Source organism: Dendrobates tinctorius, unplaced genomic scaffold (genome assembly GCF_039654945.1).
Source record: "Dendrobates tinctorius isolate UK_male_01 unplaced genomic scaffold, ASM3965494v1 ptg000282l, whole genome shotgun sequence".
Taxonomy (NCBI): domain Eukaryota; kingdom Metazoa; phylum Chordata; class Amphibia; order Anura; family Dendrobatidae; genus Dendrobates; species Dendrobates tinctorius.
This window is the reverse complement of record NW_027361949.1, coordinates 1,591,331-1,735,509: the sequence shown is the minus strand read 5'-3', so window position 1 is coordinate 1,735,509 and position 144,179 is coordinate 1,591,331. Positions and strand designations below refer to the sequence as shown.

Below are 144,179 nucleotides of genomic sequence, written 5' to 3'. Positions count from 1 at the left end.
ATACTGTGACCAGAGTTGTATACTGTATAGGTGAGCATCCCCAGCCTGAGCTATATACTGTGACCAGAGCTGTATACTGTATAGGTGAGCATCCCCGGCCTGAGCTATATACTGTGACCAGAGCTGTATACTGTATAGGTGAGCATCCCCGACCTGAGCTATATACTATGACCAGAGCTGTATACTGTATAGGTGAGCATCCCCGGCCTGAGCTATATACTGTGACCAGAGCTGTATACTGTATAGGTGAGCATCCCCGGCCTGAGCTATATACTGTGACCAGAGCTGTATACTGTATAGGTGAGCATCCTCGGCCTGAGCTATATACTGTGATCAGAGCTGTATACTGTATAGGTGAGAATCCCCGACCTGAGCTATATACTGTGACCAGAGCTGTATACTGTATAGGTGAGCATCCCCGACCTGAGCTGTATACTGTGAGCAGAGCTGTATACTGTATAGGTGAGCATCCCCGACCTGAGCTGTATACTGTGAGCAGAGCTGTATACTGTATACGTGAGCATCCCCGACCTGAGCTGCATACTGTGACCAGAGCTGTATACTGTATAGGTGAGAATCCCCGACCTGAGCTGTACACTGTGAGCAGAGCTGTATACTGTATAGGTGAGCATCCCCAACCTAAGCTATATACTGTGAGCAGAGCTGTATACTGTATAGGTGAGCATCCCCGGCCTGAGCTACTGTGACCAGAGCTGTATACTGTATAGGTGAGCATCCACAACCTGAGCTATATACTGTGACCAGAGCTGTATACGTGAGCATCCCCGACCTGAGCTATATACTGTGACCAGAGCTGTGTACTGTATAGGTGAGCATCCCCGACCTGAGCTATATACTGTGACCAGAGCTGTATACTGTATAGGTGAGCATCCCCGACCTGAGCTATATACTGTGACCAGAGCTGTGTACTGTATACGTGAGCATCCCCGACCTGAGCTATATACTGTGACCAGAGCTGTGTACTGTATAGGTGAGCATCCCCGACCTGAGCTATATACTGTGACCAGAGCTGTATACTGTATAGGTGAGCATCCTCGACCTGAGCTATATACTGTGACCAGAGCTGTATACTGTATAGGTTAGCATCCCCAAAATGAGCTATATACTGTGACCAGAGCTGTGTACTGTATACGTGAGCATCCCCGACCTGAGCTATATACTGTGACCAGAGCTGTGTACTGTATAGGTGAGCATCCCCGACCTGAGCTATATACTGTGACCAGAGCTGTATACTGTATAGGTGAGCATCCCCGACCTGAGCTATATACTGTGACCAGAGCTGTGTACTGTATACGTGAGCATCCCCGACCTGAGCTATATACTGTGACCAGAGCTGTGTACTGTATAGGTGAGCATCCCCGGCCTGAGCTATATACTGTGACCAGAGCTGTATACTGTATAGGTGAGCATCCCCGGCCTGAGCTATATACTGTGACCAGAGCTATATACTGTATAGGTGAGCATCCCCAACCTGAGCTATATACTGTGACCAGAGCTGTATACTGTATAGGTGAGCATCCCCGACCTGAGCTATATACTGTGAGCAGAGCTGTATACTGTATAGGTGAGCATCCCCGGCCTGAGCTATATACTGTGAGCAGAGCTGTATACTGTATAGGTGAGCATCCCCAACCTGAGCTATATACTGTGAGCAGAGCTGTATACTGTATAGGTGAGCATCCCCGGCCTGAGCTATATACTGTGACCAGAGCTGTATACTGTATAGGTGAGCATCCCCGGCCTGAGCTATATACTGTGAGCAGAGCTGTATACTGTATAGGTGAGCATCCCCGGCCTGAGCTATATACTGTGAGCAGAGCTGTATACTGTATAGGTGAGCATCCCCAACCTGAGCTATATACTGTGAGCAGAGCTGTATACTGTATAGGTGAGCATCCCCGGCCTGAGCTATATACTGTGACCAGAGCTGTATACTGTATAGGTGAGCATCCCCGGCCTGAGCTATATACTGTGAGCAGAGCTGTATACTGTATAGGTGAGCATCCCCGACCTGAGCTATATACTGTGAGCAGAGCTGTATACTGTATAGGTGAGCATCCCCGGCCTGAGCTATATACTGTGAGCAGAGCTGTATACTGTATAGGTGAGCATCCCCAACCTGAGCTATATACTGTGACCAGAGCTGTATACTGTATAGGTGAGCATCCCCGACCTGAGCTATATACTGTGACCAGAGCTGTATACTGTATAGGTGAGCATCCCCAACCTGAGCTATATACTGTGACCAGACCTGTATACTGTATAGGTGAGCATCCCCAACCTGAGCTATATACTGTGACCAGAGCTGTATACTGTATAGGTGAGCATCCCCGGCCTGAGCGATATACTGTGACCAGAGCTGTATACTGTATAGGTGAGCATACCCGGCCTGAGCTATATAATGTGACGAGAGCTGTATACTGTATAGGTGAGCATCCCCAACCTGAGATATATACTGTGACCAGAGCTGTATACTGTATAGGTGAGCATACCCGGCCTGAGCTATATAATGTGACGAGAGCTGTATACTGTATAGGTGAGAATCCCCGACCTGAGCTATATACTGTGACCAGAGCTGTAAACTGTATAGGTGAGCATCCCCGGCCTGAGCTATATACTGTGACCAGAGCTGTATACTGTATAGGTGAGCATACCCGGCCTGAGCTATATAATGTGACCAGAGCTGTATACTGTATAGGTGAGCATCCCCAACCTGAGCTATATACTGTGACCAGAGCTGTATACTGTATAGGTGAGCATCCCCGACCTGAGCTATATACTGTGACCAGAGCTGTATACTGTATAGGTGAGCATCCCCGACCTGAGCTATATACTGTGACCAGAGCTGTATCTTGTATAGGTGGGCATCTCCGACCTGAGCTATATACTGTGACCAGAGCTGTATACTGTATAGGTGAGCATCCCCGGCCTGAGCTATATACTGTGACCAGAGCTGTATACTGTATAGGTGAGCATCCCCGACCTGAGCTATATACTGTGACCAGAGCTGTATACTGTATAGGTGAGCATACCCGGCCTGAGCTATATAATGTGACGAGAGCTGTATACTGTATACGTGAGCATCCCCGACCTGAGCTATATACTGTGACCAGAGCTGTATACTGTATAGGTGAGCATCCCCGGCCTGAGCTATATACTGTGACCAGAGCTGTATACTGTATAGGTGAGCATACCCGGCCTGAGCTATATAATGTGACCAGAGCTGTATACTGTATAGGTGAGCATCCCCGACCTGAGCTATATACTGTGACCAGAGCTGTATACTGTATAGGTGAGCATCCCCGGCCTGAGCTATATACTGTGACCAGAGCTATATACTGTATAGGTGAGCATCCACAACCTGAGCTATATACTGTGACCAGAGCTGTATACTGTATAGGTGAGCATCCCCGACCTGAGCTATATACTGTGAGCAGAGCTGTATACTGTATAGGTGAGCATCCCCGGCCTGAGCTATATACTGTGAGCAGAGCTGTATACTGTATAGGTGAGCATCCCCAACCTGAGCTATATACTGTGAGCAGAGCTGTATACTGTATAGGTGAGCATCCCCGGCCTGAGCTATATACTGTGACCAGAGCTGTATACTGTATAGGTGAGCATCCCCGGCCTGAGCTATATACTGTGACCAGAGCTGTATACTGTATAGGTGAGCATCCCCGACCTGAGCTATATACTGTGACCAGAGCTGTATACTGTATAGGTGAGCATACCCGGCCTGAGCTATATACTGTGACGAGAGCTGTATACTGTATACGTGAGCATCCCCGACCTGAGCTATATACTGTGACCAGAGCTGTATACTGTATAGGTGAGCATACCCGGCCTGAGCTATATACTGTGACGAGAGCTGTATACTGTATACGTGAGCATCCCCGACCTGAGCTATATACTGTGACCAGAGCTGTATACTGTATAGGTGAGCATCCCCGGCCTGAGCTATATACTGTGACCAGAGCTGTATACTGTATAGGTGAGCATCCCCGACCTGAGCTATATACTGTGACCAGAGCTGTATACTGTATAGGTGAGCATCCCCGGCCTGAGCTATATACTGTGACCAGAGCTGTATACTGTATAGGTGAGCATCCCCGGCCTGAGCTATATACTGTGACCAGAGCTGTATACTGTATAGGTGAGCATCCCCGGCCTGAGCTATATAATGTGACCAGAGCTGTATACTGTATAGGTGAGCATCCCCGACCTGAGCTATATACTGTGACCAGAGCTGTATACTGTATAGGTGAGCATCCCCGGCCTGAGCTATATACTGTGACCAGAGCTATATACTGTATAGGTGAGCATCCCCAACCTGAGCTATATACTGTGACCAGAGCTGTATACTGTATAGGTGAGCATCCCCGACCTGAGCTATATACTGTGAGCAGAGCTGTATACTGTATAGGTTAGTATCCCCGAACTGAGCTATATACTGTGACCAGAGCTATATACTGTATAGGTGGGCATCCCCGGCCTGAGCTATATAATGTGACCAGAGCTGTATACTGTATAGGTGAGCATCCCCGACCTGAGCTATATACTGTGAGCAGAGCTGTATACTGTATAGGTTAGTATCCCCGAACTGAGCTATATACTGTGACCAGAGCTGTATACTGTATAGGTGGGCATCCCCGGCCTGAGCTATATGTGACCAGAGCTGTATACTGTATAGGTGAGCATCCCCGACCTGAGCTATATACTGTGACCAGAGCTGTATACTGTATAGGTGAGCATCCCCGGCCTGAGCTATATACTGTGACCAGAGCTATATACTGTATAGGTGAGCATCCCCAACCTGAGCTATATACTGTGACCAGAGCTGTATACTGTATAGGTGAGCATCCCCGGCCTGAGCTATATACTGTGAGCAGAGCTGTATACTGTATAGGTGAGCATCCCCGACCTGAGCTATATACTGTGACCAGAGCTGTATACTGTATAGGTGAGCATCCCCGGCCTGAGCTATATACTGTGAGCAGAGCTGTATACTGTATAGGTGAGCATCCCCGACCTGAGCTATATACTGTGACCAGAGCTGTATACTGTATAGGTGAGCATCCCCGGCCTGAGCTATATACTGTGACCAGAGCTATATACTGTATAGGTGAGCATCCCCAACCTGAGCTATATACTGTGACCAGAGCTGTATACTGTATAGGTGAGCATCCCCGACCTGAGCTATATACTGTCAGCAGAGCTGTATACTGTATAGGTGAGCATCCCCGGCCTGAGCTATATACTGTGAGCAGAGCTGTATACTGTATAGGTGAGCATCCCCGGCCTGAGCTATATACTGTGAGCAGAGCTGTATACTGTATAGGTGAGCATCCCCGACCTGAGCTATATACTGTGACCAGAGCTGTATACTGTATAGGTGAGCATCCCCGGCCTGAGCTATATACTGTGACCAGAGCTGTATACTGTATAGGTGAGCATACCCGGCCTGAGCTATATAATGTGACGAGAGCTGTATACTGTATAGGTGAGCATCCCCGGCCTGAGCTATATACTGTGACCAGAGCTGTATACTGTATAGGTGAGCATACCCGGCCTGAGCTATATAATGTGACCAGAGCTGTATACTGTATAGGTGAGCATCCCCGACCTGAGCTATATACTGTGACCAGAGCTGTATACTGTATAGGTGAGCATCCCCGACCTGAGCTATATACTGTGACCAGAGCTGTATACTGTATAGGTGAGCATCCCCGAACTGAGCTATATACTGTGACCAGAGCTGTATCTTGTATAGGTGGGCATCCCCGACCTGAGCTATATACTGTGACCAGAGCTGTATACTGTATAGGTGAGCATCCCCGACCTGAGCTATATACTGTGACCAGAGCTGTATACTGTATAGGTGAGCATCCCCGAACTGAGCTATATACTGTGACCAGAGCTGTATCTTGTATAGGTGGGCATCCCCGACCTGAGCTATATACAGTGACCAGAGCTGTATACTGTATAGGTGAGCATCCCCGGCCTGAGCTATATACTGTGACCAGAGCTGTATACTGTATAGGTGAGCATACCCGGCCTGAGCTATATACTGTGACGAGAGCTGTATACTGTATACGTGAGCATCCCCGACCTGAGCTATATACTGTGACCAGAGCTGTATACTGTATAGGTGAGCATCCCCGGCCTGAGCTATATACTGTGACCAGAGCTGTATACTGTATAGGTGAGCATACCCGGCCTGAGCTATATAATGTGACCAGAGCTGTATACTGTATAGGTGAGCATCCCCGACCTGAGCTATACACTGTGACCAGAGCTGTATACTGTATAGGTGAGCATCCCCGACCTGAGCTATATACTGTGACCAGAGCTGTATACTGTATAGGTGAGCATCCCCGGCCTGAGCTATATAATGTGACCAGAGCTGTATACTGTATAGGTGAGCATCCCCGACCTGAGCTATATACTGTGACCAGAGCCGTATACTGTATAGGTGAGCATCCCCGACCTGAGCTATATACTGTGACCAGAGCTGTATACTGTATAGGTGAGCATCCCCGACCTGAGCTATATACTGTGACCAGAGCTGTATACTGTATGTGAGCATCCCCGGCCTGAGCTATATACTGTGACTAGAGCTGTATACTGTATAGGTGAGCATCCCCGGCCTGAGCTTTATACTGAGAGCAGAGCTGTATACTGTATAGGTGAGCATCCCCAACCTGAGCTATATACTGTGAACAGAGCTGTATACTGTATAGGTGAGCATCCCCGACCTGAGCTATATACTGTGACCAGAGCTGTATACTGTATAGGTGAGCATCCCCAACCTGAGCTATATACTATGAGCAGAGCTGTATACTGTATAGGTGAGCATCCCCAACCTGAGCTATATACTGTGACCAGAGCTGTATACGTGAGCATCCCCGACCTGAGCTATATACTGTGACCAGAGCTGTATACTGTATAGGTGAGCATCCCCGACCTGACCTATATACTGTGACCAGAGCTGTATACTGTATAGGTGAGCATCCCCAACCTGAGCTATATACTGTGACCAGAGCTGTATACTGTATAGGTGAGCATCCCCGGCCTGAGCTATATACTGTGAGTAGAGCTGTATACTGTATAGGTGAGCATCCCCGACCTGAGCTATATACTGTGACCAGAGCTGTATACTGTATAGGTGAGCATCCCCGACCTGAGCTATATACCGTGACCAGAGCTGTATACTGTATAGGTGAGCATCCCCGACCTGAGCTATATACCGTGACCAGAGCTGTATACTGTATAGGTGATCATCCCCGACCTGAGCTATATACCGCGACCAGAGCTGTATACTGTATAGGTGAGCATCCCCAACCTGAGCTATATACTATGAGCAGAGCTGTATACTGTATAGGTGAGCATCCCCAACCTGAGCTATATACTGTGACCAGAGCTGTATACTGTATAGGTGAGCATCCCCGACCTGAGCTATATACTATGAGCAGAGCTGTATACTGTATAGGTGAGCATCCCCAACCTGAGCTATATACTATGAGCAGAGCTGTATACTGTATAGGTGAGCATCCCCAACCTGAGCTATATACTGTGACCAGAGTTGTATACTGTATACGTGAGCATCCCCGACCTGAGCTATATACTGTGACCAGAGCTGTATACTGTATAGGTGAGCATCCCCGACCTGAGCTATATACTGTCACCAGAGCTGTATACTGTATAGGTGAGCATCCCCGGCCTGAGCTATATACTGTGACCAGAGCTGTATACTGTATAGGTGAGCATCCCCGACCTGAGCTATATACTGTGACCAGAGCTGTATACTGTATAGGTGAGCATCCCCGACCTGAGCTATATACCGTGACCAGAGCTGTATACTGTATAGGTGAGCATCCCCGACCTGAGCTATATACCGTGACCAGAGCTATATACTGTATAGGTGAGCATCCCCGACCTGAGATATATACCGTGACCAGAGCTGTATACTGTATAGGTGATCATCCCCGACCTGAGCTATATACCGCGACCAGAGCTGTATACTGTATAGGTGAGCATCCCCGACCTGAGCTATATACCGTGACCAGAGCTGTATACTGTATAGGTGAGCATCCCCGACCTGAGCTATATACCGCGACCAGAGCTGTATACTGTATAGGTGAGCATCCCCAACCTGAGCTATATACCGTGACCAGAGCTGTATACTGTATAGGTGAGCATCCCCGGCCTGAGCTATATACTGTGACCAGAGTTGTATACTGTATAGGTGAGCATCCCCAGCCTGAGCTATATACTGTGACCAGAGCTGTATACTGTATAGGTGAGCATCCCCGGCCTGAGCTATATACTGTGACCAGAGCTGTATACTGTATAGGTGAGCATCCCCGACCTGAGCTATATACTATGACCAGAGCTGTATACTGTATAGGTGAGCATCCCCGGCCTGAGCTATATACTGTGACCAGAGCTGTATACTGTATAGGTGAGCATCCCCGGCCTGAGCTATATACTGTGACCAGAGCTGTATACTGTATAGGTGAGCATCCTCGGCCTGAGCTATATACTGTGATCAGAGCTGTATACTGTATAGGTGAGAATCCCCGACCTGAGCTATATACTGTGACCAGAGCTGTATACTGTATAGGTGAGCATCCCCGACCTGAGCTGTATACTGTGAGCAGAGCTGTATACTGTATAGGTGAGCATCCCCGACCTGAGCTGTATACTGTGAGCAGAGCTGTATACTGTATACGTGAGCATCCCCGACCTGAGCTGCATACTGTGACCAGAGCTGTATACTGTATAGGTGAGAATCCCCGACCTGAGCTGTACACTGTGAGCAGAGCTGTATACTGTATAGGTGAGCATCCCCAACCTAAGCTATATACTGTGAGCAGAGCTGTATACTGTATAGGTGAGCATCCCCGGCCTGAGCTACTGTGACCAGAGCTGTATACTGTATAGGTGAGCATCCACAACCTGAGCTATATACTGTGACCAGAGCTGTATACGTGAGCATCCCCGACCTGAGCTATATACTGTGACCAGAGCTGTGTACTGTATAGGTGAGCATCCCCGACCTGAGCTATATACTGTGACCAGAGCTGTATACTGTATAGGTGAGCATCCCCGACCTGAGCTATATACTGTGACCAGAGCTGTGTACTGTATACGTGAGCATCCCCGACCTGAGCTATATACTGTGACCAGAGCTGTGTACTGTATAGGTGAGCATCCCCGACCTGAGCTATATACTGTGACCAGAGCTGTATACTGTATAGGTGAGCATCCTCGACCTGAGCTATATACTGTGACCAGAGCTGTATACTGTATAGGTTAGCATCCCCAAAATGAGCTATATACTGTGACCAGAGCTGTGTACTGTATACGTGAGCATCCCCGACCTGAGCTATATACTGTGACCAGAGCTGTGTACTGTATAGGTGAGCATCCCCGACCTGAGCTATATACTGTGACCAGAGCTGTATACTGTATAGGTGAGCATCCCCGACCTGAGCTATATACTGTGACCAGAGCTGTGTACTGTATACGTGAGCATCCCCGACCTGAGCTATATACTGTGACCAGAGCTGTGTACTGTATAGGTGAGCATCCCCGGCCTGAGCTATATACTGTGACCAGAGCTGTATACTGTATAGGTGAGCATCCCCGGCCTGAGCTATATACTGTGACCAGAGCTATATACTGTATAGGTGAGCATCCCCAACCTGAGCTATATACTGTGACCAGAGCTGTATACTGTATAGGTGAGCATCCCCGACCTGAGCTATATACTGTGAGCAGAGCTGTATACTGTATAGGTGAGCATCCCCGGCCTGAGCTATATACTGTGAGCAGAGCTGTATACTGTATAGGTGAGCATCCCCAACCTGAGCTATATACTGTGAGCAGAGCTGTATACTGTATAGGTGAGCATCCCCGGCCTGAGCTATATACTGTGACCAGAGCTGTATACTGTATAGGTGAGCATCCCCGGCCTGAGCTATATACTGTGAGCAGAGCTGTATACTGTATAGGTGAGCATCCCCGGCCTGAGCTATATACTGTGAGCAGAGCTGTATACTGTATAGGTGAGCATCCCCAACCTGAGCTATATACTGTGAGCAGAGCTGTATACTGTATAGGTGAGCATCCCCGGCCTGAGCTATATACTGTGACCAGAGCTGTATACTGTATAGGTGAGCATCCCCGGCCTGAGCTATATACTGTGAGCAGAGCTGTATACTGTATAGGTGAGCATCCCCGACCTGAGCTATATACTGTGAGCAGAGCTGTATACTGTATAGGTGAGCATCCCCGGCCTGAGCTATATACTGTGAGCAGAGCTGTATACTGTATAGGTGAGCATCCCCAACCTGAGCTATATACTGTGACCAGAGCTGTATACTGTATAGGTGAGCATCCCCGACCTGAGCTATATACTGTGACCAGAGCTGTATACTGTATAGGTGAGCATCCCCAACCTGAGCTATATACTGTGACCAGACCTGTATACTGTATAGGTGAGCATCCCCAACCTGAGCTATATACTGTGACCAGAGCTGTATACTGTATAGGTGAGCATCCCCGGCCTGAGCGATATACTGTGACCAGAGCTGTATACTGTATAGGTGAGCATACCCGGCCTGAGCTATATAATGTGACGAGAGCTGTATACTGTATAGGTGAGCATCCCCAACCTGAGATATATACTGTGACCAGAGCTGTATACTGTATAGGTGAGCATACCCGGCCTGAGCTATATAATGTGACGAGAGCTGTATACTGTATAGGTGAGAATCCCCGACCTGAGCTATATACTGTGACCAGAGCTGTAAACTGTATAGGTGAGCATCCCCGGCCTGAGCTATATACTGTGACCAGAGCTGTATACTGTATAGGTGAGCATACCCGGCCTGAGCTATATAATGTGACCAGAGCTGTATACTGTATAGGTGAGCATCCCCAACCTGAGCTATATACTGTGACCAGAGCTGTATACTGTATAGGTGAGCATCCCCGACCTGAGCTATATACTGTGACCAGAGCTGTATACTGTATAGGTGAGCATCCCCGACCTGAGCTATATACTGTGACCAGAGCTGTATCTTGTATAGGTGGGCATCTCCGACCTGAGCTATATACTGTGACCAGAGCTGTATACTGTATAGGTGAGCATCCCCGGCCTGAGCTATATACTGTGACCAGAGCTGTATACTGTATAGGTGAGCATCCCCGACCTGAGCTATATACTGTGACCAGAGCTGTATACTGTATAGGTGAGCATCCCCGGCCTGAGCTATATACTGTGACCAGAGCTGTATACTGTATAGGTGAGCATCCCCGACCTGAGCTATATACTGTGACCAGAGCTGTATACTGTATAGGTGAGCATCCCCGGCCTGAGCTATATACTGTGACCAGAGCTGTATACTGTATAGGTGAGCATCCCCGGCCTGAGCTATATACTGTGACCAGAGCTGTATACTGTATAGGTGAGCATCCCCGGCCTGAGCTATATAATGTGACCAGAGCTGTATACTGTATAGGTGAGCATCCCCGACCTGAGCTATATACTGTGACCAGAGCTGTATACTGTATAGGTGAGCATCCCCGGCCTGAGCTATATACTGTGACCAGAGCTATATACTGTATAGGTGAGCATCCCCAACCTGAGCTATATACTGTGACCAGAGCTGTATACTGTATAGGTGAGCATCCCCGACCTGAGCTATATACTGTGACCAGAGCTGTATACTGTATAGGTGAGCATCCCCGACCTGAGCTATATACTGTGAGCAGAGCTGTATACTGTATAGGTTAGTATCCCCGGCCTGAGCTATATACTGTGAGCAGAGCTGTATACTGTATAGGTGAGCATCCCCGGCCTGAGCTATATACTGTGAGCAGAGCTGTATACTGTATAGGTGAGCATCCCCAACCTGAGCTATATACTGTGAGCAGAGCTGTATACTGTATAGGTGAGCATCCCCGGCCTGAGCTATATACTGTGACCAGAGCTGTATACTGTATAGGTGAGCATCCCCGGCCTGAGCTATATACTGTGAGCAGAGCTGTATACTGTATAGGTGAGCATCCCCGACCTGAGCTATATACTGTGAGCAGAGCTGTATACTGTATAGGTGAGCATCCCCGGCCTGAGCTATATACTGTGAGCAGAGCTGTATACTGTATAGGTGAGCATCCCCAACCTGAGCTATATACTGTGACCAGAGCTGTATACTGTATAGGTGAGCATCCCCGACCTGAGCTATATACTGTGACCAGAGCTGTATACTGTATAGGTGAGCATCCCCAACCTGAGCTATATACTGTGACCAGAGCTGTATACTGTATAGGTGAGCATCCCCAACCTGAGCTATATACTGTGACCAGAGCTGTATACTGTATAGGTGAGCATCCCCGGCCTGAGCGATATACTGTGACCAGAGCTGTATACTGTATAGGTGAGCATACCCGGCCTGAGCTATATAATGTGACGAGAGCTGTATACTGTATAGGTGAGCATCCCCAACCTGAGATATATACTGTGACCAGAGCTGTATACTGTATAGGTGAGCATACCCGGCCTGAGCTATATAATGTGACGAGAGCTGTATACTGTATAGGTGAGAATCCCCGACCTGAGCTATATACTGTGACCAGAGCTGTAAACTGTATAGGTGAGCATCCCCGGCCTGAGCTATATACTGTGACCAGAGCTGTATACTGTATAGGTGAGCATACCCGGCCTGAGCTATATAATGTGACCAGAGCTGTATACTGTATAGGTGAGCATCCCCAACCTGAGCTATATACTGTGACCAGAGCTGTATACTGTATAGGTGAGCATCCCCGACCTGAGCTATATACTGTGACCAGAGCTGTATACTGTATAGGTGAGCATCCCCGACCTGAGCTATATACTGTGACCAGAGCTGTATCTTGTATAGGTGGGCATCTCCGACCTGAGCTATATACTGTGACCAGAGCTGTATACTGTATAGGTGAGCATCCCCGGCCTGAGCTATATACTGTGACCAGAGCTGTATACTGTATAGGTGAGCATCCCCGACCTGAGCTATATACTGTGACCAGAGCTGTATACTGTATAGGTGAGCATACCCGGCCTGAGCTATATAATGTGACGAGAGCTGTATACTGTATACGTGAGCATCCCCGACCTGAGCTATATACTGTGACCAGAGCTGTATACTGTATAGGTGAGCATCCCCGGCCTGAGCTATATACTGTGACCAGAGCTGTATACTGTATAGGTGAGCATACCCGGCCTGAGCTATATAATGTGACCAGAGCTGTATACTGTATAGGTGAGCATCCCCGACCTGAGCTATATACTGTGACCAGAGCTGTATACTGTATAGGTGAGCATCCCCGGCCTGAGCTATATACTGTGACCAGAGCTATATACTGTATAGGTGAGCATCCACAACCTGAGCTATATACTGTGACCAGAGCTGTATACTGTATAGGTGAGCATCCCCGACCTGAGCTATATACTGTGAGCAGAGCTGTATACTGTATAGGTGAGCATCCCCGGCCTGAGCTATATACTGTGAGCAGAGCTGTATACTGTATAGGTGAGCATCCCCAACCTGAGCTATATACTGTGAGCAGAGCTGTATAGGTGAGCATCCCCGACCTGAGCTATATACTGTGACCAGAGCTGTATACTGTATAGGTGAGCATACCCGGCCTGAGCTATATACTGTGACGAGAGCTGTATACTGTATACGTGAGCATCCCCGACCTGAGCTATATACTGTGACCAGAGCTGTATACTGTATAGGTGAGCATACCCGGCCTGAGCTATATACTGTGACGAGAGCTGTATACTGTATACGTGAGCATCCCCGACCTGAGCTATATACTGTGACCAGAGCTGTATACTGTATAGGTGAGCATCCCCGGCCTGAGCTATATACTGTGACCAGAGCTGTATACTGTATAGGTGAGCATCCCCGACCTGAGCTATATACTGTGACCAGAGCTGTATACTGTATAGGTGAGCATCCCCGGCCTGAGCTATATACTGTGACCAGAGCTGTATACTGTATAGGTGAGCATCCCCGGCCTGAGCTATATACTGTGACCAGAGCTGTATACTGTATAGGTGAGCATCCCCGGCCTGAGCTATATAATGTGACCAGAGCTGTATACTGTATAGGTGAGCATCCCCGACCTGAGCTATATACTGTGACCAGAGCTGTATACTGTATAGGTGAGCATCCCCGGCCTGAGCTATATACTGTGACCAGAGCTATATACTGTATAGGTGAGCATCCCCGACCTGAGCTATATACTGTGAGCAGAGCTGTATACTGTATAGGTTAGTATCCCCGAACTGAGCTATATACTGTGACCAGAGCTATATACTGTATAGGTGGGCATCCCCGGCCTGAGCTATATAATGTGACCAGAGCTGTATACTGTATAGGTGAGCATCCCCGACCTGAGCTATATACTGTGAGCAGAGCTGTATACTGTATAGGTTAGTATCCCCGAACTGAGCTATATACTGTGACCAGAGCTGTATACTGTATAGGTGGGCATCCCCGGCCTGAGCTATATGTGACCAGAGCTGTATACTGTATAGGTGAGCATCCCCGACCTGAGCTATATACTGTGACCAGAGCTGTATACTGTATAGGTGAGCATCCCCGGCCTGAGCTATATACTGTGACCAGAGCTATATACTGTATAGGTGAGCATCCCCAACCTGAGCTATATACTGTGACCAGAGCTGTATACTGTATAGGTGAGCATCCCCGGCCTGAGCTATATACTGTGAGCAGAGCTGTATACTGTATAGGTGAGCATCCCCGACCTGAGCTATATACTGTGACCAGAGCTGTATACTGTATAGGTGAGCATCCCCGGCCTGAGCTATATACTGTGAGCAGAGCTGTATACTGTATAGGTGAGCATCCCCGACCTGAGCTATATACTGTGACCAGAGCTGTATACTGTATAGGTGAGCATCCCCGGCCTGAGCTATATACTGTGACCAGAGCTATATACTGTATAGGTGAGCATCCCCAACCTGAGCTATATACTGTGACCAGAGCTGTATACTGTATAGGTGAGCATCCCCGACCTGAGCTATATACTGTCAGCAGAGCTGTATACTGTATAGGTGAGCATCCCCGGCCTGAGCTATATACTGTGAGCAGAGCTGTATACTGTATAGGTGAGCATCCCCGGCCTGAGCTATATACTGTGAGCAGAGCTGTATACTGTATAGGTGAGCATCCCCGGCCTGAGCTATATACTGTGAGCAGAGCTGTATACTGTATAGGTGAGCATCCCCAACCTGAGCTATATACTGTGAGCACAGCTGTATACTGTATAGGTGAGCATCCCCGGCCTGAGCTATATACTGTGACCAGAGCTGTATACTGTATAGGTGAGCATCCCCAACCTGAGCTATATACTGTGACCAGACCTGTATACTGTATAGGTGAGCATCCCCAACCTGAGCTATATACTGTGACCAGAGCTGTATACTGTATAGGTGAGCATCCCCGACCTGAGCTATATACTGTGAGCAGAGCTGTATACTGTATAGGTGAGCATCCCTGACCTGAGCTGTATACTGTGACCAGAGCTGTATACTGTATAGGTGAGCATCCCCGGCCTGAGCTATATACTGTGAGCAGAGCTGTATACTGTATAGGTGAGCATCCCTGACCTGAGCTATATACTGTGAGCAGAGCTGTATACTGTATAGGTGAGCATCCCCGGCCTGAGCTATATACTGTGACCAGAGCTGTATACTGTATAGGTGAGCATCCCCGACCTGAGCTATATACTGTGACCAGAGCTGTATACTGTATACGTGAGCATCCCCGACCTGAGCTATATACTGTGACCAGAGCTGTATACTGTATAGGTGAGCATCCCCGGCCTGAGCTATATACTGTGACCAGAGCTGTATACTGTATAGGTGAGCATACCCGGCCTGAGCTATATAATGTGACCAGAGCTGTATACTGTATAGGTGAGCATCCCCGACCTGAGCTATATACTGTGACCAGAGCTGTATACTGTATAGGTGAGCATCCCCGACCTGAGCTATATACTGTGACCAGAGCTGTATACTGTATAGGTGAGCATCCCCGACCTGAGCTATATACTGTGACCAGAGCTGTATCTTGTATAGGTGGGCATCCCCGACCTGAGCTATATACTGTGACCAGAGCTGTATCTTGTATAGGTGGGCATCCCCGACCTGAGCTATATACTGTGACCAGAGCTGTATACTGTATAGGTGAGCATCCCCGGCCTGAGCTATATACTGTGACCAGAGCTGTATACTGTATAGGTGAGCATCCCCGACCAGAGCTATATACTGTGACCAGAGCTGTATACTGTATAGGTGAGCATACCCGGCCTGAGCTATATACTGTGACGAGAGCTGTATACTGTATACGTGAGCATCCCCGACCTGAGCTATATACTGTGACCAGAGCTGTATACTGTATAGGTGAGCATCCCCGGCCTGAGCTATATACTGTGACCAGAGCTGTATACTGTATAGGTGAGCATACCCGGCCTGAGCTATATGTGACCAGAGCTGTATACTGTATAGGTGAGCATCCCCGACCTGAGCTATATACTGTGACCAGAGCTGTATACTGTATAGGTGAGCATCCCCGACCTGAGCTATATACTGTGACCAGAGCTGTATACTGTATAGGTGAGCATCCCCGACCTGAGCTATATACTGTGACCAGAGCTGTATACTGTATAGGTGAGCATCCCCGACCTGAGCTATATACTGTGACCAGAGCTGTATACTGTATACGTGAGCATCCCCGACCTGAGCTATATACTGTGACCAGAGCTGTATACTGTATAGGTGAGCATCCCCGGCCTGAGCTATATAATGTGACCAGAGCTGTATACTGTATACGTGAGCATCCCCGACCTGAGCTATATACTGTGACCAGAGCTGTATACTGTATAGGTGAGCATCCCTGGCCTGAGCTATATAATGTGACCAGAGCTGTATACTGTATAGGTGAGCATCCCCGACCTGAGCTATATACTGTGACCAGAGCTGTATACTGTATAGGTGAGCATCCCCGACCTGAGCTACTGTGACCAGAGCTGTATACTGTATAGGTGGGCATCCCCGACCTGAGCTATATACTGTGACCAGAGCTGTATACTGTATAGGTGAGCATCCCCGGCCTGAGCTATATACTGTGACCAGAGCTGTATACTGTATAGGTGAGCATCCCCGACCTGAGCTATATACTGTGAGCAGAGCTGTATACTGTATAGGTGAGCATCCCCGACCTGAGCTATATACTGTGACCAGAGCTGTATACTGTATAGGTGAGCATCCCCGACCTGAGCTACATACAGTGACCAGAGCTGTATACTGTATAGGTGAGCATCCCCGACCTGAGCTATATACTGTGACCAGAGCTGTATCTTGTATAGGTGGGCATCCCCGACCTGAGCTATATACTGTGACCAGAGCTGTATACTGTATAGGTGAGCATCCCCGGCCTGAGCTATATACTGTGACCAGAGCTGTATACTGTATAGGTGAGCATCCCCGGCCTGAGCTATATACTGTGACCAGAGCTGTATACTGTATAGGTGAGCATACCCGGCCTGAGCTATATACTGTGACCAGAGCTGTATACTGTATAGGTGAGCATCCCCGGCCTGAGCTATATACTGTGACCAGAGCTGTATACTGTATAGGTGAGCATCCCCGACCTGAGCTATATACTGTGACCAGAGCTGTATACTGTATAGGTGAGCATCCCCGGCCTGAGCTATATACTGTGACCAGAGCTGTATACTGTATAGGTGAGCATCCCCGGCCTGAGCTATATACTGTGACCAGAGCTGTATACTGTATAGGTGAGCATCCCCGACCTGAGCTATATACTGTGACCAGAGCTGTATACTGTATAGGTGAGCATACCCGGCCTGAGCTATAAACTGTGACGAGAGCTGTATACTGTATACGTGAGCATCCCCGACCTGAGCTATATACTGTGACCAGAGCTGTATACTGTATAGGTGAGCATCCCCGGCCTGAGCTATATACTGTGACCAGAGCTGTATACTGTATAGGTGAGCATCCCCGGCCTGAGCTATATAATGTGACCAGAGCTGTATACTGTATAGGTGAGCATCCCCGACCTGAGCTATATACTGTGACCAGAGCTGTATACTGTATAGGTGAGCATCCCCGGCCTGAGCTATATACTGTGACCAGAGCTATATACTGTATAGGTGAGCATCCCCAACCTGAGCTATATACTGTGACCAGAGCTGTATACTGTATAGGTGAGCATCCCCGACCTGAGCTATATACTGTGAGCAGAGCTGTATACTGTATAGGTGAGCATCCCCGGCCTGAGCTATATACTGTGAGCAGAGTTGTATACTGTATAGGTGAGCATCCCCAACCTGAGCTATATACTGTGAGCAGAGCTGTATACTGTATAGGTGAGCATCCCCGACCTGAGCTATATACTGTGACCAGAGCTGTATACTGTATAGGTGAGCATACCCGGCCTGAGCTATATACTGTGACGAGAGCTGTATACTGTATACGTGAGCATCCCCGACCTGAGCTATATACTGTGACCAGAGCTGTATACTGTATAGGTGAGCATCCCCGGCCTGAGCTATATACTGTGACCAGAGCTGTATACTGTATAGGTGAGCATACCCGGCCTGAGCTATATAATGTGACCAGAGATGTATACTGTATAGGTGAGCATCCCCGACCTGAGCTATATACTGTGACCAGAGCTGTATACTGTATAGGTGAGCATCCCCGGCCTGAGCTATATACTGTGACCAGAGCTATATACTGTATAGGTGAGCATCCCCAACCTGAGCTATATACTGTGACCAGAGCTGTATACTGTATAGGTGAGCATCCCCGACCTGAGCTATATACTGTGAGCAGAGCTGTATACTGTATAGGTGAGCATCCCCGGCCTGAGCTATATACTGTGAGCAGAGCTGTATACTGTATAGGTGAGCATCCCCAACCTGAGCTATATAGTGTGAGCAGAGCTGTATACTGTATAGGTGAGCATCCCCAGCCTGAGCTATATACTGTGAGCAGAGCTGTATACTGTATAGGTGAGCATCCCCGGCCTGAGCTATATACTGTGAGCAGAGCTGTATACTGTATAGGTGAGCATCCCCAACCTGAGCTATATAGTGTGAGCAGAGCTGTATACTGTATAGGTGAGCATCCCCGGCCTGAGCTATATACTGTGACCAGAGCTGTATACTGTATAGGTGAGCATCCCCAACCTGAGCTATATACTGTGACCAGACCTGTATACTGTATAGGTGAGCATCCCCAACCTGAGCTATATACTGTGACCAGAGCTGTATACTGTATAGGTGAGCATCCCCGACCTGAGCTATATACTGTGAGCAGAGCTGTATACTGTATAGGTGAGCATCCCTGACCTGAGCTATATACTGTGAGCAGAGCTGTATACTGTATAGGTGAGCATCCCCGGCCTGAGCGATATACAGTATACAGCTCTGGTCACAGTATATAGCTCAGGTCGGGGATTCTTACCTATACAGTATACAGCTCTGGTCACAGTATAGGTGAGAATCCCCGACCTGAGCTATATACTGTGACCAGAGCTGTATCTTGTATAGGTGGGCATCCCCGACCTGAGCTATATACTGTGACCAGAGCTGTATACTGTATAGGTGAGCATCCCCGGCCTGAGCTATATACTGTGACCAGAGCTGTATACTGTATAGGTGAGCATACCCGGCCTGAGCTATATACTGTGACGAGAGCTGTATACTGTATGCGTGAGCATCCCCGACCTGAGCTATATACTGTGACCAGAGCTGTATACTGTATAGGTGAGCATCCCCGGCCTGAGCTATATACTGTGACCAGAGCTGTATACTGTATAGGTGAGCATACCCGGCCTGAGCTATATAATGTGACCAGAGCTGTATACTGTATAGGTGAGCATCCCCGACCTGAGCTATACACTGTGACCAGAGCTGTATACTGTATAGGTGAGCATCCCCGACCTGAGCTATATACTGTGACCAGAGCTGTATACTGTATAGGTGAGCATCCCCGGCCTGAGCTATATAATGTGACCAGAGCTGTATACTGTATAGGTGAGCATCCCCGACCTGAGCTATATACTGTGACCAGAGCCGTATACTGTATAGGTGAGCATCCCCGACCTGAGCTATATACTGTGACCAGAGCTGTATACTGTATAGGTGAGCATCCCCGACCTGAGCTATATACTGTGACCAGAGCTGTATACTGTATGTGAGCATCCCCGGCCTGAGCTATATACTGTGACTAGAGCTGTATACTGTATAGGTGAGCATCCCCGGCCTGAGCTTTATACTGAGAGCAGAGCTGTATACTGTATAGGTGAGCATCCCCAACCTGAGCTATATACTGTGACCAGAGCTGTATACTGTATAGGTGAGCATCCCCGACCTGAGCTATATACTGTGACCAGAGCTGTATACTGTATAGGTGAGCATCCCCAACCTGAGCTATATACTATGAGCAGAGCTGTATACTGTATAGGTGAGCATCCCCAACCTGAGCTATATACTGTGACCAGAGCTGTATACGTGAGCATCCCCGACCTGAGCTATATACTGTGACCAGAGCTGTATACTGTATAGGTGAGCATCCCCGACCTGACCTATATACTGTGACCAGAGCTGTATACTGTATAGGTGAGCATCCCCAACCTGAGCTATATACTGTGACCAGAGCTGTATACTGTATAGGTGAGCATCCCCGGCCTGAGCTATATACTGTGAGTAGAGCTGTATACTGTATAGGTGAGCATCCCCGACCTGAGCTATATACTGTGACCAGAGCTGTATACTGTATAGGTGATCATCCCCGACCTGAGCTATATACCGCGACCAGAGCTGTATACTGTATAGGTGAGCATCCCCAACCTGAGCTATATACTATGAGCAGAGCTGTATACTGTATAGGTGAGCATCCCCAACCTGAGCTATATACTGTGACCAGAGCTGTATACTGTATAGGTGAGCATCCCCGACCTGAGCTATATACTATGAGCAGAGCTGTATACTGTATAGGTGAGCATCCCCAACCTGAGCTATATACTATGAGCAGAGCTGTATACTGTATAGGTGAGCATCCCCAACCTGAGCTATATACTGTGACCAGAGTTGTATACTGTATACGTGAGCATCCCCGACCTGAGCTATATACTGTGACCAGAGCTGTATACTGTATAGGTGAGCATCCCCGACCTGAGCTATATACTGTCACCAGAGCTGTATACTGTATAGGTGAGCATCCCCGGCCTGAGCTATATACTGTGACCAGAGCTGTATACTGTATAGGTGAGCATCCCCGACCTGAGCTATATACTGTGACCAGAGCTGTATACTGTATAGGTGAGCATCCCCGACCTGAGCTATATACCGTGACCAGAGCTGTATACTGTATAGGTGAGCATCCCCGACCTGAGCTATATACCGTGACCAGAGCTATATACTGTATAGGTGAGCATCCCCGACCTGAGATATATACCGTGACCAGAGCTGTATACTGTATAGGTGATCATCCCCGACCTGAGCTATATACCGCGACCAGAGCTGTATACTGTATAGGTGAGCATCCCCGACCTGAGCTATATACCGTGACCAGAGCTGTATACTGTATAGGTGAGCATCCCCGACCTGAGCTATATACCGCGACCAGAGCTGTATACTGTATAGGTGAGCATCCCCAACCTGAGCTATATACCGTGACCAGAGCTGTATACTGTATAGGTGAGCATCCCCGGCCTGAGCTATATACTGTGACCAGAGTTGTATACTGTATAGGTGAGCATCCCCAGCCTGAGCTATATACTGTGACCAGAGCTGTATACTGTATAGGTGAGCATCCCCGGCCTGAGCTATATACTGTGACCAGAGCTGTATACTGTATAGGTGAGCATCCCCGACCTGAGCTATATACTATGACCAGAGCTGTATACTGTATAGGTGAGCATCCCCGGCCTGAGCTATATACTGTGACCAGAGCTGTATACTGTATAGGTGAGCATCCCCGGCCTGAGCTATATACTGTGACCAGAGCTGTATACTGTATAGGTGAGCATCCTCGGCCTGAGCTATATACTGTGATCAGAGATGTATACTGTATAGGTGAGAATCCCCGACCTGAGCTATATACTGTGACCAGAGCTGTATACTGTATAGGTGAGCATCCCCGACCTGAGCTGTATACTGTGAGCAGAGCTGTATACTGTATAGGTGAGCATCCCCGACCTGAGCTGTATACTGTGAGCAGAGCTGTATACTGTATACGTGAGCATCCCCGACCTGAGCTGCATACTGTGACCAGAGCTGTATACTGTATAGGTGAGAATCCCCGACCTGAGCTGTACACTGTGAGCAGAGCTGTATACTGTATAGGTGAGCATCCCCAACCTAAGCTATATACTGTGAGCAGAGCTGTATACTGTATAGGTGAGCATCCCCGGCCTGAGCTACTGTGACCAGAGCTGTATACTGTATAGGTGAGCATCCACAACCTGAGCTATATACTGTGACCAGAGCTGTATACGTGAGCATCCCCGACCTGAGCTATATACTGTGACCAGAGCTGTGTACTGTATAGGTGAGCATCCCCGACCTGAGCTATATACTGTGACCAGAGCTGTATACTGTATAGGTGAGCATCCCCGGCCTGAGCTATATACTGTGACCAGAGCTATATACTGTATAGGTGAGCATCCCCAACCTGAGCTATATACTGTGACCAGAGCTGTATACTGTATAGGTGAGCATCCCCGACCTGAGCTATATACTGTGAGCAGAGCTGTATACTGTATAGGTGAGCATCCCCGGCCTGAGCTATATACTGTGAGCAGAGCTGTATACTGTATAGGTGAGCATCCCCAACCTGAGCTATATAGTGTGAGCAGAGCTGTATACTGTATAGGTGAGCATCCCCAGCCTGAGCTATATACTGTGAGCAGAGCTGTATACTGTATAGGTGAGCATCCCCGGCCTGAGCTATATACTGTGAGTAGAGCTGTATACTGTATAGGTGAGCATCCCCAACCTGAGCTATATAGTGTGAGCAGAGCTGTATACTGTATAGGTGAGCATCCCCGGCCTGAGCTATATACTGTGACCAGAGCTGTATACTGTATAGGTGAGCATCCCCAACCTGAGCTATATACTGTGACCAGACCTGTATACTGTATAGGTGAGCATCCCCAACCTGAGCTATATACTGTGACCAGAGCTGTATACTGTATAGGTGAGCATCCCCGACCTGAGCTATATACTGTGAGCAGAGCTGTATACTGTATAGGTGAGCATCCCTGACCTGAGCTATATACTGTGAGCAGAGCTGTATACTGTATAGGTGAGCATCCCCGGCCTGAGCGATATACAGTATACAGCTCTGGTCACAGTATATAGCTCAGGTCGGGGATTCTTACCTATACAGTATACAGCTCTGGTCACAGTATAGGTGAGAATCCCCGACCTGAGCTATATACTGTGACCAGAGCTGTATCTTGTATAGGTGGGCATCCCCGACCTGAGCTATATACTGTGACCAGAGCTGTATACTGTATAGGTGAGCATCCCCGGCCTGAGCTATATACTGTGACCAGAGCTGTATACTGTATAGGTGAGCATACCCGGCCTGAGCTATATACTGTGACGAGAGCTGTATACTGTATACGTGAGCATCCCCGACCTGAGCTATATACTGTGACCAGAGCTGTATACTGTATAGGTGAGCATCCCCGGCCTGAGCTATATACTGTGACCAGAGCTGTATACTGTATAGGTGAGCATACCCGGCCTGAGCTATATAATGTGACCAGAGCTGTATACTGTATAGGTGAGCATCCCCGACCTGAGCTATACACTGTGACCAGAGCTGTATACTGTATAGGTGAGCATCCCCGACCTGAGCTATATACTGTGACCAGAGCTGTATACTGTATAGGTGAGCATCCCCGGCCTGAGCTATATAATGTGACCAGAGCTGTATACTGTATAGGTGAGCATCCCCGACCTGAGCTATATACTGTGACCAGAGCCGTATACTGTATAGGTGAGCATCCCCGACCTGAGCTATATACTGTGACCAGAGCTGTATACTGTATAGGTGAGCATCCCCGACCTGAGCTATATACTGTGACCAGAGCTGTATACTGTATGTGAGCATCCCCGGCCTGAGCTATATACTGTGACTAGAGCTGTATACTGTATAGGTGAGCATCCCCGGCCTGAGCTTTATACTGAGAGCAGAGCTGTATACTGTATAGGTGAGCATCCCCAACCTGAGCTATATACTGTGACCAGAGCTGTATACTGTATAGGTGAGCATCCCCGACCTGAGCTATATACTGTGACCAGAGCTGTATACTGTATAGGTGAGCATCCCCAACCTGAGCTATATACTATGAGCAGAGCTGTATACTGTATAGGTGAGCATCCCCAACCTGAGCTATATACTGTGACCAGAGCTGTATACGTGAGCATCCCCGACCTGAGCTATATACTGTGACCAGAGCTGTATACTGTATAGGTGAGCATCCCCGACCTGACCTATATACTGTGACCAGAGCTGTATACTGTATAGGTGAGCATCCCCAACCTGAGCTATATACTGTGACCAGAGCTGTATACTGTATAGGTGAGCATCCCCGGCCTGAGCTATATACTGTGAGTAGAGCTGTATACTGTATAGGTGAGCATCCCCGACCTGAGCTATATACTGTGACCAGAGCTGTATACTGTATAGGTGATCATCCCCGACCTGAGCTATATACCGCGACCAGAGCTGTATACTGTATAGGTGAGCATCCCCAACCTGAGCTATATACTATGAGCAGAGCTGTATACTGTATAGGTGAGCATCCCCAACCTGAGCTATATACTGTGACCAGAGCTGTATACTGTATAGGTGAGCATCCCCGACCTGAGCTATATACTATGAGCAGAGCTGTATACTGTATAGGTGAGCATCCCCAACCTGAGCTATATACTATGAGCAGAGCTGTATACTGTATAGGTGAGCATCCCCAACCTGAGCTATATACTGTGACCAGAGTTGTATACTGTATACGTGAGCATCCCCGACCTGAGCTATATACTGTGACCAGAGCTGTATACTGTATAGGTGAGCATCCCCGACCTGAGCTATATACTGTCACCAGAGCTGTATACTGTATAGGTGAGCATCCCCGGCCTGAGCTATATACTGTGACCAGAGCTGTATACTGTATAGGTGAGCATCCCCGACCTGAGCTATATACTGTGACCAGAGCTGTATACTGTATAGGTGAGCATCCCCGACCTGAGCTATATACCGTGACCAGAGCTGTATACTGTATAGGTGAGCATCCCCGACCTGAGCTATATACCGTGACCAGAGCTATATACTGTATAGGTGAGCATCCCCGACCTGAGATATATACCGTGACCAGAGCTGTATACTGTATAGGTGATCATCCCCGACCTGAGCTATATACCGCGACCAGAGCTGTATACTGTATAGGTGAGCATCCCCGACCTGAGCTATATACCGTGACCAGAGCTGTATACTGTATAGGTGAGCATCCCCGACCTGAGCTATATACCGCGACCAGAGCTGTATACTGTATAGGTGAGCATCCCCAACCTGAGCTATATACCGTGACCAGAGCTGTATACTGTATAGGTGAGCATCCCCGGCCTGAGCTATATACTGTGACCAGAGTTGTATACTGTATAGGTGAGCATCCCCAGCCTGAGCTATATACTGTGACCAGAGCTGTATACTGTATAGGTGAGCATCCCCGGCCTGAGCTATATACTGTGACCAGAGCTGTATACTGTATAGGTGAGCATCCCCGACCTGAGCTATATACTATGACCAGAGCTGTATACTGTATAGGTGAGCATCCCCGGCCTGAGCTATATACTGTGACCAGAGCTGTATACTGTATAGGTGAGCATCCCCGGCCTGAGCTATATACTGTGACCAGAGCTGTATACTGTATAGGTGAGCATCCTCGGCCTGAGCTATATACTGTGATCAGAGCTGTATACTGTATAGGTGAGAATCCCCGACCTGAGCTATATACTGTGACCAGAGCTGTATACTGTATAGGTGAGCATCCCCGACCTGAGCTGTATACTGTGAGCAGAGCTGTATACTGTATAGGTGAGCATCCCCGACCTGAGCTGTATACTGTGAGCAGAGCTGTATACTGTATACGTGAGCATCCCCGACCTGAGCTGCATACTGTGACCAGAGCTGTATACTGTATAGGTGAGAATCCCCGACCTGAGCTGTACACTGTGAGCAGAGCTGTATACTGTATAGGTGAGCATCCCCAACCTAAGCTATATACTGTGAGCAGAGCTGTATACTGTATAGGTGAGCATCCCCGGCCTGAGCTACTGTGACCAGAGCTGTATACTGTATAGGTGAGCATCCACAACCTGAGCTATATACTGTGACCAGAGCTGTATACGTGAGCATCCCCGACCTGAGCTATATACTGTGACCAGAGCTGTGTACTGTATACGTGAGCATCCCCGACCTGAGCTATATACTGTGACCAGAGCTGTGTACTGTATAGGTGAGCATCCCCGACCTGAGCTATATACTGTGACCAGAGCTGTATACTGTATAGGTGAGCATCCCCGACCTGAGCTATATACTGTGACCAGAGCTGTGTACTGTATACGTGAGCATCCCCGACCTGAGCTATATACTGTGACCAGAGCTGTGTACTGTATAGGTGAGCATCCCCGGCCTGAGCTATATACTGTGACCAGAGCTGTATACTGTATAGGTGAGCATCCCCGGCCTGAGCTATATACTGTGACCAGAGCTATATACTGTATAGGTGAGCATCCCCAACCTGAGCTATATACTGTGACCAGAGCTGTATACTGTATAGGTGAGCATCCCCGACCTGAGCTATATACTGTGAGCAGAGCTGTATACTGTATAGGTGAGCATCCCCGGCCTGAGCTATATACTGTGAGCAGAGCTGTATACTGTATAGGTGAGCATCCCCAACCTGAGCTATATACTGTGAGCAGAGCTGTATACTGTATAGGTGAGCATCCCCGGCCTGAGCTATATACTGTGACCAGAGCTGTATACTGTATAGGTGAGCATCCCCAACCTGAGCTATATACTGTGACCAGACCTGTATACTGTATAGGTGAGCATCCCCAACCTGAGCTATATACTGTGACCAGAGCTGTATACTGTATAGGTGAGCATCCCCGGCCTGAGCGATATACTGTGACCAGAGCTGTATACTGTATAGGTGAGCATCCCCGACCTGAGCTATATAATGTGACGAGAGCTGTATACTGTATAGGTGAGCATCCCCAACCTGAGCTATATACTGTGACCAGAGCTGTATACTGTATAGGTGAGCATACCCGGCCTGAGCTATATAATGTGACGAGAGCTGTATACTGTATAGGTGAGAATCCCCGACCTGAGCTATATACTGTGACCAGAGCTGTAAACTGTATAGGTGAGCATCCCCGGCCTGAGCTATATACTGTGACCAGAGCTGTATACTGTATAGGTGAGCATACCCGGCCTGAGCTATATAATGTGACCAGAGCTGTATACTGTATAGGTGAGCATCCCCAACCTGAGCTATATACTGTGACCAGAGCTGTATACTGTATAGGTGAGCATCCCCGACCTGAGCTATATACTGTGACCAGAGCTGTATACTGTATAGGTGAGCATCCCCGACCTGAGCTATATACTGTGACCAGAGCTGTATACTGTATAGGTGAGCATCCCCGACCTGAGCTATATACTGTGACCAGAGCTGTATCTTGTATAGGTGGGCATCCCCGACCTGAGCTATATACTGTGACCAGAGCTGTATACTGTATAGGTGAGCATCCCCGGCCTGAGCTATATACTGTGACCAGAGCTGTATACTGTATAGGTGAGCATCCCCGACCTGAGCTATATACTGTGACCAGAGCTGTATACTGTATAGGTGAGCATACCCGGCCTGAGCTATATACTGTGACGAGAGCTGTATACTGTATACGTGAGCATCCCCGACCTGAGCTATATACTGTGACCAGAGCTGTATACTGTATAGGTGAGCATCCCCGGCCTGAGCTATATACTGTGACCAGAGCTGTATACTGTATAGGTGAGCATACCCGGCCTGAGCTATATAATGTGACCAGAGCTGTATACTGTATAGGTGAGCATCCCCGACCTGAGCTATATACTGTGACCAGAGCTGTATACTGTATAGGTGAGCATCCCCGGCCTGAGCTATATACTGTGACCAGAGCTATATACTGTATAGGTGAGCATCCACAACCTGAGCTATATACTGTGACCAGAGCTGTATACTGTATAGGTGAGCATCCCCGACCTGAGCTATATACTGTGAGCAGAGCTGTATACTGTATAGGTGAGCATCCCCGGCCTGAGCTATATACTGTGAGCAGAGCTGTATACTGTATAGGTGAGCATCCCCAACCTGAGCTATATACTGTGAGCAGAGCTGTATAGGTGAGCATCCCCGACCTGAGCTATATACTGTGACCAGAGCTGTATACTGTATAGGTGAGCATACCCGGCCTGAGCTATATACTGTGACGAGAGCTGTATACTGTATACGTGAGCATCCCCAACCTGAGCTATATACTGTGACCAGAGCTGTATACTGTATAGGTGAGCATACCCGGCCTGAGCTATATACTGTGACGAGAGCTGTATACTGTATACGTGAGCATCCCCGACCTGAGCTATATACTGTGACCAGAGCTGTATACTGTATAGGTGAGCATCCCCGGCCTGAGCTATATACTGTGACCAGAGCTGTATACTGTATAGGTGAGCATCCCCGACCTGAGCTATATACTGTGACCAGAGCTGTATACTGTATAGGTGAGCATCCCCGGCCTGAGCTATATACTGTGACCAGAGCTGTATACTGTATAGGTGAGCATCCCCGGCCTGAGCTATATACTGTGACCAGAGCTGTATACTGTATAGGTGAGCATCCCCGGCCTGAGCTATATAATGTGACCAGAGCTGTATACTGTATAGGTGAGCATCCCCGACCTGAGCTATATACTGTGACCAGAGCTGTATACTGTATAGGTGAGCATCCCCGGCCTGAGCTATATACTGTGACCAGAGCTATATACTGTATAGGTGAGCATCCCCAACCTGAGCTATATACTGTGACCAGAGCTGTATACTGTATAGGTGAGCATCCCCGACCTGAGCTATATACTGTGAGCAGAGCTGTATACTGTATAGGTTAGTATCCCCGAACTGAGCTATATACTGTGACCAGAGCTATATACTGTATAGGTGGGCATCCCCGGCCTGAGCTATATAATGTGACCAGAGCTGTATACTGTATAGGTGAGCATCCCCGACCTGAGCTATATACTGTGAGCAGAGCTGTATACTGTATAGGTTAGTATCCCCGAACTGAGCTATATACTGTGACCAGAGCTGTATACTGTATAGGTGGGCATCCCCGGCCTGAGCTATATGTGACCAGAGCTGTATACTGTATAGGTGAGCATCCCCGACCTGAGCTATATACTGTGACCAGAGCTGTATACTGTATAGGTGAGCATCCCCGGCCTGAGCTATATACTGTGACCAGAGCTATATACTGTATAGGTGAGCATCCCCAACCTGAGCTATATACTGTGACCAGAGCTGTATACTGTATAGGTGAGCATCCCCGGCCTGAGCTATATACTGTGAGCAGAGCTGTATACTGTATAGGTGAGCATCCCCGACCTGAGCTATATACTGTGACCAGAGCTGTATACTGTATAGGTGAGCATCCCCGGCCTGAGCTATATACTGTGAGCAGAGCTGTATACTGTATAGGTGAGCATCCCCGACCTGAGCTATATACTGTGACCAGAGCTGTATACTGTATAGGTGAGCATCCCCGGCCTGAGCTATATACTGTGACCAGAGCTATATACTGTATAGGTGAGCATCCCCAACCTGAGCTATATACTGTGACCAGAGCTGTATACTGTATAGGTGAGCATCCCCGACCTGAGCTATATACTGTGACCAGAGCTGTATACTGTATAGGTGAGCATCCCCGGCCTGAGCTATATACTGTGACCAGAGCTGTATACTGTATAGGTGAGCATCCCCGGCCTGAGCTATATACTGTGAGCAGAGCTGTATACTGTATAGGTGAGCATCCCCAACCTGAGCTATATACTGTGAGCACAGCTGTATACTGTATAGGTGAGCATCCCCGGCCTGAGCTATATACTGTGACCAGAGCTGTATACTGTATAGGTGAGCATCCCCAACCTGAGCTATATACTGTGACCAGAGCTGTATACTGTATAGGTGAGCATCCCCAACCTGAGCTATATACTGTGACCAGAGCTGTATACTGTATAGGTGAGCATCCCCGACCTGAGCTATATACTGTGAGCAGAGCTGTATACTGTATAGGTGAGCATCCCTGACCTGAGCTGTATACTGTGACCAGAGCTGTATACTGTATAGGTGAGCATCCCCGGCCTGAGCTATATACTGTGACCAGAGCTGTATACTGTATAGGTGAGCATCCCTGACCTGAGCTATATACTGTGACCAGAGCTGTATACTGTATAGGTGAGCATCCCCGGCCTGAGCTATATACTGTGACCAGAGCTGTATACTGTATAGGTGAGCATCCCCGACCTGAGCTATATACTGTGACCAGAGCTGTATACTGTATACGTGAGCATCCCCGACCTGAGCTATATACTGTGACCAGAGTTGTATACTGTATAGGTGAGCATCCCCGACCTGAGCTATATACTGTGAGCAGAGCTGTATACTGTATAGGTGAGCATCCCCGACCTGAGCTATATACTGTGACCAGAGCTGTATACTCTATAGGTGAGCATCCCCGGCCTGAGCTATATACTGTGACCAGAGCTGTATACTGTATAGGTGAGCATCCCCGACCTGAGCTATATACTGTGACCAGAGCTGTATACTGTATAGGTGAGCATCCCCGACCTGAGCTATATACTGTGACCAGAGCTGTATACTGTATAGGTGGGCATCCCCGACCTGAGCTATATACTGTGACCAGAGCTGTATACTGTATAGGTGAGCATCCCCGACCTGAGCTATATACTGTGACCAGAGCTGTATACTGTATAGGTGAGCATCCCCGACCTGAGCTATATACTGTGACCAGAGCTGTATACTGTATAGGTGAGCATCCCCGACCTGAGCTATATACTGTGACCAGAGCTGTATACTGTATAGGTGGGCATCCCCGACCTGAGCTATATACTGTGACCAGAGCTGTATACTGTATAGGTGAGCATCCCCGACCTGAGCTATATACTGTGACCAGAGCTGTATACTGTATAGGTGAGCATCCCCGACCTGAGCTATATACTGTGACCAGAGCTGTATACTGTATAGGTGAGCATCCCCGACCTGAGCTATATACTGTGACCAGAGCTGTATACTGTATAGGTGGGCATCCCCGACCTGAGCTATATACTGTGACCAGAGCTGTATACTGTATAGGTGAGCATCCCCGACCTGAGCTATATACTGTGACCAGAGCTGTATACTGTATAGGTGAGCATCCCCGACCTGAGCTATATACTGTGACCAGAGCTGTATACTGTATAGGTGAGCATCCCCGACCTGAGCTATATACTGTGACCAGAGCTGTATACTGTATAGGTGAGCATCCCCGGCCTGAGCTATATACTGTGACCAGAGCTGTATACTGTATAGGTGAGCATCCCCGGCCTGAGCTATATACTGGGGTGCACTGTGCTATATTCGGGGGTGGCGGGCGACTGCCTCCGGGCACCTTTTTCTTCTCATCTGTGCCCATGCTAGGTGGTGACTATGCCTTCAGAGGCGCTGCGGCTGGCTGATCGGCCTCTTTCACACTTCAGTTTTTTGTGTCAGTTAAAATCCGCCAAAATGACGGATAGCGGATCCGTTTTAGTACTGATGACAACAGATGCCACCCGTCCGTGTTTGACGGATCCGCCAAATGAAGAATGTTAAAGGAAGCGCAGGAGGGAGAGGGATTGATTTTTTTTTTTTTTTTGTCCAGCACCCAGACAGAATTTCAGGTTAAATCAGTGTCTGGAGGATCCGCCTGCCAAAAAAACGTTGCAAGCCGAGTTTGGAAATCTTAGAGGATGTTGACGGACGGCAACATTTTGGTGGATCCGCACTAAAACGGATGCAACGGACGGTAATCCGTCAAGATCCGCCAATAAGGAAAGTCAATGGGGAAAAAAACGGATCCGCAAAGAAAAATGGCGGATCCGTTTTTTTTCCAAATCGGCGGATCTTGACTGATTGTCAAAAACGGAAGTGTGAAAGAGGCCTAACGAGGGAGTCGATATGACGCGTCTGGCACGTGGGGTAGTTGCAGGGTGTTGTGGGCTGTACAGGCAACACATGGGGGCTCCAGAAGATTTGGAAGCAGTAGATCTACAGCTCCCGGCATGTTGGGTCACATGCTCTGCTCCTAGTTGTAGTTCCACAGGTGCTGTACTCCCTGGGCTATTCTTTCCTCCTTCCAGCTTCCATTTCTCCATGTATTACCAAGGCGGGATTCCCCATGTGTCTGGGAAATGACAGCATCAGGATTCAGCGGGGTCATTCCTCGCTTTGAGTCAGTGCGCAGGATGGCTGGCGCCGATCTGTGTCCCTGCCTATAGCGGGGTCAATGTGCTAAGAGGTCCCCTTGTCCTCCCAGCCCCAGTGGTGCACTTACAGCGCCCCGAGGTACCTGCTGGCAATGTAGAGGCTAACGGGAGAGCAGACAGCTTGCTCTGTAATCTGGTGATCGACTTGGCCCACCTGCTGCTGACTCTCCTCAATGCCCAGTTGGATTGCCTGGTTCTGATTGCCCCGCTGTATTTAAGACCTCTTCCGAAACTCAGCTGTCACTGGTCGGAAGCTCTGTGGGGTCTTCACGTCCCTCACTGCCTGTGCCTGTACTTTCCTGACCAGCCGATCTGCGGGCCCCTACTGTGAACCCATTCCAGTCTGATCTGTTTTGCCATCCGGATCCAGCCTCCTGCCTATGGTCCAGTGTGCTTCACGACGTCTCATGACGCACCTTCCATACCAGCTGCCTCAGAACATCTTGGCATTGCCTTCTGGCCATTTGCCTCCCGTCAGCCAACTCCTCCTTTGCTTCCATCATGTATCCACCAGCGCGGACTGAAGCAGATCCATCTGCTGGGTCTTCCATCATCGCTGCAGCCTGTTTATGTGCCTCTGGATCCTGAGGTCACATTGTTGCAGGGTGTTTATTCGGGGTCCCCAGCCTTAGGCTGATTTCACATGAATATATTGGTGTCAGACCCCATTGATTTCTATTAGGTCCGCAGAAAACACAGTGCTGACCACTTTTTCGTCCGCAAAATAATCACGTCTGTACGGCCCGTGTTTGCAGCCGGAACGCGCCTGTCTGTTCTTTTTGTGTCCATGTGGTCCGTGTTTCAATGCAAGCCGATGGGGCCTGTAAAAAAAAAAAAAAAAAAAAAAAAAAAAAAAAAACCACGGATGCACACAGACTACAGCTGCGTGTGTATCCCTGTGTATGAACCCTCGGGCAGTGGCAAGACTGCCATTTATTCTGCACTAATCTGTACGGAATTGCCCTGTGCAGGGGGGGTAAGACGGAGAGGACTGGAACGCTCCATACAAGTCCTGCTGCCGCTCTGCTCCTCTTCCCTCCTGTTGCTGCTGGAACGTCTCCTGATCTTCTGTCTAGTCTGATCAGCGGCTATGCCGCACGTCCTCTGATCATTATGACAATGGAGGCGTGATCAACGCATATGTTATGGCGCTGGTCATGCCGCCATTGTCATGGCGATCGGAGGATGCACAGTGCAGCCCCTGATCAGCCGGGGCCAGATGGAAGACTGCAGAAGATCAGACGTTGCAGCAGCAACAGGAGGGAAGAGGAGTAGAGAGGCAGCGGCGGCACCAGGGCTTGTAAGGAGCGTTCCAGTCCTCTCCACCCCGCTGTCCCCCGCCACTGTGCCCTGTACTCTGTGCTGACTAGCGGGAATACAGTGCGATCACTGCTCAGCTGTATTTTTCACGGACCTGCACACACGGATGTTTTTTGTGGTTCTGTGAAATTCCAGGAGCACAAAATTCGTTCATGTGAAAGCAGCCGGAGCGTGGAAAGTCCGGGTCTTAATGTGAATTAAAGGGTTTCTTTGTTAAATCTTCATGTTTTTTTAATTCCAAGCGTGTAGCGTCTGTCCCGTCTTGGGTCTACTCCAGTCACCCTTACCCTGAGTCCTGGCACACGTGGCGGACTTTCTATCCTCGAGTCTGTACATTCACGTGGAACTAAAGGGTCTCCGTTTCGCCTGTCTCGTCTGCAGGTACACGGCGTCTTGATTCGCTTGTTGCATTGTTACGACCTTAATTACAAACCGCATTAACACAAGTAATTAAGGTCGTAACAACGCGACAAGCATCAAGGTCAGCTGTATCACATTGGTAACTAGTCCTCCGGCCCGGTTAGTCCATTAGGTTATCGCCGTTCCTTTAGGTGTTTGCTGTAGCTGATCGACCCCGGCTCCCGTTCCTGAAGTTCGGGTGAAGGGGACCAGATCAGCTCAGCCTTATTTTTGCCCTTAGGCCGGGATCACACGTGCGAGTAATACGGCCGAGTCTCGCGTGTTAATACCCCGCACTCGGGAGCAATACATGGAGCCGCACGCTCCGCTCCGGGTATTAACATGCGACCCTCGCCCGTATTCCCTGCATGTGTGATCCCAGCCTTACTGTCATTATTGCAACCAGTCAGGGAACCCCGGAATGTTCACTATAGTCTCTGGTGCGCTTGTTCGGCGATTCTTATAGGTGACAGCCATAACAGGCGGCCTCTGCACAGCGTTCTCATACTCTGTAAATAAAGGAAACCCTGGGGAACACTATGACCGATTATTATTGACCTCCATGTTTTGGATGTAAACTTTCTTGGACAGGAGTTTGCCACACTCCTGGACAGATCACCACTCAGGGTTTGCGCACACGCACCGCCCTCCCCAATTATGGCACGTTCACACACTGCCGGTTTTTCATGCTGCAAATTCCGTGTCCAAATCTCGCACTAAAATCCGCCTGTGCCTTTGAGTGTGGAGTGGACTGTGAAATTCCATCCCTACATAGCAGTGAAAAACCGTGACAACTTGTGCACACTGTTTTCAAAACCTCACAGCTCCGCTCTGCAGCTTGTCCGTGTGAGTGAATGGGGTTCTCGCAACCCCACTACCTTACATAGCGCTCTATGGCAGAGTTTCGTGTGAAACCTACATCTGAAATTCTGCAGCATGCGCACACTTCTTGCGCAGGTATTCCCACGGGCGAGATTCATGCTGCACCTGGCAGCGGCCTGTTGCTTCTTATGTAGGCATGCACACGGGCATCTCTCCCCGTGCTGTGATAGACTGCGCAGCATGCTCTAGTGTCCCCGAGGCTGCCAGAGCTCAGCAGAAATGGGCTCATGCCGAGACCGTCAAAGGCTGTGAGACTTTGCCCTAAGAGGAGTTCCTTGCAGCGCACAGCGGCTTTGTGCCCACATTCGGGACTTTTCGCTGCAGAAAGTCAGCATCAGAATTTGAGGCAGAATTCGTTCCGCTCATTTGAAGAGGTGAATTCCGCACTGGAAATTGACATGGTATGGAATAAAATGTGCCGCATGTCAAATGCCGCATGGATTCTGTACGAAATTGTTCCGCAGCATGGGGACGAGATTTCCTGCAATCCCATCCGCTGCTGAATTTCCATGCAGACGGGCCACACAGAAATCACTTTCTCTCCCTCAGGCAACACCACGCCAATTTTGTGAACGTGTCGGAAATAAAAACTGTATTTAAAATCTCATTTTTAAAACATTTTCATATTATATGTGCCAACCATTATAACTGGGACACGCCTTATATACATTAGGTACGCGTGCGCTTGTTACCCTCCTGTCGCTGGTGAAGCTGCCTGTTTGGCAGCTCACCAGCGATCATGTAACGACTCACTAGCGATCCTGTCAAGTTGATATCGTTGTCAGGATCGCTGGTGCGTCGTTATGTGTGTTGGGGCCCTAACGGTCATGGTTTTGCTCCTTTCAGATTTGGCACGCTCCGGCGTAATGCCCTGAACCCTGGCTAGGACCGTGCTATATACCTTCCTCCATCTGCAATCTCCCTCTGCAGCAGGATTCAGACTGCAGCCGATGAGCTCTCCTAAGTTCAGTGTCTGAGTGGAGACTCTGTGGTCACAGGCCCCTCACCCTCCGAGGACAGAAGTCACCATCTTTCCCCGCACTGCGTTGGGTCAGACTCTTCTGATGCTTTTCCCCAATCATTTTGACATTCTCCACCGTGAGACTCTGTGGGGCTTCATGCTGAAATTTACCAACAGGCATCACCCAATCCGGTACAGAGTTTTTTGGAGACGCAGTACCCATGTCCTTTTTACAAGACGACCGGTTTGCTGCACATGACGACCACCAAGGTATGTAGTCCTCCTCGCCACCGCTGTGGGTTGCACAGGACTTCTCCTTGAAGTCTGGAGAGCAGGAGGACCATTTTATTTTCCAAAATTGTGGAGGGCAGAAAGCAGATCGGCATCTCGCTTCTCCACTGACAAAAAATTCTTATATAATGCATCCACGGCCGGCCCAAAAATATCTTCTCTTTCAGCTAATTTTTCTTCCAAAACCCGGCACATGTCCTTCAGGTTCCTGTTGCGTTCATTATTCTGATCGGTCCCAGTCCTTGCCACAGTTTCCTCTGCACAAGAAGCTTCTTCTTTCAGGTCTAGTTCATCTCCCATGACAGTGTCTTCGTCTTCTTGTGAAGTAGTTCCTTGCAGTTTATCATCCCAGCCTTCTGGACCATGGATGGAGTCCGCGAGGATCTTCTGCAGCGCAAGCTTAGCACATTCATCTGTAACTGGGAGACGCTGGGAAGTAGAAACATGGAATTTTGTTGCTGCAGCATATTGATGTTTGCAGGGAGCCCCATTGGATCCTATCGGACAGAAACATGTGCCCGTCAACATGTTTACAGCATAATCATGGCCAGATGTGGAATCTTTCACACTATACGTGTCCTCGGAAATGTGGGTTACAATTAAATTGTCACTTTCTAGTTCTGGAGTGAAGTAACGTGAGCGAGTGACATTTACAGTTCTGTTACTGAGGACAGCGATGATCCTCTGTTCAAAATATGTCATGAACCGTGTGGTCAAAAAATCAAATAACTGGACAATATTGAAGGCTTTGACCCGCATCAGGACTTTCTCTCTCAGCACCCTTATGTTGGCTTCACTGGAGGTGTCAGTGTCGCGACCCCTTGTTAGTGTCGCTCTGTGGCACGCTGCCCACTCCTCTGCTCTCGCTCGCATTTTCTCTAAATAGTTGTGTACATTCGGATATTTTTGCAATATAGGACTTGACATAACTTCTGTGAAGAGACTTTCGAACTGTAGTTGACTTTGTTCATTGACCAGTTTCTTGAACGAGGTGTATACTTCTTGCCTGTCTACGCTCTGTACATGATTGTTAGGATTCCATATGTATCTCCAAAAGGCCTGGAGTACATGGAATTTGCATAGCAGTAACCGTGAGTCTGAAAATCTGTCCTTCAGGCTACTTCTTTCACTGCGGCTATCATCTGTGATAATTATCCGCGGACCGTGCTCAATACCGCGACCATAAAATGCATCCTCAGGTAAAATAGACTGCAGCAGCTTTAGCGCATGGGTGATAATAACTTGTGCTTCAGAAAACACGACCAGGACAGCCAGTGGCAATGCCCCTGCGACACTAGGAGCAAGGAGGAGAAATATTTGGCAGTTATGTCCGTCCATTGATCCTGATGAATCCATAAATGCAATTTCACCTGATGCCGGCAAGTACTTATGTACGCGCTTCATTAACGGTGAACATATGGCTATCACCAGGTCCTTGTCTTCCTCCAATTCCATCTTGGCACAGGCAGAGCCACACGAGTTATTACAGGTGTCAATCAACTTCTTCAGGCTGGAGATCATTTCCAGCCTAGCTGGTGGTCCATACTTTCTTTGACAAGTACTGTAATATCGTTGGTAACACCAATGTATATCAGGGCATTTGGACCTATCTGAAAGTATCGGAAAAGCTTGGTCTCCACCCTGCTCTTGCAAATCAAATTTATAACTTTGTAGAGCTGTAGATGGTGAATGTCCCTTAGCAAAAAGGATTCGGAACACCTCTTCAACTTCTGGACTTGGTCGCCTGAAGCGTAGCGCATCAGCTGCACAGATCGCATGGTTATGTTCATGATTGATGCAGATGACACATGGATGGGTGGAGAGCAGCTTATCCTTACTCCTGGAAGGCAAGACAAATGTTACTGAAAAGTACAGAGAATAGGTTTAGGTTTTCAGGAGAAACACGATTCTACTTGCCGTTTCATAGCCGTATTCCTCACGGAGATGGACAACGTGGCTCCACAATTTGTGTGCTTTTTATGACATAGTTTTGTTGCGGAACTTTTGAAGTTTGCTCTTGTGTTGTTGTGGCAGCGGAATGTCTTCTGTAAAAGGACAAAGACATTTACATTATTTCAAGAATTATGACTTGTGCAGAATAATGAATGGAACTAACCTTAAAGACAACTTTAACTGTGTTGTCCTTGAAAGTCTGTGAAACCCGTAAATCCGTATGTGAGGACTGCTGAAATCTCTGCAGCCATTCTTCAGCTTCTTCTTTGGCACAAATCTTTGTTCTGACCTTGGCTTGGAACCAGCCTTCATTCTCACCTTCCTTGAAGGACGCTACGTGGTAGTCATAGCCGCTTGGTAGAATATCCTGCACGGGGGCATTGCAGAAGGGAGAGAAAAGGTCAAGTTCTGCAACGGGTCTCACCACCAAGTGACGGCGGCCTGACCGCTACTTGCTGCCGTGTTCATCTCCCTCCTAATCTATACCAACTATAAACTGAGTACACCCCTCACATCTTTATAAGTGTTATTAAATCTTTTCAAGGGACAACACAAAAGATAACACACTTTGATACAATGTAGTCAGTGTTCAGCTTGTGTAAGGGGGAAACACTGTCACTAGTTGCACTGATTATCCAACATGTATCGGCCCTGCAGATACTCGTGAGCAGCGAGTGTGGGGGCGTCATCCTCCGGGAGCAGCAGCCACCGACTGGCTGCTGCTGCTGCTCCCATAGCGGAGGAGGCCGCCGCCTGAGCCTTGTACCTGCTCTGGGTCCGCTCTGCCTGCAGCTGGAATAGCTCCAGAGCAGAGCCCACGATGCACCTGGCGTCTACCGGTACTGGGAGCTTCACGCGGTGGAGGAAGAAGCCAGCGGCGTTGAGCGGGCATGGCCTAGCGGTGTAAAAACACCTGCTAGCCAGCTCCCGCCAATGGGAGAGGAGGGGTGGCCACACCCTCGACACGCCCATAGATTGCAGCTCTTGAGTTGGCCGCCATTCTGTGTGAACGCAGCCTGCCAATCATCGATCTTCGCTCCCATCAGCGATCATAGGAGCGAAGATCGTATGTCTAAAGCAAGAATAACAGTACACTTGAAGAGCCCTCAAAAGAATGCCATATAGCCATCAATATCCAAATCGCTGGCAACAAAAGTGATCACACCGCGTGACAATGCCCAAAATATCAGAATTCTGCATGCCCACCATTATTTTACCGTACTACCTTAACCCCTTCACTACCAAGGGTGGTTTGCACGCTAACTCCCGGGCCAATTTTTACAATTCTGACCACTGTCCCTTTATGAGGTCATAACTCTGCAGCTTCCATGGATCCCGGTGATTCTGACATTGTTTTCTCGTGACGTATTCTACCACATGTTATTGGTAACATTTCTTTGATATGACTTGTGTTTATTTGCGAAAAAAAAACAAAACGGAAATTTGGCAAAATTTTTTTCGCAATTTTCCAACTTTGAATTTTCATTGCGTTAAAATCACAGAGATACGGCACACAATAAACTTAAGTAACATTTCCCACATGTCTACTTGACATCAGCACAATTTTGGAACCAAAATTTTTTTGTTAGGAAGTTATAAAGGGTTAAAAGTTGACCAGCGATTTCTCATTTTTACAACATCATTTTTTGGGGGGACCACATCACATTTGAAGTCATTTTGAGGGGTCTATATGGCTGAAAATACCCAAAAGTGACACCATTCTGAAAACTGCACCCCTCAAGGTGCTCAACACCAGATTCAATAAGTTTATTAACCCTTCAGGTGCTTCACAGAATTTTTTTTTTTTTTTTTCCACAAAAAAAAATAGTTCAGGTCCATTTTTTTTTTCTCCCAAGGGTAGAAGGAGAAATTGGACCCCAAAAGTTGTTGTCTAATTTGTCCTGAGTACGCTGATACCTGATATGTGGGGGGGAACCACTGTTTCAGCGCATGGCAGAGCTCGGATGGGAAGGAGCACCATTTGACTTTTTCAACGCAATAGTGGCTGGAATTGAGATCGGACGCCATGTTGCATTTGGAGAGCCCCTGATGTGCCTAAACAGTGGAAACCCCCCACAAGTGACCCCATTTTGGAAACTAGACCCCCAAGGAACTTATCTAGATATGTGGTGAGAACTTTGAACCCCCAAGTGTTTCACAGAAGTTTCTAACTTAGAGCCATAAAAATAAAAAAAATCGTGTTTTTTTTTTTCACAAAAATGATATGATCTCCCCCAATTTTTTTAAATTCCCAAAGGGTACCTGTTATGAGCTCATTTTCTGCTCCACCAGTTGAGAGTTCTCCTTCCGTTCTCCCTCTGGTGGTGACAGGAGGTAGTGAGGTTGGTTTAATTGGTAGTGATCTGCCACCTGATGAGGAGGATAACGATTGGATCTCTGGAGTATCAGACTGGATATAAGACAGCCGACGCCCTATCCTGTTGCTGGTGATTCAGTCTGCTTCTCAGGTCTTGGACTCCGCTCTGTTCCAGTCCTCTCAAGTTAAGTTTGTTTTTGCTAATGTTCACACTTGCTCTTGTTGGTCATTTCAGTTTCTTGTGTGGTCAGCCAGGCCGGCTGGGCTGTGCTGAATTTCCACTCTTATTTATCTGTATTTGCCAATTGCCTTTCTTTGTCCCTTATTAGATTGGCCTCTTTTTGCTCTGCCTCAGAATATTTCAGAGTGCTGATATAGTGGGAGAAGTCTAGTGACTTCAGGGTTAATTTTGCTATCAGATGTGTTGGACATTATTTTTGGTAGGGTTTTTGGCAGATTGCAGACAGTGTCTTTCCTTTCCTGTCCTTTCTAGTTAGCCGGGCCCCATCGTTTGCTCAGCCTATTTTCCTGCCTTTGTTTGTGTTTTCATCTTGTTTCACCATCAATACATGTGGGGGGCTGTCTTTCCTTTAGGGGTCTGCTCTGGGGCAATTAGTTTTTCTCTTTTCCTGCTTTAGGCTTATTTAGCTCTCCGGTTGTGACGAGGCGTCTAGGATCAAAGTAGGAATGCTCCACGACTGCTGCTAGTTGCGTGGTTAGGATCAGGGATCTGCAGTCTGCATAGTCACCAACCTCTCTGGTTTTCTGAGACTTAGCTTGTGTTGTTTTTTTTCCTCCTCAGCGACCCATTCATAACAGGTATCAGAAGAAATTGGACCCCAAGAGTTATTGTGCAGTTTGTCCTGAGAACGCCGATACCCTATATGTGGGGGTAAACCACCGTTTTCATGCATGGCAGAGCTTGGAAGAGAAGGAGCAGATTGACTTTTTCAACGCAGAATTGGCTGGAATTGAGATCAAACGCCATGTTGTGTTTGGAGAGCCCCTGATGTACCTAAACAGTGGAAACCCCCAATTCTAACTACAACCCGAACCCCAACACACCCCTAATCTCAGCCCAAACCCTAGCCCTAACCACAAACCTAACCATAACACACCCCTAGCCCTAATCCCCACCCTTACCATAACAAACCACTAACCCTAGCCTTAACGGGAAAATGGAAATACATACATTTTTTTTACTTTTATTATTTTTCCCTAAGGGGGTGATAACGGGGGGTTTGATTTACTATTTATGGCGGTTTTTATGTTTGGCAGCTGTCGCACGCTAAAAGACGCTTTTTATTGTAAAAATAATTTTTGCATCACCACATTTTGAGTTATAATTTTTCCATATTTTGACCCACCGAGTCATGTGAGGTCTTATTTTTTGCGGGCCGAGTTGACGTTTTTATTGGTACCATTACCGGGCACGTGACATTTTTTGATCGCTTTTTGTGAGGCAGAGTGAACATAAAGCAGCATTTCATGAATTTCTTTTTGGGGAGGTGCGTTTACACCGTTCGTCATGTGATAAAATTGATAAAGCGGTTTTATTCTTTGGGTCAGTACGATTACAGCGATACCTCATTTATATTTTTTTTATGTTTTGGCGCTTTTATACAATAAAAACAATTTTATATAAAAAAAAAAAGTTTGCATCGCTTTATTCTGCGAGCTAGAACTATTTTTTCGCTGATGACGCTGTGTGGCGGCTCGTTTTTTGCAGGACAAGATGACGTTTTCAGCGGTACCATGGATATTTATATGCATCTTTTTGATTGTGTGTTATTCCACCTTGCTCGGCGGTATGATAAAGCCTTTTTTTTTTGCGGGGTTCACTAGTGGGACAGTTTTATAGGGCGGGTTGTACGGACGGGCGATACTAAATATGTGCACTTTTGTTGTTTTTTTTTTTTCCCATGAAGAAATGTATTTATTGGAGAATTTTTCTAAAATATTTACTTTTTTTCCACTTTTTTACTTTGCCCCAGGGCGGGACATCACTGTATTTGATCAGATCGCTGATCTGACACTTTGCACTGCAGGAGGCTTGCCGGTGCCTGCTCTCACCAGGCACTGAGAAGCCACCTCCCTGCTGGACCCGGAAGGTCGTCTTGGATCCTGCAGGAAGGAGGTTCTCGGAACACTGTGATTACATCGCGTTGTTCTGAGGGTCTCAGGGAAGCACGCAGGGAGCCCCTCTCACTGCGAGATGCTTCCCTATGCCACTGGAACACTGCGATTATGTCTGATCGCAGTGTGCTGGGGGTTAATGTGCCGGGAGCGGTCCGTGACCACTCCTGGCACATAGCCGACACCCGGCCGCAATCAGCGGCGCTCCCCGTGAGTGTGGTTGATCGCGTATGACGTACTATCCTGTCCATGGGCATTAAGGCCCAGGGCACATGGACGGGATAGTACGTCATATGTCAGAAAGGGGTTAAAGGCCTGTTGACACTCCTGGAGGGCATTTTGAACCCTCTGCCCCCCTGGCTGCTTTTATAAAGTAAAATGGCATACAGGTCACCTGTGCTGGAGCAGTGTAGATGCCAGGAGCTCTGATCATCCCCGATAGCCGCTTCCAGATTACCAAGGGTGCGAGCGCTGCAGCCAATTAGAAGTGACATGCACTAGTGACGTAGGGAGGCAGCCTCTGATTGGCCGCAGTAATCTGGAAACCGCTATCAGGGATGACCGGAGCCCCTGGCGGCTACAGCGCTCCAGGACAGGTGACCTACTGTGTATCCCATTTTACTTTCTGACCGTGAAAGCAGCCAGGGGGCAGAGGGATCAATATACCCCCCCGGAGTGTCAATAAGCCTTTAAGGCAGTACGGGAAAATAATGGTGGGCACCAAAATATTGGCAGTCACTTGCGGGGTGTAATTACTTCTGTTACCAGCAGTTTTGACATTAAAGAGGTTTTGTACCGTTAAAATGCATTTTCTGCTCCTGGGCTACAGCTCCAGCTGCACCAGAGCGGCTCCGTCCATATCTGCTGCCGATTCGGCACAAGCTCCTGCTGGGTGATCTGTGCCTAATAGTCATCCTGTGATGCGGCTGTTCGTGGGCGCCGCCGTTAATAACTGGGCACAGAAACCCTAGTGCCTGCTGGGAAATCTGCGCCATATTGGCAGAAGCTGCTGTGACCCATGCCCCCGGCTGTGCCGCCCCTCGCTGCCGCATTTGGAGGACGTCCGTGTGCAGTGAGGTCAGAGGTGAACGGCGTCGCTGCAGCAGCCCCGCACCGGCGCAGGAGGTGAGCAGCTCAAATAGGGCTAAGTACAAAACCTCTGTAAAGACTGTGTGTTATTTTGAGGGTGCACCAGATTTACACGGTGACGCCTCCTGCACACGGCCGTATTTTCCGTGCAGAAATTCTGCAATTTCCACACGGATTCAGCACTGACCACGGGGCTGCACACAGTGATGGGAGTTGTGTACCAGTCTGATGAGGGGAAAACACAGCACAATCTATTTTCATGTGGAATAAACAAGTATTCAGCACAAAAATATAGCGGGCAGCGGCGGGGTCCCACACTGTGTATGCGGGCAGCGAGGGGGGGGGGGGGGGTGTCCCACAGTGTGTACGCGGGCAGCGGGGGGTGTCCCACAGTGTGTACGCGGGCAGCGGGGGGTCCCACAGTGTGTACGCGGGCAGCGGGGGGTCCCACAGTGTGTACGCGGGCAGCGGGGGGTCCCACAGTGTGTACGCGGGCAGCGGGGGGTCCCACAGTGTGTACGCGGGCAGCGGGGGGGGGGGTGTCCCACAGTGTGTACGCGGGCAGCGGGGGGGGGTGTCCCACAGTGTGTACGCGGGCAGCGGGGGTCCCACAGTGTGTATGCGGGCAGCGGGGGGGGGGGGGGGGATCCCAGTGTGTACACGGGCAGCGGGGGGGTCCCACAGTGTGTACGCGGGCAGCGGGGGGGGTCCCACAGTGTGTACGCGGGCAGCGGGGGGTCCCACAGTGTGTACGCGGGCAGCGGGGGGTCCCACAGTGTGTACGCGGGCAGCGGGGGGTCCCACAGTGTGTACGCGGGCAGCGGGGTGTCCCACAGTGTGTACGCGGGCAGCGGGGGGGGGGGGGTGTCCCAGTTTGTACGCGGGCAGCGAGGGGGGGTGTCCCAGTTTGTACGCGGGCAGCGGGGGGTCCCACAGTGTGTACGCGGGCAGCGGGGGTCCCACAGTGTGTACGCGGGCAGCAAGGGGGGGGGGGGGGGGTCCCACAGTGTGTAAGCGGGGGGTCCCACAGTGTGTAAGCGGGCAGCGGGGGGGTCCCACAGTGTGTACGCGGGCAGCGGGGGGGTCCCACAGTGTGTACGCGGGCAGCGGGGGGGTCCCACAGTGTGTACGCGGGCAGCGGGGGGGTCCCACAGTGTGTACGCGGGCAGCGGGGGGGTCCCACAGTGTGTACGCGGGCAGCGGGGGGGTCCCACAGTGTGTACGCGGGCAGCGGGGGGGTCCCACAGTGTGTACGCGGGCAGCGGGGGGGTCCCACAGTGTGTACGCGGGCAGCGGGGGGTCCCACAGTGTGTACGCGGGCAGCGGGGGGTCCCACAGTGTGTACGCGGGCAGCGGGGGGTCCCACAGTGTGTACGCGGGCAGCGGGGGGTCCCACAGTGTGTACGCGGGCAGCGGGGGGTCCCACAGTGTGTACGCGGGCAGCGGGGGGTCCCACAGTGTGTACGCGGGCAGCGGGGGGTCCCACAGTGTGTACGCGGGCAGCGGGGGGTCCCACAGTGTGTACGCGGGCAGTGGACAATGAAATGAATAAAAAACAAATCTGAACTGAGACAAGTAAGTTAATGTGTATGCACAATGTAAGTGCATATTACCACATGACCATAACCAGAGAAAACAAAAAGCAAAAAACACAAATATCCTGAACCAGGTTGTGGTTGTGTTTTTTGCTTTTTGTTTTTTTTATTCATTTCATTGTGCATCCAGTGCATATATGGGTGTGACCGCCCTCTTTCTGAGCTGGGGAAGCCATCCAGTCTGGCCTAAGCTGTTACTAGTGGTTCAGCCGCTCGATCCTTGTTCACATTCACGTCACTTGGCAAGTGAAAAGGTTTTAAATACTAGAGTAGGGACTGTCCCACAAGGGTTGCCGTGACGTGGCGGGATGGCTTGTACATTATTTTGATCAAAATTATGTTTACTAAATACCCTTATTATTATTATTATTATTATTATTATTACCTTTATGCATTATTTTCAGTATATTTTTTACTTTTAGTTCAGGATATTTGTGTTTTTTGCTTTCTGTTTTCTCTGGTTATGGTCATGTGGTAATATGCACTCACATTGTGCAGACACATTAACTTACTTGTCTCAGTTCAGATTTGTTTTTTATTTTTTTAATATTACACGACTGTAGAGACTGCTGTGGAGAAGACAAGTCCTGTAGATGGGTGTAAGAATAAAAAACAACCAATTTAGTTCTAGACTGACACAAGAGACCTCAGTAATGGAGAGATCTGGTGTATTGAGCAGGGTCCCCAACTCCAGTGCTGAAGGCCAACAAACAAATCATGTTAAGTAATTCCATTACTCTGGTGACAACTGCATCACCTGAGGAAAAAAAAAATTAAATCCTTAACCCCTTCCTGACATCAGACGTACTATCCCGTCCATGGGACCCGGGCCCCTACGCCCAGGGACGGGATAGTACGTCTAGCACGATCAGCGGCGCCCACGTGGTGAGCGCCGCTGATCGCGGCCGGGTGTCAGCTGATTATCACAGCTGACACCCGGCACAATGTGTCAGGGGCGGTCACGGACCGCCCCCGACACGTTAACCCCTTGCACACCACGATCAAACATGATCGCGGTGTACCGGGGGTTAAAGGGAAGCATCGGCAGGGAGGGGGCTCCCTCCGTGCTTCCCTGAGCCCCCCACGGCAGCGCAATGTGCAGCGCTGCTGCGGGGGGCTCTTTCCCTGCAGGCCCCCGAATCCAAGATGGCAACGGGGGCCTTCAGGGAGCCGACTTCCTCACTGCCTGCAAAGCGCAGGCATGAGAAAGTCTGCAGCAGTGCCTGTGAGAGATCGCTGTGACAGTGATCTGTGACGTGACAGATCAGCGATCTGTCACAGGACAGTGATGTCCCACCTGGGACTATGTAATAAAGAAAAAAAAAAAAAAAAAAAAAAAAATAAATATTCCCCCAATAAATCCATTTTTTGGAAATAATAAAAGAAAGTACACATATTTGGTATCGCCGCGTCCGTAACGACCCGCCCTATAAAACTGTCCCATTAGTTAACCCCTTAAAAAATAAAAAACGAAGCAAAAAATAATGATTTATTGTCATACCACCAAACAAAAAGTATAATAACGCGCGATCAAAAAGACGTATATAAATATCCATGGCACCGCTGAAAACGTCATCTTGTCCCGCAAGAAACGAGCCGCCACACAGCGTCATCAGCGAAAAAATAAAAAAGTTATAGCTCGCAGAATAAAGCGATGCAAAAATAATTATTTTTTATATAAAATAGTTTTCATTGCATAAAACCGACAAAACATAAAAAAAAACAACTTAAATGAGGTATCGCTGTAACCGTACTGACCCAAAGAATAAAACCGCTTTATCAATTTTACCGCACACGGAACGGTGTAAACGCACCCCCCAAAAGAAATTCATGAAACGCTGGTTTTTGTTCATTCTGCGTCACAAAAATCGGAATAAAAAGCGATCAAAAGATGTCACGTGCCCGAAAATGACACCAATAAAAACGTCAACTCGTCCCGCAAAGAATAAGACCTCACATGACTCAGTGGGTCAAAATACGGAAAAATTATAGCTCTCAATATGTGGTGATGCAAAAACTATTTTTACAATAAAAAGTGTCTTTTAGCGTGTGACAGCCGCCAAACATAAAAACCGCCATAAATCGTAAATCAAACCCCCCGTTATCACCCCCTTAGTTAGGGAAAAATAATAAAATAAAAAAAATGTATTTATTTCCATTTTTCCATTAGGGCTAGGGTTAGGGTTAGGGCTGAGGTTGGGGTTACGGTTGGATTTAGGGCTAGGGTTAGGGCTGAGATTAGGGTTAGGGGTGTGCTGGGGTTAGGGTTGGAGTTATAATTGGGGGTTTCCACTGTTTGGGCACATCAGGGGCTCTCCAAATGCAACATGGCGTCTGATCTCAATTCCAGCCAATTCTGAGTTGAAAAAGTCAAATGCTGCTCCTTCCCTTCCAAGCTCTGCCATGCGCCCAAAAAGTGTTTTACCCCCACATATGGGGTATCAGCCTACTCAGGACAAATTGCAAAACAACTTTTGGGGTCCAATTTCTCCTGTTACTCTTAGGAAAATAAAAAATTGGGGGCAAAAATATCATTTTTGTGGAAAAAATACGATTTTTTTATTTTCATGCCCGGGCATTATAAACTTCTGTGAAGCCTTTGGGGGTTCAAAGTGCTCACCACACATCTAGATAAGTTCCTTAGGGGATCTAGTTTCCAAAAAATGGGGTCACTTGTGGGGGTTTCCACTGTTTAGGTACATCAGGGGCTCTCCAAAGGCGACATGACACCCGTAGACCATTCCATCAAAGTCTGCATTCCAAAACGTCACTACTTCCCTTCCGAGCCCCGACGTGTCCCCATACAGTAGTTTTCTCCCACATATGGGGCGTCAGCATACTCAGGACAAATTGGATAACAACTTTTGGAGTCCAATATCTCCTGGTACCCTTGGGAAAATAAAAAAAAATGGTGACTAAAAGATCATGTTTGTGGAAAAAAAGCCGGATTACTTACCGGTAATGCTCTTTTAATGAGTCCACGACAGCACCCACTGGAGGTATCGGATCCGCCCATTTGGAACAGGAAACCCTACAGGAAAGATAAAAGGGGCGGTCCGCCTTTCCTCCTCAGTTTTACGTTTCAGAGTACCAGAAGGACCGCCAAGGATTAGGCAATGTTCTCTTATTTTAACATCTTTCTTATCCATTATTTGGTTAATATACTTTAACTATTGATATCTTTAGGGGGGGAAGTGAGCGGGTGCTGTCGTGGACTCATTAAAAGAGCATTACCGGTAAGTAATCCGGCTTTTTACTCTTCGCCACGACAGCACCCACTGGAGAGATTCCAGAGACCATCACCTGGGTGGGACCACTGTGCCAAGGACGGTCCTGCCAAAGCTTAAGTCAGAGGTGGATGAAAGATCAAGTCTGTAGTGCTTATAGAAGGTAGAAGGGGATGACCAAACTGCCGCCTTACATATAGTTTCAATCGGAACATCTCCCTTTTCCGCCCAAGAGGTTGCCATTGCCCTGGTGGAATGCGCCCTGATGTTCCCTGGAGGATCTTCGTTTTTTGCGGAGTAGGCTAAACGAATGGCCTCTCTGATCCACCGGGAAATGGTGCTCTTCGTGACTCCATACCCCTTCTTACAGCCCTGAAATGAAACAAATAGGGCCCTGCTCTGCCTCCAACTGTTGGACCTCTCAATACATTTTAGGACAGTTCTTTTGACGTCCAGAGTATGGAACTTCTGCTCTTCCGGAGTAGAGGGATTTTTATAGAAGGTTGGGAGGAGTATCTCCTGAGATCTATGGTATTTTGTTGCCACTTTTGGCAGGTAGGCAGGGTCTGGTTTTAATACTAATCTGTCTTGGTATTCTTGGAAAAAAGGTGGATCTATTGACAAGGCCTGAATATCACCCACTCTTCTAGCTGAGGTCAGTGATACTAAGAGGGCCATTTTAAGTGCTAAGTATTTGAAGGGTATTGTGTCGATCGGCTCAAAGGGGTCTACCGTTAGGGCGTCTAAGACCAGATTTAGATCCCATGTAGGGACGGAGGGTATGTGGATTGGAGCTATTCGTTCACATGCTGTAATAAAACGAGTTATCCACTTGTTGCCTGCTATATTATGGCCATATAGTGCTCCTAATGCCGATATTTGTACTCTCAGTGTATTTACTGCTAAGCCTAAGTCTTTCCCCTTCTGCAGAAATTCCAAGATTGGGATTATCGGAACTTCTGTTGTATGAGGTACTGTATGGAATTGAAGAAATTTTTTCCATATTCTAGTGTAAATTTGGGTTGTGGACCGTTTTCTACTTTGTAGTAGTGTAGCAATTAAGGACTCCGAGAATCCTCTTGTCTTCAATAACTGCCTCTCAAATTCCACGCCGTCAAGTGCAAGCTGAGCACTTGAGGGTGGAAAAAGGGGCCTTGGGAGAGTAGATTGGCAGTCGGAAGGACCCAAGGATCTGTTATCGACATAATCTGCAGCCACGAAAACCACGGTCTTTTTGGCCAGAACGGTGCTATTAAGATTACTCTTGCTTTGTCGTCTCTGATCTTCCGAATTACTTGAGGTAGGAGGATCAATGGAGGGAACGCATACGCTAGGTTGAAATTCCATGGAACTAGAAAGGCGTCCAGTATGTTTGGGTGATCTGACGGAGATAGGGAGGCAAAAGTTTTTATCTGCCTGTTCTCCCTTGTGGCGAAAAGGTCCACCTCGGGTTGTCCCCATGCGGCTACTATGTCCCTGAAGACCTTCCGATTGAGGCACCACTCTCCTTGTCGTAGAGTGTGACGGCTTAGGAAGTCTGCCTTTTGATTGCTCTCGCCTCTTATATGAAGGGCCGAGAGGGACAAAAAATAGTTTTCTGCTAAGTTTAAAATTCTTGCCGCTGAAGACATCAGAGTCTCTGATCGAGTTCCTCCTTGTCTGTTTATATATGCCACTGTGGTGGTATTGTCCGACAGGATCCTTACATGCTTCTGTTGGAGCTGCGGAAGGAAGTTGTATAGAGCATAGAAAACTGCAGTCAGTTCTTTTAAATTAGATGAGTAATCACATTCCTCTTTACTCCACCTTCCCTGACGAAACCCATTCTCCATGTGGGCTCCCCAGCCCTGGGGACTGGCATCGGTGGTTACAATACAGGATGGAACTATAACCCATGGAACTCCTGAACATAAATGATCGTCTAACCACCACTCTAGGGAAGTCAAGACTTCTTGTGACAGGGTTATTTTGCTCTGCAAATGACCACTATGTCGCTTATCCTCCTGGAGGATCTGGTGTTGTAGCGTACGGACATGGTACTGGGCCCACCGGACTGCCGGGGTGCAAGAATTTAGTGATCCTAATAGTGACATTGCTCCTCTTAAGGATACACGTGGTTTATCTATAGCTGCTTGTATTTTTTGTTTTGTGAGGATGATTTTTACCTGGGGTAGTAGACATCTCTGGGTCAAGGAATCTAGTTGAAATCCTAGAAATGTCTGGAGAGATTGCGGATCGAGTCTGGACTTTTGGATATTGATGATCCAGCCAAGGCTCTGAAAAGAGGAGATTGCGTCAGTCACGCGTTCAGTACATTGTTTGACTGAATTCCCAATTACTAGGAAGTCGTCTAGATATGGCACAATTAGTGTGTCCTTTTGGCGAAGGTAGGCCATCACTTCTGCCATCACCTTGGTAAATATTCTCGGTGCCGTGGAAAGCCCGAAGGGCATGGCCGCGTATTGGAAATGACGAATCCTGCCCTCGACTTCCACTGCGACTCTTAGGTATTTCTGGAATCTGTTGTGTATAGGGAGATGATAATAAGCATCTTTTAAATCAATCCCTGCCATTACGCAATTTGGGAACAGAAGCTTTATAGTGGATCTGATCGATTCCATTTTGAACTTATAATTTTTTATAAATGAATTTAGCTTCTTTAAATTAATAATGGTTCTAAATGTACCGTCTGGTTTAGACACCAAAAACAGGGGAGAGTAAAAGCCTCTACCCTGTTGTTCCTCAGGGACGTCAACTAAAACTTTTTTAGCTAGCAGGACTCGAATCTCGTCTTCGAGAGCCTTTTGCTGAAGTGAGGAATTAAGGCGAGTTATAACAAAGAACTCATAGGGGATCCGAAGGAATTCAATCTTTATTCCTTCCTTGATTATATTCAAAATCCATGGGTTTAACGTAATCTGTTGCCACTTGGTAAAAAAAAATTTTAATCTACCCCCAACTGGTGGGTCCAAACTTTTAATTTTTTTCTCTCCTATATGTTGGCCCTCTGAAGATGGTACCCTTCTGCTTTTCGTCTTTCGTGGCCCATCTGTTCGTTCTGTCCGATTGCCTTCTTCTCCCGAATGGCCGTCTTTTAAAGGTTTTCCTATAAAACGGAATGGGAGAATCACTGAAGGCCTTTTTCCTTTCTTTTGCCTTGGCGAGAATTTCGTCTAAGGCTTTTCCGAAGAGGAACTCACCCTCGCATGGGGTTGCACTAATTTTGGATTTTGATTGTGCGTCCCCTTTCCAGCTCTTTATCCACAGCGCGCGTCTGGCGTTATTCACCAGGGCTGCCGACCTCGCTGCCAGTCTTAGGGTGTCCGCTGAAGCGTCTGCCATAAAGGCAGCTGCACCTCTTATCAACGGGATGGCTGCACGCAGTTTCTCCCTTGACACTCTTTGCTCAATCTGCTGGTCTAATTGATCTAGCCATACCAGCATTGACCTAGCAGTACATGTGCTGGCTATTGCGGGTTTGAATACCCCGGTGGTGGACTCCCAGGACCTTTTGAGCGAAGATTCAGCCTTTCGGTCCAATGGGTCTGCTAACAATCCTGCGTCCTCGACCGGGATCGAGGTTTGTTTGGAAGTGGAGGATATGACAGCGTCCACCTTTGGTATTTTAGACCATTTTAATAGATCTTCATCAGTGAACGGGTACTTCCGTTTTGAAGCGGATGGGAGAAAACCCCTCTGGTCGTGTTTTTCCCACTCTCTTTTGATGAGATCTTTAATTGCCGGTATCACTGGAAATGATCTCCTCTTTTTCTCTGCCAATCCCGCAAACATAATGTCCTGCGCGGTCTGGGCTCCCCTTTCCTCTTCACACCCCATAGTATTTCTAACCGCTTTTACCAGGTTATCTACGCTGTCCAGTGGAAAACATGCGCGTCCTTCCACCTCCGAGGATGACGATGAGGACGTGGATGCGGAGCCTGAGATTAACTCCTGTTCTTCCTCTGACTCTGAACTAACAATAACCTGTTTTCTATGACTGGACTCTGCGGGAGTGCTGGCGCGGTTGATGGCTTGTATTTCCTCCCTAATTATGGCTCGGATATCCTTAGAAGATATCGTCGACCCCTGCCTGGTCTCTTTAATGCATTGTTTGCAGAGTTTTTTGGGGTAGGAGTCAGGGAGAGGCTCTGAACATAATGCGCATTCTTTATGTTTTGTTTTTCCTTTTTTCTTTGACTGAAGTGGGAGGTCAAAGGTAAAGAGGGGGGGGGGGGGGAGGAGAGGAGGTTAGCTTAATAGGTAGAGCATCTGCTTTGCACACTCACCCAGTGAAGCTTAATACCGGTTCGGATGGCTGAGACGGTTTGGATCGGGTTTCTGCTGCCTCGCTCCTGCGGGCAGTCTCTGTCCTGGCGCTGCGGTCCCTGGTGGAGTTGCCCCCAGCTGAATCCCCTGCTGGGGTCTGGGACTCTGCGGGGGACGACATGTTCCAACGTTGCAGCGCTGTTTTATCTGTACACTTACCGTACCCCGGGAAGCCGCCCTGTCACAGGGCGCATGCGCCGCGTCATCGCCATCTTACCCCGGAAGTTCAACCATTACTTCCGGGGTATAGGAGCGTCGGGCGCCGGCCTGCTCCCGCGCCACCGCTATTGACACGCGCGGCTCGCGCGCACATGGCCTCACCATCCACGTTATACCCCCACCGATGGGGATGGGGGGGGGGAATCTCCCGGATGCCAGACCGGCCCCGCTCCCTGGTAAGACCGGGCGGCCCTCCCCGGACCCGGCCATTACCACTATGCCACCAGACGAGGGGGGAGCCGTCAAACGGAGTCTCCCCCGACGCTGCTTCCGGACCGCAGCCCCTGCCGTTCCCGAAGAGACCGCACAGGCGGATGCATGGCCCAGGTAAGATCCTGCAGGATCCTGCTCCATTTGGAACAGGAAACCAAAACTGAGGAGGAAAGGCGGACCGCCCCTTTTATCTTTCCTGTAGGGTTTCCTGTTCCAAATGGGCGGATCCGATACCTCCAGTGGGTGCTGTCGTGGCGAAGAGTAAAATACGAATTTTTTATTTTCACGCCTGGGCGTTATAAACTTCTGTGAATTACTGGGGGGTTCAAAGTGCTCACCACACATCTAGATAAGCTCCTTGGGGGGTCTAGTTTCCAAAATGGTGTCATTTGTGGGGGGTTTCCACTGTTTAGGTACATCAGGGGTTTTCCAATCGCGACATGGTGTCCGATCTCAATTCCAGCCAAAAACGTCAAATGGCGCTGCTTCCCTTCAGAGCTCTGCCATGCGCCCAAATAGTGGTTTACCCCCACATGTGGTGTATCAGCGTACTCAGGACAAATTGAACAATAACTTTTGCAGTCCAATTTCTCCTGTTACCTTTGGTAAAATAAAGAAAATTGAACCTGAAGTATTTTCTTTTGTGAAAATAAAGTTAAATGTTCATTTTTTTTTTAAATATTCAAAAAAATTCCTGTGAAGCACCTGAAGGGTTAATAAACTTCTTGAATGTGGTTTTGAGTACCTTGAGTGGTGCAGTTTTTAGAATGGTGTAACTTTTGGGTATTTTCTATCATATAGACCCCTCAAAGTGGCTTCAAATGTGATGTGGTCCTAAAAATAAAATGGTGTTGCAAAAATGAGAAATCGCTGGTCAACTTTTAACCCTTATAACTTCCTAACAAAAAAAAATTTTGGTTCCAAAATTGTGCTGATGTAAAGTAAACATGTGGGAAATGTTATTTATTAAGTTTTTTGTGTGCCGTATCGCTGTGATTTAAGGGCATAAAAATTCAAAGTTGGAAAATTGCGAAATTTTCAAAATTTTCGCCAAATTTCCGTTTTTTTAACAAATAAACGCAAGTTATTTGGATGAAATTTTACCACTAACATGAAGTACAATATGTCACGAGAAAACATTGTCAGAATCACCGGGATCCATGGAAGCGTTCCAGAGTTATGGCCTCATAAAGGGACAGTGGTCAGAATTGTAAAAAACTGGCCCGGTCATGAAGGTGCAAACCACCCTTGGGGGTGAAGGGGTTAAAACATGATCTGTTGGTGGACATTTAGGACTAGATTTTGGAAACCCCGGCATAGAGGATGGTGTTGAGTGCAAGGCATATCTATTGTTACCTTGCCTATTTTGTACCATCATAATTTAACTATTAAATGTGAAGAATTCAGCTGTAAACAGGGTCTATATAAAGAATTTCCATAAGACACGCCCACTGCTGTCCCATTGGTGGAGTGTTTTGCAAGAATTTTTCAAGGATTTTCCTCCTGTGAAGTGACACCATTGCGCATAAAAAATGGAAACACATGAAAAACGCTGCGATTTTTTTGTCGTAATGCGCGCAATAATGCTACAAAAAAACCTGCAGCGTTTGCATGTGCTTTTGACATGCGTTTCATGTGCGCTCGATACGCTGCGCAAAAAGGCGCAAGTGTGAAAGCCGACCCCCCTAATTTTGCCACAAAAAAAGTGGGAAAACTTATTGACTCACGTATAAGCCTAGGGTGGAAACCTACTGGTAAATTTCAAAAATAAAAATAGATACCAATAAAAGTAAAATTAATTGAGACATCAGTAGGTTAAATGTTTTTGAATATCCATATTGAATCAGGAGCCCCATATAATGCTGCACAAAGCTTAATAATGGCCCCATAAGATGCTCCATATAGGTTATGGCCCCAAAAAATATTCCATAGATTACGCCCCATATGCTGCTCCATAGTTTATTCAAAGTGAATCTACAATTTTCATAGTCATGAAAATAAAGAAAACTCTGAATGAGAAGCTGTGTCCAAACTTTTGGTCTGTACTATATATATATATATATATATTTGCCTTAAATTGTCCATCATCCACTTCCGTCTGGATGTCCCCAAATCCCACAATCCACTGCGCCGCACCAGAAGTACGCCGACCACCATTGGAACACCCGAGTGATGTCGCTCTGATCCAGGATGCAGCTGTGATCACGAGGCTGAGAAAGGGTTGTAAAGAGGGGGTGTAATGAGAGGGGGGTGTAATGAGAGGGGGGTGTAATGAGAGGGGGGTGTAATGAGAGGGGGGTGTAATGAGAGGGGGGTGTAATGAGAGGGGGGTGTAATGAGAGGGGGGTGTAATGAGAGGGGGGTGTAATGAGAGGGGTGTAATAAGGGGGTCGGACCCCCGCCAGGACCCACCTCCTGACCACACGTGCCGGATCCCGCCGCTGCCTGCCCACCCACCTCCGTGCAGTCACAGCCGGCAGCAAAGACTGCGACTTGAGGCCTGTGCTGGAGATTGGGTGCGACCACCCTCCGGTGGCGCCGCACACTACCAGCCCTCCATCCTCCACTACTGCATATAATCTATTCCGTACTGATCAGCATGGGATGGTATAGTGCCGGTGTTGACGGTGGCTCCGTAATCGGAGCGTATTGTTTTCCACGAGGCCACAGACTCCTACTGAGCCTCAGGCCAAGTATTAGCTAAAAGAACGGACATGCCTGTTCATTTAGAGGACAAAACCAGACCACACGGACCCGCGGATCAACGGAAGAGGAAAGACCGGAGCTGGACAGCAATGACATTCCTTCCGCGGGAAACCCACCAGGCTCGCAGGACATGGAAGGCAATAATGCAGGATGGTGGAGTGGATGGCCCCGAGTAGAAGCTCGTTATTTACGCCCCATAATCGGGCTCCAGCCGGGGTGCGGGTGGTGATGCCAGAGTCGCAGCACTAGATAATGGGGGGACCGGCACGACCGCCGCTTTGGGCACCCGAGATCCATTTACCGCAGGTTTTTTCCTGGCGATGTCGCCTGCGCTGAGCGCCGCCATAATCTGTGGATAAAGCGCTAGTCTGAATAAAGCCTTAGAGGGAAAAACAAAAATGATCAAAATGATAAAAACGTTTGGTAATTTTGGAAGTCGGCGAAATTTCTAAAAAAAACCAAATGTAAACATTTCAGCAAATCTGCATCCAAAGTAAAGTCACCAGATGGAAAGATCTACGATATTTGTACGGCTTGTACGCAGATGCGCCACTTACTGCCATCCACAGCAGGGAAAATATAAAATCTGATCAATTTTCTACAATTTTGGCGTTTTTAATAAATATGTGCAAATCGTATCGATGTAATTCTACCACCTGAATAAAGTACAAAATGTGACAAAAACAAAGTCAGAGTTACACTAATGCGCAAAATCTTTACGGAGTCACTGTCTGTTAAAGTGGCACACCAGATCGCCAAAATTTGGCTTGGTCATTAAAGGGGTACTTTGGAGGATAGGGGGTTAACAGATTGGTGTGGGTCTGCCCGTTCACACCCGCAACGATCGTCAGCACGGGGGCTCTGGCCCGAGTACTGGCAGCGCGAGCGGCAAGAGATCCATTCATTCCTATGGAAGCGACAATAGCAAGATGGCCACGGCTCCCATAGGAATCAATGGGGCACTGACCGCACAGCGCATGCCATTCAGCCTGCCAGAGCCCCCACGCTGGTGATCGGGGAGGGTGGGAGCGGGCGCACAGATCTGCTAGTCAGCCCCTGTCCTACGAATAAAGGCTAACTTCTATTCTCCGGAGGACTCCTTAAAAGGCCAAAGCAGGCCTACACACTAAAGGGTTAAATGCAAAATGGATACATGGGACAATCGCGATACTCTGACAGCGCCAATCCTGTGAGGTCTGTACTCCAATATTCTACCCATATACCGTACTAAGAGACTGCACCCTGTATATACTGCTACAGACCTGAAAATATACAGGAAATCTATAATATACCGGGCTAAGCGGCACTGTCTGAAGCCTCTATAGCCTCCGCGACGCGCCAGCGCACTCTTGCTCCAGACAGAGCGAGGCCCACCCCCCAAGAGATCGCGGTATGCGTAAGCACTGAACGCATACCGCGAGCTCTGCAACACCTTACCGAGCTGATGTTGCCGCGGGGTCTTGCGCCTTTATGTGACGTCAGGACACGGCGGGTTCTGGCACCGGCACATGCGCAGTCCACGCTTACCGCCGTCATTTTCACACACACACACACACACACATTATAGCTACCTTACACTGCTACTATATTGACCTGTAACTGCTGCTGGACGCCATCACTGGCTGCGGGCTCCATCTCTAGAATAAGAAAAAGAAAGAAAGATTTCACTCACATGGCAGAAAGGAGCATAACAAAGACACTAGAGTATATAGCGCAGGTACCACAGACCCAGTGTATACAGAAGAATCCCAGTATACAGCTCAGGTCGGGGATGCTCACCTATACAGTATACAGCTCTGGTCACAGTATATAGCTCAGGTCGGGGATGCTCACCTATACAGTATACAGCTCTGGTCACAGTATATAGCTCAGGTCGGGGATGCCCACCTATACAGTATACAGCTCTAGTCACAGTATATAGCTCAGGTCGGGGATGCTCACCTATACAGTATACAGCTCTGGTCACAGTATATAGCTCAGGTCGGGGATGCTCACCTATACAGTATACAGCTCTGCTCACAGTATATAGCTCAGGTCGGGGATGCTCACCTATACAGTATACAGCTCTGGTCACAGTATATAGCTCAGGTCGGGGATGCTCACCTATACAGTATACAGCTCAGGTCGGGGATGCTCACCTATACAGTATACAGCTCTAGTCACAGTATATAGCTCAGGTCGGGGATGCTCACCTATACAGTATACAGCTCTGGTCACAGTATATAGCTCAGGTCGGGGATTCTCACCTATACAGTATACAGCTCTGCTCACAGTATATAGCTCAGGTCGGGGATGCTCACCTATACAGTATACAGCTCTAGTCACAGTATATACCTCATGCCGGGGATGCTCACCTATACAGTATACAGCTCTGGTCACAGTATATAGCTCAGGTCGGGGATGCTCACCTATACAGTATACAGCTCTGGTCACAGTATATAGCTCAGGTCGGGGATGCTCACCTATACAGTATACAGCTCTGGTCACAGTATATACCTCATGCCGGGGATGCTCACCTATACAGTATACAGCTCTGGTCACAGTATATAGCTCAGGTCGGGGATGCTCACCTATACAGTATACAGCTCTGGTCACAGTATATAGCTCAGGTCGGGGATGCTCACCTATACAGTATACAGCTCTGCTCACAGTATATAGCTCAGGTCGGGGATGCTCACCTATACAGTATACAGCTCAGGTCGGGGATGCTCACCTATACAGTATACAGCTCTAGTCACAGTATATAGCTCAGGTCGGGGATGCTCACCTATACAGTATACAGCTCTGGTCACAGTATATAGCTCAGGTCGGGGATTCTCACCTATACAGTATACAGCTCTGCTCACAGTATATAGCTCAGGTCGGGGATGCTCACCTATACAGTATACAGCTCTAGTCACAGTATATAGCTCAGGTCGGGGATGCTCACCTATACAGTATACAGCTCTGGTCACAGTATATAGCTCAGGTCGGGGATGCTCACCTATACAGTATACAGCTCTAGTCACAGTATATAGCTCAGGTCGTGGATGCTCACCTATACAGTATACAGCTCTGGTCACAGTATATAGCTCAGGCCGGGGATGCTCACCTATACAGTATACAGCTCTGGTCACATTATATAGCTCAGGTCGGGGATTCTCACCTATACAGTATACAGCTCTGGTCACAGTATATAGCTCAGGTCGGGGATGCTCACCTATACAGTATACAGCTCTGCTCACAGTATATAGCTCAGGTCGGGGATGCTCACCTATACAGTATACAGCTCTGCTCACAGTATATAGCTCAGGTCGGGGATGCTCACCTATACAGTATACAGCTCTGCTCACAGTATATAGCTCAGGTCGGGGATGCTCACCTATACAGTATACAGCTCTGCTCACAGTATATAACTCAGGTCGGGGATGCTCACCTATACAGTATACAGCTCTGGTCACAGTATATAGCTCAGGTCGGGGATGCTCACCTATACAGTATACAGCTCTGGTCACAGTATATAGCTCAGGTCGGGGATTCTCACCTATACAGTATACAGCTCTGCTCACAGTATATAGCTCAGGCCGGGGATGCTCACCTATACAGTATACAGCTCTGGTCACAGTATATAGCTCAGGTCGGGGATGCTCACCTATACAGTATACAGCTCTGGTCGCAGTATATAGCTCAGGTCGGGGATGCTCACCTATACAGTATACAGCTCTGGTCACAGTATATAGCTCAGGTCGGGAATGCTCACCTATACAGTATACAGCTCTGGTCACAGTATATAGCTCAGGTCGGGGATGCTCACCTATACAGTATACAGCTCTGATCACAGTATATAGCTCAGGTCGGGGATGCTCACCTATACAGTATACAGCTCTGGTCACAGTATATAGCTCAGGTCGGGAATGCTCACCTATACAGTATACAGCTCTGGTCACAGTATATAGCTCAGGTCGGGGATGCTCACCTATACAGTATACAGCTCTGGTCACAGTATATAGCTCAGGTCGGGGATGCTCACCTATACAGTATACAGCTCTGGTCACAGTATATAGCTCAGGTCGGGGATGCTCACCTATACAGTATACAGCTCTGATCACAGTATATAGCTCAGGTCGGGGATGCTCACCTATACAGTATACAGCTCTGGTCACAGTATATAGCTCAGGTCGGGGATGCTCACCTATACAGTATACAGCTCTGCTCACTGTATATAGCTAAGGTCGGGGATGCTCACCTATACAGTATACAGCTCTGGTCACAGAATATAGCTCAAGTCAGGGATGCTCACCTATACAGTATACAGCTCTGCTCACGGTATATAGCTCAGGTCAGGGATGCTCACCTATACAGTATACAGCTCTGCTCACAGTATATAGCTCAGGTCGGGGATGCTCACCTATACAGTATACAGCTCTGGTCACAGTATACAGCTCAGGCCGGGGATGCTCACCTATACAGTATACAGCTCTGGTCACAGTATATAGCTCAGGCCGAGGATGCTCACCTATATAGTATACAGCTCTGGTCACAGTATATAGCTCAGGTCAGGGATGCTCACCTATATAGTATACAGCTCTGGTCACAGTATACAGCTCAGGGATGCTCACCTATACAGTATACAGCTCTGGTCACAGTATACAGCTCAGGTCGGGGATGCTCACCTATACAGTATACAGCTCTGGTCACAGTATATAGCTCAGGCCGAGGATGCTCACCTATATAGTATACAGCTCTGGTCACAGTATATAGCTCAGGTCAGGGATGCTCACCTATATAGTATACAGCTCTGGTCACAGTATACAGCTCAGGGATGCTCACCTATACAGTATACAGCTCTGGTCACAGTATACAGCTCAGGTCGGGGATGCTCACCTATACAGTATACAGCTCTGGTCACAGTATATAGCTCAGGCCGAGGATGCTCACCTATATAGTATACAGCTCTGGTCACAGTATATAGCTCAGGTCAGGGATGCTCACCTATATAGTATACAGCTCTGGTCACAGTATATAGCTCAGGTCAGGGATGCTCACCTATACAGTATACAGCTCTGGTCACAGTATACAGCTCAGGTCGGGGATGCTCATCTATACAGTATACAGCTCTGGTCACAGTATATAGCTCAGGCCGGGGATGCAGACCTACACAGTATACAGCTCTGCTCACAGTATACAGCTCTGGTCGCAGTATATAGCTCGGGTCGGGGATGCTCACCTATACAGTATACAGCTCTGGTCGCAGTATATGGCTCAGGTCGGGGATGCTCACCTATACAGTATACAGCTCTGGTCACAGTATATAGCTCGGGTCGGGGATGCTCACCTATACAGTATACAGTTCTGGTCACAGTATATAGCTCAGGTCGGGGATGCTCACCTATACAGTATACAGCTCTGGTCGCAGTATATGGCTCAGGTCGGGGATGCTCACCTATACAGTATACAGCTCTGGTCGCAGTATATGGTTCAGGTCGGGGATGCTCACCTATACAGTATACAGCTCTGGTCACAGTATATAGCTCGGGTCGGGGATGCTCACCTATACAGTATACAGTTCTGGTCACAGTATATAGCTCAGGTCGGGGATGCTCACCTATACAGTATACAGCTCTGGTCGCAGTATATGGCTCAGGTCGGGGATGCTCACCTATACAGTATACAGCTCTGGTCACAGTATATAGCTCAGGTCTGGGATGCTCACCTATACAGTATACAGCTCTGGTCGCAGTATATGGCTCAGGCCGGGGATGCTCACCTATACAGTATACAGCTCTGGTCACAGTATATAGCTCAGGTCGGGGATGCTCACCTATACAGTATACAGCTCTGGTCGCAGTATATGGCTCAGGCCGGGGATGCTCACCTATACAGTATACAGCTCTGGTCGCAGTATATAGCTCAGGTCGGGGATGCTTACCTATACAGTATACAGCTCTGGTCGCAGTATATGGCTCAGGTCGGGGATGCTCACCTATACAGTACACAGCTCTGGTCACAGTATATGGCTCAGGTCGGGGATGCTCACCTATATAGTGTACAGCTCTGGTCACAGTATATGGCTCAGGTCGGGGATGCTTACCTATACAGTATACAGCTCTGGTCGCAGTATATGGCTCAGGTCGGGGATGCTCACCTATACAGTACACAGCTCTGGTCACAGTATATGGCTCAGGTCGGGGATGCTCACCTATACAGTACACAGCTCTGGTCACAGTATATGGCTCAGGTCGGGGATGCTCACCTATACAGTATACAGCTCTGGTCGCAGTATATGGCTCAGGCCGGGGATGCTCACCTATACAGTATACAGCTCTGGTCGCAGTATATAGATCAGGTCGGGGATGCTCACCTATACAGTATACAGCTCTGGTCGTAGTATATGGCTCAGGCCGGGGATGCTCACCTATACAGTATACAGCTCTGGTCACAGTATATAGATCAGGTCGGGGATGCTCACCTATACAGTATACAGCTCTGGTCGCAGTATATGGCTCAGGCCGGGGATGCTCACCTATACAGTATACAGCTCTGGTCACAGTATATAGATCAGGTCGGGGATGCTCACCTATACAGTATACAGCTCTGGTCACGGTATATGGCTCAGGTCGGGGATGCTCACCTATACAGTATACAGCTCTGGTCGCAGTATATGGCTCAGGCCGGGGATGCTCACCTATACAGTATACAGCTCTGGTCACAGTATATAGATCAGGTCGGGGATGCTCACCTATACAGTATACAGCTCTGGTCACGGTATATGGCTCAGGTCGGGGATGCTCACCAATACAGTACACAGCTCTGGTCACAGTATATGGCTCAGGTCGGGGATGCTCACCTATACAGTATACAGCTCTGGTCGCAGTATATGGCTCAGGCCGGGGATGCTCACCTATACAGTATACAGCTCTGGTCACGGTATATGGCTCAGGTCGGGGATGCTCACCTATACAGTATACAGCTCTGGTCGCAGTGTATAGCTAAGGCTGGGGATGCTCACCTATACAGTATACAGCTCTGGTCACAGTATATAGCTCAGGTCGGGGATGCTCACCTATACAGTATACAGCTCTGGTCACGGTATATGGCTCAGGTCAGGGATGCTCACCTATACAGTATACAGCTCTGGTCGCAGTATATGGCTCAGGCCGGGGATGCTCACCTATACAGTATACAGCTCTGGTCGCAGTATATAGATCAGGTCGGGGATGCTCACCTATACAGTATACAGCTCTGGTCGCAGTATATGGCTCAGGCCGGGGATGCTCACCTATACAGTATACAGCTCTGGTCACAGTATATAGATCAGGTCGGGGATGCTCACCTATACAGTATACAGCTCTGGTCGCAGTATATGGCTCAGGCCGGGGATGCTCACCTATACAGTATACAGCTCTGGTCACAGTATATAGATCAGGTCGGGGATGCTCACCTATACAGTATACAGCTCTGGTCACAGTATATGGCTCAGGTCGGGGATGCTCACCTATACAGTATACAGCTCTGGTCGCAGTATATGGCTCAGGTCGGGGATGCTCACCTATACAGTATACAGCTCTGGTCACAGTATATAGATCAGGTCGGGGATGCTCACCTATACAGTATACAGCTCTGGTCACGGTATATGGCTCAGGTCGGGGATGCTCACCAATACAGTACACAGCTCTGGTCACAGTATATGGCTCAGGTCGGGGATGCTCACCTATACAGTATACAGCTCTGGTCGCAGTATATGGCTCAGGCCGGGGATGCTCACCTATACAGTATACAGCTCTGGTCACGGTATATGGCTCAGGTCGGGGATGCTCACCTATACAGTATACAGCTCTGGTCGCAGTGTATAGCTAAGGCTGGGGATGCTCACCTATACAGTATACAGCTCTGGTCACAGTATATAGCTCAGGTCGGGGATGCTCACCTATACAGTATACAGCTCTGGTCACGGTATATGGCTCAGGTCAGGGATGCTCACCTATACAGTATACAGCTCTGGTCGCAGTGTATAGCTCAGGCTGGGGATGCTCACCTATACAGTATACAGCTCTGGTCGCAGTATATAGCTCAGGTCGGGGATGCTCACCTATACAGTATACAGCTCTGGTCACAGTATATAGCTCAGGTCGGGGATGCTCACCTATACAGTATATAGCTGTGGTCACGGTATATAGCTCAGGCCGGGGATGCTCACCTATACAGTATACAGCTCTGGTCACAGTATATAGCTCAGGCTGGGAATGCTCACCTATACAGTATACAGCTCTGGTCACAGTATATAGCTCAGGCTGGGAATGCTCACCTATACAGTATACAGCTCTGCTCACAGTATATAGCTCAGGCCGGGGATGCTCACCTATACAGTATACAGCTCTGCTCACAGTATACAGCTCTGGTCGCAGTATATAGCTCGGGTCGGGGATTCTCACCTATACAATATACAGCTCTGGTTGCAGTATATAGCTCAGGCCGGGGATGCTCACCTATACAGTATACAGCTCTGCTCACAGTATATAGCTCAGGCCGGGGATGCTCACCTATACAGTATACAGCTCTGGTTGCAGTATATAGCTCGGGTCGGGGATTCTCACCTATACAATATACAGCTCTGGTTGCAGTATATAGCACAGGTCGGGGATTCTCACCTATACAGTATACAGCTCTGGTTGCAGTATATAGCTCAGGCCGGGGATGCTCACCTATACAGTATACAGCTCTGCTCACAGTATATAGCTCAGGCCGGGGATGCTCACCTATACAGTATACAGCTCTGGTTGCAGTATATAGCTCGGGTCGGGGATTCTCACCTATACAATATACAGCTCTGGTTGCAGTATATAGCACAGGTCGGGGATTCTCACCTATACAGTATACAGCTCTGCTCACAGTATATAGCTCAGGCCGGGGATGCTCACCTATACAGTATACAGCTCTGCTCACAGTATACAGCTCTGGTCACAGTATATAGCTCGGGTCGGGGATTCTCACCTATACAGTATACAGCTCTGGTTGCAGTATATAGCACAGGTCGGGGATTCTCACCTATACAGTATACAGCTCTGCTCACAGTATATAGCTCAGGCCGGGGATGCTCACCTATACAGTATACAGCTCTGCTCACAGTATATAGTTCAGGCTGGGGATGCTCACCTATACAGTATACAGCTCTGCTCACAGTATATAGCTCAGGCTGGGGATGCTCACCTATACAGTATACAGCTCTGCTCACAGTATATAGCTCAGGCTGGGGATGCTCACCTATACAGTATACAGCTCTGGTCACAGTATATAGAGTTCTGGCCAAAAGTATTGACACCCCTGCAATTCTGTCAGATAATACTCAGTTTCTTCCTGAAAATGATTGCAAACACAAATTCTTTGGTATTATTATCTTCATTTAATTTGTCTTAAATGAAAAAACACAAAAGAGAATGAAGCAAAAAGCAAAACATTGATCATTTCACACAAAACTCCAAAAATGGGCCAGACAAAAGTATTAGCACCCTCTGCCTAATACTTGGTTGCACAACCTTTAGCCAAAATAACTGCGACCAACCGCTTCCGGTAACCATCAATGAGTTTCTTACAATGCTCTGCTGGAATTTTAGACCATTCTTCTTTGGCAAACTGCTCCAGGTCCCTGATATTTGAAGGGTGCCTTCTCCAAACTGCCATTTTTAGATCTCTCCACAGGTGTTCTATGGGATTCAGGTCTGGACTCATTGCTGGCCACCTTAGAAGTCTCCAGTGCTTTCTCTCAAACCATTTTCTAGTGCTTTTTGAATTGTGTTTTGGGTCATTGTCCTGCTGGAAGACCCATGACCTCTGAGGGAGACCCAGCTTTCTCACACTGGGCCCTACATTATGCTGCAAAATTTGTTGGTAGTCTTCTGACTTCATAATGCCATGCACACCGTCAAGCAGTCCAGTGCCAGAGGCAGCAAAGCAACCCCAAAACATCAGGGAACCTCCGCCATGTTTGACTGTAGGGACCGGGTTCTTTTCTTTGAATGCCTCTTTTTTTCTCCTGTAAACTATGTTGATGCCTTTGCCCAAAAAGCTCTACTTTTGTCTCATCTGACCAGAGAACATTCTTCCAAAACATTTTAGGCTTTTTCAGGTAAGTTTTAGCAAACTCCAGCCTGGCTTTTTTATGTCTCGGGGTAAGAAGTGGGGTCTTCCTGGGTCTCCTACCATACAGTCCCTTTTCATTCAGACGCCGACGGATAGTACGGGTTGACACTGTTGTACCCTCGGACTGCAGGGCAGCTTGAACTTGTTTGGATGTATAGTATATAGCTCAGGTCGGGGATGCTCACCTATACAGTATACAGCTCTGGTCGCAGTATATAGCTCAGGTCGGGGATGCTCACCTATACAGTATACAGCTCTGGTCACAGTATATAGCTCAGTTCGGGGATACTCACCTATACAGTACACAGCTCTGGTCACAGTATATAGCTCAGGTCGGGGATGCTCACCTATACAGTATACAGCTCTGGTCACAGTATATAGCTCAGGTCGGGGATGCTCACCTATACAGTATACAGCTCTGGTCGCAGTATATAGCTCAGGTCGGGGATGCTCACCTATACAGTATACAGCTCTGGTCGCAGTATATAGCTCAGTTCGGGGATACTCACCTATACAGTACACAGCTCTGGTCACAGTATATAGCTCAGGTCGGGGATGCTCACCTATACAGTATACAGCTCTGGTCACAGTATATAGCTCAGGTCGGGGATGCTCACCTATACAGTATACAGCTCTGGTCGCAGTATATAGCTCAGGTCGGGGATGCTCACCTATACAGTATACAGCTCTGGTCACAGTATATAGCTCAGGTCGGGGATGCTCACCTATACAGTATACAGCTCTGGTCACAGTATATAGCTCAGGTCGGGGATGCTCACCTATACAGTATACAGCTCTGGTCACAGTATATAGCTCAGGTCGGGGATGCTCACCTATACAGTACACAGCTCTGGTCACAGTATATAGCTCAGGTCGGGGATGCTCACCTATACAGTATACAGCTCTGGTCACAGTATATAGCTCAGGTCGGGGATTCTCACCTATACAGTATACAGCTCTGGTCGCAGTATATAGCTCAGGTCGGGGATGCTCACCTATACAGTATACAGCTCTGGTCACAGTATATAGCTCAGGTCGGGGATGCTCACCTATACAGTATATAGCTGTGGTCACGGTATATAGCTCAGGCCGGGGATGCTCACCTATACAGTATACAGCTCTGGTCACAGTATATAGCTCAGGCTGGGAATGCTCACCTATACAGTATACAGCTCTGGTCACAGTATATAGCTCAGGCTGGGAATGCTCACCTATACAGTATACAGCTCTGCTCACAGTATACAGCTCTGCTCACAGTATATAGCTCAGGCCGGGGATGCTGACCTATACAGTATACAGCTCTGGTCGCAGTATACAGCTCTGGTCGGGGATGCTCACCTATACAGTATACAGCTCTGCTCACAGTATATAGCTCAGGCCGGGGATGCTCACCTATACAGTATACAGCTCTGCTCACAGTATATAGCTCAGGTCGGGGATGCTCACCTATACAGTATACAGCTCTGGTCACAGTATATAGCTCAGGTCGGGGATGCTCACCTATACAGTATACAGCTCTGGTCACAGTATATAGCTCAGGTCGGGAATGCTCACCTATACAGTATACAGCTCTGGTCACAGTATATAGCTCACCTATACAGTATACAGCTCTGGTCGCAGTATATAGCTCACCTATACAGTATACAGCTCTGGTCACAGTATATAGCTCAGGTCGGGGATGCTCACCTATACAGTATACAGCTCTGGTCGCAGTATATAGCTCAGGTCGGGGATGCTCACCTATACAGTATACAGCTCTGGTCACAGTATATAGCTCAGGCTGGGAATGCTCACCTATACAGTATACAGCTCTGGTCACAGTATATAGCTCAGGCTGGGAATGCTCACCTATACAGTATACAGCTCTGCTCACAGTATACAGCTCTGCTCACAGTATATAGCTCAGGCCGGGGATGCTGACCTATACAGTATACAGCTCTGCTCACAGTATACAGCTCTGGTCACAGTATACAGCTCTGGTCGGGGATGCTCACCTATACAGTATACAGCTCTGCTCACAGTATATAGCTCAGGTCGGGGATGCTCACCTATACAGTATACAGCTCTGGTCGCAGTATATAGCTCAGGTCGGGGATGCTCACCTATACAGTACACAGCTCTGGTCACAGTATATAGCTCAGGTCGGGGATGCTCACCTATACAGTATACAGCTCTGGTCGCAGTATATAGCTCAGGTCGGGGATGCTCACCTATACAGTATACAGCTCTGGTAACAGTATATAGCTCAGGTCGGGGATGCTCACCTATACAGTATACAGCTCTGGTCGCAGTATATAGCTCAGGTCGGGGATGCTCACCTATACAGTATACAGCTCTGGTCACAGTATATAGCTCAGGTCGGGGATGCTCACCTATACAGTATACAGCTCTGGTCGCAGTATATAGCTCAGGTCGGGGATGCTCACCTATACAGTATACAGCTCTGGTCGCAGTATATAGCTCAGGTCGGGGATGCTCACCTATACAGTATACAGCTCTGGTCACAGTATATAGCTCAGTTCGGGGATACTCACCTATACAGTACACAGCTCTGGTCACAGTATATAGCTCAGGTCGGGGATGCTCACCTATACAGTATACAGCTCTGGTCGCAGTATATAGCTCAGGTCGGGGATGCTCAACTATACAGTATACAGCTCTGGTCACAGTATATAGCTCAGGTCGGGGATGCTCACCTATACAGTACACAGCTCTGGTCACAGTATATAGCTCAGTTCGGGGATGCTCACCTATACAGTATACAGCTCTGGTCACAGTATATAGCTCAGGTTGGGGATGCTCACCTATACAGTATACAGCTCTGGTCGCAGTATATAGCTCAGGTCGGGGATGCTCACCTATACAATATACAGCTCTGCTCACAGTATATAGCTCAGGTCGGGGATGCTCACCTATACAGTATACAGCTCTGGTCGCAGTATATAGCTCAGGTCGGGGATGCTCACCTATACAGTATACAGCTCTGGTCACAGTATATAGCTCAGGTCGGGGATGCTCACCTATACAGTATACAGCTCTGGTCACAGTATATAGCTCAGGTCGGGGATGCTCACCTATACAGTATACAGCTCTGGTCACAGTATATAGCTCAGGCCGGGGATGCTCACCTATACAGTATACAGCTCTGGTCACAGTATATAGCTCAGGTCGGGGATGCTCACCTATACAGTATACAGCTCTGGTCACAGTATATAGCTCAGGTCGGGGATGCTCACCTATACAGTATACAGCTCTGGTCACAGTATATAGCTCAGGCCGGGGATGCTCACCTAAACAGTATACAGCTCTGGTCACAGTATATAGCTCAGGTCGGGGATGCTCACCTATACAGTATACAGCTCTGGTCACAGTATATAGCTCAGGCCGGGGATGCTCACCTATACAGTATACAGCTCTGCTCACAGTATATAGCTCAGGCCGGGGATGCTCACCTATACAGTATACAGCTCTGGTCACAGTATACAGCTCTGCTCACAGTATATAGCTCAGGCCGGGGATGCTGACCTATACAGTATACAGCTCTGGTCACAGTATATAGCTCAGGCTGGGAATGCTCACCTATACAGTATACAGCTCTGCTCACAGTATACAGCTCTGCTCACAGTATATAGCTCAGGCCGGGGATGCTGACCTATACAGTATACAGCTCTGCTCACAGTATACAGCTCTGCTCACAGTATATAGCTCAGGCCGGGGATGCTGACCTATACAGTATACAGCTCTGCTCACAGTATACAGCTCTGCTCACAGTATATAGCTCAGGCCGGGGATGCTCACCTATACAGTATACAGCTCTGGTCACAGTATACAGCTCTGCTCACAGTATATAGCTCAGGCCGGGGATGCTGACCTATACAGTATACAGCTCTGGTCACAGTATATAGCTCAGGCTGGGAATGCTCACCTATACAGTATACAGCTCTGGTCACAGTATACAGCTCTGCTCACAGTATATAGCTCAGGCCGGGGATGCTCACCTATACAGTATACAGCTCTGGTCACAGTATACAGCTCTGCTCACAGTATATAGCTCAGGCTGGGAATGCTCACCTATACAGTATACAGCTCTGCTCACAGTATACAGCTCTGCTCACAGTATATAGCTCAGGCCGGGGATGCTGACCTATACAGTATACAGCTCTGCTCACAGTATACAGCTCTGGTCGCAGTATATAGCTCTGGTCGGGGATGCTCACCTATACAGTATACAGCTCTGCTCACAGTATATAGCTCAGGCCGGGGATGCTCACCTATACAGTATACAGCTCTGCTCACAGTATATAGCTCAGGTCAGGGATGCTCACCTATACAGTATACAGCTCTGGTTACAGTATATAGCTCAGGTCTGGGATGCTCACCTATACAGTATACAGCTCTGCTCACAGTATATAGCTCAGGTCGGGGATGCTCACCTATACAGTATACAGCTCTGCTCACAGTATATAGCTCAGGTCGGGGATGCTCACCTATACAGTATACAGCTCTGGTTACAGTATATAGCTCAGGTCGGGGATGCTCACCTATACAGTATACAGCTCTGGTCACAGTATATAGCTCAGGTCGGGGATGCTCACCTATACAGTACACAGCTCTGGTCACAGTATATAGCTCAGGTCGGGGATGCTCACCTATACAGTATACAGCTCTGGTCGCAGTATATAGCTCAGGTCGGGGATGCTCACCTATACAGTATACAGCTCTGGTCACAGTATATAGCTCAGGTCGGGGATGCTCACCTATACAGTATACAGCTCTGGTCACAGTATATAGCTCAGGTCGGGGATGCTCACCTATACAGTATACAGCTCTGGTCGCAGTATATAGCTCAGGTCGGGGATGCTCACCTATACAGTATACAGCTCTGGTCACAGTATATAGCTCAGGTCGGGGATGCTCACCTATACAGTATACAGCTCTGGTCGCAGTATATAGTTCAAGTCGGGGATGCTCACCTATACAGTATACAGCTCTGGTCACAGTATATAGCTCAGTTCGGGGATGCTCACCTATACAGTATACAGCTCTGGTCACAGTATATAGCTCAGGTCGGGGATGCTCACGTATACAGTATACAGCTCTGGTCGCAGTATATAGCTCAGGTCGGGGATGCTCACCTATACAGTATACAGCTCTGGTCGCAGTATATAGCTCAGGTCGGGGATGCTCACTTATACAGTATACAGCTCTGGTCGCAGTATATAGCTCAGTTCGGGGATGCTCACCTATACAGTATACAGCTCTGGTCGCAGTATATAGCTCAGGTCGGGGATGCTCACCTATACAGTACACAGCTCTGGTCGCAGTATATAGCTCAGGTCGCGGATGCTCACCTATACAGTATACAGCTCTGGTCGCAGTATATAGCTCAGGTCGGGGATGCTCACCTATACAGTATACAGCTCTGGTCGCAGTATATAGCTCAGGTCGGGGATGCTCACCTATACAGTATACAGCTCTGGTCGCAGTATATAGCTCAGGTCGGGGATGCTCACCTATACAGTATACAGCTCTGGTCGCAGTATATAGCTCAGGTCGGGGATGCTCACCTATACAGTATACAGCTCTGGTCGCAGTATATAGCTCAGTTCGGGGATACTTACCTATACAGTACACAGCTCTGGTCGCAGTATATAGCTCAGGTCGGGGATGCTCACCTATACAGTATACAGCTCTGGTCACAGTATATAGCTCAGGCCGGGGATGCTCACCTATACAGTATACAGCTCTGGTCACAGTATATAGCTCAGGTCGGGAATGCTCACCTATACAGTATACAGCTCTGCTCACAGTATACAGCTCAGGTCGGGGATGCTCACCTATACAGTATACAGCTCTGCTCACAGTATATAGCTCAGGCCGGGGATGCTCACCTATACAGTATACAGCTCTGGTCACAGTATATAGCTCAGGTCGGGGATGCTCACCTATACAGTATACAGCTCTGCTCACAGTATATAGCTCAGGCCGGGGATGCTCACCTATACAGTATACAACTCTGGTCACAGTATATAGCTCAGGTCGGGGATGCTCACCTATACAGTATACAGCTCTGCTCACAGTATACAGCTCAGTTCGGGGATGCTCACCTATGCAGTATACAGCTCTGGTCACAGTATATAGCTCAGGTCGGGGATGCTCACCTATACAGTATACAGCTCTGGTCACAGTATATAGCTCAGGTCGGGGATGCTCACCTATACAGTATACAGCTCTGGTCACAGTATATAGCTCAGGCTGGGGATGCTCACCTATACAGTATACAGCTCTGCTCACAGTATATAGCTCAGGCCGGGGATGCTCACCTATACAGTATACAGCTCTGGTCACAGTATATAGCTCAGGCTGGGGATGCTCACCTATACAGTATACAGCTCTGCTCACAGTATATAGCTCAGGCCGGGGATGCTCACCTATACAGTATACAGCTCTGCTCACAGTATATAGCTCAGGCCGGGGATGCTCACCTATACAGTATACAGCTCTGCTCACAGTATATAGCTCAGGTCGGGGATGCTCACCTATACAGTATACAGCTCTGCTCACAGTATATAGCTCAGGCCGGGGATGCTCACCTATACAGTATACAGCTCTGCTCACAGTATATAGCTCAGGCCGGGGATGCTCACCTATACAGTATACAGCTCTGCTCACAGTATATAGCTCAGGCTGGGGATGCTCACCTATACAGTATACAGCTCTGCTCACAGTATATAGCTCAGGTCGGGGATGCTCACCTATACAGTATACAGCTCTGGTTACAGTATATAGCTCAGGTCGGGGATGCTCACCTATACAGTATACAGCTCTGGTCACAGTATATAGCTCAGGTCGGGGATGCTCACCTATACAGTATACAGCTCTGCTCATAGTATATAGCTCAGGTCGGGGATGCTCACCTATACAGTATACAGCTCTGCTCATAGTATATAGCTCAGGTCGGGGATGCTCACCTATACAGTATACAGCTCTGCTCATAGTATATAGCTCAGGCCGGGGATGCTCACCTATACAGTATACAGCTCTGCTCATAGTATATAGCTCAGGCCGGGGATGCTCACCTATACAGTATACAGCTCTGCTCATAGTATATAGCTCAGGTCGGGGATGCTCACCTATACAGTATACAGCTCTGCTCATAGTATATAGCTCAGGTCGGGGATGCTCACCTATACAGTATACAGCTCTGGTCACAGTATATAGCTCAGGCCGGGGATGCTCACCTATACAGTATACAGCTCTGGTCACAGTATATAGCTCAGGTCGGGGATGCTCACCTATACAGTATACAGCTCTGCTCATAGTATATAGCTCAGGTTGGGGATGCTCACCTATACAGTATACAGCTCTGGTCACAGTATATAGCTCAGGCTGGGGATGCTCACCTATACAGTATACAGCTCTGGTCACAGTATATAGCTCAGGTCGGGGATGCTCACCTATACAGTATACAGCTCTGGTCACAGTATATAGCTCAGGTCGGGGATGCTCACCTATACAGTATACAGCTCTGCTCACAGTATATAGCTCAGGTCGGGGATGCTCACCTATACAGTACACAGCTCTGGTCACAGTATATAGCTCAGGCCGGGGATGCTCACCTATACAGTATACAGCTCTGGTCACAGTATATAGCTCAGGTCGGGGATGCTCACCTATACAGTATACAGCTCTGGTCACAGTATATAGCTCAGGTCGGGGATGCTCACCTATACAGTATACAGCTCTGCTCATAGTATATAGCTCAGGTCGGGGATGCTCACCTATACAGTATACAGCTCTGCTCACAGTATATAGCTCAGGTCGGGGATGCTCACCTATACAGTATACAGCTCTGCTCACAGTATATAGCTCAGGCCGGGGATGCTCACCTATACAGTATACAGCTCTGGTCACAGTATATAGCTCAGGCCGGGGATGCTCACCTATACAGTATACAGCTCTGCTCACAGTATATAGCTCAGGCCGGGGATGCTCACCTATACAGTACACAGCTCTGGTCACAGTATATAGCTCAGGCCGGGGATGCTCACCTATACAGTATACAGCTCTGCTCACAGTATATAGCTCAGGTCGGGGATGCTCACCTATACAGTACACAGCTCTGGTCACAGTATATAGCTCAGGCCGGGGATGCTCACCTATACAGTATACAGCTCTGCTCATAGTATATAGCTCAGGTCGGGGATGCTCACCTATACAGTATACAGCTCTGCTCACAGTATATAGCTCAGGCCGGGGATGCTCACCTATACAGTATACAGCTCTGGTCACAGTATATAGCTCAGGCCGGGGATGCTCACCTATACAGTATACAGCTCTGCTCACAGTATATAGCTCAGGCCGGGGATGCTCACCTATACAGTATACAGCTCTGGTCACAGTATATAGCTCAGGTCGGGGATGCTCACCTATACAGTATACAGCTCTGGTCACAGTATATAGCTCAGGTCGGGGATGCTCACCTATACAGTATACAGCTCTGCTCACAGTATATAGCTCAGGTCGGGGATGCTCACCTATACAGTATACAGCTCTGCTCACAGTATATAGCTCAGGTCGGGGATGCTCACCTATACAGTATACAGCTCTGCTCACAGTATATAGCTCAGGCCGGGGATGCTCACCTATACAGTACACAGCTCTGCTCATAGTATATAGCTCAGGCCGGGGATGCTCACCTATACAGTATACAGCTCTGCTCACAGTATATAGCTCAGGTCGGGGATGCTCACCTATACAGTATACAGCTCTGCTCACAGTATATAGCTCAGGTCGGGGATGCTCACCTATACAGTATACAGCTCTGCTCATAGTATATAGCTCAGGTCGGGGATGTTCACCTATACAGTATACAGCTCTGCTCATAGTATATAGCTCAGGCCGGGGATGCTCACCTATACAGTATACAGCTCTGCTCACAGTATATAGCTCAGGTCGGGGATGCTCACCTATACAGTATACAGCTCTGGTCACAGTATATAGCTCAGGCCGGGGATGCTCACCTATACAGTATACAGCTCTGGTCACAGTATATAGCTCAGGTCGGGGATTCTCACCTATACAGTATACAGCTCTGCTCACAGTATATAGCTCAGGTGGGTCACGCACCTATCACGAGTCTCCGTCACTGAGCGCGCTCCTGAATGCATTGCGCGCCTTCATTGGCCTTGTCCAGCAATCAGCGTCAGCCTAATTGCAGCCTGGCAGCCAATGAAAGCCCGGAGTGCAGAGCCAATGAGCGGCTGCAGCTCCAAGAGACTGACACTCCCCTGACACGCCCACTACCTGACTCGTCTTGAAGTGCAGCCCCGCGCGCCGTCCTGTAGTGAGGAGACACTTCGGCGCCCGCTGTAGCTTCTGCCTCTGGCCCCGCCTTATTAGGGGTTAGGCTCCGCCCTTTTCGGTGACGCCTCAGTAGCAGTTTCCTTGGAGACGTGGTCATATGACCAATTCTCGCCATCATGGCCGCCGCCTGCTCCGGGGTCCGCGCGTAGTTGGGTGCTCGGCCGTCGTGCTGCCGCCTCTATATTCCGCGCTCCTGTGACGTCACTCCCGGCTCTCGGGGCCTCGTCTACCAGTAATTATTGCTTTACCTTATAGTTATCACAGACCGCACACTGCTGTCCGGGTATTGGGGGGCAGCGGCCGGACCCTGTCTGTCTCAGGTGATATCTGGACCTGGGGGGCTTCTGGTTCTTGTTGGGGGGCAGCGGCCGGACCCTGTCTGTCTCAGGTGATATCTGGACCTGGGGGGCTTCTGGTTCTTGTTGGGGGGCTCCGGCCGGACCCTGTCTGTCTCAGGTGATATCTGGACCTGGGGGGCTTCTGGTTCTTGTTGGGGGGCAGCGGCCGGACCCTGTCTGTCTCAGGTGATATCTGGACCTGGGGGGCTTCTGGTTCTTGTTGGGGGGCTCCGGCCGGACCCTGTCTGTCTCAGGTGATATCTGGACCTGAGGGGCTTCTGGTTCTTGTTGGGGGGCTCCGGCCGGACCCTGTCTGTCTCAGGTGATATCTGAACCTGGGGGGCTTCTGGTTCTTGTTGGGGGGCAGCGGCCGGACCCTGTCTGTCTCAGGTGATATCTGGACCTGGGGGGCTTCTGGTTCTTGTTGGGGGGCACCGGCCGGACCCTGTCTGTCTCAGGTGATATCTGGACCTGGGGGGCTTCTGGTTCTTGTTGGGGGGCACCGGCCGGACCCTGTCTGTCTCAGGTGATATCTGGACCTGGGGGCTTCTGGTTCTTGTTGGGGGGCTCCGGCCGGACCCTGTCTGTCTCAGTTGATATCTGGACCTGGGGGGCTTCTGGTTCTTGTTGGGGGGCTCCGGCCGGACCCTGTCTGTCTCAGGTGATATCTGGACCTGGGGGGCTTCTGGTTCTTGTTGGGGGGCTCCGGCCGGACCCTGTCTGTCTCAGGTGATATCTGAACCTGGGGGGCTTCTGGTTCTTGTTGGGGGGCACCGGCCGGACCCTGTCTGTCTCAGGTGATATCTGGACCTGGGGGGCTTCTGGTTCTTGTTGGGGGGCTCCGGCCGGACCCTGTCTGTCTCAGGTGATATCTGGACCTGGGGGGCTTCTGGTTCTTGTTGGGGGGCACCGGCCAGACCCTGTCTGTCTCAGGTGATATCTGAACCTGGGGGGCTTCTGGTTCTTGTTGGGGGGCTCCGGCCGGACCCTGTCTGTCTCAGGTGATATCTGGACCTGGGGGGCTTCTGGTTCTTGTTGGGGGGCTCCGGCCGGACCCTGTCTGTCTCAGGTGATATCTGAACCTGGGGGGCTTCTGGTTCTTGTTGGGGGGCTCCGGCCGGACCCTGTCTGTCTCAGGTGATATCTGAACCTGGGGGGCTTCTGGTTCTTGTTGGGGGGCACCGGCCGGACCCTGTCTGTCTCAGGTGATATCTGAACCTGGGGGGCTTCTGGTTCTTGTTAGGGGGCACCGGCCGGACCCTGTCTGTCTCAGGTGATATCTGGACCTGGGGGGCTTCTGGTTCTTGTTGGGGGGCTCCGGCCGGACCCTGTCTGTCTCAGGTGATATCTGAACCTGGGGGGCTTCTGGTTCTTGTTGGGGGGCAGCGGCCGGACCCTGTCTGTCTCAGGTGATATCTGGACCTGGGGGGCTTCTGGTTCTTGTTGGGGGGCTCCGGCCGGACCCTGTCTGTCTCAGGTGATATCTGGACCTGGGGGGCTTCTGGTTCTTGTTGGGGGGCACAGGCCGGACCCTGTCTGTCTCAGGTGATATCTGGACCTGGGGGGCTTCTGGTTCTTGTTGGAGGGCTCCGGCCGGACCCTGTCTGTCTCAGGTGATATCTGAACCTGGGGGGCTTCTGGTTCTTGTTGGGGGGCAGCGGCCGGACCCTGTCTGTCTCAGGTGATATCTGGACCTGGGGGGCTTCTGGTTCTTGTTGGGGGGCACCGGCCGGACCCTGTCTGTCTCAGGTGATATCTGGACCTGGGGGGCTTCTGGTTCTTGTTGGGGGGCTCCGGCCGGACCCTGTCTGTCTCAGGTGATATCTGAACCTGGGGGGCTTCTGGTTCTTGTTGGGGGGCAGCGGCCGGACCCTGTCTGTCTCAGGTGATATCTGGACCTGGGGGGCTTCTGGTTCTTGTTGGGGGGCAGCGGCCGGACCCTGTCTCAGGTGATATCTGGACCTGGGGGGCTCCGGCCGGACCCTGTCTGTCTCAGGTGATATCTGGACCTGGGGGGCTTCTGGATCTTGTTGGGGGGCACCGGCCGGACCCTGTCTGTCTCAGGTGATATCTGGACCTGGGGGGCTTCTGGTTCTTGTTGGGTGGCAGCAGCCGGACCCTGTCTGTCTCAGGTGATATCTGGACCTGGGGGGCTTCTGGTTCTTGTTGGGGGGCAGCGGCCGGACCCTGTCTGTCTCAGGTGATATCTGGACCTGGGGGGCTTCTGGTTCTTGTTGGGGGGCAGCGGCCGGACCCTGTCTGTATCAGGTGATATCTGGACCTGGGGGGCTTCTGGTTCTTGTTGGGGGGCAGCTGCGAGATCCTGTCGGTGTCGGGTGATAGCTGGACCCCCCCAACTTTTGGTTCTTGTTGGGGGGGCAGTGGCTGGACCCTGTCTGTCTCAGGTGATATCTGGACCTGGGGGGCTTTTGGTTCTTGTTGGGGGGGCAGTGGCTGGACCCTGTCTGTATCAGGTGATATCTGGACCTGGGGGGCTTTTGGTTCTTGTTGGGGGGCAGTGACTGGACCCTGTCTGTATCAGGTGATATCTGGACCTGGGGGGCTTTTGGTTCTTGTTGGGGGGCAGTGGCCAGACCCTGTTGGTCTCAGTTGATATCTTGACCGGGGGGGGGGGGGGGGGGGGCTTCTGGTTCTTTTTGGGGGGCAGCGGCTGGACCGTCGGTCTCAGGTGATATCTGGACCTGGAGGGCTTCTGGGTCTTGTTGGGGGGCACCGGCCGGACCCTGTCGGTCTCAGGTGATATCTGGACCTGGGGGGCTTCTGGGTCTTGTTGGGGGTCAGCAGGGCCGTTAATTTCATACTGATGCATTGTATATTGCAGAGCTGCGCCATGGTCTATGGTTTCATCATCCACACAGTGGGTCCTGCTCCTGGGGGTCCACCCTGCAGAGTCCTATACCAGAGAATTTTCACCTGCGGAGTCTTAGACGATCAGCAGCGGATGGATGATGAATTTCTAGAGAAGGAGAATGTGAGGAGGAAGGAGCAGATGTCGGCTGTGGCTCGGTAATGTCCCCCGCTGCACGGACAGATCCCCCCCCCTGATGTGCACATCTCCCATGATGCATTGGTCCCTTCTCTTCCTCAGGCAGGTGGAGTCGCGGTGTCTCCTGAGACGTCAGGCCTCCCATCGTCCGGCTGCTGATTCGGAGGAGATGGTGGTTCTCCATGAGGAGGATGTCGGGGTCCTGGGGTTATCTGCAGGGTCGCCATTCCCTCAGGAGATGGTCGTGCTCTGGGTCGGAGTTCACCTCTTCGGCTTCACTTTGATTTGTGACCTCCAGGAGAACCTGACGCTGGCGGAGATGACGCTGCGGATGATGGTGAAGTATCTGCTGGAGACGCTGCGTCTCCTCACCCACAGCAGTCACGCCGTCCTCCGCGCCGACAAGATGGAGCTGATCCTGGACGCCTTCATACCGCAGGGGACGCTGCTGTTCCTCAGTCACGCGGCCGTGCAGGCGCTAGAGAAGGAGCTAAGCGGGTGCTTGACCGCCTGAGGAACAGCGGCCCCCTCACCACGTCATACGGGACGACGGAAGCCACGTTGACCACCTATCCTGTGTAAATAAACTTTTTTTTTTTTTTTTTCAAGATCTCTGCTTGGTGTCAGTGACTAGAAATCATCTATTACAAGGTCACATGGGGGGTACTTACTTTCACAGTAGATCTGTACTTATTGTGGGCTTGAATAACTGAGTATTCGGTGGAGTCACATGGCCGGTTATGGGGTCCGACCATATCCTCCAAACACAACCAGAGCTGCAGCCACAGTGTCATACCTCCAAGTTAAGGCCCTGTCACTAAGCGAGATCGATGCTGAGTCACTAGAACTGTGACGTTAAAGTGATCTTACCAGCGAGATCGCTGTGTGTGACACTGACCGGCCCCCCTGCCGGGTATCGTTGATCGTGCCCGAAATGGCTGGACATTTCTTTGGTCGCTCATGTCCCGCTGAGTCGCTTGTATCGTCACGTTTGACACCTAGCCTAACGACCTCGTTAGCGACTCAGAAGCAAGACAAGGTGGGGATTAGCGTTCCCGTTTCCACGCCTACCTCGGCTCCGATTGGTGGTCACTACAGCGTCCTGATTGGCGGGCTTTCTTTTAAAAGAGGATAACAAAGTAGCGCTTCAGTTCTTTGTTCCTGACCCGGGCTTACCATACGATAGGCGATTAAACCAAAGCCCTCCCTCAAGTAGAGCGAAATATACCCCAAAGATACATACCGTCAACACTGAATTGGCGTCTGGGTAAATCAATCTGGAATCACAGCCCGTGAACGCTACTAGGGCAGGCGGTGACCGTTACTCGGGTGTGCTAGCCAAAAGACGTGTTCGAGAACAATGAAATGGAGCGCTAGTACGTCACCTTTTAAATGCACGGCCAATCAGGACGCGGTAGCGTCCACCATTCAGAGCTGAGAGAGCGCAATCCACACCTGTGTAAATACAGCGTCACAGTACATCCCTCATCGAGGTGTGAATCGTCAATGGAACATGCAATGTGACAGGGTCCCAACGACCAGCGACATCGTTACAAAGGTCGCTATGACACGCTAGATCGTTGCTCCGTTGTTGGGTAGATTGGACTGTCTGACATCTCAATAGCGACCACATAGCAATGCGGCAACGATCCCTGTCGTGTCGTATCGCTGTTGGGATCGTTATAGCGTCGCTAGGTGTGACGGGACCTTTACACTGCCCTCTGCTGGAGGGAGACGCCCGAGAAGGAAAGTGCAGCTGTGACTGGAGACGGATGAGAAACACTGAAGTCAAATATATTACGTTTATTTAAATTATAAAACCACAAAAATATAAAGTTTACGTCTGCTAAAAAAATAATAATACCCAAATCTAGGAAAAAATGCAGGAAGGGTTCAGCACTGCCACATGTGCGGGGGAGAAGGCATTGCCTGGTGCTGGGAAGGGGTCAGTTCCAGGGGGTCTTCCTGCCCAGAATGCGATTGGTCACTTTCTACAAGAGAGGAAAATCAGATGATCAGCCGACTCCCAGCAGCACAGAGGATTTCAGACGAGCACAGAGAACTGAGTGGTGTACGTATATGCCAGAAGATGGTGCCATCTTGTGGCATGTTGTAGTATTACAGTGTTCGTCTGCAGCGGGAAGCTGCTGCAATCCTGTGGTGGTGATGTTGTAGTACTGCAGGATACTAACCTTCCGGAAGAGCTGGGCTTTCAGGCGATAGGTCTCATACTCTGATCTTCTCTTTTCTTCTTCCTTTCTCTTCCTGATTTCTGGGAGTTGCTCATAAATCCTGGAATAAACACAATGAATACCGGCGCGTCCACCCCAGCACTGTGTCCGCAGCCTGTAGACACCTATGGTAACCCTGCAGTCTCCTCCATACACTGCACCTCTGCCTGGCATTATAACACCAGGGCACAGATGTCGTCATCCCGCCACAGCACCCACGTCTCACCTCTTGGACCTTTGGATCATCTCTTTTTTCGGGATGGTTCGGTCCTGCTGCAATAATCTGGAATCTATAATGAGGGGAAACGTATGTGGTGACGGGTTATAACCAGTGCACTTCATTACACAGATCCGGAACTAAAGCCGACAGGAACCAGAAGAGGCCCAGCAAAGATGGAGAGAATGTCAGGCGGGCCTGGAGGAAGAAGAAGAGGGGCAGAGGGGGCCTGGAGGAAGAAGAGTGAGGCTTGGCACAAAGGAGACGAGCAGGAGAGACAGAGGGAGAAGGAGGGCCAGACACCTGCAGGAGGAAGAGGAGATACAGAAAAAAGGAAGAGGAGAAAAAATGGAGTGGGGCCTGGAACGAAGAAGAGGAAGAGCGACAGGGTGGGACATGGAAGGAAGAGGAAGAGCGACAGGGTGGGACATGGAAGGAAGACGAAGAGTGACAGGGTGGGACATGGAAGGAAGAGGAGGAGCGACAGGGTGGGACATGGAAGGGAGAGGAAGAGTGACAGGGTGGGACATGGAAGGGAGAGGAAGAGTGACAGGGTGGGACATGGAAGGAAGACGAAGAGTGACAGGGTGGGACATGGAAGGAAGAGTGAGACATGGGAGGAAGAGTGACAGGGTGGGACATGGAAGGAAGAGTGAGACATGGGAGGAAGAGTGACAGGGTGGGACTTTAAAGTTAGAGGAGGAGGGACAGGTTGGTGCCTGCAGGAAGATGAGGGACAGAAGAGTCTGCAGGAGGAGGAGGACTATTACAATGGAGGAATGGGAAAGCGGAAGATAGAAATTAAGAGTGCTGGATCGGGTCATCATTCTGGTTTGCCCTACAACCCACAGTGGTCACCACCTTTGTATTGGGTGGCCGCTCTCCTAGACGGCTGGTTGAAGAGCTGGTCTCTCTCATCCTGGAACACGCTCTGTAATTTGCGCTCCTCTGCGAGGAGCTGCAGCCGTTTCACCCTCTCTCCGGAGTGGAAGATAAAGTCTGGCCGGTGGGACCTCAGAGCCTCCTGAGACATAACGCGGAGAATTACCCAGGACCCCGAGGACCGCGCTCTGGACACCACACTCGCCCGCCCTCACCTGCAGGGACACTTTGATGAAAGGCTTGTCTTTTGTGATGGGGACAACCCTGGTGCTGTGGATCGGGCCGTCTGCTCTCCACATGACCTGGTCCTGCTCATTCTTCTCCCGCAAGGGTTCTCGCCAGGGTTTGGTGCTGGTTTCTGTCTTGTACCAGGCCAGCACCGGACCTCTCCTCATCCGCGGCACATTCTCCTTCCGAGACTCGGATTTCAGGTTTTCAGCCGGCACAAACCAGCTTAACCCTGCAATTACAGGGAGAAGAGACCAATTATTACAGACATCAGCCACCATAACACCCGACACGTCATTAGTCTATGTCAGTATGGCACAGCTGGAGAGGTCACCAACCTGGCGGGATGTACGGCGCTGCTATGGTCACTTTCCGTTTTGATGCTCTTCTGTTCGCCTCCATGTTCACAGCAGTTGCTGTCGTCAGCCACTCACTTCCTGGAGATGGGAAGGTGGTCCCCACATCTCTCGTGTTCTTCTTGGTGCCGCTCATCACAATCTCCAGCTCTCCTACAGGAACCAGAGACACTCAGTTTAAGAGCTGGAATTGGGGGCTACATCCAAAAAGGCCACGCCGAAAGATCAGAGGCGGCCCGACAGCCGGACACCAGAGGCAGCTTACCGGCCTGGATGCCCTTGTTGTGCTTGCGGCTGCTCTTCTTCTGTCTTAGCGCTGGACTTGGTTCCCATAAATAGTTGGACATCGCGACAGACTCAGCATCCACCATCTTAAGGAGAGAAGAAGACACAATAAGTGACATGAGCGGCACCATGAGTCCTGGACCTGTATAATGCAGCCACTGCACAGGATCCCTCACACAATTCCCCCAGACACAATCTCGCGTTCCTCTACCTTAGTCCGACTCCTTGGCAGCTCCTGCGTCTCCATCCTGGAGGTCCCCCGGCCTGCTGGCGCTCGCCTTGATCCCCTCACCATCTCCTCGGTGTGTTTCTTCTGCAGGCTGATGGTGCTGTACAGACGGCCAAGTCTTGATGATGGGAGAACCCTCCCGGGTCCAAAAGCGTTAATCAGTCTGATGGTGTCTATGGTGGACACAGAGGTGCTGCCGCCGGTCATGGATGAGGCATTGCTGCCCACCTGTGACTCTGTGCTGGCGATGGTCACCATACTTCTCACCTCAGACATGGGGTCTGACAGCAGGGAGCCATAGTCAGGACTTTCCTCGCAGGATTTATCCACTGAGCCAGCATCCGGCTCAGGGTCCTCTCCCAGTTTCCTCCTGTACCACTGCTCCCGGGCGGCTTTCTTTGTTTCTCTCTTCTGATGGCTGTCCTCGTCTTTATATGACCTCAGTGAGCGATGCGGAGGGTTCTGCAGCAGCCTGGCCAGCCGCTCGAGACGCTCCACAAGGGATACCTCCACATCTCTGCTGGACTCAGTCGGCTGCCTTCTGCTTTCCGTGTATCGAGCCCACAGATCTTCCAGGCTCTGATGGGAAACGTTGCTCTGAGTTTTGGAGAGGTTCTGGTCCGGACTGCTGCTGGGGTAACCGCTCCATCCGCTGGGGATCTGTGCGCTCTTGTGACTCAGTCCTCCGGGGGTCTGCGCGCTCTTGTGACTCAGTCCTCCAGGGGTCTGCGCGCTCTTGTGATTTAGTTCTCCAGGGGTCTGCGCGCTCTTGTGATTTAGTTCTCCGGGGGTCTGCGCGCTCTCGTGATTCAGTCCTCCAGTAGTCTGTGTACTCTCGTGACTCAGTCCTACAGAGGTCTGCGCGTTCTTGTGACTCAGTCCTCCGGGGGTCTGCGCGCTCTTGTGATTCAGTCCTCCGGGGGTCTGCGTGCTCTCGTGATTCAGTCCTCCAGTAGTCTGTGTACTCTCGTGACTCAGTCCTCCAGGGGTCTGCGCGCTCTTGTGACTCAGTCCTCTGGGGGTCTGAGCGGGGGTCCGTGCAGCAGTGTCTGTGATTGTCTCCTTCCGCGATCTCACCATGGAGGCCCCGGACCCTGATCGTAGGTCACTATCAGACCGTTCTTGGGGATAATCAATTTCTGGTTGTAAAGGGAGGAACTGGTTATCCTCCGTGGAGGAGGATGGATACGGCTGCCACCCCCTGGGGTCTGACAGCTCTCTGGACTTAGACCTTCCAGGATGTCGGGGGCTGTAGGACATTTTATTTAGGTTCCCAGAATCCTGTTCTGCCAGGGATGACAGCGGAGCGGGAGCTGATGGATGCCAGGATGACTGTACGTCATCAGCCGGACCTAAAAAAGAAGAAAATACTGAATGTGTCTCCATCCAAGACGACAAGAGACATCACGTCCTGAGTCCTGGGATCCATCCACCTACTCCAGTCACATCCAGAGCTGCAGCCGCTCTGGATTATTAGGCCAGATTCCTTCCGTCACGCGGCCAACTGTCGTCATTCCATGCGGCTGATTCTTGGCTTTTCTGGGCAGACTGCAGGTCAGCGCTGTCACGCTATTCTCTGCACAGAATAATTCTGTTACATGTGAACACGGTGGTGAAGATGCCATGTACATGACGAGACTTGTCGATGTGACACTGCAGCTGGCAGAACTATGAAAGCTGCTCTGGATGTGAGTGGTACGGAGCCATACTGGTAGATCTAGTGGTCATGTTGTGGCAGCTGCTCACCTCGTGCTGACTTCTGCTTCCAGTCTGCTGTATTCAGGCTCGGTTCCTTACTGTAGATACCCTCTCGGTGTTTGGGTATACAGGGGTCTGGTAACTTTTCTGTAGCGGACCCCAAAATGTTGGGGGGAAACTTTGGCGAAATTGCATCATTGGAACCTGTAAGAAATAAGGAAGTGGAGCAACTGTTATTATTGAGGTCAAACAATGGCTGCAAGGATTTGACAGGGACATGGCTGTGGGGAAGGAGTAGGGAAGGAGTGGGTACAAGGAGGGTGTGGGGACATTGATGCGGGGAGAGCACGGGAACGTCACTGTGGGGAGGACGTGAGTGCAAGGACAGCGCGGCAACTTTAGCGAGAGGAAGGAACAGGGACGAGCGGCGAGAGGAGGGCGCGAGGACGAGTGGCGAGAAAAGGGCACGTGTGGGAGAACGGCGGCGAGTGGAGGGCTTGGGTGCAAAGACGTTGCTGGTGCGAGGAGAGTGCGGTGACGCCGGAAGGGAGAGGATGCGGGGTAAGCACGGGGATAACGGTGCAAGGAAGTCGCTGAGGGTGTGGATGCAAGGCGGGTGTGGGGACGCTGCTGGGCGGGAGCTGGAACATCAAAGTGAGTAGGGCGTGAGGAGGTCGCTGGGGGAAGGGCATGGGTGCATGGAGAGCGCCAGGATGTTGCTGCAGGGAGAGCGTGGAATCGTCAGAAAGAGGAGGAAGCCGGGCGTTGTTGCGAGAAGGATGCAGATGCTAGAAGGTCGTGGGACGTTGGTGCCAGAAGGGCAAAAGACATGGCAGTAGGGAGAGCGCTGTGGAGAGGGTGCGAGTGAGAGGCGAGTGCGGGGACATTGGTGCGAGGAGGTCACTGGGGGGAGGTCACTGCGGGGAGGGTGTGGGTGTGAAGAGGGTATAGGGACGTCGGAACGAGGAGGGCACGAGGACGTCGATGCGAGGAAGTCACTGCAGGGAGGGCATGGGTGCGTGGATGTGGCTGCGAGGAAGGTGCGGTGGTGCTGGCGTGGGGACGACGGTACGAGGGAGTGCGGGGATGATGGTATAAAGGAGTAAGCTGAGTGGGATGGTGTAAAATAATAATAGACAGTGCCCCCTACAGTGAGGGGTTGACAGCTGACCAGTGAGAGAAGTAGTAAGTAAGGCTACGCACCTGCAATATACAGCGGAGGAAAGGGAAAGTGAAAGAAAGGGGCCCAGGTGCATCCCAGATCCAGGACCCAGAACGGAGCCATTACAGAAACACACTGAGGGCAGTAATATGTCGGCGCCATAAAGCGATGAACCAGTGACAATATTGTAGTGTCAGCAACACCTGCACCGCATACTGATTAACTGAAATGACTGCAAGCAGAAGTGTAAAGCATGGTGGAATAGGAAGGATGTAGGTGTAACTGCACGGTAGATGACGTCACCGGACATCGGGGAGTTGCGAGTTCTCAGATTCACAACAATGAAACATCAGAATAGAGGAAAGTTCTGTACGGATCCGAGAAGGGAAGTCATTGTAAAGGGTCAACTGCGAGGTTATGGGGTGACAGAGGCCTCCATTACCTGGGTGGGAGCTCTCAACGGTGCTGACGGGGGACATCCTGGATCCTCCCTCCATGAAGGGCACATAGAAGAGTTCTGGGGTCCCCGGGGGTCGGTACGGCAGCAGCAGAGGTTGATCTGTACCATGGGGAACAGAGATAATCACAATGTTACCCTGTGTCTTAGAAAGGGATGAAGATATAGGGGCAGCCAGGTATAGGGGGCAGCCAGATCTAGGGGCCACACAGGTCCTACTGTGGGGAACAATGGTCTCTACCACCAGTATTAAATAGATTATGGAGGCTGGGACCTCACTGTAGAGTCTACATTGAGACCACAGGCCACAAGTCATCTCTCTGCTGGTGCAGTGATTCTGCCCCCCCCCCCCACTGTAATAAGGCAGACCCCCTCCCACCTACATGTGTTGGGGTCCCGGCAGTGTGGGGTAAGACTTGGTCAGCCCACCATGAGGATAACAAGGTGCCATTACACAGAGCTGCTGACAGAAGTGATGTCACATCTACCTGTAACAAGGAACATAGAAGATTCAGCGCTCACCAGTAGCTCGGGACAGGCAGGACAGCAGAGTACGAGATGTTGGCTGTTGTTCTGGGGTCTGGCTGACTTTTCGAATTGATGACCTTGGGGCTTCTCTTACTGATCCCTCCACGAAGATCTCGGCTGAGAAGGTGGTCTTTTCTGGACTTTTGGTGGTTATCTGGGTAGTGGCGTCAGATAATGGCGAATATCTTCTGTCAGACGGTATCGATCTTATGGGAATGTTTTCTTTCTCCATAAATTGGACATTACCTTCATGATTGGCTTTGTTGTCTCCCGTAGGGGTTAGGAGTGGACAGCTGGGTGCCATTGGTCCAGCAGAGCGGTCCCTATGGCTCAGGTCATTCCTGGACAGGTCTGCAGAAGACAGCCGGGATGTATCTTTATTTGTTTTTGGGTCATAAGGCAAAGACCCAATATCTGATGTCACCAGGGCCCTGGACACATCAAGAACTTTCATGTTGTCCTTCGGAGATATCGTCAAATGGATACAAGAAAGGGCTTTGAGAGTCGGAGACAATATTGTTGGTTTGGGTTGGAATTCCTGAGAAGATGATGGACGTGACCCATCTCCTGCAGCTTCCAGCCCGCAGGACATTATGCGATGGCTGCCGCCAACATTACTCATTGGAAGATCAAGATTAATGACTGAAGAACCTTCCAGATTTACATTTCCAGGAACAATGTTTTCCTTTTGAAGACATGGGAATGAACTGAACCTCTCAGCAGATGGAGCAGACGTCCATTGTGTGGACCCAGCAGTGAGTTGTTCTGTGGTCCAGGAACGTGTTGAGGATTCACTGGGCCGCCATAGTGTGGGATCCACAGCAGCCGGGTGAGACAGTGAATGGCCTTCATAATGACTGTGATGGACGTTATGTGATGGCGCTGGACGAGGACGGAGCTCTGAGCCTCGGGAGGCTGGTGACTTATCAAGGACAGAGAGAAGAAGCGGCGGAGACACTCCATCCGGAGAAGTGGACAGAGGTGGGGAGCGTTTCCGGGAGGAGAATGTGATAGAAGATATTGGTTTTATGGCCTCTTCGGTGGATGCCACCGGCAGAATGTCATGCTTCTCCGGCTCGCAGACATTTCTTCTTGATGCTTCTTCAATATGATGCTCGGATATTGGATCTTGGTATGATGTTGGTGGAGGTTGCTCGGCCTCGTCCTTAGTCATTGCCCCATGCGTTACACTGGGCTGAGCCTCGGAAGTTGGGATTTCCATGTTGTCCGCAGGGACCCCAGCGCTGGTGATGGGTAGCAGGAATGGGGATGGCGTCAGTCGTAAGCTGAACGCTGCAGTGTCCCCTGAAGACGCCGGCTTGTTGGGATGGGAATAATCCTAGAATGACAGAGCAATGAGAGGTGTGTAGGTGCGAGGAATAAGCTGGCGAGACCCCCGCCCCAATAACACATCCCTGCGCGGCTCTGGGATCGCAGGGACTGGCATTGCCGGTGACAAATGACACGTTAAGGGTTAACATCAGCTATTTATGGCACGGAGTGGAGCGCTCGCTGAATATGGCCGCCTACGCTTCCTTTCTTTGTGTGAGGACAGAATCTCATGTTCTGAGCTTTTACTGTGGTTATAAATATATCTCGAGGGATAAAAAAAAAAAATCATTTTCTACAAGGACAAAATAATCAGAGAAAATGGATAAAAAAAGAGCGAACAAAGCCAGAAATAAAGCTTCCGGTGCCAGGGTCACGGCCGACGGTGTCACAGCAGGACGAGCAGCTATGTAATCTCTGATGGCAGCGGGCGGCCTTCACTAACTGCGGCTTCTAGGAATCCCCCCCATGTATGAAGAGACCGAGTACACGTCAGACCGAGAATCTGAAGGCCTCTCACAGGACACGAGGCAAATCAATGGCGACATCACATGGAGAGGACACTGAGGGAGCGGAGGGAAGCGCTGCCGCCCGCTGGTATGAGCCAGGAGTCTGCTGAACGCACGGTCCGGCCTGGATCATTCATCTAGGGTTAGCAGCACAAGGGTGTCAGGGCATGCTGAGAGTTAGAGTTTCACACCAGATCACACACTACAGACACAGCACGCAGGAATCCCACCCCGAGCAGACGGCGCCATTCTACTACCGGCTCATAGATACATGCTGTATAATGAAGGTTTCAGCCTCCCAGCGGTGTAGGATCTCCGTGACCTAATACTTTGCAGCTTGCTCAATCCTCCGGCACATGAAGGGGTTTTACCTGCACTGGTACATTGTAGTGAATCCTCAGGAGATCGGTGCCGGCCGGAGGACCGCCCTGGATAATACATGTGAACATCCCTGTTCACTGACAACAAGCAGCGTGAACTCGGTGATGAATGGAAACCCCGAGTCTGAGGAACAGTCGCAGATCTTTTCTTTGGACGGTGATGAGTGGACCTTATAACAGGCAAATGGACTTGCAAAGATCCCCGAACTAGAAGGCGCCCCCTGGTGGCCAAATCAAGTAATTTGCAGCTGGTCGCCCCCCCGACACGGTGTGATACGAGCAATCGTACCATCATGCAGAGATGCACAGCACGCGGCACAATGTGCACTTACCTGCGATCCTCCTTGGCCGCTGCGTCACAAGCAGAGAAGCATTACTGGAGGAGCTGATAACCGCGTCCTGCCCCAGCACTCGATGCTATATCACACTGGTCCCCCCCCCATATGTCGCCCCCTTATACTGTGGCTGGTTATTGTCCTACAATGGTGGTCACCTTCTCTGCCTCCGCGGCTCTGCCCAGCAGTTCTCTCTTGATTTCCTCGATCCGTCTCCTGTCCTCATCGCTCAGCTCGGTGTCTGGCATCATGGACTGACTTGTCAGCTTCAGTTTCCCTGACCCTACAAGAAAGAGCGGAGAGACATTCAGTGTGAGAGGCCGGGAGTCTGGACCCACCACCATGTAATACCCACCGCAGGACAACCCTGGTCCGCTAATGGCCGAGCCGTACTTACGAGGTCCAGGACCAGCCTCACCTCGTGCCTTCCTTTCGTCCTCATCTGCACTCTGCATGGCTCGCGACACGTAAGTCAGTGGTGTATCACTCTTCAGGAGGCTCGTAACCCGCACGGCCAGTGAGTCTCCGCTACTTTCATCGCTTTCTGCTTCCCTCCCCGTAAGGTAACCCGTCCCGGTTACAGCCAAGGTGTTCCTCAGGACTCCAATGGAGCTCGAAACGTTGCTTAAAAGCTGTTCACTGCGCTGTACCCTATCGGTTATGTTCACCCTTATATTAGATGGCATCGCCTTATTTACGGTGGCTTTACTACAGCCTTCTGGCTCTGACCTTCCCCACTGTCGCTGTAGACTGAAGGACGCAGGGTGGGCGCTTCTCTTGCCTACAAGTTCTCCTAAATAAGAGTTGTCCCTAGCAGAACTATGGAGAGAGTCGTTCTTCCAAGTCACCGATGAATCCTTGAAGTGGTTTCCTGTAGAGCCGCTTGTAAAGGAAGAATCCCAGGACATGTCCTTCACTTGGAGATCCAGAGAGCTCGCTGATTGGCTATTCAGAGACTCCTTTAGATTGAAACATCTTGGATCCTCGATATACGGATCCGCGACTGGAGACGCTCGGTGTGAAGTAGACATGGTTCCATCAACACCAACATCTGCTTCAGCCAACAGTTTCTGAATCTCCTTCAGGGTGTGGGATCCCACAAATGAATCGTTGACAGGATTCAAGGTGGGAAGATTCATGGGGTAACCTTCTAAGGATGTGGCCTGTTCCTTATCCCGAGTTGAGGTCTTGTCAATGCCATCAGACTTAAACTTATCGATCAGCTGCTTCACCTGTGTGGACCCCATACTGTCATCAATGAGGAGATTTTGGACGGCCGTACTGCTGCAGGTAAGACCATTGATGGGTTGGGCCATCTCTACATAGGGAGAGAGCAACACTAAATCGTGGCCAACACCCTGCACCATCATGTCATCCTGGCTGATTGGTCTGTCGTTACCAGATTCAGAGCCGAACGGAGGAGACGTGTCAGTGGGTAATGGAGACTCCGGGCCAACTTCTGATCCCATGGGGATAGACACGCTGGTGGTGGAGGTGGAGGAATACAGGCTGGACTGGGAAATATTCACTGCACTCTGAGAGCCCCCTGACCAAGAAGAAGGAAGGAAATCATTGTAGGCAGTATTACTACTGAAACATGGGGAGGCTGTACGGGGCACTACTACTAGTGATACATGAGCAGGCTGTACGGGGCACTACTACTAGTGATACATGAGCAGGCTGGACGGGGCACTACTACTAGTGATATATGATGAGGCTAGACGGGGCACTACTACTAGTGATATATGATGAGGCTAGACGGGGCACTACTACTAGTGATATATGATGAGGCTAGACGGGGCACTACTACTAGTGATACATGATGAGCCTGGACGGGGCACTACTACTAGTGATACATGAGGAGGCTGGACGGGGCACTACTACTAGTGATACATGATGAGGCTGGACGGGGCACTACTACTAGTGATACATGAGGAGGCTGGACGGGGCACTACTACTAGTGATACATGAGGAGGCTGGACGGGGCACTACTACTAGTGATATATGATGAGCCTGGACGGGGCACTACTACTAGTGATACATGATGAGCCTGGACGGGGCACTACTACTAGTGATACATGATGAGCCTGGACGGGGCACTACTACTAGTGATACATGATGAGCCTGGACGGGGCACTACTACTAGTGATACATGAGGAGGCTAGACGGGGCACTACTACTAGTGATACATGAGGAGGCTGGACGGGGCACTACTACTGGTGATATATGATGAGCCTGGACGGGGCACTACTACTAGTGATACATGAGCAGGCTGGACGGGGCACTACTACTAGTGATACATGATGAGCCTGGACGGGGCACTACTACTAGTGATACATGAGGAGGCTAGACGGGGCACTACTACTAGTGATACATGAGGAGGCTGGACGGGGCACTACTACTAGTGATACATGAGGAGGCTGGACGGGGCACTACTACTGGTGATATATGATGAGGCTGGACGGGGCACTACTACTAGTGATAATGATGAGCCTGGACGGGGCACTACTACTAGTGATACATGAGGAGGCTAGACGGGGCACTACTACTAGTGATACATGAGGAGGCTGGACGGGGCACTACTACTGGTGATATATGATGAGGCTAGACGGGGCACTACTACTAGTGATACATGAGGAGGCTGGACGGGGCACTACTACTAGTGATACATGAGGAGGCTGGACGGGGCACTACTACTGGTGATATATGATGAGGCTGGACGGGGCACTACTACTAGTGATAATGATGAGGCTGGACGGGGCACTACTACCGTGTTTCCCCGAAAGTAAGACCCTGTCTTACATTAATTTTACCCCAAAAAGTCCCACCCTGTCTTACTTTCGGGGGAGGTCTTACCATTAGCCGAAAAAAAATGACAATTTCTTTTTAACCAATAAATTAACATTTATTAACATGCTGTTATACCCCATAACAGTGCCGTATCCCACTGCACACAGCCCCACACCCCATAACAGTGCCGTATCCCACTGCACACAGCCCCACACCCCATAACAGTGCCGTATCCCACTGCACACAGCCCCACACCCCATAACAGTGCCGTATCCCACTGCACACAGCCCCACACCCCATAACAGTGCCGTATCCCACTGCACACAGCCCCACACCCCATAACAGTGCCGTATCCCACTGCACACAGCCCCACACCCCATAACAGTGCCGTATCCCACTGCACACAGCCCCACACCCCATAACAGTGCCGTATCCCACTGCACACAGCCCCATACCCTATACAGTACATGTTTCCCTACTTGGTTTTTAAATGCTGGACGTTTTCCTCTGCGGTGCGGCTGTGGGTGCGGAAGGCCTGTGCTGCAGGGAACGCTGTGCCAATCAGCAGGGAAACAGCGGTGACGTGGGGCTGGGGCGGCCAATTACAGCCCGAGCTGCTGGACCAATCAGTGCTCGAGCCGGGGGCCGGCGGTGACGTGGGGAACAGGGGCGGCCAATGAGCTGTTGAGCTGGGCGGATTGCGGGGTTAACACGGCGAGTTAACCCCATGAGCGCTGGACCCGCCCAGCTGCACCTGAGGACACCTCTGGAGCCTGGGGACCCAATGGGGGACAGCGGCGGCCCAAAGGTAAGGTCCTTACATTTCACAGCGGCCCCCAACCCTGCCTTACATTCGGGGGAGGCCTTACATTGAAGGACCCCCCCGTAACCCCCACCCTGTCTTACTTTCGGGGGGGTCCTACTTTCGGGGAAACACGGTACTAGTGATACATGAGGAGGCTGGACGGGGCAATACTACTAGTGATACATGAGGAGGCTGGACGGGGCACTACTAATAGTGATATATGATGAGGCTGGATGGGGCACTACTACTAGTGATACATGAGGAGGCTGGATGGGGCACTACTACTAGTGATACATGAGGAGGCTGGACGGGGCACTACTACTAGTGATACATGATGAGGCTGGATGGGGCACTACTACTAGTGATACATGAGGAGGCTGGAACGGGGCACTACTACTAGTGATACATGAGGAGGCTGGACGGGGCACTACTACTAGTGATACATGAGGAGGCTGGACGGGGCACTACTACTAGTGATACATGAGGAGGCTGGACGGGGCACTACTACTGGTGATATATGATGAGGCTGGATGGGGCACTACTACTAGTGATACATGATGAGGCTGGATGGGGCACTACTACTAGTGATACATGAGGAGGCTGGAACGGGGCACTACTACTAGTGATACATGAGGAGGCTGGACGGGGCACTACTACTAGTGATACATGAGGAGGCTGGACGGGGCACTACTACTAGTGATACATGAGGAGGCTGGACGGGGCACTACTACTAGTGATACATGAGGAGGCTGGATGGGGCACTACTACTAGTGATACATGAGGAGGCTGGACGGGGCACTACTACTAGTGATACATGAGGAGGCTGGACGGGGCACTACTACTAGTGATATATGATGAGGCTGGACGGGGCACTACTACTAGTGATACATGAGGAGGCTGGACGGGGCACTACTACTGGTGATATATGATGAGGCTGGACGGGGCACTACTACTGGTAATATATGATGAGGCTGGACGGGGCACTACTACTAGTGATACATGAGGAGGCTGGATGGGGCACTACTACTAGTGATACATGAGGAGGCTGGAACGGGGCACTACTACTAGTGATACATGAGGAGGCTGGACGGGGCACTACTACTAGTGATACATGATGAGGCTGGACGGGGCACTACTACTAGTGATACATGAGGAGGCTGGATGGGGCACTACTACTAGTGATACATGAGGAGGCTGGATGGGGCACTACTACTAGTGATACATGAGGAGGCTGGATGGGGCACTACTACTAGTGATACATGAGGAGGCTGGATGGGGCACTACTACTAGTGATACATGAGGAGGCTGGAACGGGGCACTACTACTAGTGATACATGATGAGGCTGGACGGGGCACTACTACTGGTGATATATGATGAGGCTGGACGGGGCACTACTACTGGTAATATATGATGAGGCTGGACGGGGCACTACTACTAGTGATACATGATGAGGCTGGACGGGGCACTACTACTAGTGATACATGAGGAGGCTGGACGGGGCACTACTACTAGTGATACATGAGGAGGCTGGACGGGGCACTACTACTAGTGATACATGATGAGGCTGGACGGGGCACTACTACTAGTGATACATGAGGAGGCTGGATGGGGCACTACTACTAGTGATACATGATGAGGCTGGACGGGGCACTACTACTGGTGATATATGATGAGGCTGGACGGGGCACTACTACTGGTAATATATGATGAGGCTGGACGGGGCACTACTACTAGTGATACATGAGGAGGCTGGACGGGGCACTACTACTAGTGATACATGAGGAGGCTGGACGGGGCACTACTACTAGTGATACATGAGGAGGCTGGACGGGGCACTACTACTAGTGATACATGAGGAGGCTGGACGGGGCACTACTACTGGTGATATATGATGAGGCTGGACGGGGCACTACTACTGGTGATATATGATGAGGCTGGACGGGGCACTACTACTAGTGATACATGATGAGCCTGGACGGGGCACTACTACTGGTAATATATGATGAGGCTGGATGGGGCACTACTACTGGTGATATATGATGAGGCTGGACGGGGCACTACTACTGGTGATATATGATGAGGCTGGACGGGGCACTACTACTGGTGATATATGAGGAGACTGGACGGGGCACTACTACTGGTAATATATGATGAGGCTGGACGGGGCACTACTACTAGTGATACATGATGAGCCTGGACGGGGCACTACTACTGGTAATATATGATGAGGCTGGATGGGGCACTACTACTGGTGATATATGATGAGGCTGGACGGGGCACTACTACTGGTGATATATGATGAGGCTGGACGGGGCACTACTACTGGTGATATATGAGGAGACTGGACGGGGCACTACTACTGGTGATATATGATGAGGCTGGACGGGGCACTACTACTGGTGATATATGATGAGGCTGGACGGGGCACTACTACTGGTGATATATGAGGAGACTGGACGGGGCACTACTACTGGTGATATATGATGAGGCTGGACGGGGCGCTACTACTGGTGATATATGATGAGGCTGGACGGGGCACTACTACTGGTGATATATGAGGAGACTGGACGGGGCACTACTACTGGTGATATATGAGGAGACTGGACGGGGCACTACTACTGGTAATATATGATGAGGCTGGACGGGGCACTACTACTAGTGATACATGATGAGCCTGGACGGGGCACTACTACTGGTAATATATGATGAGGCTGGATGGGGCACTACTACTGGTGATATATGATGAGGCTGGACGGGGCACTACTACTGGTGATATATGAGGAGACTGGACGGGGCACTACTACTGGTGATATATGATGAGGCTGGACGGGGCACTACTACTGGTAATATATGATGAGGCTGGACGGGGCACTACTACTAGTGACATATGATGAAGCTGGACAGGGCACTACTACTGGTAATATATGATGAGGCTGGACGGGGCACTACTACTGGTGATATATGAGGAGACTGGACGGGGCACTACTACTGGTGATATATGATGAGGCTGGACGGGGCACTACTACTGGTAATATATGATGAGGCTGGACGGGGCACTACTACTAGTGACATATGATGAAGCTGGACAGGGCACTACTACTGGTGATATATGATGAGGCTGGACGGGGCACTACTACTGGTGATATATGAGGAGACTGGACGGGGCACTACTACTGGTGATATATGAGGAGACTGGACGGGGCACTACTTCTAGGGATGCCAGATGGCTGTCTGTTGCACGGTAACAACTACATCTACCACAGTGCATTATACAGAGTACAGACACTAAACACAAGGGGGCACTGTGAGCAGACGCTCCGCCCTCGGTCATTTACCTTCAGACAGTCTCATACTCCGGCTCGGTGTTGCGGTGGATCCCTTGATTGTTCTCAGATCTGTTGGGGAGAACTCTGGTTCCCGAATGGGTCCCTTTGGAACAAAAGGTGTAAGGATAGTGGTGGGGGACTGATCAATCCCGAGGTTCCTGAGATAAGTCTGGAAAACAAGAGCATCCTATTAATTATAAGCAACATCTCCATCAAAGCCTGAAGTGAAAAACCTACTATCATAGTGACCCCACCAGCAGAATAGTGAGTGCAGCTCTGCTCAGCTGTGGTAACTGTGGGTGCAGTAATTACTGATCCTGCTGTATGCTCCAGAGAACCACCACCTCTCCGCCCAGGGACCTGCTCTCTCTCCTACCCAGGGAGGGAGTGGGTTTCCTGGGATGAGTGAAGGAGCCAAGTCCCAGGCTTCTGTTTCCCGGACCAGGCCGACGGGGACAGAAGAAACCAGCAACTGGCCTGCACATCAGAGGACTCGGGGATCAGACGCTCCACCAGGAGTTGCAGCAATGTGGCTCCTACTCCCCCCGGGTCTGTAGAGATCTAGAGAAGCCGCAAGGCTTCCAACATGGAGAAGCCTGCTAGCGTGCAAGATGGCGGTCCTTCCGGAGGAAAGGTGAGTGCTCACCGATGTGATGCTGACCTCACTGCGTAGGGTTAGAGGCTGCAGAGACCCCAGGAGTCTGTGTCCACCTATGGCTGCTGGGTCATAAGCCACATCTGTGAGTATGAACATGCGAGTAAGACCATCAGGAGGCTCCGGGAGGAGCTGCGCTGCACAAGCGCCAAAGATGCAGGTGCCTCCATACCGAGGAAGACCCAACTCCAGGAGGAGGTAGAAAGACTGAAAGTTGAAATCAATGAGCTTGACGTCAGAAAAGTTTTCATCAGAGAAAAAAGTGGACCATTTATGAATAAAGACCGAGTTATGGCTGATACCAGAGAGCAAAGGCAGATGGAGCTGCAGCCTGAGAGCCAGGTGGATGATGATGAGGATGACGACCAGCAAAAAGCCCCACCTGGCAGCCTGCAAAGTCACCCGCGGGCCACGTGCAGCAAACTCCCTGCAGGACAGGCGACATTGGCATCTGGTCGCAGTTCTGCTGGCTCTGCGGAGGACAGTGACAACAGCGGCCAGGGAGGGGCACTAATGGCGGAATGGAGGAAAATTCTTTGGCTAGTGGTGTGGCTGGTTTGGTGGAGGGTGAGGGGGTTATGGAGGTGGGTAATAGTGGTACTGTTGGTGTTGATGTGGTCACTAGTCCTGTTGCCCACCCGGTGATGGCAGAATCCGTCAGGGCATCCTCCTCATCTCCAGGGACGGCATGTTGAAGCGCCGTCTCCAGTAGGCTCTAAAGTAGGAGGAGAGATCACTAATGGTAGAGGGTAGAGAGGTTGATCTATCTTTCTGGATAGAGAGACATGGTGTCGGGGCCTTCCGAGGGCAAAAGGGGAGGATGCAGTGTGGTCCCACCCAACAGCAGGGCCGGGTATTGGGCGTAGGAATGTGTTCCGTCTTCAGTGGGAGGGCAGTGATGCATGTCCTCCAAGGTCTAAGGTTGTGGAGCTCCTGCTGAAGATGGGCTTCAAGGCAATTGAAATCTATGACTTGATACATCCCTATTCCACACCTGAGTTTGATGTCAGCTTTGTTCAGCTAGAGGGGCTTGAGCTCTTCTGGTCGAATTATGAGTTGGCAAAAAATGAGCCCGGCTGGCGACTCTTTGCCATCCAGGCGGTGTCTCGCCAAAATCAAGTCAAGAAAGTGACTGTGATGACTTGTATCGAGTCGCTTTCTTGCTATGACATCATGACGTGGCTTGGCCAATATAGAGAGGTGGTGGAAATGCCAAAGAAAAACCGTGACGAGTTTAGTATTTGATCAGGGGCCTGGACGTTTATGGTAAAACTTAAGCGTTCAGGTTGTACAGTTGCCCACATTCCATCATCTGCCTTCCTGTGTAGGGATCGTATCCTGGTCTTCTACCAGGGGCAACAGAAGCTCTGTCACAGGTGCGGCGACCCCACACACTTCAGTGCAAACTGCACTGTGCAGAAATGTGCATTGTGTGGGAATATCGGCCATCTTGCCGCATCTTGTGTGGAGATTAGGTGCCACCTGCCATCAGTGTGTCAAGAGTGGGAGAAGAGGGTTGCATTGACAATCCAACACAATGGGCCGCACTATGAACACATTTTATAAGTGGTCATAAACTTGTAAATAACTCATGAAAGAATAAAGTTACGTTAAAACCAAGCACACCATTGGTTTTCTTGTGAAATTCTCAATAAGTTTGATGTGTCACATGACCCTCTTCCCATTGAAAAAAATAAAGTTGGATCCAAAATGGCCAACTTCAAAATAGCTGCCATGGTCACCACCCATCTTGAAAAGTTTCCCTCCTCCCATATACTAATGTGCCACAAACAGGGAGTTGATATCACCAACCATTCCCATTTTATTTAGGTGTATCCATATAAATGGCCCAACCTGTAGCTACAAGACTGGTCGACACTACGGGGTCCCTGAGGCTATCCAGATCAGGGATCCTGGAGGTTGTCAGATCCTTCTACCTGCACCTCTTAGGGAAAAGGAATATTAATTGAGATGAGATGTCGGCTTTCCTGGCTGAAACCGTCCCCAAACCAGGGGTAGACCCCTCTCGATGTTTTGACAGAGATGATCAGGGAAGAGGAAGTTAAGTTGGCGATTGAAGGGCTTGCCCCCCCAAAAAAAAAAATTGCCCGGCCCAGATGGCTTAAAGGGAATCTGTCACCCCTTTTTTCAAATATGAGTTGCCGGCACCGCCATCAGGGGCTGATCTACAGCATTCTGTAATGCATTCTGTAATGCTGTAGATACTGTAAGTCCCCGATGTAACCTGAAAGATAAGAAAAAAAAGAGTTAGATTATACTCTCCGAGGGGGGGGGGGGCGGTCTGGTCTGATGGGTGTCGCGGTCCGGTGCCTCCCCAGCTTCATAAGATCCCGTCCTCTTCTTTCCTTCTTGTCGTGGCTTCTGCGCAGGCGCACTGCTCTGCCCTGTTGAGGGCAGAACAGAATACTGCAGTGCGCAGGCGCCTGCCCTGCCCTCAACAGAGTAGAGCACCTGCGCAGGAGCAACGACAGGAAAGAAGACGGGAGGCGCCGGACCAGACTGCGACACCCCTCGGACCGGACCACCCCCCCACCCCCGATGAGTATAAGCTAACTTTTTTCCTTATCTTTCAGGTTACATCGGGGGCTTATCTACAGCATTACAGAATGCATTACAGAATGCTGTAGATAAGCCCCTGATGTTGGTGCCGGCAGCTCATACTCGAAAAAAGGGGTGACAGATTCCCTTTAACATCTGAGTTCTATAAGACCTTTAAGGACGCTTTGGTTCCCCTCTTGACTGAGGTATTCAATGAGTGTCTTTCCTCGTGCACTCTGCCAAAGTCAATGAGGAGGTCTACCCTGATCATCTTGTCAAAGGGTAAGGACCCATCGTGCATTGAGAATTGGCATCACATAGCGCTTCTCAATGCAGACAGGAAGGTTCTGACAAAGGTGCTGTTTAACCGGCTGGTGAAATTTGCACCCCGACTTCTTTCGGAGGCCAAGCATTGCTCTGTTCCAGGTTGCAGCACATTTAGTGCTGTGCTCTGTGTCAGAGAGGCAGTGGAGCAGTGTAGGGCTGGACACTGGAAGGGGTACATGCTGTCAATGGAACAGGCAAAAGTGTTTGATCGGGTTAATCATGAGTACCTCTGGTCTGTCCTTCTGAGATATGGCCTGCCGAGAGGGTTTGTTGATTGGCTTAAGACCTTGTACAATGGGGCAGAGAGTTTCCCCATTTGTGAACGGTTGGATTGGCAGCTCTTTTGAGGTTGGATCTGGTGTTCGCCAGGGTTGTCCCTTGGGCGCGCTGCTGTATGTGTTTGCGATCGACCCACTTCTTAGGAGGGTGAAGCGTGGACCGCTGGCCGGGATTGGGATGGACCGGGCAGCACCAGGGTGGTGGCATATGCCGATTATGTCACTGTTTTTGCTTCCTCTCACGAGGAGGCAGGGTGGCTGACGTCAGAGGTAGATCGCTACTCGGAGGCATCCGGGTCCAAGATCAACCGGGATAAGAGTGAGTGTCTGGCTGGGAGGAGGAGATCCTGGTTTCGACCTCCCAGCCACCCTTCCAGGACCCAAAGTCTCTGCAAAAGTCCTTGGCATCGAATTTGGTCAGGGGGAATACCCCAAACAAAATTGGGACAGCAAGCTAGAGATCGCCACTCAGAAGGTGAACCAATGGAAGGGTTGGTCTTTGACCCTCAGGGAAAGGGTGAACCTGATCAAAACTTACCTGCTCCCTTTACTGATTTATCTGGGCAGTGTGTGCATCTTGCCGGAGTCTCTCTGGACTCGGGTCTACAGTTTGTTCTTCCAACTGCTATGGGGGAATAGACTAAACCTGGTCAAGAGGGAGGTTACTTACCGTACGAGACTAGGAGGGTTGGGTATGGTCAACCCTGTGGTATTCCTTGTGGATACCTTCATTAAGATGAATATTGCAAACCTCTGGAAAGAGAGGGCTCCTCCATGGGTATTCTCCTGTAGGGGATGGTTTCAGCCTTTCTTCCAGGAATGGGAGACGGGAGGGCAAGTGAAGGATCATCACACACCCCATGGACATCTTCCGGCTTACGCTACCTTGGTTCTGAAGGTAATTCGCTGGTGGGGTCTGGGAATGTGGGAGATCAGGACTCTGCCAAGGAAACTCATTGACAATAGGATTCTGTTGACCCATTTCCAGAGGCCTCTGGTGCTCAGGGATTACCCAAGTCGGGACCTTGGGATGGGTTTGCATCTTTTGAATTCTATCAGGATCCCCTCGAAGTTTTGGGACTTGGCTTGGCGCTGCTTCCATGGGAAACTGTGTGAGAGGGACAATCTGAAGTGTAGGAGCTCTGAAGACAGGAACTGTCCTCGGGAGCATTGTGGTCCCGTGCTGGAAAGCATGGACCATTTCCTGCTTCATTGTCCCTTCAACACAGAGGTGTACAACAGGGTGGGCGCTTCCATTGGCTGGTCTCGGCTGGCCGGTCTCTCCTATGCGGAGTGGGCCTATGGAGCATTCAGAGACCTTGGTGGAAGGGACCGCTGCACCTTATTTCTAGTTAGCGCAGTTGTTAGGTATCACACGTGGAACGCACGGTGCTTAGTATCGACGCAACGGAAAATCCTCCCAGTGGACGATGTGTTTAAGACCATACTCGGTGATCTGGTGAAGGTGCGCTCTCTGGAGTATGGGAGATTGGGCACACGTAGGGCCGCTCTCCTCTGGAGGGGATTTTCTTTTAGTGTGCCCTAGTCTGGTCATCTCCTTTCCTGGTGGTGGGCTGCCGCTGACACTGTAGATTTTTGTTTTGTGATCAGTATACAGTGATGTAGGGCTGCAGGCGCCGAACTTGGGCTTTGTGATTTGTGGGTGTTGTAGTGTTTGTTTCTGTATATAGTGTATATAGGGATATAGATTTGGGTGTAGGTGTTAGGTTGGGTGGTGGGAAAAGGGGGGAGGTGGGTTTACCTTGTGGGACTATGGGACACTGGGGTGTCTAGGGAAACACTGGCACTGCCTGATCTTGCCTATGGACATTGGACATGGACTGAGGCATGAGACGCAGGACCAGCTCTCCGGTCAGTGCGAGGGTTGGGAGTGGTGGGCTTGTGGGTGGGGGGTTTAGTTTAGTCTTGTATATATTTGTATAGTTTTGTTATTTCATACAGTTTATATATTTAAAGAAAAACATTTATGTACAGTGTGTATATATATATATATATATATATATATATATATATATATATATATATATATATATATATATATATAGGTCGGCTTTTGTTTATTTTATTTATTGTTTTTTTTTCTATTATTTTGTTTGGTGACCGGAAGGTGTAAGTTATTATTAGTTATTATTCTGTATATATGTATAATATGTGTGAGAGGAGAGAATGAGCGGCCGGATCAGTGTTCAGTATACGGAGTATTGTCTGGCTGATATTCCTGTTATTTCTGTTATTATTATTGTTATGTTTTTCATTTTTCTAATAAAAGATCTACAGGATGTAACTCAGGATCAGTAATGTAATGTATGTACACAGTGACTGCACCAGCAGAATAGTGAGCGCAGCTCTGGAGTATAATACAGGATGTAACTCAGGATCAGTAATGTAATGTATGTACACAGTGACTGCACCAGCAGAATAGTGAGTGCAGCTCTGGAGTATAATACAGGAGGTAACTCAGGACCAGTAATGTAATGTATGTACACAGTGACCGCACCAGCAGAATAGTGAGTGCAGCTCTGGGGTATAATACAGGAGGTAACTCAGGATCAGTAATGTAATGTATGTACACAGTGACTGCACCAGCAGAATAGTGAGTGCAGCTCTGGAGTATAATACAGGATGTAACTCAGGATCAGTAATGTAATGTATGTACACAGTGACTGCACCAGCAGAATAGTGAGTGCAGCTCTGGGGTATAATACAGGAGGTAACTCAGGATCAGTAATGTAATGTATGTACACAGTGACTGCACCAGCAGAATAGTGAGTGCAGCTCTGGAGTATAATACAGGATGTAACTCAGGATCAGTAATGTAATGTATGTACACAGTGACTCCACCAGCAGAATAGTGAGTGCAGCTCTGGAGTATAATACAGGATGTAACTCAGGATCAGTAATGTAATGTATGTACACAGTGACCGCACCAGCAGAATAGTGAGCGCAGCTCTGGGGTATAATACAGGATGTAACTCAGGATCAGTAATGTATGTACACAGTGACCGCACCAGCAGAATAGTGAGCGCAGCTCTGGGGTATAATACAGGAGGTAACTCAGGATCAGTAATGTAATGTATGTACACAGTGACTGCACCAGCAGAATAGTGAGTGCAGCTCTGGAGTATAATACAGGATGTAACTCAGGATCAGTAATGTAATGTATGTACACAGTGACTCCACCAGCAGAATAGTGAGTGCAGCTCTGGAGTATAATACAGGATGTAACTCAGGATCAGTAATGTAATGTATGTACACATTGACCGCACCAGCAGAATAGTGAGCGCAGCTCTGGGGTATAATACAGGATGTAACTCAGGATCAGTAATGTAATGTATGTACACAGTGACTGCACCAGCAGAATAGTGAGTGCAGCTCTGGAGTATAATACAGGATGTAACTCAGGATCAGTAATGTAATGTATGTACACAGTGACTGCACCAGCAGAATAGTGAGTGCAGCTCTGGGGTATAATACAGGAGGTAACTCAGGATCAGTAATGTAATGTATGTACACAGTGACTGCACCAGCAGAATAGTGAGTGCAGCTCTGGAGTATAATACAGGAGGTAACTCAGGATCAGTAATGTAATGTATGTACACAGTGACCGCACCAGCAGAATAGTGAGTGCAGCTCTGGGGTATAATACAGGAGGTAACTCAGGATCAGTAATGTAATGTATGTACACAGTGACTGCACCAGCAGAATAGTGAGTGCAGCTCTGGAGTATAATACAGGATGTAACTCAGGATCAGTAATGTAATGTATGTACACAGTGACTCCACCAGCAGAATAGTGAGTGCAGCTCTGGAGTATAATACAGGATGTAACTCAGGATCAGTAATGTAATGTATGTACACAGTGACCGCACCAGCAGAATAGTGAGCGCAGCTCTGGGGTATAATACAGGATGTAACTCAGGATCAGTAATGTAATGTATGTACACAGTGACTCCACCAGCAGAATAGTGAGTGCAGCTTTGGAGTATAATACAGGATGTAACTCAGGATCAGTAATGTAATGTATGTACACAGTGACTGCAGCAGCAGAATAGTGAGTGCAGCTCTGGGGTATAATACAGGAGGTAACTCAGGATCAGTAATGTAATGTATGTACACAGTGACTGCAGCAGCAGAAAAGAGTGAGCGCAGCTCTGGGGTATAATACAGGAGGTAACTCAGGATCAGTAATGTAATGTATGTACACAGTGACTGCAGCAGCAGAAAAGAGTGAGCGCAGCTCTGGGGTATAATACAGGAGGTAACTCAGGATCAGTAATGTAATGTATGTACACAGTGACTCCACCAGCAGAATAGTGAGTGCAGCTCTGGAGTATAATACAGGATGTAACTCAGGATCAGTAATGTAATGTATGTACACAGTGACTGCACCAGCAGAATAGTGAGTGCAGCTCTGGGGTATAATACAGGAGGTAACTCAGGATCAGTAATGTAATGTATGTACACAGTGACTGCAGCAGCAGAATAGTGAGTGCAGCTCTGGAGTATAATACAGGATGTAACACAGGATCAGTAATGTAATGTATGTACACAGTGACTGCACCAGCAGAATAGTGAGAGCAGCTCTGGAGTATAATACAGGATGTAACTCAGGATCAGTAATGTAATGTATGTACACAGTGACCGCACCAGCAGAATAGTGAGTGCAGCTCTGGGGTATAATACAGGAGGTAACTCAGGATCAGTAATGTAATGTATGTACACAGTGACTCCACCAGCAGAATAGTGAGTGCAGCTCTGGAGTATAATACAGGATGTAACTCAGGATCAGTAATGTAATGTATGTACACAGTGAGTGCACCAGCAGAATAGTGAGTGCAGCTCTGGAGTATAATACAGGAGGTAACTCAGGATCAGTAATGTAATGTATGTACACAGTGACTGCAGCAGCAGAATAGTGAGTGCAGCTCTGGAGTATAATACAGGATGTAACTCAGGATCAGTAATGTAATGTATGTACACAGTGACTGCACCAGCAGAATAGTGAGAGCAGCTCTGGAGTATAATACAGGATGTAACTCAGGATCAGTAATGTAATGTATGTACACAGTGACTGCACCAGCAGAATAGTGAGTGCAGCTCTGGGGTATAATACAGGAGGTAACTCAGGCTCAGTAATGTAATGTATGTACACAGTGACTGCACCAGCAGAATAGTGATTGCAGCTCTGGGGTATAATACAGGACGTAACTCAGGCTCAGTAATGTAATGTATGTACACAGTGACTGCACCAGCAGAATAGTGAGTGCAGCTCTGGAGTATAATACAGGATGTAACTCAGGATCAGTAATGTAATGTATGTACACAGTGACTGCACCAGCAGAATAGTGAGTGCAGCTCTGGAGTATAATACAGGAGGTAGCTCAGGATCAGTAATGTGATGTATGTACACAGTGACTGCACCAGCAGAATAGTGAGTGCAGCTCTGGAGTATACTACAGGAGGTAGCTCAGGATCAGTAATGTATGTACACAGTGACTGCACCAGCAGAATAGTGAGTGCAGCTCTGGAGTATAATACAGGAGGTAACTCAGGATCAGTAATGTAATGTATGTACACAGCGACTGCACCAGCAGAATAGTGAGTGCAGCTCTGGAGTATAATACAGGACATAACTCAGGATCAGTAATGTAATGTATGTACACAGTGACTGCACCAGCAGAATAGTGAGTGCAGCTCTGGAGTATAATACAGGAGGTAACTCAGGATCAGTAATGTAATGTATGTACACAGTGACTGCACCAGCAGAATAGTGAGTGCAGCTCTGGAGTATAATACAGGATGTAAATCAGGATCAGTAATGTAATGTATGTACACAGTGACTGCACCAGCAGAATAGTGAGTGCATCTCTGGAGTATAATACAGGAGGTAACTCAGGATCAGTAATGTAATGTATGTACACAGTGACTGCACCAGCAGAATAGTGAGTGCAGCTCTGGAGTATAATACAGGAGGTAACTCAGGATCAGTAATGTAATGTATGTACACAGTGACTGCACCAGCAGAATAGTGAGTGCATCTCTGGGGTATAATACAGGACGTAACTCAGGATCAGTAATGTAATGTATGTACACAGTGACTGCACCAGCAGAATAGTGAGTGCAGCTCTGGAGTATAATACAGGATGTAACTCAGGATCAGTAATGTAATGTATGTACACAGTGACTGCACCAGCAGAATAGTGAGTGCAGCTCTGGAGTATAATACAGGAGGTAACTCAGGATCAGTAATGTAATGTATGTACACAGTGACTGCACCAGCAGAATAGTGAGTGCAGCTCTGGAGTATAATACAGGACGTAACTCAGGATCAGTAATGTAATGTATGTACACAGTGACTGCACCAGCAGAATAGTGAGTGCAGCTCTGGGGTATAATACAGGATGTAACTCAGGATCAATAATGTAATATATGTACGCAGTGACTGCACCAGCAGAATAGTGAGTGCAGCTCTGGGGTATAATACAGGATGTAGTCCCCAGTTTACATTAATAGAAACTTGTCATGTTCTCAGAACCACAAGCTGCATGTATCAGTGCCTGGGTGATTGCAACTAGGTGTTACTCTGACAATCAGGGGTCGTGTGGTCTACCACTGCCCCTGGCTGGCTTCTCCCTGCACCCCCCTCCAGCTGACAGGTCTCTCCTGAGTGTGTACAAATGGAGGCATGTGGGAAGAAGCCAGCCCTGGACCAATCATGTCTCTACCTATGGTCTCAAGCAGGCTTTCAAACTATGTTTACTCTGCAATGGTGCAGCAATTCCTGGATGAAATCGCGGAGCCAGGCTCTGATTCCTGCTGCCCATGGTTCAGTCAGCATGATTCTAGTGACAGGTTCCCTATGACACCTCTAAGAACATGCTACTTACAGGTATTCTCTCTTCTATGTCGAGCTCCTCTTTTCCAGACATTTCTTCATCGTTCTCTCCTCCGGTCAGGTCACGTTCTTCAGAAGTCAGAGACCTCAGGAGCTTCTCCTTCTCGTGGCGACTGGAATGAGAGCTACTGTCGTAATCTTGATCCAATGAGACATCACTGAACTGATCCACTGTTACAAAGCTGCATTTCTGAGTCATTGATTTCTCTTCTTCTCCTCTATGTGAATTGTCCTTAAGTCCTGATGTCATTTGCCCGGCAGGAATATCATGGCCTCCATCACTTGAACCTCTGAAGTTATTTTCCACCCACTTACCAGAGGCTGAAGAGGAACCTCTATGTAGGATGTGGGATTGTGATATTTCAGACTTGCTCATCTCTTGAGCTTCTTCTACGGGTTGTCTACCTGTTTTCAGATGATCTCTTCCATGTAAGATAGAGTTGTAAGACTGAGATCTGGTGATGGTGGAGGACGACTCTTTCTCCGCCACACTCAGGTTGGTCATAGAGGATGTGGCCTTGAACGAGGCGGAGAGCCCTTTCTGTGGTGCGGTGGTACTTATTTGTTTAGCGAGCATGTGGTTCAAGGTATCGGCCACGGCGTTATAAGCCAACTTTTTCGGAGACACTCCAGTTAAGCCACGAAGAACCAAAGCATCAAATGACTGGTGTGTATTTGTATTCCAGGCTCCGACCTTCTCGATATAATTTAGACTTGGCAGAGACTGAATTCTCCTTCTTTGTGGAGATAATGACCTCTGAGAGTCGCTGCTCTCAGGATATCCTTGGCTGCTCTGGATAGATTGGGGTACAACCGAAGGAGCGACATTATGGCGAGATGTTTCAGTGGAAGACTCCTCATGTAACGACATGTCAGAACCGGTCAGCTTGGCTTTGATTTGCTGTATTCTACCCGAAAGCAGTTTCCGATTCATTGTGAAGATCCCAGGTGTCGACTGGGAGATGGGATGGGGTATTCTGCCAAGAAAGGAAGCCTCGTCCACTGGAGTATTTCCTGCACGTGACATATCTGTGTCTTTATGCCCCCGTTCTATGCTACCACGAGAGGACATGCTTAGCTCATCCACAAGGTGCTCTTGTACCGCTGTGTCTTCTACCTTGCTGGTCGCTTCAGTTTGGCTTTTCTTGAGTGCTGAGGTGCTTTCTAGTATGATGGCCTCGTTCCTGCTTATGGTAGCATCTGATGTCTCTCTCTCTCGGTATCTATGCTGGATTTCAGAGCAGAGCTGCTGGTGGAGAGCTGCACTCAATGGCCGGAGCGTGACTCCAGACTGGTGTCGCTGGCTAGATTCATTGAGATCTTCTGTTTCTCTCTCGACGATCTCAAAATCGATTTCACTAGAGTCTCTAAATACCTCTTCTGCTAATTGTTGAGAAGTTGTCCTGGGATCAGTGGTGCTAAGGTTCTGGATTACTGGTTCATGCTCCTGTTTCATCACATTGATGTTTTCTGACCCCTCAGTGGAGGAAGACTTGGAGGAACGTCTGGAGGATCTCCCACTGATGCTTGCCATTCCCACCTCTTTCTCCAACAGCCCCAACAAAACAGTTGCTGGAGCACTGCAACCCAAAAATGAGCGGTCTTCATCCCCCAAACCCCTGTCTGGTTCAAAGATAGCATTGGGTGAGGTCAGTGTCAGGGCTGATGATTCCACCTCCTTGACTCCACAGATTAAAGGGCGACAGCCACCATTATCTCCACCACCATCCAAGTTGGTCCTCGTGTAACTCTGGGCCAGAGAGATGTCGTCTCCCTCTCCATGGTCCATCGTTATCTCTTTACTGGCAAGCTCCACCGCGTCACTCATCTGCAACGACTTCGATTGCGGTCCAGGGAACTCAGACATGTCTAGTGAAGCTCTGCAGAGATACAAAGCACAGAAAACATTACAGGTCTTAAGTTGTTGTATTTAGTGTCCCTCCATTACTGGGCGGACATAAGACTGTGTGTGCACCCTCTGAGTGTAATTATAGATTTCTCCCCAAGGTTAATGCACAAGCAGATGACATTTTTTAAAGCCCAAAAAACTTCTCTATTGTCCCACCTCCATATTTTACCTCAAAGGAGCAAAGTCGTCCATCTGTGTCTTCTGGAACAAGGTGTCTTCAAAGAACCCATGTCCTGTAGAAGCGTCCTCGGTTAGAAGGGGCAGGCAGGGAGACAGGTGGCTGTCCTGGACCTCTGTCAGATAAACACATACAGCCATCACCACCTGCATCTACCTAGGAGAGAGCCGTGTGTAACTGCTCCATACCCAGCTGTAGTGAGTGCATCAGGCCCAGAGAGAAGCTCCTCCGCAGCTCAGTGTCCGACAGCAGAGTTCCCTCCTCCAAGCTTGGGAAGTCAGTGTGCTCCCCGCGGGTGACTGTCTCACTAAGTGTTGGGAAGGCAACGCTGCAATCTTCCTCTGCTGGGAGCTGGTACCAAGACTCGACCGCCTGGGTGACATTGAACAAAACAGAGATCAGTCGGTACAGCGGTGCGCAGCACATACTGCAGGGGGGGGATCAGTCAGCATACAACATGAAGTATAGAGGGTGCGGCACAGACTGCAGGGTGATCAGTCAGCATACAACATGGAGTATAGAGGGTGCGGCACAGACTGCAGGGTGATCAGTCAGCATACAACATGAAGTATAGAGGGTGCAGCACATACTGCAGGGGGGGGGATCAGTCAGCATACAACATGAAGTATAGAGGGTGCGGCACAGACTGCAGGGGGATCAGTCAGCATACAACATGAAGTATAGAGGGTGCGGCACAGACTGCAGGGTGATCAGTCAGCATACAACATGAAGTATAGAGGGTGCAGCACAGACTGCAGGGTGATCAGTCAGCATACAACATGAAGTATAGAGGGTGCAGCACAGACTGCAGGGGGATCAGTCAGCATACAACATGAAGTATAGAGGGTGCGGCACAGACTGCAGGGGGATCAGTCAGCATACAACATGAAGTATAGAGGGTGCGGCACAGACTGCAGGGGGATCAGTCAGCATACAACATGAAGTATAGAGGGTGCGGCACAGACTGCAGGGTGATCAGTCAGCATACAACATGAAGTATAGAGGGTGCAGCACAGACTGCAGGGGGATCAGTCAGCATACAACATGAAGTATAGAGGGTGCGGCACAGACTGCAGGGGGATCAGTCAGCATACAACATGAAGTATAGAGGGTGCGGCACAGACTGCAGGGGGATCAGTCAGCATACAACATGAAGTATAGAGGGTGCGGCACAGACTGCAGGGTGATCAGTCAGCATACAACATGAAGTATAGAGGGTGCGGCACAGACTGCAGGGGGATCAGTCAGCATACAACATGAAGTATAGAGGGTGCAGCACAGACTGCAGGGGGATCAGTCAGCATACAACATGAAGTATAGAGGGTGCGGCACAGACTGCAGGGGGATCAGTCAGCATACAACATGAAGTATAGAGGGTGCGGCACAGACTGCAGGGGGATCAGTCAGCATACAACATGAAGTATAGAGGGTGCGGCACAGACTGCAGGAGGATCAGTCAGCATACAACATGAAGTACAGAGGGAGCGGCACAGACTGCAGGGTGATCAGTCAGCATACAACATGAAGTATAGAGGGTGCAGCACAGACTGCAGGGGGATCAGTCAGCATACAACATGAAGTATAGAGGGTGCGGCACAGACTGCAGGGGGATCAGTCAGCATACAACATGAAGTATAGAGGGTGCAGCACAGACTGCAGGGGGATCAGTCAGCATACAACATGAAGTATAGAGGGTGCGGCACAGACTGCAGGGGGATCAGTCAGCATACAACATGAAGTATAGAGGGTGCAGCACAGACTGCAGGGGGATCAGTCAGCATACAACATGAAGTATAGAGGGTGCAGCACAGACTGCAGGGGGATCAGTCAGCATACAACATGAAGTATAGAGGGTGCAGCACAGACTGCAGGGGGATCAGTCAGCATACAACATGAAGTATAGAGGGTGCGGCACAGACTGCAGGGGGATCAGTCAGCATACAACATGAAGTATAGAGGGTGCAGCACAGACTGCAGGAGGATCAGTCAGCATACAACATGAAGTATAGAGGGTGCGGCACAGACTGCAGGGGGATCAGTCAGCATACAACATGAAGTATAGAGGGAGCGGCACAGACTGCAGGGGGATCAGTCAGCATACAACATGAAGTATAGAGGGTGCGGCACAGACTGCAGGGGGATCAGTCAGCATACAACATGAAGTATAGAGGGTGCAGCACAGACTGCAGGAGGATCAGTCAGCATACAACATGAAGTATAGAGGGTGCAGCACAGACTGCAGGGGGATCAGTCAGCATACAACATGAAGTATAGAGGGTGCGGCACAGACTGCAGGGGGATCAGTCAGCATACAACATGAAGTATAGAGGGTGCGGCACAGACTGCAGGGGGATCAGTCAGCATACAACATGAAGTATAGAGGGTGCAGCACAGACTGCAGGGGGATCAGTCAGCATACAACATGAAGTATAGAGGGTGCGGCACAGACTGCAGGGGGATCAGTCAGCATACAACATGAAGTATAGAGGGTGCGGCACAGACTGCAGGGGGATCAGTCAGCATACAACATGAAGTATAGAGGGTGCAGCACAGACTGCAGGGGGATCAGTCAGCATACAACATGAAGTATAGAGGGTGCAGCACAGACTGCAGGGGGATCAGTCAGCATACAACATGAAGTATAGAGGGTGCGGCACAGACTGCAGGGGGATCAGTCAGCATACAACATGAAGTATAGAGGGTGCAGCACAGACTGCAGGAGGATCAGTCAGCATACAACATGAAGTATAGAGGGTGCGGCACAGACTGCAGGGGGATCAGTCAGCATACAACATGAAGTATAGAGGGAGCGACACAGACTGCAGGGGGATCAGTCAGCATACAACATGAAGTATAGAGGGTGCGGCACAGACTGCAGGGGGATCAGTCAGCATACAACATGAAGTATAGAGGGTGCGGCACAGACTGCAGGGGGATCAGTCAGCATACAACATGAAGTATAGAGGGTGCAGCACAGACTGCAGGAGGATCAGTCAGCATACAACATGAAGTATAGAGGGTGCGGCACAGACTGCAGGGGGATCAGTCAGCATACAACATGAAGTATAGAGGGAGCGGCACAGACTGCAGGGGGATCAGTCAGCATACAACATGAAGTATAGAGGGTGCGGCACAGACTGCAGGAGGATCAGTCAGCATACAACATGAAGTATAGAGGGTGCGGCACAGACTGCAGGGGGATCAGTCAGCATACAACATGAAGTATAGAGGGAGCGGCACAGACTGCAGGGGGATCAGTCAGCATACAACATGAAGTATAGAGGGTGCGGCACAGACTGCAGGGTGATCAGTCAGCATACAACATGAAGTATAGAGGGAGCGGCACAGACTGCAGGGTGATCAGTCAGCATACAACATGAAGTATAGAGGGTGCAGCACAGACTGCAGGGGGATCAGTCAGCATACAACATGAAGTATAGAGGGTGCGGCACAGACTGCAGGAGGATCAGTCAGCATACAACATGAAGTATAGAGGGTGCGGCACAGACTGCAGGGTGATCAGTCAGCATACAACATGAAGTATAGAGGGAGCGGCACAGACTGCAGGGTGATCAGTCAGCATACAACATGAAGTATAGAGGGTGCAGCACAGACTGCAGGGGGATCAGTCAGCATACAACATGAAGTATAGAGGGTGCAGCACAGACTGCAGGGGGATCAGTCAGCATACAACATGAAGTATAGAGGGTGCAGCACAGACTGCAGGGTGATCAGTCAGCATACAACATGAAGTATAGAGAGTGCGGCACAGACTGCAGGGTGGGATCAGTCAGCATACAACATGAAGTATAGAAGGTGCGGCACAGACTGCAGGAGGATCAGTCAGCATACAACATGAAGTATAGAGGGTGCAGCACAGACTGCAGGGTGATCAGTCAGCATACAACATGAAGTATAGAGGGTGCAGCACAGACTGCAGGGTGATCAGTCAGCATACAACATGAAGTATAGAGAGTGCGGCACAGACTGCAGGAGGATCAGTTAGCATACAACATGAAGTATAGAGGGTGCGGCACAGACTGCAGGGTGATCAGTCAGCATACAACATGAAGTATAGAGGGTGCGGCACAGACTGCAGGGTGATCAGTCAGCATACAACATGAAGTACAGAGGGAGCGGCACAGACTGCAGGGTGATCAGTCAGCATACAACATGAAGTATAGAGGGTGCAGCACAGACTGCAGGGGGATCAGTCAGCATACAACATGAAGTACAGAGGGAGCGGCACAGACTGCAGGGTGATCAGTCAGCATACAACATGAAGTATAGAGGGTGCAGCACAGACTGCAGGGGGATCAGTCAGCATACAACATGAAGTATAGAGGGTGCGGCACAGACTGCAGGGGGATCAGTCAGCATACAACATGAAGTATAGAGGGTGCAGCACAGACTGCAGGAGGATCAGTCAGCATACAACATGAAGTATAGAGGGTGCGGCACAGACTGCAGGGGGATCAGTCAGCATACAACATGAAGTATAGAGGGAGCGGCACAGACTGCAGGGTGATCAGTCAGCATACAACATGAAGTATAGAGGGTGCGGCACAGACTGCAGGGGGATCAGTCAGCATACAACATGACGTATAGAGGGTGCAGCACAGACTGCAGGGGGATCAGTCAGCATACAACATGAAGTATAGAGGGTGGGGCACAGACTGCAGGGTGATCAGTCAGCATACAACATGACGTATAGAGGGTGCAGCACAGACTGCAGGGTGATCAGTCAGCATACAACATGAAGTATAGAGGGTGCGGCACAGACTGCAGGGTGATCAGTCAGCATACAACATGACGTATAGAGGGTGCGGCACAGACTGCAGGGTGATCAGTCAGCATACAACATGAAGTACAGAGGGAGCGGCACAGACTGCAGGGTGATCAGTCAGCATACAAGATGAAGTATAGAGGGTGCAGCACAGACTGCAGGGGGATCAGTCAGCATACAACATGAAGTATAGAGGGTGCAGCACAGACTGCAGGGGGATCAGTCAGCATATAACATGAAGTATAGAGGGTGCGGCACAGACTGCAGGAGGATCAGTCAGCATACAACATGAAGTATAGAGGGTGCGGCACAGACTGCAGGGTGGGATCAGTCAGCATACAACATGACGTATAGAGGGTGCGGCACAGACTGCAGGGTGATCAGTCAGCATACAACATGAAGTATAGAGGGAGCGGCACAGACTGCAGGGGGATCAGTCAGCATACAACATGAAGTATAGAGGGTGCAGCACAGACTGCAGGGGGATCAGTCAGCATATAACATGAAGTATAGAGGGTGCGGCACAGACTGCAGGAGGATCAGTCAGCATACAACATGAAGTATAGAGGGTGCAGCACAGACTGCAGGGTGGGATCAGTCAGCATACAACATGAAGTATAGAGGGTGCGGCACAGACTGCAGGAGGATCAGTCAGCATACAACATGAAGTATAGAGAGTGCGGCACAGACTGCAGGGGGATCAGTCAGCATATAACATGAAGTATAGAGGGTGCGGCACAGACTGCAGGAGGATCAGTCAGCATACAACATGAAGTATAGAGGGTGCGGCACAGACTGCAGGGTGGGATCAGTCAGCATACAACATGAAGTATAGAGGGTGCAGCACAGACTGCAGGAGGATCAGTCAGCATACAACATGAAGTATAGAGGGTGCAGCACAGACTGCAGGGGGATCAGTCAGCATATAACATGAAGTATAGAGGGAGCGGCACAGACTGCAGGAGGATCAGTCAGCATACAACATGAAGTATAGAGGGTGCGGCACAGACTGCAGGAGGATCAGTCAGCATACAACATGACGTATAGAGGGTGCAGCACAGACTGCAGGGGGATCAGTCAGCATACAACATGAAGTATAGAGGGAGCGGCACAGACTGCAGGGGGATCAGTCAGCATACAACATTAAGTATAGAGGGTGTGGCACAGACTGCAGGGGATCAGTCAGCATACAAAATGAAGTATAGAGGGAGCGGCACAGACTGCAGGGGGGGATCAGTCAGCATACAACATGAAGTATAGAGGGTGCGGCACAGACTGCAGGGGGATCAGTCAGCATACAACATGAAGTATAGAGGGTGCGGCACAGACTGCAGGGTGATCAGTCAGCATACAACATTAAGTATAGAGGGTGTGGCACAGACTGCAGGGGATCAGTCAGCATACAAAATGAAGTATAGAGGGAGCGGCACAGACTGCAGGGGGGGATCAGTCAGCATACAACATGAAGTATAGAGGGTGCGGCACAGACTGCAGGGGGATCAGTCAGCATACAACATGAAGTATAGAGGGTGCGGCACAGACTGCAGGGTGATCAGTCAGCATACAACATGAAGTATAGAGGGTGCGGCACAGACTGCAGGGGGATCAGTCAGCATACAACATGAAGTATAGAGGGTGCGGCACAGACTGCAGGAGGATCAGTCATACAACATGAAGTATAGAGGGTGCGGCACAGACTGCAGGAGGATCAGTCAGCATACAACATGATGTATAGAGGGTGCAGCACAGACTGCAGGGGGATCAGTCAGCATACAACATGAAGTATAGAGGGAGCGGCACAGACTGCAGGGTGATCAGTCAGCATACAACATGAAGTATAGAGGGTGTGGCACAGACTGCAGGGGATCAGTCAGCATACAAAATGAAGTATAGAGGGAGCGGCACAGACTGCAGGGGGGATCAGTCAGCATACAACATGAAGTATAGAGGGTGCGGCACAGACTGCAGGGGGATCAGTCAGCATACAACATGAAGTATAGAGGGTGCGGCACAGACTGCAGGGTGATCAGTCAGCATACAACATGAAGTATAGAGGGTGCGGCACAGACTGCAGGGTGATCAGTCAGCATACAACATGAAGTATAGAGGGTGCGGCACAGACTGCAGGGTGGGATCAGTCAGCATACAACATGAAGTATAGAGGGTGCGGCACAGACTGCAGGGTGGGATCAGTCAGCATACAACATGAAGTATAGAGGGTGCGGCACAGACTGCAGGAGGATCAGTCAGCATACAACATGAAGTATAGAGAGTGCGGCACAGACTGCAGGGGGATCAGTCAGCATATAACATGATGTATAGAGGGTGCAGCACAGACTGCAGGGGGATCAGTCAGCATACAACATGAAGTATAGAGGGAGCGGCACAGACTGCAGGGTGATCAGTCAGCATACAACATGAAGTATAGAGGGTGCGGCACAGACTGCAGGGGGATCAGTCAGCATACAACATGAAGTATAGAGGGTGCGGCACAGACTGCAGGGTGATCAGTCAGCATACAACATGAAGTATAGAGGGTGCGGCACAGACTGCAGGGTGATCAGTCAGCATACAACATGAAGTATAGAGGGTGCGGCACAGACTGCAGGGTGGGATCAGTCAGCATACAACATGAAGTATAGAGGGTGCGGCACAGACTGCAGGGGGATCATGTGTTTATTTATTACTCTCCAGGACACCAGTATTAATAATATATCAAAAAGCAGGTGAATTCCAGCAGGATACGCAGGAAATCTTGATTGTTTAAAAAGTAACTTTTATTTGTATCATAAAATCAGAACAAATCTTGTGTTCAGTAGAAAAGAAGCACTAGCAGCACAACACACACAGCAGCATAATCCAACGCGTTTCGGCTCTAGGTCTTGATCATGGTATAGTGGTATAGACATTGTTCACACTTAAATAGTATACTCCCCATTCCAATCAGGCTTTATAATCATGGAGGTTGCTGCAGGTTCAAGAGATACATCAAATAGCTGCATATGGACAAGAAAACACAAGTGTCTATGGCAAAAGGACTAATAGAAACATATAGATCATTCAAGAAAAAATCCAGAATAAAAATAGTTGACAGTAGGAGAAAATTATATACAGATTGTAAGAGGATTATTTAAATCAAAAAAGAGAAAAAAACCCATCTTATGTTATATGTAAATTGCAGTATGTCGGCTGCACCACGGATCAGGCGGCATATATCAGATGCTGCCAATTCCCAAGCGTTCTCCTCATCAGCGGTTTCTAAACATTTTGCCAGAATTCACAAGGGAGATGTAAGCGGACTAAAGTTTTGTGCTATTGAGAAAGTTTATTGCCCTCATAGAGGTGGTGATCAGAAACGCAAACTTCTCAGTAGAGAATCTTTCTGGAGAGTCACTCCAGAAACAAGAATTCCGAATGGATTAAATTTAAGACAAGATTTGATTTTACAATATTAAAAATGTATAAAAGATGTTTGTTTTTTCTCTTTTTTTATTTAAATAATCCGCTTACAATCTGTATATAATTTTCTCCTACTGTGAACTATTTTTATTCTGGATTTTTTCTTGAGTGATCTATATGTTTTTATTAGTCCTTTTGCCATAGACACTTGTGTTTTCTATGCAGCTATTTGATGTATCTCTTGAACCTGCAGCAACCTCCATGATTATAACGCCTGATTGGAATGGGGAGTACACTATTACATGTGAACAATGTCTATACCACTATGCCATGATCAAGACCTAGAGCCGAAACGCGCTGCATTGTGCTGCTAGGGCTTCTTTTGTACTGAACACAAGTTTTGTTCTGATTTTATAACAACAATAAAAGTTACTTTTTAAGCAATCAAGATTTCCTGTGGATCCTGCTGGAATTCACCTGCTCAACCCAGTCTGTGCGGGACCAAGAACTTGGAACTATGGCTAATCTTGGTGAACTGATGAATTTCCATTTTTTTTCTAGAAGAATATTTAGAATTGAGAGTCCTCAGTGGTTGATACCTTTTAACTCCTTTCTGCCATGTGACGTACTATCCCGTCCATGTGCCCTGGGACTTAATTCCTAGGGACGGGATAGTACGTCACAGTGGTGAGCGCCGCTGATCGCGGCCGGGTGTCAGCTGATTATCACAGCTGACACCCGGCACAATGTGTCAGGGGCGGTCACGGACCACCCCCGACACGTTATCCCCTTGCACACCGCGATCAAACACGATCGCAGTGTACCGGGGGTTAAAGGGAAGCATCGGCAGGGAGGGGGCTCCCTCCGTGCTTCCCTGAGCCCCCCACAGCAGCGCAATGTGCAGCACTGCTGCGGGGGGCTCCACCCTGCAGGTCCCCGAATCCAAGATGGCGACGGGAACCTTCGGGGGCCTGCAGGGAGCCGGCTTCCTCACTGCCTGCAGAGCGCAGGCAAGGAGGAAGCCTGTGCAGTGCCTGTGACAGATCGCTGATCTGTCACAGGACAGTGATGTCTACCCCTGGGACATTGTAATAAAGTTAAAAAAAAAAAAAAGTGTAAAAATAATTTAAAAAAAAAAAAAAAAAAACGCTAAATAAAAAAAACAAAAAAAAAAATATTCCCTAATTCATTTTTTGGAAATATAAAAAAAACAAAACAATAAAAGTACACATATTTGGTATTGCCGCGTCCATAACGACCCGCCCTATAAAACTAAGGAATTTTCTATGTCTCTCATTTTTCTTTATTCAGGTTATTATACCATTTCGATTATGCTGCTATATAGGACCATTCCTTATGACCACACATTCTTAAGGGTCATTCTGTTTCATATCCATTATATTATTCTCTAGGAATTTATATCTATTTCATTTGGGACGGTGGTGCAGATGATTATTGTGACTAATGTTTGATGTGAATTTGGGACTCATTTGCGTGTTACTTCTTATGTTATTAGTCCTTTCCAGCTTAGGTCTCAGGCCGCTGTATTATTATATTGCTCATGTGTCCTTTGAACTTTTTCTTGACTACTAGATTGGCCTTTATTATCTGAATGCATGTTCATGTACACATCCTCAGACCTCTATTTGATAGCCAGCTTGGTGTTAGTGTGCTCATAAGGGTCCTTATATGGACTTTTTGTGGTGAAACCTTGGCCTTTTTCAGGCTTTTTAATTGTTTTTATTGCTGTTTGTTCAAATCAGTGTGTGCTTTTTTGTAAAATTAAAATTTGCATTTGATATATATTGCTACTATTTGTCTGTAATTTTTGGGTGATCATGACTTTTATACACACTGCTTTTCTCCATACTTAAAACATACAAAAACAACTTAAATGAGGTATCGCTGTAACCGTACTGACCCAAAGAATAAAACCACTTTATCAATTTTACCGCACGCGGAACGGTGTAAACGCACCCCCCAAAAGAAATTCATGAAACGCTGGTTTTTGTTCATTCTGCGTCCCAAAAATCGGAATAAAAAGCGATCAAAAAATGTCACGTGCCCGAAAATGACACCAATAAAAACGTCAACTCGTCCCGCAAAAAAATAAGACCTCACATGACTCGGTGGGTCAAAATATGGAAAAATTATAGCTCTCAATATGTGGTGATGCAAAAAATATTTTTACAATAAAAAGCGTCTTTTAGCGTGTGACAGCTGCCAAACATAAAAACCGCCATAAATAGTAAATCAAACCCCCCGTTATCACCCCCTTAGGGAAAAATAATAAAATATTATTTATTTCCATTTTCCCATTAGGGCTAGGGTAAGGGCTAGGGCTGAGATTAGGGTTAGGGGTAGGGTTATTTTGGCATTAGGGTTGGAGTTAGAATTGGGGGTTTCCACTGTTTGGGCACATCAGGGGCTCTCCAAACGCAACATGGCGTCTGATCTCAATTCCAGCCAATTCTGCGTTGAAAAAGTCAAATGGTGCTCCTTCCCTTCCCAGCTCTGCCATGCGCCCAGTGTTTTACCCCCACATATGGGGTATCAGCCTACTCAGGACAAATTGCAAAACAACTTTTGGGGTCCAATTTCTCCTGTTACCCTTGGGAAAATAAAAAATTGGGGGCAAAAATATCATTTTTGTAGTAAAAAATTGTTTTTTTATTTTCACGCCCGGGCGTTATAAACTTCTGTGAAGCACTTGGGGGTTCAAAGTGCTCACCACACATCTACCGTAGATAAGTTCCTTAGGGGGTCTAGTTTCCAAAATGGTGTCACTTGTGGGGGGTTTCCACTGATTAGGTAGATCAGGGGCTCTCCAAAAGCAACATGACACCAGCAGACCATTCCATCAAAGTCTGCATTCCAAAACGTCACTACTTCCCTTCCGAGCCCTGACGTGGGCCCAAACAGTAGTTTTCTCCCACATATAGGGTATCAGCGTACTCAGGACAAATTGGACAACTTTTGGGGTCCAATTTCTCCTGTTACCCTTGGGAAAATAAAAAATTGGTGACTAAAAGATCATGTTTGTGGAAAAAATACGATTTTTTTTATTTTCACGCCCGGGCGTTATAAACTTCTGTGAAGCCCATGGGGGTTCAAAGTTCTCACCAAACATCTAGATAAGTTCCTTAGGGGGTCTAGTTTCCAAAATGGGGTCACTTGTGGGGGGTTTCCACTGCTTTGGTACATTAGGGGCTCTCCAAACGCGACATGGTGTCCGATCTCAATTCCAGCCAAAAAAGTCAAATGGCGCTGCTTCCCTTCCGAGCTCTGCCATGCGCCCAAATAGTGGTTTACCCCCACATGTGGGGTATCAGCGCACTCAGGACAAATTGCACAATAACTTTTAGGGTCCTGTTACCCTTGGAAAAATAAGAATTGAGGGAGAAAAGATCATTTTTGTGGAAAAAATATGATTTTTTTAATTGTAAGGCTGTACGTTATAAACTTCTGTGAAGCCCTTGGGGGTTCAAAGTTCTCACCACACATATAGATAAGTTCCTTAGGGGTCTAGTTTCCAAAATGGTGTCACTTGTGGGGGGTTTCCACTGTTTTGGTACATCAGGGGTTTTCCAAACGCGACATGGTGTCCGATCTCAATTCCAGCCAAAAAAGTCAAATGGCGCTGCTTCCCTTCCAAGCTCTGCCATGCGCCCAAATAGTCGTTTACACCCACATATGGGGTATCAGCGTACTCAGGACAAATTGCACAATAACTTTTAGGGTCCTGTAACCCTTGGGAATATAAAAATTGGGAGTGAAAAAATCATTTTTGTGGAAAAAATATGATTTTTTAATTTAATTGTACCGCTGTACGTTATAAACTTCTGTGAAGCCCTTGTGGGTTCAAAATTCTCACCGCATATCTAGATAAGTTCCTTGGGGGGTCTAGTTTCCAAAATGGGGTCACTTGTGGGAGGTTTCCACTGTTTAGGTACATCAGGGGCTCTCCAAACGTGACATGGCGTCCGATCTGAATTCCAGCCAATTTTGCATTGAAAAAGTCAAACGGAGCTCCTTCCCTTCTGAGCTCTGCCATGCGCCGAAACAGTGGTTTTCCCCCACATATCAGGTATCAGCATACTCAGGACAAACTGCACAATATCTTTTGCAGTCCAATTTCTCCTGTTACTCTTGGTAAAATAAAAAAAATTGAACCTGAAGTATTTTTTTTGTGAAAAAAAGTTAAATGTTCATTTTTTTTTTAAATATTCAAAAAATTCCTGTGAAGCACCTGAAGGGTTAATAAACTTCTTGAATGTGGTTTTGAGCACCTTGAGGGGTGCAGTTTTTAGAATGGTGTCACTTTTGGGTATTTTCTATCATATAGACCCCTCAAAGTGGCTTCAAATGTGATGTGGTCCGTAAAAATAAAATGGTGTTGCAAAAATGAGAAATCGCTGGTCAATTTTTAACCCTTATAACTTCCTAACAAAAAAAAAAAATTTTGGTTCCAAAATTGTGCTGATGTAAAGTAAACACGTGGGAAATGTTATTTATTAAGTTTTTTGTGTGCCATATCTCTGTGATTTAAGGGCATAAAAATTCAAAGTTGGAAAATTGCGAAATTTTCGCCAAATTTCCGTTTTTTTCACAAATATGAATGAATATGAGTTATATGAATGAAATTTTACCACTAGCATGAAGGACAATATGTCACGAGAAAACAATGTCAGAATCACCGGGATCCATGGAAGCGTTTCAGAGTTATTACCTCATACAGAAACAGTGGTCAGAATTGTAAAAATTGGCCCGGTCATGAACGTGCAAACCACCCTTGAATTTAAGGGGTTAATGGCTAACTGAAAAGATGGTAACACATTGCAGCTTTCGAGACTCCTCAGGTCTCTTCACCAGGCATTGACTAATACAACATCTGAAGAATCACATATTTATATACAGCACAGAAATAACACAATAGATAAGACAAGTGATATGAAGCGGAATAGTCATTGCGGGAGAGAAAGAAGCATAAATATTGGAGCAGTTCATAGATAAGCAGTGTGAAGGTTTTATTGCCCTCTGATTTTTTTCTAATAATATATCAGATGCTTTTCTACGTGGGTCATAATCACCGATAACTGACCGCAGGACATTTCTTGAATATCTGCAATCTGAGCTGATTCTTTAAGACTGAGCCCCACATCTATTATGGGTCCCTGTTGTGAACTCATTTTCTGGTCTGCCTCTGGTTTCTGGTGAGGGAACTGTTTGTGCTGACAGAGGAGTTATGAGTTCTCTTTCCGGGCTCCCTCTGGTGGTGGCAGGAGGTAATGAAGCTGATCTAATTAACAGAGTACTGCCACCTGATAATGAGGATGAGGATTGGACATATGGAGTCTCAGACTGGATTTAAGACAGCCGACTCCCTATTCCCATGCTGGTGATTTTTTCCTGCCTCCTGAGGTCATAGTTTCCAGTTCAGTCCCTGCATTCTCAAGCTAAGTCTTCTCTGCTAATGTTCACATTTGATTTGGTTTGGTCTATTCAGTTTTTTTGTGTGGTCAGCCAGCCCCGGCTGGGGATGTGCTGAATTTCCATTCTTATGTCTCTGTATGTGCCAGTTTGCTTTTTGTCCCTTATTAGATTGGCCTCTTTTTGCTCTGTTCTCAGAATATGCCAGAGTGCTGATATAGTGGGAGAAGTCTAGTGACTTCAGGGTTTTTTTTTGCTATCAGAAGTGTTGGACATTTTTGCAGGGTTTTTTGGCGTGAGTGCAGACAGTATCTTTCCTTTCCTGTCCATTCTAGTTAGTGTGGGCCTCAACGTTTGCTCAGCCTATTTTACTACCTGTGTTTGTGCATTCATCTTGTCTCACCGACAATATATGTTTGGGGGCTGTCTATTCCTTTGTGGTCTGCTCTGGGGCAATTTAGATTTCCCCTTTTCTTGCTTTAGACTTATTTAGTCCTCCGGCTGTGACGAGGCATCTAGAATCATCATAGGTACGCCCCACGGCTGCTATTAGTTGTGTGGTTAGGATCAGGGGTCTGCAATCCGCGTAGTTACCAACCTCTCTGGTTTTCTGTGACTTAGCTTGGTTTTGTTTTCCTCCTTGGTGACCCAATCTTAACAGGTTCCCCATTGTACTGATCCACGGTGAGGGTCCTCACGTCACCTGCACCAGACGAAAACCACATAACTATCCTCTGTCACCCACAGCAACCAATCAGATATCAGCTTTCATTAGTTTTATCTTTCAATGCAGATCAGAAATTAAAAAGGTGCTCTCTGATTGGTCACCATAGACAACAAAGACCCAATAGGCCTCAGCTATGAGAGAAGGGTGGAGAAATGCTCAGCTACTTACCGGTAGCGGTGTTTTTCAGGAGCCCATGACAGCACCAAGAGAGAGGGGATCCGCCCTTCGGGGACAGGAAACCTACAGGCATAAAAAGGGCGGCCCTCTCTCCCACCTCAGTTGGATTACAGAGCATGAGAGGACCTCCCTGGTTAGTAGCAATTCATATATACACAATCAAACTAAATATTTTCCACACCTGTGACTACAGTCATGGCCAAAAGTTTTGAGAATGACACAAATATTATATTTTCACATGATCTGCTGGCCTCTGGTTTTTATGTGTGTTTGTCAGATGTTTTTATCACATACAGAAATATAATTGCCATCATATTATGAGTAACAAAAGGTTATATTGACAGTTAGAATGAGTTGATGCAGCAAGTCAATATTTGCAGTGTTGACCCTCCTTCTTCAGGACCTCAGCAATTCTCCCTGGCATGCTCTCAATCAACTTCTGGATCAAATCCTGACTGATAGCAGTCCATTCTTGCAAAATCAATGCTTTTATTTTGTCTGAATTTGAAGGTTTTTGTTTGTCACCCGTCTCTTGATGATTGACCACAAGTTCTCAATGGGATTAAGATCTGGGGAGTTTCCAGGCCATGGTCCCAAAATCTCTATGTTTTGTTCCCTGAGCCATTTAGTTATCACCTTTGCTTTATGGCAAGGTGCTCCATCATGTTGAAAAAGGCGTTGTTGATCGCCAAACTGCTCTTGGACGGTTGGGAGAAGTTGCTCTTGGAGGACATTCTGGTACCATTCTTTATTCATGACTGTGTTTTTAGGCAAGACTGAGAGAGAGCCCATTCTCTTGGCTGAGAAGCAACCCCACACATGAATGGTTTCAGGATGCTTGACAGTTGGCATGAGACAAGACTGGTGGTAGCGCTCACCTGGTCTTCTCCGAATAAGCCATTTTCCAGATGTCCCAAACAATCGAAAAGGGGATTTATCAGAGAAAATGATTTCACCCCAGTCCTCAGCAGTCCACTCCCTGTACCTCTTGCAGAATATCAGTCTGTCCATGATGTTTTTTCTGGAGAGAAGTGGCTTCTTTGCTGCCCTCCTTGAGACCAGGCCTTGCTCCAAGAGTCTCCGCCTCACAGTGCGTGCAGATGCACTCACACCTGCCTGCTGCCATTCCTGAGCAAGCTCTGCACTGCTGGTAGCCCGATCCTGCAGCTGAAACACTTTTAAGAGACGGTCGTGGCGCTTGCTGGTCTTTCTTGGGCGCCCTGGAGCCTTTTTGGCAACAAGGGAACCTCTCTCCTTGAAGTTCTTGATGATGCGATAGATTGTTGACTGAGGTGCAATCTTTCTAGCTGCGATACTCTTCCCTGTTAGGCTAAGTGCACACGTTGCAGAAATTTTCTGCTCAAAAACCTGAATCCCTTCCCAGAAACCGCACCTATTTTACCGCTTGCGTTTTTGCGCGGTTTTGATGCGGTTTTTCCGGCAGCGGTTTAAAACCGCATGGAGAGGCCTAAAACGGGGAAAATCCGCAAAATTAATGAGCATGCTGCGTTTTTTTACCGCGATGCGTTTTTTTCGCGGTAAAAAACGCATCAATGTGCACAAAAAGTGCAAAATGCATAGAAATGACTGTGCAACTTATTTTTAGCGGTTTTATAGCGAAAACCGCGGTAAAAACTGCTAAAAAAATGCTGTGTGTGAACACAGCCTTAGGCCATTTTTGTGCAGTGCAATGATGACTGCACGTGTTTCTTTAGAGATAACCATGGTTAACAGAAGAGAAACAATGATGCCAAGCACCAGCCTCCTTTTAAAGTGTCCAGTGGTGTCAGTCTTACTTAATCATGACAGATTGATCTCCAGCCCTGTCCTCATCAACACCCACACCTGTGTTAATGGAGCAATCACTGAAACGATGTTAGCTGGTCCTTTTAAGGCAGGGCTGCAATGATGTTGAAATGTGTTTTGGGGGATAAAGTTAATTTTCTAGGCAAATATTGACTTTGCAAGTAATTGCTGTTAAGCTGATCACTCTTTATAACATTCTGGAGTATATGCAAATTGCCATTAGAAAAAATGAAGCAGTAGACTTTGTAAAAATTAATATTTGTGTCATTCTCTAAACTTTTGGCCATGACTGTAAAGTCTAACCGAAAGAAAGGTGCTGACCCATACGTGAGAGAAAGAGGGAGGGAATGTAAAGGTGCTGTCATGGGCTCCTGAAAAACACCGCTACCGGTAAGTAGCTGAGCATTTATTCAGTCGCCATGACAGCACCACGAGAGATTTACAGAGATGAAGAGAACTTAGGGAGGGATAGCTGCCTCAAGCACCTTTCTCCCAAATGTGAGGTCGGCGGAACCACCTAAATCCAAAATGTAGTGGTTAAAGAACGTGGATCGAGAGGACCATGTAGCTGCCTTACATATGTCCTCAATGGATACTTCCGACCTTTCTGCCCAGGATGTTGCCACGGCCCGAGTAGAGTTCAGAAAAGAGCAACCAGAATGGTGACCGGTCTGCAAACCCTGTCTTATGAGGAAAGGTTGCAGGATTTGGGAATGTTTAGCTTGCAGAAGAGAAGACTGAGAGGAGACTTAATAGCTGTCTACAAATATCTAAAGGGCTGTCACATTGTAGAAGGATCAACTTTATTCTCATTTGCACAAGGAAAGACTAGAAGCAATGGGATGAAACTGAATGGGAGGAGACACAGATTAGATATTAGAAAAAACTTTTTGACAGTTAGAGTGATCAATGAGTGGAACAAGCTGCCACGAGAAGTGTTGAGTTCTCCTTCAATGGAAGTCTTCAAACAGAGGCTGGACAGACATCTGACTGGGATGATTTAGCGAATCCTGCTTTGAGCAGGGGGTTGGACCAGATGGCCCAGGAGGTCCCTTCCAACTCTACGATTCTATGAGTGCGCTCGTATGCCTTTTGGAATTTCCAGACCACCTGCTGTGTAACCCAAGGAAATTGCCTCCCTAATCCACCTAGCTAAGGTGTTTTTGGACACTAAGTCCTTTCCTAACCCCCTGAAAAGATACAAATAGGGCATTGTCCTTTTTCCATGGCTCCGTGGCCGAAACGTAACTAAGGAGACACCTTCTTACATCTAGGGAATGGAGTTTCTGCTCGATCGGGTTAGTGGGATTCAGGCAGAAGGATAGGAGAACTATCTCTTGTAGTCTGTGAAATTTTGAGGCAACTTTGGGCAGATACAAGGGTTCTGGCTTTAAAGTGACCCTGTCATCACTAAACTGGGTGTACGGAGGTAGCCTAGAGAATACTTGCAGATCACCAACTCTCCTGGCCGAAGTTAGAGCAACCAACAGAGCAGTCTTGAAGGAAAGGATTTTTAATAGGGACAGAATCAATAGGCTCAAAGGGGGTTCTGTTAGTGATGATAGTACTTAGTTGAGATCCCATGGAACCAGCTTATGTTTAATGATGGGTCTGGACCTCGCCGCTGCTCTAATGAATCTAGCCACTCAGTAATTGTTTGCCAGGTTGCAGTTGTATAATGTACCTAGCGCCGAGACCTGGACTCTAAGCGTATTTGTGGCTAGACCCATTTCTAACCCCCCCGGAGGAACTCTAGTATCTGGTCAATGCGGCCTTTCTGACCAACATCCGCCCTTGAGGCTGATAAGAATTTTCTCCAGACTCTGGCGTAGATATTTGTCGTGGAAGTTTTCCTGCTCTTTAATAGGGTGTTGACTAGCCCTCGGGAAAAAACCCTCCCCCCGCAGCAGCGCCCCCTCAAATTCCACGCTGCTAGGTGTAAGTTGGAAACTCGTGGGTGATACACTGGACCTTGGGGCAGAAGATCGGGGCGCTCTGGGAGAATCCATGGCTGGGTCACAGACATCTTCCTCAGCCAAGGAAACCACGGTCTCCTGGGCCAGAATGGGGCTACCAGGATAACGCAAGTCCTGTCTTCTCGAATCTTCCTCAACACTATCAGAATTAGATTCAGTGGGGGAAAGGCGTACGCCAGGGATCAGGAGAGCGTCCATGGCGTATGGGTTCTCTCTGGGATCCAACGAATAAAACTGAGGGCGTTGTCTGTTCATCTTGCTGGCGAACAAGTCTATTTCCAGGAATCCCCACATGTGTACAATCTGTCTGTCAATGCCCACACTCCTTGCTTGACCTTTTTGCGACTTAGGAAATCGGCTGTTATATAGTGTTTTCCTTTTATATGGAGGGATGTAAGGGATAGAAGGTGAACCTCGGCGATCTGAAAGATACGATTCGCCGCTTCCATTAAGGGCCTGGACCGGGTTCCCCCCCTGGTGGTTAATGTAGGCTATAGTTACCTGGTTGTCTGAGAATAGCCTGACGTGTTCGCCCTGTAGGGACATAAGGAAAGCACTTACAGCCCGCTCCACGGCTAACAGCTCCTTAAGGTTAGAGGAAAAATTCTGTTCTAAAGGTGTCCACGCCCCCTGGACCCACATATCCCCCATATGCGCTCCCCAGCCCTTGGGACTAGCATCTGTGATTCGGGAGCTATGATTTACCCAGGGAACTCCCCTACGCAGATTTGGTATGTGCAACCACCATCGTAGTGACTGAATGGTATCGTTGGAAAGGTGAATCTACTCTCGGGGCGACCTTCTAGCCGACGGGTGTTGTGCAAAACGTCCCACTGCAGGGTTCTGGTGTGGTATTGGGCCCAGAGTACTGCTGGTATACATGTGAGTGAGCCCAACAGCGACATAGCCCCCCTTAATGTGACCAATGGGTTGTGTACCACCCTGAGTGTCTGGCGCTGAATGTTGACTACTTTTGATTCTCGTAACCGACACTCAGAGTCCAGGATAAGGCCGAGGAACTGCTGCACTTTTAGGGGCTGCAACCGTGACTTTTTAAAATTAGTGATCCATCCTAACCCCTGAAGGCTGGATATTACCTTCCCTAATTGGGCGGTGCAGTGTGATTCCGAGTGCCCCACAATTAGTAGATCGTTTAGATAAGGGATCACAAGAATGTCCTGTTCGTGCAGTGCCATAACCTCTGCCATTATCTTAGTGAAGACTCGGGGTGCCACTGCAACCCCGAAGGAAGTGCCCTGTATTGGAAGTGGCTTATAATTCCGCCCAATGAAACTGCCACCCTAAGAAATTGCTGATGATCTGCATGTATCGGGACGTGATAATAGGCGTCAAGGTCTAAGACTACCATAAATCACCCACTGAATAGCAATTTTATAGCGGATTTCACAGACTCCATTTTGGAAGAGTGAATTTCAATAAATTTATTGAGGCTTTTGAGATTAATGATGGTGTGGAAGGAGCCATCTGGCTTCTTAACTAGAAAGAGGGGGGAGTAGAACCCCTTACCGCTTTGTAGCTCAGGAACCTTCACCAAGACACCCTTCTAGAGAAGTTTGTGGACCTCCGACTCCAACGCTTCCTGTTCTGTAGATGAAGAACGGATAGGGGTTAGAAGAAATTTCTCATGCGGGGTTCTTTGGAACTCGAACTTCAGCCCTGTTCTGATAATGCTCTGTATCCATGGGCTATTTGAAATACTTGACCAGGCCAGTTAGAAGGCCAACGGCCTCCCCCCCACCTGGTCAGGCAGTCATTTGGGCTTACTGCGGTCTCGTGGGGCACTGAACATATACCCTCTACCTTTCCCCCTGCTGTCATATCTGGGTCTCTCTCTCGTTGCTCTTCTATGGTCAGACCACCTCCTGTAAGAGTCCCGTCTCTAGGATGATCTCACTAGCAGTTCATCCATTACCTTCCCAAATAAATGAACTCCTTCCCACGGGATGCCGCATAACTTTGATTTGGCCTGCATGTCACCTGGCCAGCATTTAAGCCACAAGACCCTACTGGCGGCATTGGAAAGGGCCGCGGATCTGGCTGCCAACTTAACAGAGCCCGCCGACGCATCAGAAAGGAAGGCCGCCGCTCCCTGAATTGTAGGAAGGGAGGAAAGGATGTCCTGTCTTGGGACTTTATCTCTAAGTTGTTCTTCTAACAGGTCCAGCCACACCATTAAGGATCTGGCAGTGCACGTGGCGGCGATCGCTGGTCTGAGGGCTCCCGCCGATGTTTCCCAAGTTCCTTTAAGGAAGACATCAGCCTTCCTATCCAGCGGGTCCTTTAAGCTACCAAGGTCCTCAAAGGGTAGGGAAGTTCTTTTGCACGCTTTGGTGACTGCCGTGTCCAATTTTGGGGCTTTGTCCCATGATGAGGTTGCCCCCTCAAATGGATACCTTCTTTTGAAGGCGGGTGGGAGGGATACCTTCCTCTCGGGCTTTTTCCATTCCCTCGTGATCAGGGAGCTGATCTTATCTACCAACGGGAAAGACCTTCGATTTTTACGGTCTAATCCCCCAAACATCGAATCCTGAACGGACATTTCTGCCCAGGTCTCCTCAATCACCATTGTGCTGTTTACTGCCTTCACTAGATGACTCACCCATTCTAGCGGAAAACAGGAATGGGCCGATCTGGCTTCCGATGATGATGAGGATGAGTCTGATCTTAACTCTTCTGAGTTGCTGTCTGAGACTAAGACGGGGGCTCTATGAGACTTCCCTTTTAACCCCGTGTCCTGCGATAGAGATCTGACTGAACCCCTAACCTCCTGCCTGACTATCTCCCGTAGACTGGAGGTAAAGTCGGAGGTCTCTTCTGTGACTAGGCGATGTATGCAGGGTCTACACAGCTTCCTTCCATGACCGTCTGGAAGGGGAGCCCCGCACTCGGCACACTCTCTGTGCTTGCTTTTCCCGGAGCACTTTTCCCCTGATAGGTTGGAGAGAGGGAACATAAGGGGAAACAGAAAATCACCAAGGTGAACTTTCACGTAGCTCACTTACCCCTGGCGTGTAACAGAGTGGTACCAGATTCTGTGGGGGGTCCATCATAGCCGCTGCTTATTTACGGCTGGTGGATTTTTCAGGTTTTGCCTTATGGCTAAACTTATGCCTCCCAGTGCGGCTGCTGGGACTTTTCCGAAGGCTGTGGCTGCGGATGTGGCTGCTCCTCCGGAGAATCTGCACGCTCCGGTGACTCCATTATGCACGATATAGGGCAAGAAGCAACCAACAGCTGACCTGAGCCTCCTAAGTAGCCGGCCATCCCCCAGGTACCGCCCCTGATGGTGTCTCTCGTCCAGGCCTGCCGGGTACCCATTACGTGCCCCGGCCCCCCCCCCCCCGACCGCACCCGCAGTGAGAACCGGGACCCCCGACCAGGGGCGCGCGCCGCCCCCCCCCCCCCCCCCGACGTCACCGCCGCAGCCTTACTGCGCATGCCCAGTGCGTCATACGGCGCGCCCCAGGCCGCGTCATCGGCCGGCGCGCGTCAGTTAGCAGGCACGCCTCCTCTGGCGGAGCCGCCGCACCGAGCCACGCTGCAGGCACCACCAGGAGCGCGACCCCCCTGCCGAAGGCAACCGCTCCCCGCAGGCCCAGACCGGAAGGGGCCGCCAGCCTATACTCACGGGTACCCGCGTCGGGCCCTCCAGAAGCAGGCACTCCCCCTGAAGGCCTCTTACCTCCTGCTACCGCCTGCACCAACAGTGCCCCTGCCGTGCGGCGCTTCCGGTACTTCGGACAGACCGAGGCAGGGGACCCCCGCTGCCTGAGTCGGCCTGCCGGGACCGGGACTCCAACGAAGCTTCTGACTCCAAAGGTATGTCTGAAGGAATCCCCTGTCAGGGACAGGAAACCAAACTGAGGCGGGAGAGAGGGCCGCCCTTTTTATGTCTGTAGGTTTCCTGTCCCCGAAGGGCGGATCCCCTCTCCCGTGGTGCTGTCATGGCAACTGAATAGAGGATCAGCTGCCGACATGAGCCAATCAGATGCCAGCGTTCATGTTCTGACCGGTTGCCAGGGTTCATGTTCTCCCCTATGATCAGTTGCACACGTGTTGCCGTGATTTAGGCTGGATGTTCCCCTGCTGCACACAGAACAATGACGTAACCCGCTGATAATTAGTGCACAACATGTGACACCGATGAGGAGAGGCGCCGCCTCGTCTTATGTAACCATCGAAAGACAAGAGGTGACTGCGCCCCCCAGCCCCGCTAACATCAGTCAGATCTATAGTGAGAGAATTAATAATCTAATTAATTAGCAAACATTCACTTGTTTGTTCCCATCCGATGCGGAGCACGGGGCGCCGCAGGTGTCAGAGCCGCTAATTATAGAAACTCGTTACCGGCGAGCGCCGCGACACCTGACAACCGACGCGCAGAACATCGAACGCATCCAAAAAGAGGAAAAGGTCCAGAAACACAGAGGGTGAAACAGGTGACGGGGTCAGGCCGGGTGAGGGGCCAAACAGGGGACAGACAGAGGCCGGGACGGGGACCAAACAGGTGACAGGGTCAGGCCGGGCGAGGGGCCAAACAGGGGACAGACGGAGGCCAGGGACCAAACAGGTGACGGGGTCAGGCCGGGACGGGGCCCAAACAGGTGACAGGGTCAGGCCGGGTGAGGGGCCAAACAGGTGACAGGGTCAGGCCGGGCGAGGGGCCAAACAGGTGACAGGGTCAGGCCGGGCGAGGGGCCAAACAGGTGACAGGGTCAGGCCGGGACGGGGACCAAACAGGTGACAGGGTCAGGCCGGGACGGGGACCAAACAGTTGACAGGGTCAGGCCGGGACGGGGACCAAACAGTTGACAGGGTCAGGCCGGGCGAGGGGCCAAACAGTTGACAGTCAGAGGCCAGGGACCAAACAGGTGACGGGGTCAGGCTGGGCGAGGGGCCAAGCAGGGGACAGGGTCAGGCCGGGCGAGGGGCCAAGCAGGGGACAGGGTCAGGCCGGGCGAGGGGCCAAGCAGGGGACAGACGGAGGCCAGGGACTAAACAGGTGACGGGGTCAGGCCGGGTGAGGGGCCAAACAAGGAATAGTCGGAGGCCAGGGACCAAACAGGTGACGGGGTCAGGCTGGGATGAGGGACAAAAAGAGGCCGGAGGGGAGGGGAACGGAGAGGAAGGAGGCCGCGGCGGAGGGAAGGGAAGAGGACAGTTGCCAGACCGGGGACCAAACAGGGGACAGGCTCAGACTGGGAAAGGGGCCAAACATGGGACAGGGTCAGGCGGGGGGGGGGGGGGGGGCAAACAGAAGGCGAAGACCCAGGCCCAGGGCAAAGAAGAGTATAAAAAATAATCTGGCAGTCAAATGATTATACATGGGAGTGGTAACCCTTATCTGAGCACCTTGAAAAAAACAAGGAGTGACGTGTTATTCTTATTTATCGGGGCAAAGAAGAGGGTGGTGGAAGAGGGCGGAGGCGGGCAGAGGTCGCGCCGGAGGGGGGCGGAAGAGGGCGGAGGCCGCGCCGGAGGGGGGCGGAAGAGGGCGGAGGCCGCGCCGGAGGGGGGCGGAAGAGGGCGGAGGCCGCGCCGGAAGGGGGCGGAAGAGGGCGGAGGTCGCGCCGGAGGGGGGCGGAAGAGGGCGGAGGCCGCGCCGGAGGGGGGCGGAAGAGGGCGGAGGCCGCGCCGGAGGGGGGCGGAAGAGGGCGGAGGCCGCGCCGGAGGGGGGCGGAAGAGGGCGGAGGCCGCGCCGGAGGGGGGCGGAAGAGGGCGGAGGCCGCGCCGGAGGGGGGCGGAAGAGGGCGGAGGCCGCGCCGGAGGGGGGCGGAAGAGGGCGGAGGCCGCGCCGGAGGGGGGCGGAAGAGGGCGGAGGCCGCGCCGGAGGGGGGCGGAAGAGGGCGGAGGCCGCGCCGGAGGGGAACGGAAGAGGACGGAGGCCGTGCCGGAGGGGAAAAGAAGAGGACGGAGGCCGCACTGGAGGGGAACGCCGGAGGGGAACGGAAGAGAACGGAGGCCGCGCCGGAGAATACACAGACCCTGTACTACACTACAGCTGACAACTAGCCTGTATATGTGTGGGATGTTGTCAGTCCCCTGGTAATGACATCACTGATGTAATGACAGCCGTCCACCAGTCTGACCGCATCTTCACCTCAACCAGAGATTTACTATAAGGCCGGGATCACACATGCGAGGAATACGGCCCAGTCTCGCATGTTAATACCCGGCACTGCCGCCGGCACTCAGGATCGGAGCACGGTTGCATAGCAATACATGGAGCCACACGCTCCGCTCCTGAGTGCCGGCGGCAGTGCCGGGTATTAACATGCGAGACTGGGCCGTATTCCTCACGTATGATCCCAGCCTAAAATTCCAGATTCACCACAGCTTCTGATTGTCAGGACCCTCCCAGACCCCTGGAAGCCCCTCTTGGCCTGTGGACTCTCCTCCTGAAGATGCCTGAAGAGGAGACTCTCGACCCGGAACGTTGCAGGGTAATGAATGAGATCCACAAAGGCCAAGTTGCTGATGAATGTGATAATTCGGCCTCTGGTTGCGGAGAGTGCACAGACTGGAGGGCGGCCCGACCTGCTTCTCGGATGAGGGGTGACCAGCTCCGTACCCCACACTCTGGTGCTTCTATGCTGCCTGGTACAATGACACTGATCAATCTTCCCCCTCACGTGTCACTAGTGTTCCAGGCCACACACGCTGCTGAAGTACAGGCCATACAGATGGCGCCCCCCGCTGGGAGCTCCCGCAGGCACAGGGCTCATCTTTATGGAATCTCTGCAGGTTAATTATCAGGTAAAAATGGAAAACACAAACACACGCGGCAGAGAGCCTCCCGGCCCCTATGTTAAGTCACAGACCGGGGGTGTCGGGGACGGGAGAGACGTGCGCTGGGGGGCGACAGTCGGAGGCGACGAGCTCAGGGGCTGCGGGGGGGTCCGCACACAGGGGCTGCGGGGGGGTCCGCACACAGGGGCTGCGAGGGGGTCCGCACACAGGGGCTGCGAGGGGGTCCGCACACAGGGGCTGCGAGGGGGTCCGCACACAGGGGCTGCGAGGGGGTCCGCACACAGGGGCTGCGAGGGGGTCCGCACACAGGGGCTGCGAGGGGGTCCGCACACAGGGGCTGCGAGGGGGTCCGCACACAGGGGCTGCGAGGGGGTCCGCACACAGGGGCTGCGAGGGGGTCCGCACACAGGGGCTGCGAGGGGGTCCGCACACAGGGGCTGCGAGGGGGTCCGCACACAGGGGCTGCGAGGGGGTCCGCACACAGGGGCTGCGAGGGGGTCCGCACACAGGGGCTGTGAGGGGGTCCGCACACAGGGGCTGTGAGGGGGGGCTGCACACAGGGGCTGTGAGGGGGTCTCCACACAGGGGCTGTGGGGGGGGCTGCACACAGGGGCTGTGAGGGGGTCCCCACACAGGGGCTGTGAGGGGGTCCGCACACAGGGGCTGTGAGGGGGTCCGCACACAGGGGCTGTGAGGGGGTCCGCACACAGGGGCTGTGAGGGGGTCCCCACACAGGGGCTGTGGGGGGGGCTGCACACAGGGGCTGTGAGGGGGTCTCCACACAGGGGCTGTGGGGGGGGCTGCACACAGGGGCTGTGAGGGGGTCCGCACACAGGGGCTGTGAGGGGGTCCGCACACAGGGGCTGTGAGGGGGTCCGCACACAGGGGCTCTGGGGGTCTGTACACGGAGGATACAGCCATACACACAGTGCTCGGCCGCTGACAGCCGAACTCCTCTGTGCTCACTACCTGCAGCCTGTATATAGGGGGCGCTATAACACCGGGGTGATGACGTAGCAGTGACACTATTACTCGTACATTGTCGCCACTCACCGCCGCAGCCGCCGCTTCTTTCCTCTCCATGTCCGGTCCGTTCCGCTCCCGTCTCCGGCGCCTGCGCAGTGCACTCTGCTCTCCCGCCGCTCACAGCCGCCCGTTACTATGGACGCGGCCCGAGGGCCTGAGCGGGAGGAGAGGAGGGATGAGGTCGCCATCTGCCGGAGAGAGGCCGCATCAGCACTCAACAGACAGAGGAGAGCGTCACCTGCCGGCAACTCACCGCACTTTCCTGCACTGGTAACGCCCAGCGCCCTCTAGCCGAGCTGCAGTGCAACTGCAGGTGCGAGTGATGAGACTTGGCTATGTGCACACGTAGTTTTTTGGGTGTGCGGATTTCGGATTTTGTAAAATCCGCAGGTCAAAATACCTGCGGTTTTACCTGCGGATTGCTCTGCGGTTTTGCCCTGCGGTTTTTCATCTCCTCAATAGAGGAGATGGCAAACCACAGGGGAATCCGCAGAAAGAATTGACATGTCAATTCTTTCTGCGGATTGAAAACCGCAGATAATCCGCGCGGAAAATTCCGCACCGTCTGCACTGCGGTTTTTGATTCCCATAGGGAATCATGGTACTGTACACCGCAGCAGAAACTGATGCGGGACCGCAGCAAAATCCGCAGCGTGTGCACACAGCCTAACATGTCAATTCTTTCTGCGGATTCTCCTGCGGTTTACCATCTCCTCCATTGAGGAGATGAAAAACCGCAGGGCAAAACCGCAGAGCAATCCGCAGGTAAAAACGCAGGTCTTTTGACCTGCGGTTTCACCTGTGGATTTTACAAGATCCGCGCGGATGAATCCGCACCTAATCCGCAGCGTGTGCACACAGCCTTAGGGTATGTGCACATGCTGCAGACCCGCAGCAGTTTTAGCTGCAGTGTACATTACCATTCAAATGAATGGTAAACAAAAACCGCTGTGTAGACGTTGCGGATTTGCTGCGGTTTTGAAACCACAGAAAGAATTGACATGTCAAATCTTTCTGCGGAATCCGCAGCGGGTTCCTATCTCCACCATTGTGGAGATGGTGAATCCGCAGGACCAAACCGCAGGCAAAACCGCAGATAATCTGCAGCGTCTGCACACACAACTGACATGCTGCGAATTGTAAACCGCGCGGAAAAATCTGCAGCATGTGCACAGCGTTTTTTTTTTCCATAGGAAATAAAGGTCCTGTACAACGCAGCAGATTTCACTACGCACATACCCGCAATCGCCACCATTCACCATGACAACAGCGACATCTAACGGAGGCAATGACACCAGAATATAAAAAGCATCTGTACACGGCAGAGGGAGAGACTACATACATTACATGACCGATCCGGAGTTACATCCTGTATTATACCCTAGAGCTGCACTCACTATTCTGCTGGTGCAGTCACTGTGTACATACATTACATGACCGATCCTGAGTTACCTCCTGTATTATACCCTAGAGCTGCACTCACTATTCTGCTGGTGCATTCACTGTGTACATACATTACTGATCCTGAGTTACATCCTGTATTATACTCCAGAGCTGCACTCACAATTCTGCTGGTGCAGTCACTGTGTACATACATTACATTACTGATCCTGAGTTACATCCTGTATTATACTCCAGAGCTGCACTCACAATTCTGCTGGTGCAGTCACTGTGTACATACATTACATTACTGATCCTGAGTTACATCCTGTATTATACTCCAGAGCTGCACTCACTATTCTGCTGGTGCAGTCACTGTGTACATACATACATTACTGATCCTGAGTTACATCCTGTATTATACTCCAGAGCTGCACTCACTATTCTGCTGGTGCAGTCACTGTGTACATACATTACATGACCGATCCTGAGTTACCTCCTGTATTATACCCTAGAGCTGCACTCACTATTCTGCTGGTGCAGTCACTGTGTACATACATTACATGACCGATCCTGAGTTACATCCTGTATTATACCCTAGAGCTGCACTCACTATTCTGCTGGTGCAGTCACTGTGTACATACATTACATTACTGATCCTGAGTTACATCCTGTATTATACCCCAGAGCTGCACTCACTATTCTGCTGGTGCAGTCACTGTGTACATACATTACATTACTGATCCTGAGTTACATCCTGTATTATACCCCAGATCTGCACTCACTATTCTGCTGGTGCAGTCACTGTGTACATACATTACATTACTGATCCTGAGTTACATCCTGTATTATACCCCAGAGCTGCACTCACTATTCTGCTGGTGCAGTCACTGTGTACATACATTACATGACCGATCCTGAGTTACATCCTGTATTATACCCCAGAGCTGCACTCACTATTCTGCTGGTGCAGTCACTGTGTACATACATTACTGATCCTGAGTTACATCCTGTATTATACTCCAGATCTGCACTCACTATTCTGCTGGTGCAGTCACTGTGTACATACATTACATTACTGATCCGGAGTTACCTCCTGTATTATACTCCAGATCTGCACTCACTATTCTGCTGGTGCAGTCACTGTGTACATACATTACATTACTGATCCTGAGTTACATCCAGTATTATACTCCAGATCTGCACTCACTATTCTGCTGGTGCAGTCACTGTGTACATACATTACATGACCGATCCTGAGTTACCTCCTGTATTATACCCTAGAGCTGCACTCACTATTCTGCTGGTGCAGTCACTGTGTACATACATTACATGACCGATCCTGAGTTACATCCTGTATTATACCCTAGAGCTGCACTCACTATTCTGCTGGTGCAGTCACTGTGTACATACATTACATTACTGATCCTGAGTTACATCCTGTATTATACCCCAGAGCTGCACTCACTATTCTGCTGGTGCAGTCACTGTGTACATACATTACATTACTGATCCTGAGTTACATCCTGTATTATACTCCAGATCTGCACTCACTATTCTGCTGGTGCAGTCACTGTGTACATACATTACATGACCGATCCTGAGTTACATCCTGTATTATACCCCAGAGCTGCACTCACTATTCTGCTGGTGCAGTCACTGTGTACATACATTACATTACTGATCCTGAGTTACATCCTGTATTATACTCCAGATCTGCACTCACTATTCTGCTGGTGCAGTCACTGTGTACATACATTACATTACTGATCCGGAGTTACCTCCTGTATTATACTCCAGATCTGCACTCACTATTCTGCTGGTGCAGTCACTGTGTACATACATTACATTACTGATCCTGAGTTACCTCCTGTATTATACTCCAGAGCTGCGCTCACTATTCTGCTGGTGCAGTCACTATGTACATACATTACATTACTAATCCTGAGCTACCTCCTGTATTATACCCCAGAGCTGCACTCACTATTCTGCTGGTACAGTCACTGTGTACATACATTACTGATCCTGCGTTACCTCCTGTATTATACTCCAGAGCTGCACTCACTATTCTGCTGGTGCAGTCACTGTGTACATACATTACTGATCCTGAGTTACCTCCTGTATTATACTCCAGAGCTGCACTCACTATTCTGCTGGTGCAGTCACTGTGTACATACATTACATTACTGATCCTGAGTTACATCCTGTATTATACCCCAGAGCTGCGCTCACTATTCTGCTGGTGCAGTCACTATGTACATACATTACATTACTAATCCTGAGCTACCTCCTGTATTATACCCCAGAGCTGCACTCACTATTCTGCTGGTACAGTCACTGTGTACATACATTACTGATCCTGCGTTACCTCCTGTATTATACTCCAGAGCTGCACTCACTATTCTGCTGGTGCAGTCACTGTGTACATACATTACTGATCCTGAGTTACCTCCTGTATTATACTCCAGAGCTGCACTCACTATTCTGCTGGTGCAGTCACTATGTACATACATTACATTACTGATCCTGAGCTACCTCCTGTATTATACCCCAGAGCTGCACTCACTATTCTGCTGGTGCAGTCACTGTGTACATACATTACATGACCGATCCTGAGTTACATCCTGTATTATACCCCAGAGCTGCACTCACTATTCTGCTGGTGCAGTCACTGTGTACATACATTACATTACTGATCCTGAGTTACATCCTGTATTATACTCCAGATCTGCACTCACTATTCTGCTGGTGCAGTCACTGTGTACATACATTACATGACCGATCCTGAGTTACATCCTGTATTATACCCCAGAGCTGCACTCACTATTCTGCTGGTGCAGTCACTGTGTACATACATTACATTACTGATCCTGAGTTACATCCTGTATTATACTCCAGATCTACACTCACTATTCTGCTGGTGCAGTCACTGTGTACATACATTACATTACTGATCCGGAGTTACCTCCTGTATTATACTCCAGAGCTGCACTCACTATTCTGCTGGTGCAGTCACTGTGTACATACATTACATTACTGATCCGGAGTTACCTCCTGTATTATACTCCAGAGCTGCACTCACTATTCTGCTGGTGCAGTCGCTGTGTACATACATTACATTACTGATCCGGAGTTACCTCCTGTATTATACTCCAGATCTGCACTCACTATTCTGCTGGTGCAGTCACTGTGGACATACATTACATTACTGATCCGGAGTTACATCCTGTATTATACTCCAGATCTGCACTCACTATTCTGCTGGTGCAGTCACTGTGTACATACATTACATTACTGATCCGGAGTTACCTCCTGTATTATACCCCAGAGCTGCACTCACTATACTGCTGGTGCAGTCACTGTGTACATACATTACATTACTGATCCTGAGTTACATCCTGTATTACACCCCAGAGCTGCACTCACTATACTGCTGGTGCAGTCACTATGTACATACATTACATTACTGATCCTGAGTTACATCCTGTATTATACCCCAGAGCTGCGCTCACTATTCTGCTGGTGCAGTCACTATGTACATACATTACATTACTAATCCTGAGCTACCTCCTGTATTATACCCCAGAGCTGCACTCACTATTCTGCTGGTACAGTCACTGTGTACATACATTACTGATCCTGCGTTACCTCCTGTATTATACTCCAGAGCTGCACTCACTATTCTGCTGGTACAGTCACTGTGTACATACATTACTGATCCTGAGGTTACCTCCTGTATTATACTCCAGAGCTGCACTCACTATTCTGCTGGTACAGTCACTGTGTACATACATTCCATTACTGATCCTGAGTTACATCCTGTATTATACTCCAGAGCTGCACTCACTATTCTGCTGGTGCAGTCACTGTGTACATACATTACATTACTGATCCTGAGTTACATCCTATATTATACCCCAGAGCTGCGCTCACTATTCTGCTGGTGCAGTCACTATGTACATACATTACATTACTAATCCTGAGCTACCTCCTGTATTATACCCCAGAGCTGCACTCACTATTCTGCTGGTACAGTCACTGTGTACATACATTACTGATCCTGCGTTACCTCCTGTATTATACTCCAGAGCTGCACTCACTATTCTGCTGGTACAGTCACTGTGTACATACATTACTGATCCTGAGGTTACCTCCTGTATTATACTCCAGAGCTGCACTCACTATTCTGCTGGTACAGTCACTGTGTACATACATTCCATTACTGATCCTGAGTTACATCCTGTATTATACTCCAGAGCTGCACTCACTATTCTGCTGGTGCAGTCACTGTGTACATATATTACATTACTGATCCTGAGTTACATCCTATATTATACCCCAGAGCTGCACTCACTATTCTGCTTGTGCAGTCACTGTGTACATACATCACATTACTGATCCTGAGTTACATCCTGTATTATACCCCAGAGCTGCACTCACTATTCTGCTGGTGCAGTCACTGTGTACATACATCGCATGACTGATCCTGAGTTACCTCCTGTATTATACCCCAGAGCTGCACTCACTATTCTGCTGGTGCAGTCACTGTGTACATACATTCCATTACTGATCCTGAGTTACATCCTGTATTATACCCCAGAGCTGCACTCACTATTCTGCTGGTGCAGTCACTGTGTACATACATTACATTACTGATCCTGAGTTAGAATCATAGAATCATAGAATCGTAGAGTTGGAAGGGACCTCCTGGGCCATCTGGTCCAACCCCCTGCTCAAAGCAGGATTCGCTAAATCATCCCAGTCAGATGTCTGTCCAGCCTCTGTTTGAAGACTTCCATTGAAGGAGAACTCACCACTTCTCGTGGCAGCCTGTTCCACTCATTGATCACTCTGTCAAAAAGTTTTTTCTAATATCTAATCTGTGTCTCCTCCCATTCAGTTTCATCCCATTGCTTCTAGTCTTTCCTTGTGCAAATGAGAATAAAGTTGATCCTTCTACAATGTGACAGCCCTTTAGATATTTGTAGACAGCTATTAAGTCTCCTCTCAGTCTTCTCTTTTGCAAACTAAACATTCCCAAATCCTGCAACCTTTCCTCATAAGACAGGGTTTGCAGACCGGTCACCATTCTGGTCGCTCTTTTCTGAACTTGCTCCAGTTTGTTGATGTCTTTTTTAAAATGTGGTGCCCAAAACTGGACACAGTATTCCAGATGAGGTCTGACCAAAGAGGAGTAGAGGGAAATAATGACTTCACGTGATCTAGACTGTATGCTTCTGTTAATACATCCTAGAATTGCATTTGCCTTTTTTGCTGCTGCATCACACTGTTGACTCATATTCAGTCTGTGATCTATTAGTATACCCAAGTCTTTTTCACATGTGCTGTCACTTAGGCCTATTCCTCCCATTATGTATATGCTTTTTCCATTTTTATTGCCCAGATGTAGTACTTTGCATTTCTCCCTGTTAAAAACCATTCTGTTAGTTGCTGCCCACTTCTCCAGTTTATTTAAATCTTTTTGAATCCTCTCTCTCTCTTCTCTAGTATTAGCTATCCCTCCTAGCTTTGTGTCATCAGCAAATTTAATCAGTTTACCCTCAATTCCTTCATCTAAATCGTTGATAAAGATGTTGAACAATACAGGGCCCAGGACAGAGCCCTGTGGTACCCCACTTGAGACATTCTTCCAGCTGGATGTGCAGCCATTTACGACCACTCTTTGGGTCCGATCACTAAGCCAGTTATGAATCCACCTAACAGTTGCCTTGTCCATTCCATACTTAGTCATTTTTTCAATAAGGATTGTATGAGAGACTTTGTCAAATGCTTTGCTGAAGTCAAGATATACTATATCTACAGCATTTCCTTGATCCACCCAATCAGTGATACTGTCATAGAAGGAAATTAAGTTAGTCTGACATGACTTATTAGTTACAAACCCATGCTGACTCTGTTTAATCACTTCATTCTTATCCAGGTATTGACATACATGTTGTTTAATAATTTGTTCAAAGATCTTTCCTGGTATAGAAGTCAGACTCACCGGCCTATAGTTGCCTGGGTCCACCTTCTTCCCCTTTTTGAAGATAGGAACAACATTTGCTCTTCTCCAGTCTTCTGGCACTTCTCCTGTTCTCCAAGAATTTCAAAGATTATGGAGAGGGGTTCGAAAATTTCTTCTGCTATCTCCTTCAGTACTCTGGGGTGTAATTCATCTGGACCTGGAGACTTGAATTCATTTAGGTTAGCTAAGTGTTTCCTCACTATCTGTTTATAGATATCCTGGATTCTTCTATTCCCTTAATAGGACAGTGAATAACAGTTGATGTTACATTTCATTTCTGAGAGAAAACAGATGCAAAATAGGAATTTAAAAGTTCAGCCTTCTCAACATCCTGTCTTACCATTTCATCATTTTCATCCTGTAAAAATCCTATAGCATCTTTGACTTTTCTTTTACTTTTGACATATCCCCAAAATCCTTTATTATTGCTTTTGACATCTCTTGCAAGCCTCAATTCATTTTCAGCTTTAGCTAATCTGATTTGTGCCCTGCAGGTTCTGCAGACAGCATTATATTCTTCTTTAGATATGCCTCCCTCTTTCCATTTTATAAACATTTTTTTCTTCCTTTTTAGCATGTGCTTAAGTTCTGTGTTCATCCATCCTGGTTTCCTTAAATGCTTCCTATTCTTCCCTCTTTTCGGAATTGTTAACAACTGTGCTTTGAGAATTTCATTTTTCAAGATTTCCCATCCTTCCTGGACATTTTTGTCTTTAAGGATATCCAGCCATTGGATCCCTCCAATTCTCTTTCTGAATCCCTTAAAATCTGCCTTTCTGAAATCTAACCTTGACGTCTGAGTCTTCACAGGTCTTCCACCTCTAGTTATCCAAAATTCTAAAATAGCATGGTCGCTACCTCCTAG

The 144,179-nt window shown here is 49.2% G+C and overlaps 3 protein-coding genes across 9 annotated transcripts; 1 reads left to right on the top strand and 2 right to left on the bottom strand.

The window, feature by feature from the left end:
* Positions 1 to 35,798: 35,798 nt before the first annotated feature.
* On the bottom strand, positions 35,799 to 76,012 carry LOC141072630 (uncharacterized). 6 transcript variants are annotated; one of them, XM_073559922.1, is made up of 6 exons: positions 75,658 to 75,764; positions 58,006 to 58,049; positions 55,778 to 55,916; positions 38,748 to 38,951; positions 38,549 to 38,676; positions 35,799 to 38,471 (listed from the first exon to the last, which is right to left on the bottom strand). In XM_073559922.1, exons 2-6 carry the CDS (start codon positions 58,026 to 58,028, stop codon positions 36,686 to 36,688), a joined length of 2,280 nt encoding a protein of 759 aa, XP_073416023.1. In that variant the 5' UTR covers positions 58,029 to 58,049; positions 75,658 to 75,764; the 3' UTR covers positions 35,799 to 36,685. The 6 variants fall into 6 exon arrangements, with proteins under 6 accessions (XP_073416023.1, XP_073416022.1, XP_073416021.1 ...); XM_073559921.1 differs by having other exon boundaries at positions 75,606 to 75,743; XM_073559920.1 differs by lacking the exons at positions 55,778 to 55,916; positions 75,658 to 75,764 and adding an exon at positions 75,835 to 76,012.
* Positions 75,987 to 79,847, top strand: AP5S1 (adaptor related protein complex 5 subunit sigma 1). The gene is made up of 3 exons (XM_073559926.1): positions 75,987 to 76,126; positions 79,075 to 79,259; positions 79,342 to 79,847. Exons 2-3 carry the CDS (start codon positions 79,084 to 79,086, stop codon positions 79,751 to 79,753), a joined length of 588 nt encoding a protein of 195 aa, XP_073416027.1. The 5' UTR covers positions 75,987 to 76,126; positions 79,075 to 79,083; the 3' UTR covers positions 79,754 to 79,847.
* A 1,180-nt stretch (positions 79,848 to 81,027) lies between these two features.
* ALMS1 (ALMS1 centrosome and basal body associated protein) lies at positions 81,028 to 136,080 on the bottom strand. Of its 2 annotated transcripts, none has more exons than XM_073559918.1 (18): positions 135,934 to 136,080; positions 109,997 to 110,180; positions 109,800 to 109,923; positions 107,714 to 109,601; positions 96,997 to 97,174; positions 90,484 to 91,611; positions 90,224 to 90,348; positions 87,507 to 88,851; positions 86,970 to 87,086; positions 85,414 to 85,569; positions 83,650 to 85,019; positions 83,419 to 83,524; positions 83,136 to 83,306; positions 82,785 to 83,029; positions 82,549 to 82,711; positions 81,697 to 81,760; positions 81,432 to 81,531; positions 81,028 to 81,230 (listed from the first exon to the last, which is right to left on the bottom strand). In XM_073559918.1, exons 1-18 carry the CDS (start codon positions 135,961 to 135,963, stop codon positions 81,186 to 81,188), a joined length of 7,539 nt encoding a protein of 2,512 aa, XP_073416019.1. In that variant the 5' UTR covers positions 135,964 to 136,080; the 3' UTR covers positions 81,028 to 81,185. The 2 variants fall into 2 exon arrangements, with proteins under 2 accessions (XP_073416019.1, XP_073416020.1); XM_073559919.1 differs by having other exon boundaries at positions 96,997 to 97,156.
* Between the last annotated feature and the right edge of the window lie 8,099 nt (positions 136,081 to 144,179).

Coding starts and splice junctions, on each gene's coding strand:
- LOC141072630 (XM_073559920.1), bottom strand. CDS start 76,012: ATGATGGCGAGAATTGGTCATATGACCACGTCTCCAAGGAAACTGCTA. Junction 58,050..75,834: donor TGCACTTCAAGACGAGTCAG/GTAGTGGGCGTG, acceptor TTCTTATTCTAG/AGATGGAGCCCGCAGCCAGT. Junction 38,677..38,747: donor CAGTTAAAGTTGTCTTTAAG/GTTAGTTCCATT, acceptor GTCCTTTTACAG/AAGACATTCCGCTGCCACAA.
- AP5S1 (XM_073559926.1), top strand. CDS start 79,084: ATGGTCTATGGTTTCATCATCCACACAGTGGGTCCTGCTCCTGGGGGT. Junction 79,260..79,341: donor CAGATGTCGGCTGTGGCTCG/GTAATGTCCCCC, acceptor TCTCTTCCTCAG/GCAGGTGGAGTCGCGGTGTC.
- ALMS1 (XM_073559918.1), bottom strand. CDS start 135,963: ATGGAGAGGAAAGAAGCGGCGGCTGCGGCG. Junction 109,602..109,799: donor GACGACTTTGCTCCTTTGAG/GTAAAATATGGA, acceptor GTATCTCTGCAG/AGCTTCACTAGACATGTCTG. Junction 81,231..81,431: donor AAGCCCAGCTCTTCCGGAAG/GTTAGTATCCTG, acceptor CCTCTCTTGTAG/AAAGTGACCAATCGCATTCT.